At 38.9% G+C, this 140,171-nt stretch overlaps 10 protein-coding genes and 3 long non-coding RNA genes across 16 annotated transcripts; 9 read left to right on the top strand and 4 right to left on the bottom strand.

Annotated features, from left to right (window-relative positions):
* Positions 1–3,910: 3,910 nt before the first annotated feature.
* Mkp3 (Mitogen-activated protein kinase phosphatase 3) lies at positions 3,911–30,319 on the top strand. The gene is made up of 5 exons (XM_018100383.3): positions 3,911–5,069; positions 26,361–26,478; positions 27,465–27,666; positions 27,729–27,864; positions 27,937–30,319. The coding sequence occupies exons 1-5, from the start codon at positions 4,640–4,642 to the stop codon at positions 28,425–28,427; spliced, it is 1,377 nt and encodes a 458-aa protein (XP_017955872.1). The 5' UTR covers positions 3,911–4,639; the 3' UTR covers positions 28,428–30,319.
* LOC149091441 (uncharacterized) lies at positions 6,487–42,643 on the bottom strand. Its single transcript, XR_016196880.1, has 2 exons — positions 41,636–42,643; positions 6,487–6,784 (listed from the first exon to the last, which is right to left on the bottom strand). It is a non-coding gene; the product is annotated as an uncharacterized LOC149091441 (long non-coding RNA).
* On the top strand, positions 13,661–18,328 carry LOC149091442 (uncharacterized). Its single transcript, XR_016196688.1, has 3 exons — positions 13,661–13,801; positions 13,857–18,233; positions 18,289–18,328. It is a non-coding gene; the product is annotated as an uncharacterized LOC149091442 (long non-coding RNA).
* Positions 31,802–33,857, bottom strand: Sfxn2 (sideroflexin 2). Its single transcript, XM_030385815.2, has 4 exons — positions 33,497–33,857; positions 33,151–33,416; positions 32,488–33,026; positions 31,802–32,420 (listed from the first exon to the last, which is right to left on the bottom strand). Exons 1-4 carry the CDS (start codon positions 33,507–33,509, stop codon positions 32,261–32,263), a joined length of 978 nt encoding a protein of 325 aa, XP_030241675.1. The 5' UTR covers positions 33,510–33,857; the 3' UTR covers positions 31,802–32,260.
* On the top strand, positions 34,568–37,494 carry Ugt316A1 (UDP-glycosyltransferase family 316 member A1). Its single transcript, XM_018102399.3, has 5 exons — positions 34,568–35,318; positions 35,380–35,574; positions 35,641–35,854; positions 35,916–36,144; positions 36,200–37,494. The coding sequence occupies exons 1-5, from the start codon at positions 34,864–34,866 to the stop codon at positions 37,015–37,017; spliced, it is 1,911 nt and encodes a 636-aa protein (XP_017957888.1). The 5' UTR covers positions 34,568–34,863; the 3' UTR covers positions 37,018–37,494.
* Positions 42,644–52,645: 10,002 nt separating the features above from the next.
* nkd (NKD inhibitor of WNT signaling pathway naked cuticle) lies at positions 52,646–101,975 on the top strand. The gene is made up of 5 exons (XM_089259022.1): positions 52,646–53,831; positions 93,901–94,403; positions 96,782–97,723; positions 98,783–99,126; positions 100,135–101,975. The coding sequence occupies exons 1-5, from the start codon at positions 53,768–53,770 to the stop codon at positions 101,144–101,146; spliced, it is 2,865 nt and encodes a 954-aa protein (XP_089115148.1). The 5' UTR covers positions 52,646–53,767; the 3' UTR covers positions 101,147–101,975.
* On the bottom strand, positions 84,943–85,354 carry LOC149091440 (uncharacterized). Its single transcript, XR_016196657.1, has 2 exons — positions 85,215–85,354; positions 84,943–85,176 (listed from the first exon to the last, which is right to left on the bottom strand). It is a non-coding gene; the product is annotated as an uncharacterized LOC149091440 (long non-coding RNA).
* A 1,232-nt stretch (positions 101,976–103,207) lies between the features above and the next one.
* On the top strand, positions 103,208–105,584 carry SmydA-2 (SET and MYND domain containing, arthropod-specific, member 2). The gene is made up of 3 exons (XM_030388239.2): positions 103,208–104,490; positions 104,891–105,152; positions 105,219–105,584. Exons 1-3 carry the CDS (start codon positions 103,327–103,329, stop codon positions 105,524–105,526), a joined length of 1,734 nt encoding a protein of 577 aa, XP_030244099.2. The 5' UTR covers positions 103,208–103,326; the 3' UTR covers positions 105,527–105,584.
* Positions 105,585–105,701: 117 nt separating this feature from the next.
* Positions 105,702–108,099, top strand: LOC108650234 (tRNA (uracil-5-)-methyltransferase homolog A). The gene is made up of 4 exons (XM_030388247.2): positions 105,702–106,006; positions 106,066–107,359; positions 107,428–107,731; positions 107,795–108,099. The coding sequence occupies exons 1-3, from the start codon at positions 105,803–105,805 to the stop codon at positions 107,721–107,723; spliced, it is 1,794 nt and encodes a 597-aa protein (XP_030244107.2). The 5' UTR covers positions 105,702–105,802; the 3' UTR covers positions 107,724–107,731; positions 107,795–108,099.
* On the top strand, positions 107,840–115,528 carry LOC108650233 (glycerophosphocholine phosphodiesterase GPCPD1). Of its 4 annotated transcripts, none has more exons than XM_030388246.2 (2): positions 107,840–108,190; positions 113,190–115,528. In XM_030388246.2, exons 1-2 carry the CDS (start codon positions 108,143–108,145, stop codon positions 115,092–115,094), a joined length of 1,953 nt encoding a protein of 650 aa, XP_030244106.2. In that variant the 5' UTR covers positions 107,840–108,142; the 3' UTR covers positions 115,095–115,528. The 4 variants fall into 4 exon arrangements, with proteins under 4 accessions (XP_030244106.2, XP_030244105.2, XP_030244104.2 ...); XM_030388245.2 differs by lacking the exon at positions 107,840–108,190 and adding an exon at positions 110,178–110,616; XM_030388244.2 differs by lacking the exon at positions 107,840–108,190 and adding an exon at positions 111,649–112,212.
* A 672-nt stretch (positions 115,529–116,200) lies between these two features.
* LOC115564206 (uncharacterized) lies at positions 116,201–117,242 on the top strand. Its single transcript, XM_030388242.2, has 3 exons — positions 116,201–116,527; positions 116,637–116,703; positions 116,767–117,242. The coding sequence occupies exons 1-3, from the start codon at positions 116,372–116,374 to the stop codon at positions 117,081–117,083; spliced, it is 540 nt and encodes a 179-aa protein (XP_030244102.2). The 5' UTR covers positions 116,201–116,371; the 3' UTR covers positions 117,084–117,242.
* Positions 117,243–117,811: 569 nt separating this feature from the next.
* LOC115564205 (glycerophosphocholine phosphodiesterase GPCPD1) lies at positions 117,812–120,463 on the top strand. The gene has a single exon (XM_030388241.2). The coding sequence runs from the start codon at positions 118,083–118,085 to the stop codon at positions 120,165–120,167; it is 2,085 nt and encodes a 694-aa protein (XP_030244101.1). The 5' UTR covers positions 117,812–118,082; the 3' UTR covers positions 120,168–120,463.
* A 1,000-nt stretch (positions 120,464–121,463) lies between these two features.
* On the bottom strand, positions 121,464–122,244 carry LOC115564207 (uncharacterized). The gene has a single exon (XM_030388243.2). It carries the CDS (start codon positions 122,116–122,118, stop codon positions 121,621–121,623), a length of 498 nt encoding a protein of 165 aa, XP_030244103.1. The 5' UTR covers positions 122,119–122,244; the 3' UTR covers positions 121,464–121,620.
* Between the last annotated feature and the right edge of the window lie 17,927 nt (positions 122,245–140,171).

Here is a 140,171-nt window from a genome sequence, read left to right as displayed (position 1 = left end):
GCCTGGTATGCTGCAGATCAGACCGGAAGTATGCCAGTTTAATGCGCTTTATGTGCATGTGTATGTATGTGTGTGAGAGAGAGAGAGAGATATCTCGTTCATATATCGTGCTTTTTTAGGTTCTTAATCCCTTTGGCGTTACTTTAGGTCAGTTACTAATACGATAATGCCACATGGGGCAAGTGAATAGCTATGCGAGCTATACCAGATATCACTCTTCATACTATGACTAATTTTAGACTCGAGAAATTAAAAGTAAACTGTGCGCACACTAATCAGTATATAGATTATAGAGCTCATGTAATTCCAAGGATGAGCACATTAAACTATTTTTATAGATTGTTGTAATTGCTGCCTTAATTAATCATATAACACATTAAGCAATTACTATTGAGCTTTAGAAATAGAAAGTTTTCAGAATGTGAATTAATATAAGTAAACATATGAATATTATGATTAAATATACATATTAATATATTGAATATAAATCATTTTAATAGGATTTTTATAATATAATACTGGATACTATAAATCTTTACTAACTTGTCCAATAGACTGGTTCCTTAGCTGATTTATACCTTCGATCTTCACTCATTTTTCTCTCTCCCTCTCTATTAGAAAGGTCACAAATAGATCAATTCCATGGCTGAATTGAAAATCTGATCTTCACTGACTTCTAAAACAAATTAGTTCCGAAAGATCTTTTACCAATGCAGAACCATTTGTTGGCCAACCTTCTCTTAATTAAATGCCTCTAACTGACTATATGGTTAATCCAACTTGACGAATGGCAATCAAAATAAATGATCATTGATATTGAACATATCATTGTTGGCAACTGCGTATAATTTTTCGCTAAGACGCATTTATTTTCTTTGCGTTCCTAGAATTCCTTGTCAGACTTGGACCTATTTTTAGGTGGATGGGATCATACTAGAAAGATTCACTCTCGTTCCACTTCTTTAGTCAAGGAAAAATTATTGTAAGCATTACGTTCGAGTTCCCAGAATTTAATAGCCCGAGAACACAATGCGTAAATCACAAAAATTCACCTTCAACTTTGGTCGATATAATTAATTGGCCGATCCTATACCATATAACAATACATAGCTGACTAAGTCGTGGCAGCGATAAATGCCCGAAAGAGCTTAGTCAGTCAGCTATTGTATTCCTTTAGCATAACTCAATGACAATGACAATGGCAATGGCAATAGCATTTTAGCCATATTCATTGATAAACTAGTTCGCATTGTCTACAACGGATTTGGTTAGAGTTCGGTCAGTGACGTCATAGCTCAATGAAATCTGGTTATGCATCGAAATGAATATCAATTTGCGCATACGCAATTGCCGATATATCGGCCAATTAAAGTTCAGTTTTTCTGGTGGCCGGCGAAAATCGAGCAGGTGAGTCACACAGAGCTAACGCATTAGTCAGCCAAATCGGCTATCGGCCAGGTAAAATTCAGAACTAGTTAGACAAACACAAAGCAAGAAAAACCAAAAAAAAAAGAAAACTGCTATCGCCGTTATCTGTTCGCTGGCTGAGCTACTTTGGGGCGCGTCCAGGGACGCACCCCTGTACGGGCTGACCTTGTGGGCGTTGTTTTCAACTTTTTTTCTCCTTTTTTTTTGGAGCGTCAAGGCCATGACATAGACTGCACTTTGATGTTGCCAGGTCGCGTAATTTATACCGCAGGGCTTACCTAATTTTCAATTTTCTCTCAACTTGTTTCCAAGTCCCACGCGTTATTTTTTTTTTTTTTTGCTTTTGCCCAGCTTCTATTTCCAGGCATGTCGCAGGCTCGCAGAGCCCATGGCTCCCTAGCGCCCCAGCCGTCGCCCCCTTTAGTGAAAACGCGTGGGCCGTGAAGCGCAAGTGGGCGGGCCGGGATGGGCCACGAAGGGGGTTCGTTCGAGGGCGCTTTGCTGTATTTGCCTTTTGCGTGGGATTTTCATTCATGAAAATATCTGCTTCGAGTCACACTTTTGCAGCTGTCGCCATTGCCTTCACCGTTGGGTACATAAAAAGCACGTTGTGCTGTGTACGTGTGCGTGTGTGTGTGTGTGAGAGAGAGAGAGAGAGAGAGAGAGTGCCCATATACATATACACATAAGCTTGGGCCACAAGTTCGAATCGTCGCTTTGCCGCTCTGCCTCCCTTTAGCAAGGCAGCGCCTGCGCTTTGGCGTCTGCTTCAGTTGTGTGTGTGTGTGTGTGTGCGTGTTGGGGGCTCTGTCGCTTGGGGCCGCTTTTGGAGAAATTTTCTGCACGCGCATAGGCATATCCTTGAAATACTGAAGCTTGTGTCATGTTTGTTGCCGTTGTTGTTGCTGCTGTTGCTGCCTTTTTGCAAATATCAGGGTCACGGTTATAAATTTAAACATTCTGCTAGTCTCCAAAAACGACCCTGTTGGCAACCGATGTCCTTGCGGACATTGTGTGCGTGCATGTATGCGTGTGTATGTGTGCTTCTTCGACTGTGTGTGTGTGTGTGCGAGAGAGACTTAGCTGAATATTTCGACTTCATTGATGAGTTTTTGGGCGCTGTTCAACTGTTCCATAGTCTATCAACCACTCGAAGTCTGTTAACCGCCCCGCTCAACATTTACGCAGTTGAGCTTCCACTTAACTCAGCCAGTTACAACGCCACTCCGCCAACCCCCTACCCCACCCAGCTTTTACTAATGCTCCAATGGGTTCGCATTCATAAGCATTCGCTGGAGTGTAGATTCAATACATCTGTATATATTGTATATGTATCTAAATACTTCTGCACATTCATATAAAACATATATAAATGATTTCTATATAACAACACAGCTTGCGGATACACACACACACACACACACACACAGGCACAATGCACACTCTGAGACATATATTAGGCAGCTAGTTTGCTGGGAACTCAATGAATCAACACACGCATTCAACGCATACCAATGCACAAAAAAATATCAATGAACTTTACACAAAACTTATGAGCGTGTGCTATGCGCACATGCGAGGTTTCTGTTGGTGTTGTGGGAGAGTCAGAGCAAGAGCGAAGCAAACAAAATAAGTGAGAGCGAGAGAGAGAGTGAGGCTGTAAAGTAAGCGGAGAGCGGAAAACAGAACCTGTAAAGAGGTAGGTGAGAAATTTGATGAGTATTATATTATTGGTTATAAGAATGAATAGTTCGACCATCTATTAATAATAATCATCATTTCTGCAGCTATATAAAAGTATTTACTGCAATTTAAATATATTTCTTGACTAAATAAACTTATTGCACCAATCTGTAAGTCATATCCAATTTCCTAGCGGGCTCACTGTGCAAACTCACCTTCTGCAGCTCTCTGCCACGCGCTCTCTCTTTCTCGTTCCATGCGTTTGTGTGTGTGTGGGTGCTATCGTTCTCTCAGTTTTCAATGCTTTCAATGCTCTAACACAGTAAGAAATTTAGAATTAGTTAGTTATTTTACTTAAGCGACATTTTATGATTATGAATTGTTCTTAAATTATGCTAAAGAAGAAATTAATTTGTTCAACAACAATATTGCATCATGACAAATTTCAATAATTGTTTTAATATCACATTCCCTTATCGTGATATTGTTAGTAGGTATATCGTCTTGGACCTGACTGCTGGGTACTGGAGACCAGTTTTCGCGCTCAGTGTTTCTTAACAGACTCGACAAGTACAAAATTGAATTTAACAGTGAGAGAAAACACCTCGCAGAGCAACCTGAACTAACATGTGCGGTAAAATGACTAACGAAATCGAGTAGCGAGAGAGAGAGAGAGAGCCCGCGAGAGCGAGCCAACAGTACAGAAGAGTGCAACAGGAGAATAACATTTTCTCAACAGCATGTTAGTGGAATGCTTAACAGTCTGCTTGCTGCAATAGCAAGCTGTAAACAATTTTTTCGTTTACTTTTTCATTCTTTCAGCGTATCTGTATCTTGTCGCTTGTAGCCCGCTCGCACGGTGTTCGGTGTTCGGTCAGTGCGCGTTTTTTAGGCTCTGTTTATTTCATTTGCTCAAACTCAACTTCGACATACACATACAACTACAGTAATACATACACGGTAGTGATTTGGCGGGCTTGTGTGCGTGCGAATGGGGGCCTACAACAAAACATAATAAAAGAATTGAAGTGCGATACAAAAGCACAATAAAAAAATAAACGAAGTGTAAAGAAAATATCAAGCAACTAAAAAACAAAACAAATTGCAAGTGTAGTATTATTAAATGCTTTCAGGAGAAACAACAGAAAAGCGTTTGGAAAAATTGTATACAAAACGTAGCTGGAAAAAGATTTCATTGTAAAAATTGTGTTTCGTTGGTTGCTTGCGTGCGCGCGTATATGATTGTGTGTACGTGTATGTGAATGTGTGTGTCTGTTTTTTTTTTTGTAAGAGCGAGAAGCACAACACAAAAAGGAAAGCAGAAGCAGCAGAAATACAAAAAAATGTGCGCCAGGCAAATGAACCAGCAGCAGCAGATGATGTAAACTTTTTGTTGTTGTAAAGTTGGTGAAAAGGTTATCGAAAAAGAAACGAAAGCGAAATAAATAAAGGAGAAAAAACAACAACAAACTAGAAACGCTTTATTGAGAGTGTTAGTGTGAGAGTGCATTTGCGAGAGCTTTTCAAGATGCCGGAAACGGAGTACGAATGCTGCAGCAAAGAGTGGCTCCAATCGGAGCTGAGAGCCAGCTGCGACCCAGCCAAAAAGCTGATCATACTCGACTGTCGCGCCTCTCAGGAGTACAGTGAGTCGCATATCCGAAGCGCCGTTAACTTCAGCATACCGAGCATAATGTTGCGTCGTCTGGCCGCTGGCAAGATCGACTTGCCATCCACAATTAAGTCGCAGGAGCTCAAGGAGCGCATACAGGCGGGCTACAAACTCAGCCCCTTCATTCTCTACAACGATGTGGGCGTGTCGCCCCAACAACAACAACAACAACCAGCTCAAGATGTGGCTGGAGCTTTTGCAATGTATGGAAATGGCAACGATGCCACGATCAATGTGCTCTATCGCCGCCTCAAGCAGGACGGATGTCGCGTGCTCTCGCTGCGAGGTGAGTTTCATGAGTCAATCATAAATAAACACATACATATATGAATAAATAAGAAATTCCATAAGTCAATAATAAATAAATAAATAACTACAAATATAAAGAATTCAAAAGGAATTTATAAACCTCGCTGCGAGGTGAGATCCATGAGTAAATCATGATAAAATTAAACAAAATAAATAAATAATTGCTGCATTCCATAGCATAGGCAAAAAGTATTTCAACAATCTTACGCACACGAAAAAAAAAATATACAAAAATTTTACTCATTTGTTTTATTTTCGTAGCACGGCATTTTTAGCACGAAAAATAAACGCAAAATCAAAACAAAAACTACAACAAAAGCAAACAGAAGCATAAATAAATATAAAACAAATCATAATATTGCATATAACAAGCCATAAATAAACATTTGCTGCTCGGCATTATGTATTATTAAAAATGTTATTATTAGTACGAAGGCACAGAAATAACAATAGAAGAGAAAAATGCTCGAGCGTGATATACCCTGTATAAAGTCTTCAAGTTGTTCTAAGTAGATTATGAATACGAAAGGATTCTGTGGATTGATTATATTACTGGATTATATAACTTTTATCCTTATATAGCTACAAAACCAATATACTCTTCAGTCACTTTTTTGCATTTTATGCAGCCAAATATACAAAATATATATATTTTAATTGAATAGCATCGCCTTTATAAGGTGTGTTCGATGTTGATAAGCGTAATGCCGTTTCTAAGAATAGATTCAACAGGCAGACAGCCAGATTAATGTATATATGCATATGAATATACACATACATACATACATAGATAGTTTTGAACGATCTGCCAAATAGCTTTTGAAATACTTAATGTGGCGCCTATAGAAGATAATGTATGTGATGATGCTTTGAACTTGTTTGGCTGGCCAAGTTCCATGTCTGACACTTTTGATTGATTTTGACTTGATTAAAATGAATAAAAAATATATAAGTGTTTATATAGATGACTGTTGAATATATTATTATACATATGTATATAATATCACACCGATGCGACATAAGTGAATAATTTAAACAATAAATTTCTCATTCAAAAAACCATTCATCATATTTACCTTATTATTCATTGGTTTTATTTAAATTCATATAAATCTTATAAGCTATTTATTTGTATCTGTGTATAGAAAAATGCACTCTATATATATATATATGTATATAAAATATATTTAAATTGCATTAATTCATTAAATAATATGTAAATAAAATATTTATGTTTTGCTTAATTTAAATTCCAAGAAACACAATTAATTTTCTGAGGAATCTCTATTATATTATTTTATTTACATATGTACATATAGATATATAGGAATACATATATAATTATCTGACTAGTTGCTGTTGCTTCTGCTGATGCTGCTTGACTCTAGCTTCATATATATTTTTATCACTTCAATTTCCGCTCGCTTACAAGCGCCCAAATATACATATGTACATGTGTATGGGTGTGTGTGTGTTCTCCTTCCGTTGCCAGCTGTCTCAATGTTCCCATTTCCCTCGTCCCTCTTCTCAGTATCTCTATCTCTTTCTCTTGCATTCTGTGTAAAAGCTTGTCGTAGCTGACGTACGCACGTTCCATTCAGCGTGTGCTAATATCGCAAATTGACAATAGGGCGTCAATAAATGGACCGGTCGGCGTCTGCTCCCGAATTTGTTTTTTTTTTTTTTTTAAGTCTCCGTCTAGTTCTTCGTGCCATTGTTTATTCGTTTCATTTCATGAAAATAGAACTTGAAACACTCGGCGGCTGCTAAATTAGCATAAGATAAGGTCATCAAGCGGAAGAAGAAGAGACAGAGACCGTGACGTCAGTTGCTCTGTTGCTGTCGAATCCTGTGCCTACCTGTGCTACAGGTAAATTTTGACCAGCATTTGGGACAACACAACAGCGAACGAGTGTTAAGCAGATCAGTTTTACGACTGGAAAATACATCGAACTGGAAAATCCTCATTTGACATTTTGTGTAAAATTCTGGCACCTTTCGGTTCATTAAAAAGGACACCTCAAGTGTCGCCCATTGTCGGGCTCTGCTAATGATGCCAGCTAAATAATAAATGCTAAATGAATTTCTAGGCCCTGCTGAATGGAATTGGAATGAATCGCCTTAGTGTTCGTTTGGTTTATTTTATGCCCCCGATGATAAGCGCGATTTGTATTGTAAAACTTTCGTGCTCTCTCATTCCCAATATCATTCCCGATGCCACTTGGCCCAGTTCCAAAATGTGTTGGTGGTCTTATCTTATCTGCCAGGGGCTTGAGTTCCCTTCCGTGGTGAATGCAAATGGCAAATGGTATTGTATACACATATACCGTTAGAGCTTGATTAAAATATCAGTAGGATATATGTATATATAGTGCATGCGAGATAATGAAATGATGGAACGGAAAGGGTGACCCATTCAAAGATAATCGAGGCATCATTAGTCAAATATAAAATATAATAGATTTGTATGCATATATAGGATAGTTATGAAAGGTAAATATTAGTAAAAACAAGAAACACCAAAAATTTCTATTTTCATATTAATTTTAATAATATTTTATTATTATATATCTTTTATAACTGTAATTTATAATGCTTAACGCGCTCTAAAAGAAAAAAGTACAAACTTTTTCCAATTACTGGAAGTTCTAACATTCCAACGCTCATTGGAAGCATTTACATAGCCTATAACAGCTGTTTTGTCCTTTTCGCACACATGCAGTAAAAGGCATAGCAACGTGAATAGAAGCGCTTTCTAGCTGTGACCAAGTTAGCAAACAGTTTAGCGTCCTGTTTGCCTGGGGGGATATAAACTGATTGTTTAGTTTCCTTTAAAGTTCAGACCGCTAATTGACCTTGAAATGCAATTAAATCGGGCTATTATGCGGCGCTCTCGTTATTCTCTTCCCCTCCCTCTCTCGCTTTTTGACAGGATTGTGTGCGGGGCGAGTTCATTATGGCAGCCGGATGCACTGTGCATTAATGCTGCTGCTGCTGCTGCAAAATTCATTTTAATTAAATGCCACTTTGTATGCATTTCTCGGAATTAAAACAATTAAGATAGGGGCCAAGTGTCACAGTTATGCGAAGAGAGCCAATGCTCGTCTGTCGGCATGTGCATGTGTGTGCGTGTCTGTGTGTGGGAGAGAGCGCAATTGTGCACATCAGTAGTCAAGTTTCGTAAACTAAGCGCTTCCGTTGCATGAAATTTAATTCAATTATATTTAGCAAAGTTTCAAACCCATCATCATTTACGCTCCTTTTGCGCTCACTCTTTCACTTCTGCTCCCGCTTGTTCTTTATCCCTCTCTCTCTCTCTATCGCTCTCCCACTTACTCACTCACTCGCCCTGGCCCTAGCAAACGTAAAGTCAACGAACGATGCGTTGCGGTCGTCTTCTCGCAGCCGCCGACGCTGACGCCGCTGCCACCGCCGCCACTTTTATTGGGGAGTTGGAAGTTGAGTTAAAATTATAGACAGCGGCGGCGGCGACGTCGGAGAACTTGTCTGACTCTTCTTCTTCTTGCTGTTTGAATTTTTTATAGCCATACGGATACAAAGCTGCTCCACTGTTCAGAGGCTGTGCCTAGTCAGAGTCTGTTGCGTCTGTCTGGCAGCGACTTCTCTCTGCTGCAGCGTCGACCCTTTTATAGAAATTGAACTCGGCTGCTGCGCGCATGCGCAGCGACGTCGCGTCGTTGCCATAAAAACAACTCTGTGGTATGCATTTCCACGCGTTGTCGTTGTTGCATTCGCATTTTCCCCAACAAGCTCGGCACTGCATGTATGTATATATACACACACATACATATAGAAATGCACATATACATATACACTTACACACATACATTTGTATTTTGCTGCTTGCGACTCATTGGAGAGTTGTTTGCCTGATTTGTGAACAAGTTGCTTTAATTTTGTTTTTGGGCCTAAGCAATTTTCACAAGTTTTCTACTCGCTTTCCACATACATACATACAACAACACGTGGCATCTTACAGCTCAACATAAATATACACACACTTACATATGTATGTGTATGAACATACACTTATTCTTATTCGGATATTCATTTTATTTCCAAGGCCGTCGCTTGCCTCATTACAATTTGATGATAGTTCATCAGAAGAAGCTGCGCTGCCTCCCTTCCAGCAAATTCGACAGCTCCTTCTCCTTCCCCTTATTATTCTTCCTCTTTTACTTGCAAGCTCCCAATAACAGCTTTCAACTGGACTGCCTTCACCGAAAAAAAATTGCCAGCAAAGCAGCTGCGGAGATTTTTAAGCTTTGAACTTGCCAGCAGGCAATTTTAACATGCACACATGCATGCATACATACATACATATTTATGTCCATATGTGTGTACGTGTTTGTGTATTCATTCAAATGCACTGTACTGTGTACAACAGAACCATAACATTATGTTGCATTTTTTAATCTTCTGTACACACTGTACATACATACATACATACATACATATGCAAATATGTTATGTATACATATAACAGAACCACAGCATTCTTTTGTATTTTTGAATCTCTACAAATATAAATCTCAGTGTCAACTAAATCAGATGTTTTTCGTTTAATTGTCACACTGTGCGGTTCGTCGGTTTTATTCGGTTGGTGTTGACACCAAACAACCACAAAAAACACTGCCCACGTGCAAAATGGACATGAACGTGTCCAGACAGCAGTTCAACGTTGGCGTCTTATTAAGCAATCACATACATACATACATAAAACACACACATGAGGGCAAGCCGGCAAGCACTCGAAAAAGCATTTGACAACGTTTTGGCGGAGTCTCGGGTGGACAGCTGGAACGGAACAGTTGGTTGGTCGAATTAGAAGCGGCCTACGGCTGCACGAAAACAGAGACAAACATTTTTCTGTTGTTGGTGTTGCCGCCGGATTTGGGTCAAAGTTTGTGTGGGTTTTAATTAAACAGCCGCCTAACGGCGAGACCCACATTGAATCTCTGTCTCGAGCCACCTGCGATAGCGGAGGCTGAGAGCAGCACCAACACACACACTCACTCACACACATGGTGCAAATATTTGCAAGAATTGATGATCGACAACAACAACAACAAAACAGAAGAATAAAAAACAAAAATGATAAAGACGACAAGCGACTTCCGGTCAGAGCGCTGCGAGGGCGTTTCGTGGGTCTTTTGTGCCGCATACCTCGGCGTTCCTCACATGAATTCAGCGGAAGTTTCCAGGGCGTGTGTTGCACATAACATAAACATAAAAGCGCAAGACGAACTGGAAGAAGTCAAAGAGTCGAAGAATCAGTGGCGCATTGCGAAATACAAACGACGACGACGGCGAGGGCGAAGCTGAAGTCTTATATGCTGCTCCCTTTGCCCAACTGCTACTGCCCGCTTGCCTTGGTGGGGGAGCTGGACGCGTAAATTGTTGTATTCTTGGAATTAGCAAACAGAAACATCAAGCAGCGACAAAGCAAAAAAAGAGAAACGAAGACAACGATTGAATTTTGCTTTGATTCCGTGAGGCGAAAAGGAATAAGAAATGTGTACACACTTATATACACACACATACATATATGTATATACATATGTTCATGTGTGTGTGTGTGTGTGTGTGCATAAGTAAAGGCGGCATCGAAATGAAATGGAGCTAAAGGCTGCTGTCGACGTCGGCGTTGCGCGCCTGCATGCATAAATCTACAGTAATAGCAACAACAACAGCATGAACGCATTTCATCAAAGTGCAAATTAGCAGCGTATTCCAAACGAGACAGCAGCAGCGGCTACCAGAAGAAGAAGCAGACCGACAAACGGACAGCGAACAAGAAGAACGGACAAGGAGAGACCGACAGACTGAGTGAATGCAAGAGAGGAGCTGAATTCCTACAATAGTTGCTCTATGCATGCGTGTGTGTGTGTGCGGTTCGTGTCTTCACTTAATGCGAACGATGAATGCAGTTTTGAGCCGTGGTTTTTGTTGCTGCTTGCGCTACATAAAATGAATGAAATAATAGGCAAGTTCTGCGCTGTGTGCTGGATGAGAAATATAACGGGAACTAGAGTCAAGTCAGAAGGAGCAGAAAAATATTTAAAGTATTGTGCATAAAAAAAGAAGAGCAGCAAAAAAATATGTCTAAGCTTTTATAAATTGAAAATTAAATTCAAACTTCAAAGAGCACCATAACGATGAAAGAGAAATAAAAAGAAAACACAAATAATATGAATATTTTATGTCTAGGCAACATTTAATCACAATTATTGAGGATTCGCTACGCGTTTCATAATTTTAATAATTGGAAATTCAATAACGCAATTGATATTTATTCGTAAAATGTTGTGACTGATGAAATTTTCTTTTAGCTGCTGCCAGAAGACCTTTGTTGCATATTCGCTTTTCCATTTCTCGTGCTTTTTCATCTTTCTTGCATGCAATATTTATAAACGCCCTGACCCAGCAGCGCCAAGGCCCCGCCCCGTTCCGTCCCGAGCTCTTCTTGTTACCTGTCTTTTGTGGCATTTCATTTCGAAATGAAATTCTGAGCACGTTGCTCAATGGCGGCGCATTCTGATTAAATGTTATAGGGGGATCAGCTACTGTTTGAATGTTGCCGTTGTTGTTGTTGTTGTTATTGTTGCTTGGCCCTTTGTTATGTATTGACCATTATCCTGATATAGCTGTAAACAATACGACTTTTGTTGCCCAGCACTTAGTATAATAAGAAGTTTTAGAACATTTTTCTTTTGCTGAAGAATATTATTAGGGTATGTCATAGTCGGATAGCATTAGTTATATTTGGTTAATTAATCTATTTCAATATTTGTTTAACATAGAGTATCTTGCTGTCGTTCAATGTTCATCTCTGATATGATTTCATGTTGCGCGTGGCGCTCTCTCTGCAATGGAAGTGTCCAAGTGTGTCCAATGCAAACAGAAAATCAATAAATCTGATATAAAATGTAACTCCAACTCTGTCATTATCGCTCTCTTTCGCTCTCTCTCTCTCTCTCCCTTGCACGCTCACACTCTCGCTGTTTCCTTTGTCAGTTGGCTGCACTTGTTGCTTGCTCGAAGCCGAGAGCAAATCCATCTGCAATTACTGGCGCAGCAGCAGCAGCAGCAGCAACAGGAAGCTGCACATTAAACTTGACCCCATTTGCAAAAACTTCCCCGGTCAAAGGGGAGGCAACAGGCATGCTGCGACCCGCCTGCCACAGCCGAAAATATGCTCAAAATGTTGCAGATACAGATTTACTGCTATAGATACAGATATATATATATATGTAAATACATATATAGTATATATGCATGTATGAGCATTTGTCTGTATGTATATTCAACAGTTGTACAGCTGTAGATACAGTTACAGTTCTCTCAGCGAGCGAAATTTCAATTACACGCCATTTCTCCACTCCGCTCTCCACTCCATCGTTCCTCTTCTCTCCAATTTGTATGTAATTTTAACAGCCACTGTAAAATTTCTAGTGTGTTCTTTTTTTTTCTGCTTCTCCATTTTTGGCCTGTGCTGCTAGAAAGGAGGCAGCAGCCAGCCAGCGTTGCCGAATTTCATGTAATTGCGTAGCTTGGCAAAATTATACATAATTAATTAATAATGTGCGGCAGCTTTAAGGCAGAACAACAACAACAACAATAAAAATAAAAAATAAATAAATGCAAAAAGGATGCCTCAGGATACTTGGCTAATACCTGGGAAGCTGCGGCTTGGCTTCTTGTTATTTATAGCCGAGCAGCCACATCGACGACGGTTCATAGAGCCCTGTGCCTATTTGCATTTTGATTGAATGGCTTATACAGTTTGACAGGCCAAAAAGACGTAACGACAGCATTGCGAATTAAAAAGTCTACCATGCCCCGCATTCATTGTCTATATTCTAGCAGTGGTTTCAACCTCCTCGAACAATGAATGCTCACTCAATGAGTTCATTTAATGTTCACTCACACTCCCCGCCCCACGCCGCTCAGCATGGTACGATTAGCATATGCATTAATGTGGAACGAACGCTTCACTTGCTTAGTTCAACACTAGCGCTGGCTATGCGGAAGATGGTGCAGCAACAACAAAGTAACTTAAATTTATGTCGCACGTCCGCTCACTGTGTGTGTGGTATTTTTGTTATACAGCTACATACATTCCCCTCCCACAGTTCACTTCCATTCCCATTGCCATTCCAATGCGCTCAGCAGACTTGCTGCTCTTGTGCAAATTGCATCAAATTGACTAAAAACGAATTTAATTCAATGCATGAATGGAGCGAAATTGAAACGAAATGGAAACGGAATGCAAGAATTGCTCAATATGCTAAAGGCGAAAAAAGGGTATGATTGGTTTGAATACATATAAGAGGGTGTAGTAGAGGAGTGGGCATTTTTAAAGTTAATATGTACATATGTAAGCTTTGTGTACATTTACATTTCTCTAATCATATGTTTGTGAGTTTTACATGCATATGTGGGCCACATATCGATAAACACAAATAAATTATCGGGGAGATCAGCTGATAAATAAGAAGATGAAAAAGAGAGATTTGTGATACAAGTGAAGTTAATGAGCTTAATAATCAATTAATCAATATTAAACTACTTTAAAAATAATTAGATTAATCTTAAGTTAAAAAAAATAATTATAATAATTAATAATTGAAGTTCAATGGAATGCATAGGAGCATAAACATTTAATTGTTGATTCGCTTATTTTAGGTTAGTAACCATGTGCTATTATCTTTTCGTTGTAATAAAAGAACGCTTATTTTAGATGAATCAAATTGTGTCGTTGCTCCAAGGGAGTACCAACGTATTATAAATCAACAATTAGTACGTTTATGGAAGAAATACAGCATTCCACAAAATTACCAATCATGCAAAGTTCACCCTGAACTTATGAAGTTACCAGAATTCCGGAACGTTGCAAAATCATTGCAAAAACGGGGACAATTCAGGAATGTGTGGATGAAACTAAGTGACGAGATTTTACAGCTATACAGAGATGGAAGTGGTAATATGGTAATCAATAACTATCTGCTACAAGATATTTCGGGCATGGAACAAAGCAAAACAAACACCTCTGCAGATCAAATAGATACAACTTTATTGAAGCTTCTTGAAAAATTATGTGAAAGAGAAAGTGACTCTATGAAAGATTGTAAAAGCACAAATTTGAATAGATTATGTGACAAATTTGTGCTTGATAGATTTGAAGGTAAAAAAATGAATTCAAACCAATGGTTACAGACATATGAAAGTGAGTGTAATAGGTTAGGTATTATCAAAGATGTAGAGAAAATTGAAGCTTTAAGACTATTCTTAGATGAGGCAGCGGAGGAGTGGTTTAACTCTATGTTAATTAAACATACAATAAGCTCTGAGTGGGCAACATGGAAAGAAAATTTTTTACAAACTTTTGCAGATAGAGGTTGGACTTCTGTCACCTATGCGCTGAATTACAAATATATCTCTGGCTCACTTCTGGATTATGCATTAAAAAAAGAACGTTTATTACTGGAAACTGATAAAAATATGAATAATATAACTTTAGTAAATCTAATTGTCCACGGACTTCCAAAATTGATAAGAAATAAAATTGACAGACAAGATGTCACAGTTCCAGTTGCTTTATTTAGTGAACTGAGAAAATTTGAGGACATTCTCGAAACAAAATATGTCAAAGCATATGAAGATAAATCAAAAATATTTAAGACAGAAGTGAAGCCCAAGTTTAAACAACCTTGTAAGATTTGTGAAAGCAGAGGGAATAAAAATAGATATCACCCTGTAGATTTGTGTTGGTTCAACATCAGAGAAAACAAAAGCACCGAATCAAATAAAAGAATAAACTCAGTATTGGAAATTGACACTACTGCAGATCCAAAAAACTACAATATATATACAACAATATCGATTTCAATTATGATATGATACTGGGATTAGACACTATAAAAAGATTTGGATTGACCCACGACTCAGATTTAAACATCTATTCACTTAAAGAAGAAAAATCGAATGTAGATAATAAAAATAAGTTGAAAGATATCAAAATGACTAAAAATAATAATAATAACAAGAGTCAAAATAAAAAAGAAAATAAGATTGAAAATGCATTTGCTAAAATTCAAGTAAATTTCAATGAAGGCATTAATGTAAATGATTTCAATATTAATATTAATCATTTAAATAGTGACCAAAGAAGTAAAATAAATTCCTTGTTAAATAATTATAAACATATTTTTGCCAAAGATAAGTATGATGTCGGCAAAGTAAGGAACTACGAAGCGTTTATAGACCTACAGGTGGAAAAATACTGTTACAAAAGACCTTACAGATGTTCGTTAGAAGATAAAGCTGAAATCGAAAAGCAAGTGGCTCAATTATTGAAACATAACCTAATTGAGGAATCCTATAGTCCATTTGCAGCACCAGTCACATTGGCTTATAAAAGAGATGAAGGGAAGAAGAGTAGACTATGTATTGATTTTAGAGATTTAAATAAACTGATAGTACCTCAATCACAACCATTCCCTTTAATTGAAGATTTAATGGTTAAGACAGTTGATTGTAAATTTTTCACAACACTGGACATAAACTCAGCCTTCTGGTCCATACCATTGAGAATTCAAGATAGGCCAAGGACTGGATTTGTGACACAAGAAGGTCATTATCAATGGACATGCCTCCCTTTTGGATTAAAAACATCTCCTGCAACATTTCAAAGAATTCTGGTGAATATAATTAGAAAGTACAACTTAACAAATTTTGTTGTAAACTATATAGATGATATTATGATATTCTCAAAGACGTTCGATGAACACCTAATTCACTTGAGACAACTGTTAGATGCTATAGTAAAGGAAGGATTCCGGTTAAAGTTAACAAAATGCAATTTTGCGGCAAGTTCAGTCAGATATTTGGGTCATTTTATCGCAGAGAATTTGGTGACTCCTCTAAAAGATAATTTAAAATCTATAATAGACTTTCCTTTACCACAAAATAAGAAAAATATACGACAGTTCTTAGGTAAAGTGAATTTTTATAGGAAATACATCCCTAACGTCTCAATTATGCTCGATCCCCTACACAACTTGCTCAGAAAAGATGTAAGGTTTGTCTGGTCAACTGATTGTGAAATAGCCTTTAGTAAAGTAAAACAATACTTGTGCTCAAAACCAATTCTGGCCATCTACAATCCAAAAGCTCAAACTTTTATATACACAGACGCAAGCATAAAAGGTATTGGAGCGATCTTAAAACAAACACAAAACGATGGTACCCAAAAACCAATAGCTTATTTTTCAAAAAAATTGAATGATTCGCAAAAAAAGAAGAAGGCAATTTTTTTAGAATGCTTGGCAATTAAAGAATGCTTAAAATTCTGGCAACATTTGCTGATTGGAATCAAATTCATTGTTTACACAGACCACAAACCACTAGAGCACTTAAACATAAAAAACAGAACAGACGATGAGTTGGGTGATATGACACACTACCTTTCTCAATACAATTTCAAAATAATATATAATCCCGGAAAGGATAATAAGGAAGCTGACTGCCTTAGCAGAAATCCTGTCTACGAATGCGATGAAAATAATGATGATCAATTACAAACGGTAAATATTATAAGCATAAATGATATAAAAAATGATCAAAAACAAAACGCAGATTTAAAAGACAAGAAACATATTATTATCGAAAATGATATCTATTACAAGCAGAATGGAAATAATAAGAAAAAGATAATTCTGAGTGAAGAATATAGTAAAATACTTATAAAGAGAATACATAATGAGTTCTGCCACATTGGAGTAGGTCAAATAGAAGCGAAAATGAAACCGTTTTATACAGCACCACATTTATCAGACAATATAAAAATGATCTGCAAAATATGTGAAACTTGTATAAAAAACAAAACAAGACTAAACAAGAAGTTTGGATGTTTGTCATATTTAGGTCCTGCAGAAAGACCATTACAAATAATGTCTTTAGATACAATTGGAGGCTTTGGTGGACAACGATCGACAAAAAGATATTTACATTTATTAGTAGATCATTTTACTAGATTCGCATATATATCATGTTCGAAAACCCAACTCGCTTGCGACTTCGTAAAACTAATTGAAAAAGTACCGAAGCATCATAATTCGATTGAAATCTTGCTTGCAGATCAGTATCCGGCCATAAATTCAAATGAATTCAAAAGATACCTTAAGGAGAAAAATATAGAATTAATTCTAACCGCAGTAGATGCTCCCTTTTCTAACGGTCTGAACGAAAGATTAAACCAAACCTTGGTAAATAAGATAAGATGTATGCTCAATGATAATGGTGCAACAAAAAAGGCATGGTCGAAAATCGCAGAAGAATGCGTAAAAAAATATAATAGAACATTGCATACAGTAACAGGATTTTCTCCTATCTATCTGATGAACGGAGAGCTCACTGACTTACTACCTCCGGAACTAAAAAATATGAACAACTATTCAAGAAATTTGGAACAAGATCGGAATTTAGCACTGCTCAGATCAAAAAAATCCCATGAATATAATAAAACACTATTTGATAAAAATAGGAAAAAACATGATTTTCAAAAAGGCGATATGGTCTATATAACCAACGGCAATAAGCTAAACAGGAGAAAAATGGATGAAATAAGAATTGGTCCTTTTGAAATAGAAGAAAAAATCTCTGATTCGATTTGTAAAATAAACACGGGTCGTGGAAAAAAATCTATATCTCTTTACCATGTCACAAAGCTCATTCCGATGGCTGCTTAATTCATAAGTTCTAGGCTTAATTCATATTTCATAGAAATTAAGCGACTAGGGGGTGGAGATGTAAGCTTTGTGTACATTTACATTTCTCTAATCATATGTTTGTGAGTTTTACATGCATATGTGGGCCACATATCGATAAACACAAATAAATTATCGGGGAGATCAGCTGATAAATAAGAAGATGAAAAAGAGAGATTTGTGATACAAGTGAAGTTAATGAGCTTAATAATCAATTAATCAATATTAAACTACTTTAAAAATAATTAGATTAATCTTAAGTTAAAAAAAATAATTATAATAATTAATAATTGAAGTTCAATGGAATGCATAGGAGCATAAACATTTAATTGTTGATTCGCTTATTTTAGGTTAGTAACCATGTGCTATTATCTTTTCGTTGTAATAAAAGAACGCTTATTTTAGATGAATCAAATTGTGTCGTTGCTCCAAGGGAGTACCAACGTATTATACATATATACATAAGTAAATATACATACATATGTACATATTGCATATGTACACACTTCATACGTATATTTTATACATTTTAAACTCACCTCATTGTAAACTTCTTCCAGCTCAACTCTTCTGCTTCGCAAAGAGTATTTCATAGTCGTAGTTTTGCAAATGCTTTACTTGTTTTATTACAGCTATGTATTTCTCTTGTTACTGTATACTTGTGTATGTGTGTGTGCTAGTCACGTTTTCAATGCGAAATTGCTGTTTTACAAATAGTTGCGTGCTAAGCGCTGTCTCTATGTACCATTATCTCTCTCCCACGTTTGTTGTCTCTGTCGTTCTCCTTTGTTTTTTTTTTAGTGCTTTTCATTCTTTCTTTCTTTCACCATGTGCGCATAGTTTTTCTACTTTCGTGGCGCATTCATTCATAAAAGCATTTGGCGTTTGGGCGCCCAACTTTGAAGGCAAGCGAAGCGGCTTATGTAAAGCCAAACTCTTTCTTCATTTTTGCAATTACATATTTGCGCACGTAAATGTGTGTGAGTGAGTGAGTGTGCGTGTGTATAACAGGTGTACACGCCCCAAAGTCCAATAAGTGCAACGGCAGCAGCATAAAAAGCTGCGAGCCGGTTCTTGTCTACGCTAACATTTTGCTCAATTCCGAGCTCAGCGCTCAGCTCTTATTGTCCCTTTGTCTTCGCGCGCTCTCTTTCTCTCTCTCTCTCTATTTCGCCGCCCCTCTTCTCATTAGTCAATACAAAATACTTTGAGCGCGCGGGCGTTGGTTTATTTAGAATTTTGGTTTACTGTTGTCATTGTTGTTGTTGCATTCATTTTAAGCAACGTTCATTTTTGGTTTTATGACCGTAGGTGGTTTAAGCGGCTGTGCTTGTTCTCTTCGCTTTTGTTGTTGTTTTTCTTATCTGCGTGGGCGTTGTTGTTGTCGGCAGCTTCTGGCAAGCTGCTGTTGTAACTGCGTCGTCGACGTCAAGTGCTCAACCGTCGCACAGTGAAGCAAAACAGTCGATAACATAAATCAAATGAAATGAGCTGAGAAATGTTATGTAATTTAATATTAAATTTGAAAGCTAATTGGCATGAAGAACTTAATAATGCTACTTCATCATTTTCATTCCCTTTTTTTTCTCTCTCTCTCCCGTTCTCTGCTGATTTAAATTAAATGAATTTCAAATGAGTTTCCTTACGTGGAATTTGCTTAGGATTTAGCTGCACATACTTTGTGTGTTAAAACCGTGCGCATACCACGAATTCCGCTAAAATAAATTTCAAATAACATTCCAAATGGTTTATATTTTGTTTGGTATTTCCAAAGTGCGTTTTTTGTTTTGGCTGCGGCTTTCACGTGTTTGTCAGAAGGATGTGTGTGTGTGCGTGCGTGTGTGTGTGGCATTCAAATAAAACAAGGAGAGAATTTAATATTACGCATACGCCATGTGTGTGGCCATGTCTATAACATACAACAGCAGCAGCAGCAGCAGCAGCAGCAGCACACGCTCTATCTCCCCCACTCCTAGCCAGCGCCACCATTTTAGAAATGCAGTCGACCATGTGTTTCACAATGGCGTACTATAAATAAGCGTACATATACATACATATACATATATGCACATCTATGTATATACAAATTTATATATAACTGGGTATATAGCACGTCTGTTTTCCAAGCTCCATGAATGAAAAGACAACGACGAGAACATCGCCTGCAGTTCAATGCTATTTGTCAATGAGTCAGACTCTGACAGAATGCCAGACATTATACGTATGTATATCCATACATATACAAAAAAAAGAAGCCAACCCCACATTTGTAGTATTTGTGAGTTACGAAAGACACACGCACACACACACACAGATAACGAAAAAAAAGAATCAAAATATATAAAAGTTAAAATAAAATAAAAAAAAGAGGAACCATCCCAAACCGATGTGGCCCCATTTTGTTTACATTTCCACAGACGCCCCAAATTTTCCAGTTTTGCCTTCGCTTTATTTTTGGAGCAACATTTTTTTAGCTGCTCGCATAAACACAGTGCGAGAGCGGGAAATATTGTGGGGAAGCAATAATAAAAAACAAAAAGCCAAGAACGAGAACAAATAAAGTACTAAGGGGGTGGGGGAGGGGGTAGCAAATGGAAATGAGTGCCAGCTAAAAGGCGAAAATATTAATGACTGCCACTTCCGCTTTTGATGGGGAAATTATTTAATGCATTGCACAAGAAACTTTGCTGGGCTTAGTTTCAAAAAAAAAGGTTCTCCTCATGCTCATGCTCAAATAATGTCATCAGAAATTCCCATTAAGCAAAGAGCCCACAGAGTAGAGACGACAGCCCACAGTCTGGTTGACATTTTAAATACTCGCGCAACTCGAGCTCGGGCTCGAGCTGATTGATTGATTACAACATGATTGATTGAACGCGAACACGAGCCACTGCCCACACGGCTAAATGTCAAGCATGACCTACAGCCTTTCCCCGAGCATCTTCTGTGTCTTACAAGTGTTTTAAAGTGAATGCTCTGGGGGCGATCCAGAGAAATTGTTACTTCAAATTGAATTATGGGCAGTGTGTGGAAAAGCTGGTGCTGCAAATGCATCAGGTGAGTTTTGTGAAGGAAATACATAACAAAGGTTAAGTGTTAGAGGAAGTTACTTTTAGATGTGAGTGACTTCTATGCGATTCTCATATACATACATATTTATGATTATGTTCTCTGTAGTTTTTGAAACTCTGCATTAAGTTTTTCTTTACTGTCTTCCTTTCTCTCTCTCTCTCTCTTTCTCTCTCTCTCTCTCTCTCTCTCTCTCTCTCTCTCTCTCTCTCTCTCTCTCTCTCTCTCTCTCTCTCTCTCTCGTTAGTTTGTATCTTTCATATATAGATAATTGCTTAGAAAGGCGATATCTATTTTCTTTCTTTCTTCCTTAGACCTATTTGCTCATTTGCTTGGTAGTTCCTTCTCTTGACCTTTCTATGCGATTTTCATAGGTTTAACCAAACAAACTAATTCCATTTTCGAGGGTCTTCACAGTAGCTCAAACGTAACTGTTGCGAATGGCTCAAAGGTCGTTATCTCTTATCGCTCTTCGCAATTGTCTCGCATGCCGACCATTCATATCTTTTGTCTAGCTTCCTATACGTTGATATATATATTATACTATAGTATATACATCATGTATATATGTATATATACAGCTGTATATCTGTGCCTATCACATCAGCCTCTATATACAGCATAGTGTAAGTGTGTGTGTGTGTTCTTTCTGTATTGTTTCATTGATGAGTTCACACAGTAATCACAGCAGCTACAACAGCAACAACAACGACAACAATGACAAGATTCGCGCACAGTGGAAACGACCTTCAAAACGTGAAAAATGTAAACTTAAACAAAAATAAAAATAAATAAATAACAAAAAAATAGGAAAAAAAAGGTAACAAAACAAAAACCATAAACAAGCGACAAATAACACAATAACAAAAAAATAAATGACACTAACAATTTGTGAGCTGAAACTACTTAAAATACATACAGATTGCCTATTTATTGTCTCGTTCCTTTTGTGGTCTTTAAAACCGGATTTGAACTAAAGCTTAGAGAGAGAGAGAGAGAGAGAGCCTCACCTCACCTCACCTCCCCTCGCCTCACCTGTGCTTACAACTCTCGAGCTCTGTCAAACACCTGGTTCTACGCACACACACACAAACATATATAACTATATATGTATATATAGAGAAACACCCACCCATGGCGAGTCTCGCTTCTTTTTTTTTTGGAATATTTGCAGCCACCGCCCACGGGATGTGCTTGTCATGCTAAGCGCAATATTTGGATTATTTATTTATTAAGGCAATAACAACAAAGCCGAAATAACATTATAAATAATACATGCAAGTTTTTACAACTGGCGGACGACAGCAAACAAAAATACCCTGTGGTGGGAAAAAGGTGTGGGGTATGCTTGCACAGCCGCATGAGTGTATAGGGTATATGCTAGTCGTGCCAATTTCTATTCTGGCTCATTCATTGTTTCTTTTTTCTGCCACAAATTGCGTTTTTTTTTTCTTCTGTTTTTACAATTTTATTGCATTTATTTTATATTTCATTTTATTTGTTTGTTTTGTCTGTTGCCCTGTTGGGGCTTATCTGCCGCGTCTCTCTTCATTTGTTTGCTTGCTTGTTTGACCGTGCGTCGTGTGCTGTGAGCGTGAGTTATAAAATAAATATATAAAAAAAAATGTGAGCAAAAAAAATGAAAAGCTCTGCATAATGATTATGAAATACCCTGTAAAAAAGAGAATTTTGATCAAAAAACTATAATTGATATAGAAAAATGCCTTTTATAATAATATTTATTTATTTAAAATAAATAATTTATAATAAATAATACAAATTAAAACCTTTTTTTACATATAACAATTTATTTTATATTTATAAAAAATATATTTTATAAAATAAAATATGTATTTTTTTAATATAAAAAAATCTGGATAAAAATATATTTTATAAAATAAAATATACATATATTATAAATATATCAAATAGTAAAAGTGTCTTTTTAAAATATAGTTTTATTTAAGACATTTTTCATAGTTTTATAAAATATATTTTTTTACTATTTTATATTTGTGATTTTTTTGTTTTCCTAACAAAAATATATATTTTTAAAGTTTAAAATTAATTTCCACTAAATATATTCACTTTTGCTCTTTGGAACATTTACAAATTTTTTAATAAATATTTCTTTTATAAAATGAAGATATTTCATTTATTATTATTTATATTTTTAAAAAAGTATAACAAGTTTTTTAAAAATCAGTTTTATTTGTTCTCTAGTTGAGCATAGCCTACTTAAACCCTTTTGTAGGGTAAACAAAACGTGAGTTAAGTAACTTTTTGCTAACATCGCCGCCGCTTTGACTTGAGATACAAAACACACACAAACACACACATTCTCTCTGTCTCTCTCACTCTCTCACACACACACCCACGCTGTATTCATTTCATTCACATTTACCTAGTTATTACTCCCCAATGCCAGCGTGTGCCCACCTCTCGTTACCTGCCAGCCCCTGCCCCGGCCCACCAACCCTTTCGCGCTGTTCGAGCGGAAATGACGTAGGCGAGCTTTTGTCGCGTAAACAGTTAGACAAGCGGTCGACTTGGCGGTTTCCAGCTTGAATCGCCAGTGGACTACCCTTTTGTGGGGAAGCTTATATACAATTTGGGCGCTTGGCTAATTAATTTGGCTCGCAATTGTCGCTGCTGTCGAGGGTGGGGGGGTGCTTTTGCGTTTTGCGCCCCCTCAGCCCCCTCAGGCATATGACGCACTGCACTTAAAGTGTGCCCTTTAGTGGAACGCCAATCCGTTGAACCGTGCCACCGGACACGTACGTCCGTCCGTCCGTCCGTGGCGACTCTCATGGAGCCGAAAACAGGAAGCGAAACACGCGCAAAATATGGAAAACGACAAACAACAATGAAGAAACAATTGAATATCAAATAAATTTCTATTTATAAAATTTCTATTGTCTGCATATACATATATTTCATGTGAAGTGGGCAGAAAGCACTTCAAGATGGTCAAAGTAAAGAGAGAGAGAGAGGGAGAGACTCACATATACATATACATATATAGCAAAAGTTTGCAAGCCTCTCAACTAGATTTCAATTTTGAGAAAATTGAATCGATTTTCGTTTAACCTTTCGAGAGTTTCATGTGAAAAATGTTTGAGTCGCCTTCAATTTCCTGCCTGACCAAATATGGACTCTGTTTGCATAGAATGTGAGCTTACAATAAATACTTAATGTTTGCTCAGTGTCGTCTATATAGAGATATTCCTCGGACTCTCCTGTCTGTCTGTTTGTGTGACTAATATCACAGCATTGGAGCTATCGTCTTGGCAGTTTTTATAGCATTGGGTTTCCCATGAGTTCAAGCAGATTTCTATGACGCATAAGAGCTCCCAAGTCAAGTGCCTTATATGAGAAGTTTTCTATATTGGGAGAAAGCTTAATGAAACAGCTACATACATAGATTTCACTAAATTTATTGAACATGTCTTCATATGTAGCTTATAACAGTTTAATCAGTGCTTAAAATTGAATTAGTATTTGAGTTATACAATATGAAGGTTGTCATAGAGCTCGTTAATCTGAAGTTTAGTTTCCATATGAGAAACTTTTTTAGGTGTTGCTTTTATCTTTAATAAACTGCAAATCTGGATCAAGATGGAAAGCAATATGAGTGATCTGATGATTATTTAATATTAATATATAATAATTATTATTATAATTCAATGAAAAACTAGTGCGGATTTAATATTGAAGATCACTTAACAGAATTAAATATTGATAATGTTATTTTAACAGATATATTACATATACAGGAAATCTTATTAAAATCATTAAAATTATGTATAATATAAATATATAAATATAATAAAATAGAATAAAACTAAATAAATATAAAAAATATATAATTTAAAAATATACTAAAAATAATATAATAATAATTTATTATATTATTTTTAATATATACAAATATAATAAGAATAATAATATATAAATATAAATAAATAAATATATAAAATATTTTATTTAAAAATATATTAAAAATAATATAATATTTTATAATACAATGTAAATATATATAAAGAATAATACAATATAAATATAAATAAATAAATATAAACAATATTTAAAAAAAAAATAATATAATAAGAATAATAATATAAAAATAAATATAAAAAATATACTAAAAAAAAATAATAATAATGGTTTATATTACTTTTAATATATACTAAATTAGCTATAGCAATATAATAATAATTTATTATATTATATTTAATATATACTTAATTAGCAATAGTCTTTAGTTAGTCTGCTTAATTTTCGTCTTTCATATAGCCTGTCTTCATATCAAGAAGTACTTTCAGTCTTCACTGTCTCTTCTTCAATTTGAATATATGCTTTAGCGCTTCTCTTTGCAGCGGAAATTGCTATCAAATGCATTTTTTGAGTTTTGCCATTGCAATTGGCCGCCTCGGCTCTTTGGCTATTGCTGTTGCAGTCAGTTGGGCTAATTTGGTTGCTTGGCCTTTACCTTAAGCGACACCCCTCTCCCGCCTCCCTCCCTCTCTCTCTCTCTCTCTCTCTCTCTCTAAAATGGAATGCCGGCTTCTTGATAGCGTATACAACCCGTTGGACCAATGGCTGCTGCTGCTGCCTGTGCCGGTGCCTGAGCCGGTGCTGTAGTTGTTGTTGTTGTTGCTGTTGTTGCTGTTGTTGCTGTTGTTGGTGTTCAATTTCAAATGCGGAATCGCATTTATAATGCGCCATGTAGGAAATTGTGTGCTTCCGTTTTGTGTTATGACAATTCGCAGCGAGCGAACGCAGTCATCATAATATTCAGCCCAGCTGTGCACTGCCCCGCCCCGCTGCGCCCTCTCGAGCACACCCATTCGATTTGCCGGCTTGCAAACTCGTGCATAAATATAGAAAGAGCATTTCCGTTTGTGCCCCATTTTCCTTTGCGCAGCGAGTTGCGAGTCGCGTCTCGTATGGCAGCCACTTCCGTTTCTAATTGGAATCTACGACAACAACAGCAACAACAACAACAACAACGACAACGACATTCAACGAAAGTCGTATTTTATGAATGAGCCACGCAAACGGCAAGAATTTCACGCACGCTTCAGCGCACCGGTAGACGGTGGTCAGGGGCGTGGCTGGTCTAAGCTGTGTGTGTGTGTGTGTGTTGAATAGGTGTTGTCTTACCCATAGAGCAAAAGGACACACTTGGCTAAGCATAACGAAATATTTTTCAAGCGTACAAAAGCCAAACAAAACACGCGCATAGTTCAAAAGAATACTTAAAAGTTGATTTCTTATATGTGTACCCGTATCTGTATCTGCATCTGCATCTCCATCTGTATCTATAGTTTGCATATGTATCTAAAGTTTCATATTTATAATATCCCCCTCTCACTCTCTCTCTCTCTCTGTCTGTTTGGTTTCAGATGGCTTCTCCAGTTTTCGCCAAGCATTTCCGGAGTGGTGCGAGGATGATAACCAGGCGCACAACAAAGAAATGGAATCTAGTCGCAACACACAGGCCGATCAGTTAATGGGTCTTAAGTGAGTAAACAACTAGAATTTGTGCAACTGCATGTATAATTAATTATGATAATCGAAATATTGTTATGCTCAATTCATGTGATGGAGCTTTTATTTGTTTATTTAAGCATTATGTTCTGGCTTGATTCTGATTTGGGCTACTGTCTTGCCTTATAATCTTCATAATGAATTTATAATTTATAAAACTAGTTTATTTTATTTTAATATTTGAAGAATAGTTTAATATTTGTATATTTATTTATTTAGTTTTTTTTATTCATTTTTCATATTATTTATTTATTTATTTAAATTGATTTATTTATTTATTTTTCATATATTTTAAATTATTTGTTTATTTTTTAATTTTATTTTGTTCATTTTTTTTATTGTGTTTATTTTTTTTAGTTATTTATTTCGTATATATTTCTTTTATATATTTTGTATAGATTTATTTTATTTATTTTATATATATTATTTAAAATTTATATATTTTTATATTCATATTATGTATTTCATTTGATTTATTTATTTTTCATATATTTTGAATTAGTTTTTTATTTATTTCCTTCATTTTTCTCATTTTTTATTGTTTTTTTTTTATATATATATTTATTTTATTTATTTATATATCAATTTTATTTATTTATTTGTTTAAAATTCTTTATATTGTAAAATTTTTATATTATTCTTATATATATATATATATATATATATATATTTTTTTTTTTTTTTTTTGTAGTAAAATAAATCCAATTTAATATTAATTTATTTAAATTTTAAATTAATACTGTTTTTTTTTTTTTTTTTTAGCTATTTAAGCTCTTCAACTATTTTTTAAATAATAATAATATATTAACTAGAAAAATAAAGAACATAAATAGATAGAAGAAGCGATTGTTCCCCATATAATATATATGTACATATTATATACATTTAAAGGAAATTTTCACATATTACTTTCCGTTATTTAGAAACTATACAAACTTTTTTTTTTAAATCCATTACAGATCGCTACGCATTTCCACGCCACATTCCGATTCGGCGTGCAGCAGTTCCGCCGAGTCCTCGGACTGCGAGAGCACCTCACACCATCATCATCATCACCATCATAATTTCAATGAGGCGCCCGTTGAGATAGTGCCCGGACTCTTTCTGGGCAATTCCACGCACAGCAGCGACTTGAATGCTTTGCAAAAGTACAACATTAAGGTATGCCAAAACTATAGTAATATATTTCATATTTAAATCTAATTGACTTCCCCATTGTTTAGTACGTGTTGAATGTGACACCCGATTTGCCAAATGAGTTTGAGAAATTGGGCATTATCAAGTATCTGCAAATACCCATTACCGATCATTATTCCCAGGATCTGGCGATGCATTTTCCAGCTGCCATACACTTTATAGGTGCGTACATTGAATATTTACTAGCATTCTCTTTACAATTCTCAACTGGTTTACTCTCCATTCACATTGCAGAGGAAGCGCGCTCGGCTAATTCGGCGGTGCTGGTCCACTGCCTGGCAGGTGTCTCGCGCTCGGTAACGGTGACGTTGGCCTATTTGATGCACACACGGGCGCTCAGTCTGAACGATGCGTTCATGCTGGTGCGTGCTCGCAAGGCGGATGTCTCGCCCAATTTCCATTTCATGCAGCAGCTGCAATCCTTTGAGAGCCAACTGCGTCTGAGTCCCTGCGATGGCCAGGCGATGGATGAGAGCGGCAGCGTCAATATGATTGGACCCACAGCTGGCTGCTCCTCGGCCACGGTGCTCTCGGGCAATCCCAGCCTGGTGGCGCGCTGCGGCCGTGGCTCGAAATTCTCATGCAATTGCATCGCTCCCGACTGCAAGTGCATGCAAACGGGCGGGTTTATGGCCGCGCATCTGGCCAAGGCAACTGGCGTCTCACCCGATTCGGGTATTGAGTTCGATCGCTGGACACCATCGTCGGACACGGGTCTTAAATGAGATCAGTGTGCGGGAAAGAGTTTTGTGCTGCCTCCCAGTCAGAGTCAGGAGTCGACAGCAGCAGCAGCAGGAGCAGCAGGAGCAGCAGGAGCAGTGGCAGCAGCAACCAGTTCGCCGCCACCGATTGGGCTGGCGTGCGGCAATGCGGACAACATGTCACCGGCCAGCACCACCAGCTCATCCACTTCAACAACGACCACGGCCGAGGCTGTCTCAGTGGTGGAGCTGGTGCCAGCCAATGCGCAGCCAGCCGAGGCGACAAGCGAGGAGCCGTAAGAGCTGGGAGCTATGCAGAAAACAAAACTTCTTTTCCTACTTTGGTTGTCGAATACACACACACACACACACACACACACATACACTTATATACATATATAAAGCATATAATATAATTAATAATTGTAATAATAAAATATAATTTCTAGTTAATTTTGTAAGTCTAACAAGCAGAAAATAAGCAAAAAGAAATGAAATAGATATGAAGAAAATGAAAATAAAATTAATTGAAATTTATTCACACAAGAAAAAAAAAAAAGCTAAAAAGAAAATATATATAAAATATATTTATATATACTGTATACATACTTATATGAATGAACCTTATGTACATGTTTGTATTTAATTCGTAAGCCAAGTCAAAACAAGTTGAAAGTAAAAACAAAAATAAACAATTAATATTAAAAAAATATAAAATACAAAAACACGAAACGCGTTATTTATAAAGTTTAAATTACAAAAAAGAAAAGAAAATAAATCTGTTTTTATGCGCATAGCTTTTTTAATTTTACTAAAAAAAAAAAAAAAAGTTTATAAATTTTAAATGTATAATTGTTATATACACGTAAATAAGAATTCAATTTATAAAATATATATTCTATGATACAAACTATTGAAAGCCAAGTCATCTAAATGTAAAAAAATGAAACGGATTTTTAACGAAGAAGAATTGCAAGCAAAATATTAAACACTAAAATGAGAAATAAACTACAAGAAATGAATTATGTTTATTATTTTTTATTTCGATTTCAACCAAGAATACAAAGAACAAAATGAAAGAAATATGAAACACATTAGGGTTTGGCTATTTTTCTAAGGTTTTAGAAGCGCCGGGATGAGGAGCTGTAAATGAAATCCAAAAACAATGAAGAGACACGCCCACTAAAGGGGATGCTGCTCTTTTAAATTTTTGGCATAGTTTTTAAGAGTTTTTACCAAATGAAAAACGAAAAAGAAAAAAAATTGATAAATTTGAAAATGATATTCTAAACATGCTGAAATATGCAAACTTTTGAAAGTACTCCAAAGCGAGAAGGCTTGAAGTAACATATGGATTCTTATGTACATGAATATATATATATATATATATATATATATATATATATATATATATATATATATATATATATACTATATCTATATCTATATATGTATGCAGTCAGGCAAAGTTGGTACAAAAAATGATCAGGTGTCGTCAACACGAAAAACGGTTTACAAAAAATATATAAACTACATAATAAAAATATATATATGTGCTTATATATATATATATATATATATATATGAACAATAAATATACTATACATATGAATCACAGAAACAAAGAAAACCCAGAAAAAAAATTTTTGAGAAAAAAAAGGCTGTGCGCAAAATAAAAAAAAAATATATATATATATAAATATATAAAATATAACAAGACACAAAACAAGCTTAAATGGTTTTTTAAAGGAAATAAAAATCCATTAAACTAAGTGAAAAAAATATACATATATATGAAAATGAAATGGAATATGGACAAGAGAGAACGATTCCAGTTTTGAAAACTTATCGAAAATGCTTAAGGAAAAGGCATATATAATGTTTGTACAGAATATCTCAGAGAACAGTGCAAGAGCGCTAAGAGTAAGGGTAAGTTAAAGGGTATCAGAAAAAACTAGAAGAGAATTACACAGAAGTTAGAAACCGAGTCTGCCGATAAATAAAACCCATATTAAGATTGCGACATTCTGTTAAACAAAATTCCTGCAACGCTGTTAACTGTCTGTTATTTTAGAGAGCTGTTAAGCTTCTGATAGACAAGGCGTATACGCAACATTATGAAAAGAAATTAACCTAATTTACAAACATTTCAAATCAATATCAATATCAATTTAATTGCAACGATGTTTACTCGATGATATTCATGGCAGATTCCCAGAAATGTTGTGGACAGAAAACAGTCTGAAATTTAAATGAATTTTTAGTGCAACGTTTGTAAAGGCAGCTAAAACGGAAAGAGTTCCTCCATTGAAAGAGTGCACACAATTGGACGTCTACCGAAACCATATATACATATATATAGAGATTGGGTCGAAACTTTTCCAGCTGGTTGGACAAGCCCCATTAAATATATATGTGAAAAACCACATCAATCCAATACATATACCAATGGAATAATGAAATTTGCAATAATTTTAATGCGCAATCCAAGCGATTTAATTGTTGAATGCCTCAGTCAGTAAACTTAAAAAAAAAAAAAAAAAAAAATGAAGTGAAATGAAAAACAAAAGAAAATCGAATAAATAATTTTAAAAATTCAATTTTTAAATGTTCCACGAATGTATATTTGTGTGTATCGAGAATTTTGCAAAAGTTATTAATTATTAATAAATATATAATTAAATGTTTGCTAATTCAATGGCACTCCAAAAGAGAATAATAATTATAAAAATAAACAAAAATTGTGCATGGAACAAATATGGAAAACGAAATTGGCTGCCAGGCAGCAGAATTGTTTGTTATTGAACGGCCCTCGCAGCCGAGGCGAGGGCTTGAATTAGTTTTTACATTTAAGTGAAACACACAATTTTACATATTGTACATCTGAGTGTTGAATTTTTTCATCAATGTTTAGTATTTTGCGACAGTGCCAACATTTTTAACAAATAACTAAAACAAGAATATAAAAAATAAATAAAAAATCAATTCAAATTGTACCTTAAAAAATGTCCAAAATTAAAAAAAAGAAAATGAAAATGAAAACACATAAAAAATACATTTAAAAACACGCAAAGATAAATGCGAAAATTTGTTGTAGTACAAGAGCACAAAACTATGTTTAAATGCCCGATAAATAGTCGTACAATAAATACGAGAGTCTCCACGTAATTAACCAAGATTTAAAGTGAACAAATAATCTAACTAGTTGTGTTTTGCACATTTTGTAAATTTTACAACACAATCCAATGATGAAAATTCCGCAAACATTTGCTAATTACAATATATATATATATATGGGTATATATATATACTTATACATATATACAAAATACAACAATATACCTAATAAAACCGTTTATAAGCCCGCAACTCGTTTGTTTTTCTAATATGAATGTCATTTTATTTTATTTTTTTTTCTGGGTTATTAAAAATGTTGCCCTACTGACTTTGTTTTAGCACGCAATTAACAAATTATAATTAGTAACTAATGAAGTGATGTTTTGAGTAACTTAAAGTGTTCCGAATCAACCTGTTGCTGAGTCTATTTATTTAGCCTAGTTTACAATATTCTTGAGAATAGTTTAATAATTCATCTTTCACTTTAGCTTACAGTTTCACATACATTAAAAAACATATTCACTATGTTAACAAAACACTACACAAATTAAAAAAAAAGTTCACATAAAACACAAATTATGATATCAATTAGTTTGCGCATTGACTACTCCGATGTGACTGACCAGGAACGAGGAACAATTACGTTGCGCGTCTCTATAAATGCCTATACAACAACAACAATCATTACGGTTATTGTCTAAGTGTCTAGCAGACAATATCTGGCCTCAGCTTCGGCGTCCTTACAGACCCTTGTTGAAGTAAACGCGATCGGGCACATTGCCACCCGTGCGCTTGACCATATCCTTGTAGAGTTCCGGCTCGAAGGTGCTCATTGTTTTGGTATCCAAGCTGCACTGCTGCGGGAATAGGGCACAGGCCGTGGGCACCATGAAGCAGAGGCTGTCAAATGGCAAATATCTGATTAGTTTGAGTCACTAAATTGGGTTGATTAAATAAAGTTACTCACAAGCAGCCCACCATGAGTGTTTGGAAGGGCGCATTGATCCATTTGATGCGTTTGTACGCCGGCAGTTTCTCCAGTCGCTCCATGACAACGGGCAGTAGCAGCATACCCGGGGCTGCCATTGTGATTCGCGAGATGATCACCTCGCTGATGCCCTTGATGGCCGCCAAGCGACTCTGGCCGACAATCTCACCGTCGGCATTCTTGACATCGATGCCGTTGATTATCTCGTTCTGACGCATAAAGGGAATGTTGACACAATTCGCAGCTGCCACAGCCGCAAACGGAACATAGCGTTGCAGCAATGGTGACGCCCTCTTCGCCCAGTAGTTCTTGCAGCCAATCGCAGCCACTAGAGCTGCACTCGTGGCCGTCGCAAAGGACAGACCCAGCTGCGTGACACTGGTCGGCGAATTGGCATTGCGATTCGTATAGTTGACGATCGCATTGAAGGACTGATTGAGAAACTGCCAGAGCACCACGGCGGGCACGGTGCGGTAGAAGGCCAACATGCCGCCCGTAATTAACATGCCCCCAGGCACCTAAGAAACAAAGAAACGATGCAATTCAGTATTTGGCAACCGTGCGAGTGACGACAGCAGATCGCTAAATATACATATACATATATATGTAAATGTTGCTGCAGCTGACTGTCACGCGACTTGCCTGAAAACTCATGCGACCGGCAAAGTTCTGCAGCTCGCCGGAATCCGGATGAAATGCCGAGCTATACAGCTTCAAATTGTATTTCACTTCCTCGGGCGTCAGCTTGGGTGTCTGTTCGCCTGCCCGATAGTTCTCCACGATTTTCTTGGCCTGCAGCAAACGGTCGCTTGAGACCAGCACCGTACGCGGATCCGTCATCCAGGCATAGTACTGAAAGCGGTCCTTGAACGTATTCAAATCAAATAGATTTTCCACATTGACCAGAGCTGCAATATGAATAAATTATGATGGTGATAATGATATGAATTAATGTTTATAATGGCGTATTTCTTCTTCGACCACTCACATTGGGCAGCCATGTTTTTGGAATTTAAACTGTCGTCCGTTATGTGCGATTACGTAAAGTTCGCTGTCGGCGTCGCTGCTTTCAAGTGTCTTTGATTTATTGGGCCCCAATTTGTGCTTCGAGTCCTATTCGTACGCCACTTAGTTACAATTACACTTGATTTATGTGTACTTAGGGCCGAGTCTATAGCGACTCTCTGATAAAATGCAAGCAGGTGTTTCGTTCTCAGCTGAAATGCTGCTGTGCTATTCGGTTCAATGCTGCACTTTTTTTTTCTTTCTTTCGCTGGCGCAGTTCCAATAAAATTTCAGAGGTGTTGTTGTAGAGACGCCCCGCCGGCTGCTACCGTGTGTTAGCACATCTGTTGGTGATTTAACAATTGGGTAATTGGCAAAAGTACTTACATACATACATATATGTACGTATTTAAATTAAAAGTCACATGTACACTCACAGATACACACAAAGTAATCAGTCTTAATACATTCTATTTATTCGTAAATCGCATGTTTGCCCACTCTTATATTTATTTGTTTTTTTTTTTTTTATCCAACGATTAGCCGATTAGGCGGATAACTATCGATACAAGACAATGTACGATAGTGTAAAGTGCGCAAAATCACAATTTAAATACTAACGGTCTAGGCAAAACTTACATGCTGACACTGGTCAGTGATGCTGACTAATGTGGAATTCATTTAGCTAGTCACACGAATAACGTATTGCTAAGTTTTGTGCATTTACTGTGTTGTTCACGTGTTGCTCCTTATTACCACAACGCACACGTTAACACCAAATGATATCATTAAATACTATGTAAGAATTAATTAGTTTAGTTTCTTTTGTGTTTAACTTATACTTACAGCTACAACTGTTTTTTTACAGCCTTAAGTGCAATCGCTTCACCTTCAGATAAAGAACTTAAGGTAAGCTACACTGCAGCAGGTAAACATTCATACTATGATATTATCGATACATTGCTAACTGATTACTCATCCATAGCGTATACATTTGTCATTCACCAGTGGCGAACGCATGATTTTGCGTAGCCCTGGCTTATTCGCGATTTAATTGTTGTTGTTGCCGTTCTTTTCACTTTCATTGCGCATTTTGTACACAAGTTTCGCGATTTTAAACCAATTTACATTAATTAGGAAGGCGGTAAAGCGCAATGTAGGATTGTATAAGATTAAAGTGCAACCGTAGCGACAATGAAGTCTTGTTGCAGCGCCAGCAGCAATAGCAAACGATAATAATAGAAAGGCCGCAACGGCTCGTTGTAGGGGGAGGGATTTGGCCGCTAAAACCGGAAAACAAAAACTGGTCCGTAGCCGAGGACACGTCGAAGTTCATTGCACTGTGAAGAGATGCGTCTGCTACAACTGCTGTCGCTTTGGCTGCTCTGTAGCCATGCTACCGGCGCCAACATCCTGGCGGTGCTGCCCAGCGTCTGGAGATCGCATTATCTCTTTGGACGTCGCCTGCTGCAGCAACTGGTGGCCGGTCCACAGAATCATTCGGTGACGCTAATAAGCCCACATGCATTATCCGCGACAGATGCGGGAGCAGCACTCTACAGAATACGCGAGATACGTATTGAGGATCATGATCTCAAGCAAAATTGGCTGGACATGGGCATGAGCTTTGAGGCGGAACAGATGCACGCCCAGACCGTTATGGAGCGCTTCACGCGCATGATCTATGCGGGAACCACAAATGTGGACCTGCTACTCTCGGATGCACAGGTGCAAAAGCTAATAACTAGCGGAGAGAAATTTGATTTACTTATCGTGGATTTGTTTTTAAGTGACGCATTACTTGGGTAAGTAAAGAGGAGAAAGTGATGATATATGGAAGGGCTCAAAGTTGTTTATCTCTTTTAGCTTTGCCTATTACTATGGTGTGCCCACCGTTGCAATTAGTCCCACCGGTGCCAACTCATGGCTCAACAACATGTTTGGTAATCCTCAATCCGCCGCTCTCGATCCGAGCAACTTTTTACCCTACACAGAGCGCATGAACACAAAGCAACGCATTACGAATATGCTAATGAGCACCTTTGAGCGTCTGACCTACAAGTGAGTGCACTAGAGAATTTAAATTTTATATATATTGCTAAACTCTGATTGGTTCTGTACTTATAGCTTTTTCCACCTGATCTCCCAGCAATCTGTTTACTCAAATCACTTTGAGCTGCTGGTGCGTGAGCTACCCAACTATCGAGACTTGAGCAAGAACTTGAGTCTTGCCTTGATCAACTCGCATCCTGCTATGGATTATCCACGTGCCTATTTACCCAATATGCTGGAGGTGGGCGGACTACATTTGCTGGAGCCCCAAGAGCTGCAAGTGCCAAATGTAATTTGAATTGCGCCACTTTTGACAGAGTAACAAATTAAAGTCTTTATTCTCTATTCAGCATGTACTTTCGTTTATGGAGGCTGCGTCGAGTGGGGTCATCTACATGAGCCTTGGAGCCGAAGTCCAAACGGCTCAGTTGCCCAGCGAGAAGCTGTCCATATTGCTGGATGTCTTTGCGCATCTCAAGGAATTTCATTTCCTGCTCAAATGGGAAACTGAGGAGTTCATACAACCGCTGCCCGACAACATAATGATCAACAGCTGGTGGCCCCAGCAGGCCATACTGGGTATGTTTTAGCTTAGTACAGCCTTCAATAATACTCAAACTTATTTGCCTTCCAGCTCATGAAAAGGTCAAGCTGTTCATTAGCAGCTGCGGCCAGCTGAGCGTTTGGGAGTCCATTGCGGGTGATACGCCAATACTTGCCATACCCATACTGGCCGAGCAGGAGGTGCTGGCCAAGCGGCTGCAGCAGAAGGGTGCTGCGCTAACAGTCGCCTATGATGCGCTGGCCTATGATGCACTGCTTCATAGCATACGGCAGCTGACGCTGAATGAAAGTTATGCACAGCATTTGGGACAGCTGAAGAAGCGTCTGAGTGTTGTCAATTCGGAAGCTTCGGCGAGAGCGCTCAGCCACATTGAACTGATATTGAGCACAGGTGGGGCTGATTTCCTAAAGTCCCATGCCAACTCGCTCAACTTTTGGCGCTCCGAGGGCTTGGACGTGCTGGTGATAATAGCGCTGGGTATTTCCGGAATTTTGACTGTGCCATTTGTGGTCACGTGCTGCATACTGCGTCGCTCGTACTACAGTCAAGCTGCACAGGATCAGCAGCAGCAACCGTATCGCACCATGCTCAAGAGCGTGGGTCGCGTGCACAGCCATGGGGATCCCAGTAGCTGTACGAGCGCTCGCTCCACCGAGCCGTTGAGGAGAACACGCTCGGCACAATCGCTGTCGGCTCGCTCGAGCTGCTCCAGCTTCAGTTCGACAACACCGACTACGCCGTCCAGCAATTCGACAACTCCGCTGGATCTGACACCGCCGCCACCGACAGCTGCAACGCCCGCTATGGATCTGTATGTCAATCAGGGTGTTTATAGCGCACAGAAAGCATCAGCGCTCGACGAGAAGATGGAGCACGCGTTCTTATAGCCACATCGATAGCTATCGGCATGGCATAACGATATATCTCTAGATTTCCAACCTTACCCAAATGTATATGTATAGGCAAGATATGCAATTAGTCGTATCTAATATCCCGTGTTGGGTTGTGCACCCGTAAAATGTTTATCTGTCTTTGTGTTATTTTATATACATATATATATATATACTTATTATAACTAGCTTAGCCGTGATACGCGCTCACAAATGATATTGTGTGTTGTTTTTACCGATATTAAGTCTAATGTCCGATGTGAAACGACAACCAAGACACTGCGAAGGTTGTTATAGTTTATATTTTATATTTGTTAATTGGCAAATTCGTTTAACGAAATCGAGTATAGGGAATGTTTATTATACATATATGGCAAATCGTATTTAGTTCGTCTGATTTCTATAGCTTTTAATCTCAATGTTTAATATTTAAGCAGGCTTCAAGAAATATTATATGTATATTTGCAATTGAAATTCTTGTGTTGTGCGAGTTTTATTTGAATGAATTATTTATTGATTGACTCACTAAGAGCTGGGAAACTGGAAAGGGAACCTTAACTGCATACATATATGTATGTATGCGTGTGTCATGTATGTATATCATTAGCAAAAGCTATTCATTTGATCCGCGTAGCACCGCTTAATTCACGTGATTTAGTATTGTTTACTATTTCCCTGCAATCCAAAACATTTTTTATAAATTTAACATATGTACTTGAGTTATTATTTATATTTTATTTTCATTTTAAATACTTTTTTTTATTATTATAATTTTTTTTTTATATTTTAACTATCGTACTTAGCCTAAATTATTTGTTTGTTGTTAGTTTACTATAAATATTTGGGTCTTAATATTAATTATATTTTAATTTTATTTTATATATGACTACTTATTTTTAAAATTTTTTGCAGTTTTTAATTAACAGATTTTAAGGCTATCCTAATTTTTTTCAACATAATTTTTTATTTATAAAATATTATCTTTTTATATTTTAGCTATTAATTTATAATATATAAATTCCTTTTTATTATTTTTCTTCTATTTTTTATTTTTTGTATATATTTTTACTATTTTTAAAATTATATATTTATATTGTTAGCCTTTACAAAAATTGTCTAAAATATTTTTTTTTTTTTTTTTCACAATTCCTTCACAAACGTAAACTCCCATTTACACTTCAAATACAGGGTATTAAAATTAATGATCAACTTTAGCTGGGTAGCACCTCAATTCAGCGTATAAATCGAAATACACATTATTTTCGATCGTATGTTTTTAGTTATTTTTATTTTTTATCGCTTGTGCAACAAAGCATAAAACAGCAACAACAACAACAACAGCCAGCGGATATTATTATAAAAGACAACAAAAATACAGTGAGTTATATACGTATATATATGTGTTTTTTTTTTTTGGGTAGCATTCAAGTGTGAGTAACAGTTAATGTTAATTACGGCCGGCGATGCCAATGGAGGCGTGTCTAATTAGCTGCCCCAGCGGCGGCGTCGTCTGTCGGCGCGCTTTGATGTGCATGACGGCGTGTGCACTTCATTTAAGCCGAGTGCGCCTCAAGTGTCTCTAAAGGATGTGAATGCCATGCGATGCGATGCGACGGCTGCAGCTGGGACTAGCTGTGGCCAAAGCTGGCTCTGGGTGCAAAGAGCAGCAGCAGCAGCAGTAGCAGGAGGAGGTTGAGTAGGTTGAGTAGGAGGCGCTGCCTTGGCACCTGTTTGCATTCAACATTCAAGCCATGCATGCTAGAGGCGCACACAAAGAGAGCGCGGAGCAGTGTGAGAGGGGGCAGGAGCAGAAGTGGGTTTCGGCAGTTGTTGGAACGTTAGGGATTTGGGTGGCACAACTTCCAGCCGAAGCGCCCACAGCTGGGGCAATTATTCAGTTGGCTTCCTTCTTGTTGCATGTTAATAAAAGTGTAATTATGCTGCACGCTTATGGGGCATGGGGCAAAGGCAGCGCCTGACTTTTCAACTGCCATTCAGCTTTTAGTCCCGAAGCCTTTTTATGCGCATATTTTTGGTTGAATCTCTGCAGGAATTTGATATGCAGCTCGCACAAGGTGAGGCGGCTAGGTTGGCAACCGCAAGCGCTGCGCTGTGTGCCGCATATCTCATTAATAGACAGAGTAATACAAATCGGACTTAGATCAGAGCATTGACAGCGCGAAGGTCGCACCGCACCTGGCAAGGTGGGCCGCCAGGAGTTCAGCCGGCGGCTGGGATGCTGTCAACGCTGTCGACCGCAAATAAAAAATAAAACCGAGCCGAGCGAACAGAAAACCAAGTCAGGTCTTGACTTTGACAGCAGCAATGCATTGAAGCGCACAGGCATACCAAAGCTCTCGGATTACCACTGGGAACAGAGCAGAGCAGAGCAGAGCAGAGCCGAGCAGATCGAAGAGCCGGCGGCCCCTTCGGAGTCAACAGCGACCATTAGCGCGCCTGTCAGCGGCGACGGGCGACAAATGCAGCTGCAGATGGGGGATGCTGCTGCAGATGCAACATCAGCATCAAAGACCCATTGACAGCGGCGGCAACGGCTCTTGCCACAGCTGCCCCGCCCTCATTTTCGGTTGCAATATGCGTAGCGGCTGCTGGCGCCTTTGAAGTACAAGCTACAAAATTAATTGCATGCTACATGCGGCCACAAAGGGAGCATGACAACAACAACAATAACAACAACTGCAACAGCAACCAGAACTTTAAACTGTAAATCAACAATCATCATAACTATAACTTTTTGCCCCAGACATGGACAGGCAGCCGGCCAAGGGGAATGCTGTCAACATGTTGCCAGTTGCTCAGAGCGCTTCATTCCCTTTCAACACTTTGTAGTTGCAGCACTTGACTTTTGCCTGGCCAAATCCCACGCACATGCTACAAATCTCCACCCCGCCACTCTCTCTCTCTCTCTCTCTTTGTTTGCTCCATTGTGTGCAGTTTGCAATTTAATTACTTTTGAGTTACGCAACAAGCAAACGGCACAAAGTTGGCCCAAAAGGGGCTCACAGGATCCGGCCAGTTGAGAGTGCGGCACATGCAGCCGCATGTGGCGGCCTGGCAGACTGCTGATTTCCATGGGAGCCTCTGCGTCCATAGTTGAAATTCATAATACACAAATTTAAGTTCTTGTTGCATAAAATTTGAGCTCTGTGCGACCAACAGAGAACAGAGAACAGCCACAGTGCCTGTCTCTCGGACATTCTGTCTCTGCAACAGTAAGAAAAAAACAACAACAACAAAAAAACATCGCCAGCTGTTGTCCCCATTTGCATTATCGATCGCTGCCCACTGCGAGCTCCCCAGATTTTTGTTGACACACACAAAAACAACAACAAAATTTGCATAAATGTTCACAGTTTACACAAAAAAAAATATTCTGAATTAAAATATATACAAAACAGCAGCAGCTGCTGCTGCTGCAGCAGACAAAAATAAAACAACATAGCAAAAAGTCGGAGGACATGTGAGAAGTCAATTTAACAACGGATCGAATTGTTCGACTAGTAAGTACCCTGTACAGATTTCGAATGAAGCTTAGATAAGTTTTATATAAACTTTTCTAATATTCAACTTAGTTTATATTATTCTAGGCATTCTAAACTATTTATAGGGAACCACTTAGTTGCATACTTCCCATTAAAACTTTTTAATTATTGTTTGTTCTCTTATAGTATTTATGAACAAAGTTTGATCTACCTCTATAAAATCTGTGCTGGCATTAAAAATTAATGAATCGAAATGAACAAAGTGCACTCTGCAACACCGCTCTATGTGATTCTCATGAATTTCAGTGTCCTTAGACTGTAAATGTTTTATATATTTATAAAAAAGTATATATAATAATTTTTAGACATATTAAATATATATTGTATATTACTGCAAAATGTTTGGGAATTTAAGAGGATTTATATCTTCAAGGAAAACATGAATTTTGACGGGGTAAACTTTATTATATACAAAATTAATAGCCTAGGATGAATAAATGTTGTTAGTATGTAAATTATTATTTTTTAATGATTGTTCCAAATAATTTGCATGGCGCATATCAAGGAGTTTGGGTCTGTTGATTTCCTCTATTAAAATTAATTTGAGAAGTTTAACTAAATTTTTGATTGATTACTTAAATGTATAGAGCTAGCTTTGGTGGCATTCTAACACATAAATCAATTTTTACTATCGTCCTCAAACTTAAGAGAAACACGCTTGCTCATCTCTGAGATTCTCATAGAGTCAACTAGATATTTCATCATTTATAGCATAGCATACATATTTATTTAGTCAACTAGAGATTTCATCATACATATAGAGCATTCTTATATATGTTAAATATTTAATATATATTTAATTTAAATATTATTAACGGAACTGTATGTTATCCTATGCTTAAGCTGGCATCTACATACATACATATGTACATATTTATATAGTAAAAATTATACATATTTCAATATATACATTTACACATATGTACATTTGTACATTAATTTACATTTTATACTCTTTGCCTATATCAGCAATTACCCTATGTATATTATGCTTCCTCCTCTTAATTAGATTTTCATAAATCCATTTCCTCCCATTATCAAACTCAAAAAACATTCATTTGGTATTTATTCAAATTCCTAATACCAACTTGATGAAATAACAGAAATCTATTCAATTGTAATTGATTATTAATTATTTACTCTGCGCATTCCTTTCGCCAATCAAATGGCCATTTGCCACGTGTCCGTCCGTTCAGCTAACTGTTAAAGCCTGTTGTTGTTATGGATGTGCGATGAGCTGGCTTGATTAGCTTAGCAGCTGGACGCATTGAATCGCGTCGATCGCCCGCGCTTATGGAGTTTCTCTGTGTGTGTGTGTGTGTGTGTGTGTGCCCCGCCTCCTCTGTGAGCAGTTTCATGTGCATGGGCTCATTTTAGCTTGGCCCGAAGGCGTCTCTGCTCTGCAGCTTTTGATGTCTGCCGCCATCCACAACACAGTTGACTGAGCTAGCTGACTGGCCAGAGTCTCTCTCCGTCCGTCCGTCTGTCTGTCGTTGTGGATGTCCGCGCCACCCGTGCGAAAACTTTGCTGTCGGCTTGCTCTTATCAACTGTCCAAAGCTTTTGCGCTCGTTCAAATCAATTTGAAGCGGTCCCCAGCCACCAGCACCACACAGGAGGCAATGGAACTGGGCAATGGGCCAGCAGAGCGCATGCGCGACGGCGACGGCAGCAGCGGCAGCGGCAGCGGCAGCGACGGCGGCGTTTAAAAGCCACTTGAATGACTGACACATAGAGGGCGCTCGCACGCTCCTCGAATGTGAAGGCATGAGGTGCTGCACTGTATATCTGAATCTCCATCTACATCGGCATCGGCATTGGCATCTCCATCCGCCAGCCGCCAATCGCCAGCTGTTGTCGGCGGCCTTTTGGCCTTAGTTGTTGCCTGTTGTTGGCTGAGTCTGCCTTTGTTCTTTGCCGTCGAGCGTTAAATGCTTTTTGCGGCTTTTATTAAATTATTATTTACTTTTATTACAAAGCGCGACGGCCGGCATGGCAAATTTATGTGATATTTCAATTTGTGACGCTCGACGACGCTTCGTGTATTCATGTTTGATGTGAACATGCGTATTTATATACGATATAGAAATATACAAATAAATATACATACATACATACATATATCGAATGCTCAGTCTCTGCTATACTTGAACTTCAAAGCGCACGTTCGGCCAACCCTTTGCTAATAAAATTGGTCCAAAAATATATACAGCGAATGAGAGAGAGCGAGCAAGAGCCACAGATAAATGTACAGTTAGAGAGACGGTCTCAACTTCAAAGCAAATGCTTTGTTGCCTGTGGGAGGGGGAATTTCTTGTTCAGCAACAAAGGCAATTGAAATGCTCAAAGAGGAAGAGAGCGAGAGCGCAAGAGAGATTTGCCAAGCTTATTCTTGCTGTTGCTGTTGTTGTTGTTGCTGTATTTGCTACCTACTTAAGTTCGCAGCAGGCCGACACATTTTAATTGTTGTCAACCCACACACAGAGGATGGACACAAAAAGCAGCCGCACCCAAAAACGCAGCCGCCCCTCGCTCGTCTCGCAGTCGACAGCGTTCGGCTTCTGGGCTCGGGTTCGGGTTCGGGTGCGCTTCGATTCAGTCGGTACATGAAAAAGACATCAAAGCAAATCTTGACAACGTATATGCCTGTTATCTGCATCTAGCAGTCGGCAACTGGGTGCGGGCTCTCTTGCTCTATCTATGTGTGTGTGTGTGTGTGTGTGTGAGTGAGTGAGCGTGTGTGCTTGTGTGTGTGTGCATTGCAACGGATGCAAGCAACACAACTGCTCTGCCGGCACTCTTCACTCAACACTCACACTCACACTCACACACACACATACAAACACATGCATGAGCGCTCCTTGCGGAAACTCGTACATTTCCTGCTCTGCTCCAGCTAACGATAGCTGTTCGAGTGTGGAGAGCTTTCAAGTTGCTTTTCCACTCAGCCAAACAACGTCAAAAACCTTCCTTCGTTAACCAAAACCAAAGCCAAAATCAAATGCAACTCCACAAAAAGTGGGCGTATGGAAATGAAAGAGCATAGAAAGGAAAAGGGCTTTCATTTTGGTCAGTAAGCTGGCCAAAAAGGAGACTTTTGAGTGTGTCATTGTGTTGTCAGTTGATAATGTTGCCAAGACTAACATTTGCTCCATACATTAACTACACTTGGATGACTTGGATATCACGAAATCAAAGCAGGTTCCGCCTAACATGCTCCCACTCTAACTTTACGGTTTTAGTAGTGTTTAAAGTTATCTAAGATTATATATTCACATTGGGATATAATAATATGAACGATTATCTGTAAATCTATAAAACTGTACATATATGTAGAAGCAATGTAAAGCTGTTAAGTACGTTGAATAGTGTGATACATAGAGATAAGCCAATCAAGTTTTTGTATGCAAATTCCATTTTTGATCTATGTTACCTGTTAAGGCATTTGAGTAAATTATCCATAAGAGCGACATTTACATTTAAGTGAAACATGAGCTAGTATGTAGACACTCTCCACTGTAACTGTCTCCTGTAATAATGGGCAATCTTCGCTCTGAACTCTCTTCTCTCCTCTTCCCACTCTGATCATGCTCTCCATGTATGTCACAAGATTGCAACCAGCGGCGATCGCTCGGTCGTGTTTGACTTTTGCTCCCAGAGAGAATCCAGAAGAAGCCATAAATGTCAATGCAATAAGAAAAGCAATAAATATTATTTGATATTCAAGATCAAGTAATAGACTCTATCTAATATGAAAACCACAAAGTGCTACTAGAAGTGCTATAAGAAATTTCTATGCAAAAATAAAAATAATGATCATAAATATAAAATTGAGACATGATATGGATATGGATGTATTGATATCGAACAAGAACCACTCTCAGCTCTATCTCATTTCTACCATCTAGAGTCTCTCGTATATCCCTAGCTACACATTAAATGAAATATTTAACATCCATTAGACACCTCTAGATATGTTCAGCTGCATGCATATGTCTTCATTATTCATCATCAGCTCGGGCTCTCGGAATGCAATTCAGGAACTGTGCGCGCATGCGTGAGTCTTGAGTTATGACAATCAAATGGGCCCATGTGTGGCCGGCCGGGAAGGCTAGTAAATCAAATTTTTGGCGTGCCGTGTAAACAATGTTATAAATCAGAAAGCCGCAAGGCAAGAGTCGGGCCGGCCGTCGGGACAGCCGAGGGGTATACGCCCACACAGACAAGGAGAACGTCTGGCGGTTTGCAGTGCGCCAGGATGCAAGTGACGCATAAGGCTATTAACATATGAGATAGGAGCAGGGGCAGGGCAGGGCAGGGACAGAGACAGGGGCGGGGGCAGCAACCGGTGTGTGGCACATGGAGACCAAGGCGTGGGCGAACGAAGTTAAGATTTACAGCAACGACAAATAATTGCAATTGAGTCGAGTCGAGTCTGAGTTGAGTCTGAGACTCTGTTGATTTACCCTATGTCATCTTGGGCTAGCTCAATTAATTTTTGGACAATTGAAATTAGTCAAACTGTAGCAACGGCTATTAAAACTTATTAAAAAACATCTTGGGGCTAGCCCCACAGCGTGTTTTATTTATATCTTGTCTTCTTTTTTCTTTCTTTTTTTGAACTCTTTTTCCCAAGCGTAAAACAAAAAGCGAGCTTTGTCTTCTTTCTGCTGTCGGTAAGGAGAAAAAAATCTGTCTGGTTTTCGCCGAGATGAATAAAAAACACGACCAGCCGCAAAAGTCATTAACGCCCAGTCAAAAGACCGACAAAAAATAAAAATATTAATACCAAAGTCGAAGTGTAAAGACAGACAGAGACGGCTGCCCAAAACCAAAACACTAAAAGGGGGTCAAAGGGAGACTATTAAGTAGATGGGAGAACGAAGTTTGATAATGATATGATATGATCAGGTGCAACTAAGTGAGTAGTTAAAACAATTATGATATAATGTGATTATAATTAATATGAGAAAAGTCAGAGGTTTGTGGAGGGCAAAGAGAATTTATACTTGAGCAAAATATATACTACTTATACATATAAAATACAGTCAACAAATTTCATATTCAATAACAAAACAATTTACTAAAATATTATGTATAAACAAAAATAATGAATAAATATCAAAAAATAAAAATAAAAGTAAAAAAACATCGCGAATATTTATTTTATATATTTATTATATTTTACAAAATATCTGTGGTTTTCTGTATCTTTAATATGATTTAATCATAGTCTAAGTAAGTATAAAAATATTAAATAAATACAATTATTTATAAATATATAAAAATTAAATATAAATATAAAATATTTAAAAATTGAATTTTATTTTTAATGCTTAACATGTTTTCTACTTCTATTTTTTTTTGCCTTAATTTAAAAGTTTTTTGTTATATTTTTGTTAAAGACATGAATAAAATATATAATAATAAATTTAAAAAGCTGAAAAATATATAAAAAATAATATGTACAATTTGGTTTATTTATATATATTTATGTAAGCATTTCATGCATTACAAACAACATAATTAATTTAATTTTTAAATAGAATATGATTTATTTTTTATGTACTAAATATAATTCTCTCTTTCTTAAATATAATTCTCCCCAATTTATAATACCAAATATTGAACTTGAAGAGTCATATTCCATGCTTTGCTATTGCGAGCACACTCACTGTTATTCATTATTCATTAGCACATATTCAAAAGGGGGTCTCCACGAAATATTACGAATCAGCGCTATAAACAATGTGGGGTCATATGCTGGGCATGGTCATATAAGTAAGTGTTGGGCATTGTCTGGCAGTTTCTATCCGTCCGTTGTCCGTCCGTCTGTCTCGCATTGCACAACAAATCAATTTTTTACGTTTAAAAATTTAACATTTTTTTTTATTCATTTGCGTTTTTATTTTTTCGGTTTCTCTTTTTATTTTTCTTTAATAATAAAATGACGAAAGATGTGCCACAAAGAAAAACTTTTGAAACGCAGCAGAAAATTGATTTTCAAGACTTTGGGCATGGACAGCTAGACAGATGATGGTTGGGTTAGATGAATATGGATGGGCTATGGGCTATGGAGAAGCACGCACACACACACACACATATACACATACTCATACACACTCAACTGGGGGGTTCTCGGCTGTGTGTCCGTTGTTGAGTGATGTGCGCATGGACAATGAAGCACTGACTGAATGAGAGCCGGCCAGCGGCATGAGTCTGTGTTGTATGTTGTGTGTTGTGTGGCATGTCCCCGCTTTATCATCCCTGCCTCGCTGGCTCGCTTCATTGCCGCCCGTTCGGTTTGTATGACACCGAAATGAAAAGCGTCAAAGAGTCAGCGCCGACGCGCTGCACGACTCAGCGACTCAGCGACTCACCGACTCGATTCGAAGACTCGTCTACGGCCCGATCGGACTCCCAACTCTCGACTCCCGCTTCAGCTTCAACTGCGACTGCGGCAGCGGCAGCGGCTTCAGCGTTTAATTAAAAGGCAAAGGCGGTGGCCAACGGTTGATCATTATCCATGACAGTCAGATAAAGCCCCGGCGACTGGAGGCTGCGGGCCACGGTTTTGAAGTTTTGAGTCTGGATTGGAGTTTCGGTTTGGCTTTGGGTTGGGCCACTCGGCCTGCCTGACTGACTGAATGGCTGCCCGGCTGTGACTGTGGCAACGCCTTGCAGTGTTTTGTGTCCGCACTTTAAAAAATGATTTTTATTTTACTTTTTTGTTTTTCATACTTAACGGGCGCCGCTCTCCCTCTTTCTCCCTATAATTTATAGCGCAAATGTAATATATATTTAGTTGAAGGCATGTGTTTTCAGGTCTATAATGGAAATGCAGGAATATGTTTGTGGAGTTGCAGCAATTGAGTGGAGTACTACATGTAATTATTATGTTAGAAGTTGAATTTCAAAGAAAGAAAGTTGATTTTTGATATATCTCGCTTGTGCTGAGGGGGAAAGAGTAAAAGGCGAGAGAAGGCGAGAGAGAGACAGAGAAAGACAGTGATAGAAAACGATATAGATAGTGAAAGATAGAGGTAGTGAAAGATAGATATATAGTTAGTTATAGAGATATAGTTAGAGAAAGAGAGCGAGATAGAAATAAAGAGACAGGAGAGAGACAGTCTGAGAGAGAGATAGTAATACAGAAAGATTGGTAGCGAGAGAGAGAGATAGAATAAGCTAACAATTTGCCTTGAACAATATACTCTGGAATAGAAAGAGAGGAGAGAGACAGAGAAAGAGAGAGATAGTTGGAAAAGTAGGCAGAGATTTGAGTTTATATTTCTATAGAACCTTTTTAGAACCTCGAACACACCTCAAACCAAGCAACGTCGGGTAATTACTAATTATTCATTTCGAGACTCATAAATAAATAATTATTTAACTCATCAATTGCATTTTATTTATTTATAAAGAACTTTATTTCCTTTGTATATACTGAAATGTATATTTCTTTGGCTCATAAATGTTGCGTTTATTGCCTTGAAAATATTATCAATTCTCAAAATTGAATGTTTATGCCCGATTGAAAATCAAAATAAAATTCCCAATCAGCTCCACACTTCATTGGTTTCCTGCCCAAGCAAACGAATTCTCGTTAATTTCAATAACAATTTTTGTTTTTTGCTTCTAATTTTTTTTTCTCTTTTCATATTTTTTTCAATGATCAACAATTCGTGCATTTTATTTATATATTTTGAAGGGTGCAGCCAAGCGAGTGAAACAACAAATTAAACAAGAAAACTTAAAAAGCACAAAATATTTTCAATAAATTATGAGCGGGGCATAAATTAGATATAGATATAGATTGCGCCATAGAGACTCTGGGTGTGTGTGTGTGTGTGTGTGTGTGTGCGTTGCTCATTAAAAACTGTTGGAGGAAGAGACTCAAAGAAAAATTATACACACTTATAAATATATACATACATACATATATGTATATGTTTATATATTTATTATATGTTTCTTTTGATACTCGTAAAAATGTTGTGCACTGTGCAACTATTAAATAAATTAACTTTGTTGTAAGTGCTGCTCATAAATATTTATGTGTCTGTCATACCAAAATTCAAATCAACTTGTCGTCGTCGTTGGAGCCTACGAAGGGGGAAGGCGGGGTGCGTGGGGCGCCTTAAAGCAAATGATGAAAAACAATTATGAATTGTCTGTTTGGGGTCATCCGGCTGGCACTTGACAGGAAATTATATTGTAAGATCATTAAAGTGACAGCCGAGCCGAAGCAACATTCAAAATATATCCAGAAATGTGAGGGAGAGGGAGAGAGAGAGGGAGAGGGATAGAGATAGAGAGTCAATCTTTTCGGGCTGTACATGTGCAGCTCCGTGTCTCCTTTTGATGTCTGTGGCTCATTTTCCAAAGTGACTTTTACGCAGAAGTCGTTAAATATCAACGCACAGCCAAATTTCCAATTAATTTTGATAAACGCGCGCTCATTTAACCATATGCAACTCCAACTCAAATAGAAAAGAAATATAATAATAAAAAAAAATTATTATTTTTCGAGTTGCTCTAGCGATTGCTGCAACGACCAATTGTTGCTTATTAGGCCGAAATCATTAAAAATCCATGCAGAGAGATAGAGAGGGAGAGAAGGAGTGGGAGCGAGACTGACACACACACACACATGTCGAAAATTGTCTACAAAATAAAGCCATTCGATTTGCTAGCGCATTTTATGAGCTTTTTATTTTGGGCTGATTTTTGGCCGCCTTTCCTTGGTTTTACGACGCTCGGGCACAAGTTACAAGAGAGTTTCGTGTCCAGAGGTTTATCATCCAACGATTAGGCCCTTCAATATTGCGGCTCGACAAGTTTATGGCGAGATTAACGATGCCAAAAAAAAACAACAACAACAACAACACGATGCCAGCCAGATAAGCCAGACAAGATAGTTGTTTTTATTTTTTCTACTCTCTGTTCTTCTTCTGCTTCTTCTCGAAAAGCTAATTCGATACTTAAGCTGCAGCGCTCACAGGGTTTTTGGAAACTAATTGAACGCTGGAAACTTCCCGAAGTGCCATCATAAAATCAAACACCAGAATGTGCATCATTAGAGCCGCGAGGTGTACGACATCGGTGTGAGCAGAACATCGTCTAGTAGTGTCGAGAGAACACTACTATTCAAGTGGATAGTAAATAATTTTGATGTTCGTGGAGATATTTTTTAACAAGCAGCCATTAAATCAAGGCAAATTCTTTAATTAGCTAGAGGAATCTATGCGGCGCATGATTCATCTCGAGTTGCTTGAGTTTCATTAGGAGTTCTTGGCAATTGTTTGAACGGGTATTTGATACTATCTCTAGATATGTTATTGGCCTATTAAACTCACTTGACGACAACGGTTTTTTAATGGGCAATCGCCTTTCTATGTGATTTCCATAGTATTACGATAAATTAATTATCAATTAATGAATACATAATGAATACATATTTAAGTATTATTTTTCATATATAGTATCTCTGTCTTTCTCGGTGTCATTTCCTCTTTGGCCTTCTTTCTATTTTCCCTTCACTTTTGCTATATTTTTTTGTTGTTGCTAGTTATGACATAATCTCTCTTACTATCTTCCCACGCTTCTGGTTTATGTTTCCTTCTATTGTTATAGCTAATTTGTTACCCACACTCATTCTGTTTACATCCCCTGGTTTTTCTTTTATTTTTACCACACATTATTATTTTATTTCATCTTATATTATATTTTATTGGCTTTATATTTTATAAAGAGAAATCATAATACCTTCAATTTGCTGTTTGTTTTATAGTTTTAGTTTAATGTTAATAACAAACTTTATCTTTCCTCTCTTTCTCTTCAATTTCTATTGAATTCCTTTCCAATATTCATCTGACACTGATTCCTCTTTTATCTCTCCGTTGTCTTATGCTCTATACTATTTCAACTCTCTTTTTCATTCTTCAAAATAACGCCCTTCTATGCAATTTTCATAATCATAAAATCTCCAACTTCAAAGCAATTTATATTTATAGCTGTATGCATATGTAATATACATTTCAAATATCAAAGTTCATTGACTCTGCACGCCTCCTTCTCTCTTTAACTGCCTACCTATCTATCTATCTCTTTAACTGTACCTATGTAATATTCACATTAATTAATTGTTAATTCTTATCGGTTTTCCTCAGAGCAGATTTTCTTTTGCAAACTAATTATAAAATGCCATTTAGCCTAATGAAGTGCCATCAACAAGTAAGGCGCCCAGTGGCTCATCCACGCCAACACATGTGTGACAGTCGCAATCCCTTCCAGCTCTATTGGGCTCTACACAGCCCATGTCAATTAGAGTGACAGTTGCCATGGACAGCATCGATAGGAGTAGGGGGAGTACGTTCCCACCTCTCTCTCCCCCTCGCTCTCTTTCTCTCACTAAAACTCTATGCCTTGCCTATGACCTATCCAGCTGCACATCCACTCAGACACGCCCACTTTTTACGCCCGTTTTGGGTAATTACATTTGTGAGGCTGCAGAGGCCAATGGTGACATATGACAGAGGACGTAGGACAGCGCATGGACGGACAGAATGTTCATCAACTGTTGTCAAACGCATTGCGAAAATTGTGCGAAATTTAACAGAACACATAAAACATAAATCAATAACTGGGCAGGGTTTGGGCAACGGGCAACAGGACAGACATGGGACCGACATCAATCAAAAGGCTGTAGTAGGTTAAATGAGCGTAGGGGAACAATCGAAAATTGCTCGCATGCTCGGAAGGTGGTACAGAGAGAGTGAGAGAGAGAGAGGTAGAGAGGTAGAGAGGAGATGTAGGAGGGAGCGAGAGAGGGTTGAGGCAAGGTAGCAGAAAAAATTATACAAAAGAACATACATGAAATTAAGACGGATCATTGATGATGCCGATGATGAGCATCACAATGATGATGATGATGATGATGATGATGAAAGAAGCCAGAACAAAGGCGCTGCAGGAAAGTAAACCAAAACCGAGCAGCCAAAGAACCCACAGCCACGAAACCCTTCCGCTGCTTTATGCCTGTTAGACACAGAGAGGAGAGAGAGAGAGAGAGAGCGAGAGAGGAGGGAGCGAGAGAGGGCGTCTACTCCTTTTGCGGGTCCCGCTGCGATCGCGTGTTCTTCTTCAATTACAGCGCCATTATACGAATGCGGAACGTTTACGGTGTCGAAGCCGGCAGCCCCAGGCCTTAGGATTGAGGCCTCTGGACGCACAAAGCCGCCGTTGCCGACGACGGCGGCTCCTCCACTTGCCAGGCAGAACCCTTTTTTTCCTCTCATTTGTTTTTATTTCTTTTCTTTTCGTTCTTTTCTTTTTTTTTTTTGTGAATTTGCAGCGTAATTCAGGATTCTGGTTGCTCTGTTATTATCGTCGGGCTTCGAGCCTTGGAGCTGGGGCAAGTTTTTGGCGGCTTCTGCTGCTGCTGCTGCTGGTGCTGGGTAATTGCCCCGATGTCGAGCACAGCAGGCGGCGATATTAACAACAACATCAGAGCAGCTCTACGCAGAAGCCCAGAAACCGAAAGCCTGACCGCTGAGCCTTCAAATTAAAATACAATCAAATGTCGAATAAAGGAGAGTAATCAATATAACACATACATATAGACAAACATATATGTTATTAAAATGTCGCATAGCTTACTTTATCTACAGGGTAACTTACACTCAATATACTGCATTTCATAAGCTCTAGTTACAGGGAATATAAGGTCCACTGTAAAGTGCCCAGCTCTTAAGCAAATAAATGTCAATCGCATTTGACTCTTGTACCTACATATGCATGTGTTAACATCAACATTACATGTTTGTAGCGCTTAACAGCAGCTTACTCTATTACACAAACACAAGAGCAGCAGCGATTGCTGTTACAACTGCAGGCAGGCTACAGAATGCCACGTTCCGTTTCCAGGCGTTGCATGCTCTGCTCTTAGCTCTGTTAACTGGCAGCGAAACAAGTCGAAGAGAGTCAATGTTTTTGCGTTTCTCTCTCTTCCCATCGTACACAAACCATTTTTGGTACAAGTCCAAAGGCAGCGTTTTGTGTTTCGTTTGTTCAGTTCATTTCTGTACGCCCATCGAGTTGGTCGTGTCTTCGCTAAAGACTCGCATACGTATCGCGTTGTGTGACTGTTCTGGAAAATACGCGGGCAAACGTGCGTCCTTAACAAATCATAAATAAACACAATTGACTGAAAATTTGTGTGCCAAGTGAATGAAAACCGGTATGGAAAGTGTTTACGAGAAGCATTAAACATCAACAACAGCAACAAAATATTGGAAATTTATTTCGTCTGTGCATTGTGTGCAGCGAAAAGCAAGTGCCGTTAAATACAAAACCGCCCCGCAAACAAAAACAACCACATAAACAACAACAACAGTTACACCCCAAAAAGTTGCCGCCGCATTCGCAGTCGCCGTCGCCGTCGCCGCCGTGGCCGTCTCAGTCAGCGTCGCTGTTCGCATTTGGAAATACAAATCGTGTTTTGCGCTTTAGCATTTTGCAGTTATTGTTGTTGGCCCGTAGTTGTTTGTGTTGTTGTTGTTGTTCATTCGCCAAGTTATTTACGTCGCGTCGCGCAAGCAGCAACAACAAAAAATTTACAATTAAAATTACGCGCGCTACGTCAAAAAGTATCTGCAAGATACACACACACTTACACACACACCCAAAACATACGCACGCCAAAAATAAGCGAAAGAGCGAGAGGGAGAGCGCCAGAGAGTGGGCGACTGTGTGAACGAGAGGGAAGAGGTCGCACAATATGCGCAAAATTCAACTAAAATGCAGCATATCAAGGCTGTAAAAAGTTTTACGATCCAGCCTTAACGCCAAGCGAATCCCCCTCAAAGCCCCCGCCTCGACAAAATAATGCCAGATACAAATTAAGGTCGCCACCTACGTTGCCTTGTGGCACCTGAGAGCAAGTGTATAAGTCTTAGCAGCAACGAGGATAACCCACCCACAAAGGCCGTAAAACATTTTGGCCAAAGCAACATTTACAGTTACAGTCGCTACACAGGCTCGTAAATAGTCAAGCAGAACAAAACACAAATAAACCAACAACAATTGTAGTTGCAAAAAGCAAGCAGCAACAGAAGAAGAAGAAGAAGAAGCAGAAGAACAAGTAAAAGCAGCGGTGGAAAATAAATAAATAAAACAGCAGAGATGGCGGGCAATATTGTCAAATGGTGGAAGCACAAAATACTCGGCGGCTATAAACAATTCTCAGGTAAGTCTAAATTGCATACCTATGAAACTTTAAGCATCGTGTAGCTTAGCTGTAAACAAGCAACGGAACATATGTACTTCAATCTATAAAGAAATATATGCATATGTATGTGGTAAATTTTGCTGTATATCTTGAATTTATAGCTGCATTAAAAAAATGGCTGTCTATTTTGAATTTTGATTTTTCTATATTTTAAATTATTTATATACAATTTTTAAACAAATTCAATCAGCAATTTAATCACTTTAATCATGCGTCTTATATGCATTGGTATAAGCTCTTATATGATCTCATGTGAATGCGTGTAATACACATCTGTATTAGTTCTGTATGAGCTATAATTTGCTCTTATATTCAAGCGTTTAACATGCAAGCTTTAGCAGAGCTTCAGTAAACACTTACACACATGAGTTGTACATAACTCTGTAAAGTGTCAAATATGCTCTTATATATGTATTTACATGCGTCTTATATGCATCTGTCTAATGTTGCTTTCTATATGCAAATATTACTTAATATGTACATATGCTAAACGAATATAAGCTGTTGATTGATTTGATCTTTTACCAAACTGTATAAGAGTATATCTTATATTTGCAACTATTCTGTCTCAATTGTGTATAAGCTGTGACTCTATTAACTGCATGTCTTATACATATGTCTAATATGAAATGTTATGCATTGGCAGCTGGTGTAGCAAACAATTATGTTATTCGATTTTTTTTATCAATTTTCTTTATAAATTGAAAATTTCTAGGAAAAGCAGCTGTTTTTAGCACCTCAAACAGTTGCTGAAAAACAATTAAATTTATTACCATATATATTTCTCTTTCGATTATTTAAAGTAAAAATTCAACATTTTCTGTTAAACGATCAGCATCAAAGCATTTCTATCTAGCTTAATTCACACTATAAATATTAATTAACATGAGAGCAAACGAGCACTAGACATGGGTATCTCTATAAATTTTAGCAATCCATATGTCTCTAGAAATGTTTTTCCCCTTTACTCATAGAATGCCGCAGCTCGATCTAGTTATGTATGTATGTATGTATGTGTGTGTATTTGTTTTTGTTGTTTTTCTGTAACCTAGTGCTGCGGCACTCAGTGTGCTGCTGTCTAAGATATAAATTTGAAGATTCATTCAGTCAAGGGCTTCTCCCACATCCTTTTCCAATAATTACACACACACACACTCGTACTCACACACAACGAGAATAACAACGGCAAATGGAAAAGAAGAAGAAGAAAACAGAAAAGAATTGTAGGCAATCGACAGAGCGCTGCGTTCTTTATCTGCAAGATACACAGAATAGGGCGGCGTTCGCTTGTGGTCGATAGAGTAGAAGAAGAAGCAGCAGCAGAAGCAGCAGTGAAAAAGACGCACACAAAAATAGAACGTAGGAAATCCAGAAACAACAACAACAACACCAACAACAACTCACAAAACATCAAAAGAAAACGACGCACGAAAAATAAATAGAAAATGGAAAAACCAAAGAGCACCGACCAAGTGGCCAGCGAGAAAGAGAGAGAACGAGTGAGAGAAGGGAGGGACAGAGGGAGAGGAAGAGCGGGAGGGCTGTAGAGCAGCTGCTGCAGCTACATATATCGGAAAACTCTGATCATGATCCAGTCGCATAGCCGAGAGACTCTCCAAGCGCAGAGTATCACAATTGTAAATATAAATACAAGCTGCAAGCGACCTTTCTGCACAAACAAAACGTCGCGTTGTGGACGCGACACATCAATCAATCAATCAATCGGGCAACCTTTTTTTTCTGCTTCTTCATTTTGTTTTGTGGCAATTCGATGGAAACGTTTAGCTGCAGCTGATTGTGGTGTGGTTGATGGCAGTGCCAGCAGAATTTGGGGCTGGGGGTTACAATTACGGCATCAATTAAATGCCAGGGCAACACTTTGAACCCTTGGCCAAGGCTTGCCTGGCATACCGCAAGAGGCCCCAATACACTAATTGCTTGCAGATGCTGGCCCAGTAAAGGACAGTGAGCAGTGAGACAGAGAGAGAGAGATGGGTAGAAAGAGAGAGATAGACAATTCAAAGGAAACCCAAAGGCACGCCGAAGCATGCAACAACTTCAAAGAAAGCAGCAGCAGAAGGCACAACAACAACAGCCACAGCAGCAGCAGAAAAAGTGAACTGAAAAGAAAAACAACAACAAAAATCAAATAAAACAGCCTAAAGAGAAGAGCAACAAAACACATTGAAATGCCGAACGAGCGAGCGAAAATTTCTTACCTGTTGCAGGTAGAGGCAGAGCGCTAGGCAGAGGTACAGCGGTGCGGGTTAGAGAGGAGGTACAAGGCACACGGGCAGCTGCTATGCCACAAAAACCTTTTAAAGCCCTCACGTTGATAAACAACAACAACAACAACAACAACAGCAGCAGCAGCGAGCAGTTGTTGTTGTTGTTGTGGAGTCGCCGCCACAAACAAAAATAATAACTGAGAGCGGCAAACGTCGGCGTCGGCGCGTTGCAAGGCAGCGGCAAAACTCCTCCATCTACAACAACTCCGAGCTCTCGGCTCGCAGCTCCATCTTCAGCCGCAGCAGCAGCCGCAGCAGCCGCAGCTCCAACCAGTTCCGCGCTTTCAACTATGCCAAACATCTCGGCGGCCATACACAAAAGCGGTTTAGAGCCGACGATCGACAGACGGCGGGACGGATGGACGGATGGACAGATAAACAGACAGACAGACAGACAAACGAGCGTACGTTGTTTTTGCTTTGCTTTTCTTTCTTTTTTTCTTCTTACACACATATATCTTTCAGATACACAACACGCGCGACTATGTGTGTGTGTGTGTGTGTGTGTGTGACTGGGCATGGCCCGAGCTGAGCCGCGGGACAAGCTGCGCTTTGCGCACTGTTCAAAAGATGCGCTTTTTGCTTGAAGTTCGGCAACACACAGAGGCCGTGCACCGCTGCACAGTGGGGCAAATGCAATTCGAATGGCAGGGAATTTATTTGAATTATTAATACTTAAAAAAATAAGTGAAAATAAAATAAAAGATTTATATACATATTTTTTAAAACACTTTGTATAATTAATTAATAATATCAGTATTTTTTAATTCACTTAAAATTTAAAAAAGATTTAACTTAAGCTTTACATCATACAAATTTAAAATAATAAAAAAAAAACTATATAAAAAACTAAAATTTTAATATTGTTAATATTATTTTTTATTATCAAAATTATTATATTATCAAATTATAAAAAAAAATCAGTATAAAAAACTAAAATTTTAATATTGTTAATATTATTTTTTATTATCAAAATTATTATTATTTTTATAATCATTATTTTTAAATAAATCTGCAAAAAATTAAATCAAATTTTCATTATTCAGCCGTCTATAAAAAAGAAAAAAGATTACTATTCTTATTTTATTGATTTATTATTTTATTATTTATTATTATATATTTATATATTATAATTCTTATTTTATTAATTTATTATTTTATTATTTATTTTTATATATATTATTATTTTATATATTATATTATTATTATTATTACATTATTATTTTATTATTCTTATTTTATTAATTTATTATAAAATATAATAAAATAAAAAATTAACTAATAATAATTCAGCAGTCCACGACTTTTAGTTAGTTAATTTATTATTTTTTATTAAAAATATTAGTGTATTTATTATTATAAATCTCTGCCAATAATAGGAATTATCTACAATTATATTTTTTGCACTATACAATTTCGCCTAATTTCGCTCAGCTGTCTACCACTGTGACTGCTGGCGAGTTTCGCAACTTTTGCCTTAGCTCTGGCTCAGTTGTTGTTATTATCGTTGTTGTGAATTACGGTAGAAGGCAACAAGCGATTCCAATGGCAGCCAGGCAACGGCAGAGGCCGAAGCAGAGGCCGAAGCAGCGGCCGAGGCAGCGGCAGCCAGTCGAGCAGGCAGACGCTTGACAGGCTCAGGCTTCAGTCTTCGCGCCGTGCCGTGGTGCAGTTTGTTGTCTGTTGTTTTTTTTTTTTTTGTTTTCGGGCTGATCCTACAGAGCGAAACTCTCTTTAAGCAATTTTCGTAATATTAGCCAGGAAGTTGGCGTTGCTGTTGCCTTTGTCTTTGCCGTTTGCCGTTTGCCGTTTTCCTTTGGCTTTGCACAGTGCCATTGCTTGGCATGCCAGCGACCTTATAAGGCCTGGACTGGAGCAACCCTAGCCGAGTGCTGGACACCAGCTCCAACTGGTTTTTGTTGGCCTTTTGGTATTCCTTTTGCATTTTGGTAACTCTTTTGGCCTGGGCCGCCAAAAACAATGCCGCCTATGGCTGAGATAAAAAGCTGTTAGCTTGTAGCTTCTGCATTTTGCAGAGCGACGGCAGGAGAGAGAAAGAGAGAGAGAGAGTGAGCAGATAGAGAGAGGGGAGAACAGTCGGGGAGTGCCTCAATCAGAAGATATATGTAATGACTTTTCGAGGTTTTTGTTTTGCTCGTCAGAGTTTGTTTGTGTTTTTGTTGATTTAGCAATTGGCTTCTTGGAAATGTGCCGCCAGAGTTCAATGCGCAAGCAGCCAGAGCTGCTGAGCGAGACGACTGACTGTGTTAGAGTGAAACAGAGAGAGACTCTTTAATACATATAGCCCATATGTAAATTGTTAGTTTAAACATGAGCAACTGTCGGCTAACTTCTTTTCAGTTACTTTCAATGAATATGATGGAAAAATCATGTTACTCAGTCAACTGTTAAATGCTACGGCCATCCCCACCCACCCATTTACAGCTACAGTTACTCCGTCCCCCTCCCCTCAGTCCAAACACCTCGTCGTGCTCTGCAAATTGTGCGCGGTGTCGGTGCGTCTGACGTCTGATTGATAAGCGCGCTTGGCCTTATCTAAATAATATTTAATGCACGACCAGGCCGCTCCAAATGGAGTGTGTCTAGGTGTGTGTGTGTGTGTGTGTGTGTGTGTCTTGGGAGGCGCACATAGTGAAAATGAAATTGAAAATAATACAAAACGCTTTGTCGGTCATTAGCTTTGAGTGGACGCCGCTGCCGCATTTGGGGATCGTCGATTTGGGGGTCCGTTGATTGTGTCAAAGCGAAAAGCCGCCAAAACACATTAAGCGAGAGGAACAGAATGAGTGAAAGAGAGGGAAAAAAAGAGAGAGTGAGGAAGATAGAGAGCAGAGAATGCTTTGGGTGGATCTGTCAGACCCAGCTAAAAGCTGTGCACAATTGTAATGCAAAGCCAAACTGCAAAAAAGTGGGCAGCTGAGAGAGTTTGTTTGATTGAATACCCTGTAAAAATGATGTAGAATAAGTGATGAAGGCAATATTATCGATGTGATGTTTAATAAAGTAGTTTGGTATAAAAAAATAATTATAAATTATAAAAAAAATTTAAATTAAAATGAATCAAAAAATGTATGTTTAAAAAAATATATATAAATATATTTTCTAAAAAAAAATTCTAATAATAGCAACTCAAATAATATTTAAAATAATAATAAATAAAAAATAAATTATTAAATAAATATTAGAAAATTATTTAAAATAAAATAATAGTTATAAAAAAAAAACAACAAATAAATATAAAATAGTAAAGCTGGATAATTTTCTAAATATAATGCTAATAATAGTAACGCAAATAATAATCATAATAATAATAAAGAAAACATGAATTAATAAATAAATCTTTGAAAATTAATTATAATAAAATAATTATAAAAAAAATATATAAATAGAAAATAATAAATCTAAAGCAGCTCATAATATAAAGTATTTTAAAAACAAAAAAAGTTTTTATTAAAAAAAAAATATATTACAAAATAATAGAAGAAGAAGAAGAAGAAATAAGAAGAAGAAGAAGAAGAAGAAGAAGAAGAAGAAGAAGAAGAAGAAGAAGAGAAGAAGAAGAAGAAGAAGAAGAAGAAGAAGAAGAAGAAGAAGAAGAAGAAGAAGAAGAAGAAGAAGAAGAAGAAGAAGAAGAAGAAGAAGAAGAATAAAAGAAGAAGAAGAAGAAGAAGAAGAAAAGAAGAAGAAGAAGAAGAAGAAGAAGAAGAAGAAGAAGAAGAAGAAGAAGAAGAAGAAGAAGAAGAAGAAGAAGAAGAAGAAGAAGAAGAAGAATAATAAAATAAGAAGAAGAAGAATAAGAATAAGAAGAAGAATAATAAGAAGAAGAAGAAAATAAGAATAAAATAATAATAATAATAATAATAATAATAATAATAATAATAATAATAATAATAATAATAATAATAATAATAATAATAATAATAATAATAATAATAATAATAAAACTAAATCTGCTTTTATACGCCTATATATATTAAATTCATTTACTATAGGGTATTCAGGGTAAACATATTTGTATTTCTGCTCAGCTTAAAATGTGCCACCAAAAGTATTCGCCAGAGAGATAAAACTAAAAGCGTCCAACAAACCAAACCGACGACAACAAAAGCATACTATAACTGTGTGTGTGTGTGTGTGTGTGTGTGTGTGTGTATGTGCGGGTGTGTGGGTATGTGTTTGGGTTTTTTGTTTGTGTGCTATTTGGGCGCTTGTCTGTTTTCAGTCATTGTGCGTGCGTGTGTGTGTGTGTGTGTGTGCTTGTGTGTGTCAACGGCACACAGACACTTTCCGCTTTTGAAGTGGCTTTTAATTGATAAAAAGCAAAAAACGTAAAAAGAGTAGAGAAATAAAAGCAGCTGAACAACAAAAATAAACCCATAGAAAAAGGCATTACACATACGCCATGGTGGCCATGCAGCTGATAGCAAACGCATCAAGTGACAGAGACAGCAGCGACAGCAACGACGACGACGACGACGACGACGACATTGATATTAATTCCCACGCTGTTGATGTCCCATGGGTGAGTGGGTGGGTGGTTGGTTGGCTTGGCATTCCAGCACCACCAGCGAGTTAAATGATAAAACGTGTTGCAAACGTTGCTGCTGCTGCTGCTGATGTGAGTGTGTGTGTGTGTGTGTTTTTGGCAGTTATAAAATGCAAAACTGGCCAAGTTGATGCTGAGTGCTTTTTTGGGCAACTGGTCGACAACAGATAATGGCTGGCTAAAAGAGTGGGAGGGAAGCAAGCCTATGCAATTAAATACAGAAATTTGCTGAAATCCATGCAAGATTTTTTGGCATTAGCCTAGGGATCAAGGGCTTTAAGATGAACAGCAGATGTGAATAAGATTGACTATATTTGGAGCAAGTCTGCTATGGGAGAACAGAGTTATTTTATATAACTTCAATAGTTATACGCTTCGGTTAAAGCTAACGTAGCCACGCCCAACTTTAAGTTCAACTTCAGCTCTTTATAAATCTATATATGTATATAGTACATTCATGCCTCAGCTGTACCATGCGGCGTATGCGTAACGAGGTCCTCCATTGTTATGATTATTTGTAATGGATGTGAATTATATTGTGCGTGTGTGTATCTGTGTATGTGTGTGTGTGTGTGTGTGTGTGTGTGTGTGTGGCCAGCATTGTTCGATGCCTTTAGCATTTGCTCTCCAAACGGTTTATTGTTTTTCTACCATGTGCGTGTTAATCATGCTACATTGCAGCTATGCCATAATAATCATAAGGAATAACAACAACAACAATAACAACAACAACAATACCAGCAGCAACAACAACATCATTATTTTAGATATTTATGTATTTATGCATGCTGAAGCGGATTCTTGTGGCTGGTCGCTCTCTCACTCCCCCTCTCTCTCTCTCGCCCTCACTCTCTCTCTCTCTCTCTGCCCCTCTCTCCTTGGCTCTATTGCCATGGCTCTTGATAAAAATTTAATGTAGCATGTTAACAAGCGAGCCGTTATGATTACACACACAAACACACACACACACACACATACAGAGTAGAGGGAAACCTCACAATAATAATAGCAAATGGCAACTACAACAGCCAAGCAATTCCAATATAAGAAAAAAATATTCTGCAGTCCAATTTGCCATTTCAATGATGATGGCGACGTCGTCGTCTTCAGCGAAGCCAAAGGCGCAAGCGAAGCAATCGACATAACCAGACCCAGACCCAGACCCAGACCTCTCTATACAGTCCCCAGTCTCCATTTACCCATTACCATTCGCAATCGCATCAACATCCGCATCCGAATTCGTTATAGGTGCGCCGCCGTCGCTTCAGGAAATGAATAATCAATATTCAAAATTGAAATTCTCTACAAATTGGCAAAAAAAAAACGAAAAAGAAATATCAAGAAAAATGCAGAGAAATCAGCTGCGAGATAAAAAAATTAATAGAATTATGGCAGCTATTGTAAAAGAAATTTGATTTAAATTGGGCCACGAAAACGACGTGATATAATATTATAAATTAATTCATTGAATTGTTATGCATCCGGCTGGATTTAATAGAATTGGAGCTAGCTGAGAGATTGAAGATGATATATGGTTTTAGAGCTGATTTTCATTAGCTTTTAATAAATGAGTTTATTGCTTACGAAGTTTAGCTAGAAAAAGGCTAAAGTTGCTCAAAAGCAAGCTAAAGCTGTGAAAGGCTTTTGAAGATTTTAAGGATACAATTTTATATAGCTTCTGTTTAGCTCAATTAATAAAGATAATAGATAGGTTAAAGCTTACGCTGACTCATTAAGCCTTAATGTGCTTTCAAAGCTGTTGCCAAGCACAAAATGAAGTGTTAACTTTACAACTTTCATGCCCAGCATAAACTCTATCTTAATTTATATACATATATCGAATCATTTACGATCAGAAATTAGTTGACTCTATTGATGTGCCATGGAGTATATAAGAACAGCCCCCAGCGTTACCAATCAAAAGCACATATTACGCAATTCAGCCCGTAGCGCCAAGCCCTATGAGGCTTTCATAAATAATTATTATGGCATATAATTTATTGCACAGCAACAACAACAACAACAACAGAAACAATAGCAATCATCGTTACGGAAACACACACACACTTACTGCATTACATGTATATGTGTGTGTGTTGTTGTAAAGTTGAAGCTGCTTTTGGGTCTGATGAAAAGTTTTAATCGCTTCGAGCTTCAATTGTGGCATAGAGTAAAACTCCATCAATGGGCTTTATCATACATTCAACTCGCTATCGGCGTGAAAAATCCAACGACGTCATAAATTTGTAGCGCCAATTAATCATTTTCTGTATGTATATACATATATAAGGGTATACATATACGGATTGAAAGCAATCTCCCGGGGCAAGCGTGTGAGAGGGCGTAAAACTTTTTAATGCATCACAATGTAGTATATTAAATAATTGATGGCGTATCTTGCAGATACATTTAAAAACTCACAAAAGTGGTCTAGGCGGGCGTGCTGAACTAGCAGATACCCTGTCATATATAGTGCTGTTAATACAATGTTAACTTGTTAGATATTAAGCATAGAAAGCTTACTAATTGAAAGAGTTTACCTCTATATGAATACTTTATATAAATTTGTCCATTATTAAAATAATTTTAATAAATTTTCACTTCTGTTAACAAAATGTTATCATTTATCTGTTACATTTATACCTAAACTGCCTACTTTGCCTGCTCAATATGTCGAGGGTATCCTAGAGTTCGCATCACTTGTCAATGTCCATTTCAGTTCCAGATATATGTATATCTCGCTAACGTTTGGTGCGGGGCAACAAGTGCAAACTGAAAGCGGGTTAGCCACAGTCCGCGCACAAAGTATTCGCACCATATTCCGTAACCGGGGTAATGAGCACGCGCACAGCATTTCGTTGTTAAATGGGTAGCTGGGTGGGGCGGGGGGCGTGTGGAGCATCGTGGCCGAGAGAAATGGCAGCGCGTGCCTTTGAATTCATTAAAGGGTATATCATAAAACCGGTCACAGGTCAGTGCGGCAAAAGGCAACAAAGATGCCAACTCTCGGGCCAACTATGATAAGAATGCTTATCAAAAAACACGGAAAATGTAAAACGAAAAAACAACAACAAGAATAGAGCAGAGAGGCGAGAGCAGAGAAAAGGGTCCCCGAATGAGCCCTAAACAACAGAAGCCCAACAATTTTTATTACTTTGACAAATGCGCGAGGGTCTGGGATATTTTCCAAGAATTTTGAGTGTTATTTATGTGTGTACAGTTAATTTGCATCCCATTGATGTCGCGCCCGCTCATTCACAGAAAATACGCTGAAAGAGGCTGAAGGAGTGAAAAAGGTTGAAAATATATTTGATGCGTGCATAATTAATACTTGAGCGACTGTAAAGAAAGTGAGAATAAGTTGGGCAGTTAAGCGGCTTCGACCTAAACGGAAATGCGCCATGAAAGATTCTTTGAATACCAAAAACTCAGAGACTCAAAAACTCGACACTCACTCGAAGCCCAACCCAAGGCGAACCCAACCAAACTGAGCTGAACTGAACTGAGCTGAGCTGAGGCTCAGCTCAATCGACATATTTTTTCAACGCTCTCCCGCTTGGTCATTGTTTGTGTGTGTGTGCGTGTGTGTGTGAGTGTGTTGTGGGCTAAGCTGGCATTAAATTTTCATGCTTTAAAGAGCGGCTCGAAATAGGCTTAGGCCAGCGTGTCTGTGTGTTGGGCCCGAAACCGAATGGTTTTCACTTGAATTTCTGTCGGCGGCCATATAATTAAGGCGCACACCGGCAAAATATGAGTGCAACACTTTGTGGCACAGCGAAAGAAGAACCTGCAATTTGCCAGTTGCCCGTTGCCCGTTGCCCGACTCCGACTCCGACTGCGACTCCGAACCGAACCGATGCGATGCGATGCTCATTAAAAAGCAAGAAAACAAAAATAACATACATGCGAGCATAAAGCCCAGCCATGTTGGCTGCCTTCTGCCTTCTGCCTTGTGCCTTCAGCCAACTTCCTGCTGCCTTCGCCCAAGTCGGGCTGCTGCTGCTGCTGCTGCTTGCCGACTGCAAACCTGACCAACAAATTGCGGCGCGCTGCCCCCAAAAGTGCCACAGTTAATGGGCACCAAACAGCATCTACCCAAGTTTTACCTCAGCTGCTTGTGCGCACCCCCTTTTCTCGGCCCGAATGCTTCGTGTCTGTGTTAATTTGATATGCTGCAGGCGGCAGGCGGCAGGAGCCATCGCCATCTGTCAGTTCTGTAGTTGCAGTCCAAGTTGGACGCTAGATGGCGTTTAGCCACAGAGGGCGGCTTGATAAATTGCTGGCAAACACTAGACCTAATGGCTGTCATACTAAACTATTACTCTATCAAGCTGAAAATGAAGAGGCTATGTTAATAGCAGCTATAACAGCGTGCTTGTATGTTAAGATAACAGAGCTCTTATACAAGTTGCTAAGGCATAATAACTGCCCTGTTAAGCTATTACTCTAGCTGCCATTTAATAGTAGCTGGAATGTTAACAGAGCTCTTGTAATGCAAACTGTTAAGTAACATAATTCCGTTCATGCTTTTATAACTGTTGCAGCAACCTTCTGTAATCAGATCTGTGAGTGCATTGCACCAACTTTACAAACAAACAAACACACAAATTGTAATTTGTTTAATTAGTTTTCGTAGAAAGCTTCAACCGCCCTCACGTTCCATTCCATATGTACACAAACATACATACATATATACACATATATAGAGCTGTTGATGTCTGCATTATGTCCTATGTATGTGCTTCCGGTCTGAAATTGTTTAGTCACTCAAAAGTCACTTCGGACACGGGCCAATCGTCGTCGCCTGTCGGGAAAATGAGGGAAAATTCTACGAAATTGCCGCGACGAGCCACATAATTCACTTTACGATTGCCTATTGTCGATTGCCAAAGGGGAGGGCGGGCGGTAGGCAACAACAACATTCGTTTATTTTGCTCTTCTTCTTCAGTTTGCTTTCTTGACGTATATGAATTGATCATTATGTAAAATTATGATTTGTTGCGTTCAAATTACAAAATTTGTTACATATTCTGGCGCGTAGGAAGTCGCCCCGCCACGCCCCCAATAGAGGCCCCATCCCACTGGCAGTTGCGCCAATTTCAGCCAACCACAAATCATTTTTTCCTCCTTTTTTTATGCGTATATTCAGCGGGTTATACGACTCGTCGTTCGTCGTTTGGTGCGTTATAAAAATTGACTTTTCGCAAAACGATAAACGAGAATTATTGCGCTGTGCTGAATGTGAGCAGGAGCAGGAGTGGGAGCAGGAGCAGGAGGAGGAGGAGGTGGTGGTGAGGCAATGGGCGGAGGAGCAGGGAAAAATATCACATATTTACGCATAATTTGTGCGGCCCTCAGTCGAGCAAGGCAACATAAAAATAGTCTATGGGCCAGACCAAAAATATGTATTTATTCCAACTCACATGCAATTTGTGTATGCTCTACAAAAACAAAAAGAGAAGAAGAAAAAAAAAAAAAGAAAAATGAGAAAAAGAAAAAACAAATAATACAGAAACGATGCTTCCTTGAGGTGCTATAAAAAGCGAACAGCTGTGGCCGATAGAGCGGATGCCGCTGAGAGCTCATCAATGAGCAAGTAATGCTCTTAGGAGCTACATAACTGAATAGCTACTAAATGCAATGAATAATGCTAAATGAATAAGTAGTGTAATACACTAAATAGGCTTTACATAAGCTGAAAACTAGTTTTGAAGAGTGAATAATGTAATTAATATGATAATGCTTTTTATTGCTCGTTTTATATACAACATCTGAAATTATTTGGAAAAGTACCAAAACAATATTGCATATGCCATATGCCAAAGTAAACTAACTATCTCTATTTCTCTATATACCGGAAAATAGATAAACTATTATCCTACCTACTAAAAGATAAGATGCCATATGAAATATAATTTACCTATTTACCTAACCTATATATTCACCATATATCCATCTTCATAGCTGTGCTGAATATTATTATTATTATTTGTATGATCATGAATTTATGTATGGATCGATCTTTATATCTTTCTATCTATCGATGTATATATATTAAAATTGATCTATAAATATTTCTATCTACAAAATTTTAAATAGTTTGCTCATTGATATATTCTATATTTAATCTTACTGATCTTGAGAATATTAATTTGAATTTTTATATAAATTATTGTAGTCTAAGCTCATGCCTTGAATTCCATTTACATAAGATTTGAGCTACTAAAATCCATTGAATAGTTTGGTCTTTATAGCCACTATACACTGTAGTAGCAGCAGTAATTTATATGGATATACCTATCCCCCTCTCTCTCTCTCTGTGTTTTTTTTTTTTTTTCTCAAAACAACTGCGCCTAATTATCAACCCAGGGATGAGTCGCCTTTTCGGCTGCAGCAAGATACGGATATTCATGCCACAAGGCTCTGAGGCTCTGAGGCACCGAGTCTCATCGTGAGTTCTAAGAAAACCTGACACATTGTTAGCAGCTATAAAAACGTCAGCAGGCAGCCAGGCGGACAGACGGGCAGAGGGACAGACAAGCCAGGAGATATAGAAGCGATACACAGCCAGGACACATGGCGGGCAATCTTTCAGTTTGGTTTTTCGGGATTTTCGTGGCAACAAAAACAGCATGCAATCAAGAGAGAGAGAGAAAGAGAGAGAGAAATGTAGAGACGCGACTTCGTTGGCGACATAGCTAATGATGGGTAAGACGAAATGATGGCAACATCGTCGTGTGTGTCTCACTTCAGCTGCTGGCAGGGGGTAATAAGAATCAACCCCTCGCCTCTACACTCAGCCACTGCAATGCAATTGATTTGTGTGTGAGTGTGTGTGTGTGTGTCTGTGTTGAGCAGTTAAAACTTCCGCCTGCATAGCTCATAAACCGCATGCACAGCTGCTCCAAATGCTGCTGCTCCTCTTTGGTTCTCACTCTCTGGCTTACTCTCTGCCCCCGCCTTGCTCTTGCTCTCTCTCTGTCTCCCTCTCTTTGCCTCATGCTAATGCATTGCCTTTGATATCAACGAGAGCTGCTGGAGCCGCACTTCCGCTCCCAGTCCACAACGCCAGCACAATGGCCACCTGATAGGCAGGTGTTGTCCGTTATGCCGGCTGCCTGTGGTCGGCCCCGGACTGCTGCTGCAGACGAGAGAGCTCCGGCTTTGGCAATTCGAGGAAACGCTTTGGGTGTGGTCGCTGCTTGAGTTTTGTTTCTGTTTCTGTTTCAGTTTCAGTTTCAGTTTTGGCTGCCAGCATTTCATAAGCCAAACTAAATTTCAATTGCCCCGAACCTGAAATGCCAGGCTCGGGCCTGGGTAACGTTGTAAAGTTCTTATTAAGCTGATTTGCCAGCAGTGTCTCCGTCCGGTGCCGTAGAAGGGATTTACTGAAATTGCTTTGCCCGAAAGAGACAGATAATTGGTCAGGTCGTTCAAATTGCTTTGATGTACACACAGGCACAATATCTTAATGTCGTTTGATTGATTTGAGGAACTTGCCTCTGTCTCTGTCTCTATCTCTGTCTGCCTGGGTGTGTGGTCAACTGCAGATCAAAGACAGATTTATTGAGAAATATTGTGTAGCTTAATGAGTGTCAGAAATTTGGGTTCATTAAAAGTGAAGAGTTATTTGAACATGTATTATTAATTTAAATATTGTATACCGATAAAGGGGTCATATTTAGAGCTGATATGCATAAACTACTCATTCGTAAAGAAACATTTAGTTCGTTGGCCAAGAACTAAACTAAGCTGAATGGATATTTTATATAAATATATAAATAGAATATTTAAATCAAATTTAACCGAATAACATTTTATTTGATATGTTAACCTAACTAAACGGAATGAATATTCCATATGAATACAGAAATAATTAATATGAAATACAAACTTGTTAGCTACGAACTGAAATGAATGGTTAATCCCTATGCTAGGCTGTTCAGCTGCTGTTAAACTGTATTTAACAGAACATAAAAATGTTAGTGAATAGGCTTAGCATAGCAGCTTAGCAGAGCTATGTAAGTGAATGCACTTAGCAGTCGCTTAACAGTTCTATGTAATTATAAGAGTTAGTATTATGTTAATTCAATTGGATAAGTATTAAATGGCATATAAATCTTAGGTTTTGCTTGCTCTTTCAATTAATTTGATAAAACTACGATAGACTAAATTATCTTTTAACTAACTATTTCTTTATATATAATTATGATATTATAAATCTTTATTATATTATATACATTTAGTTGCATATCCAACTTATTCATTGCATTGAATACTTAAGACCTTTCAACTACATTGAGGAGCTTTGAACTCTCGATCAATTTGTTTTGCCTTGTTAGCTGTGATTGCAACGCTTTGCATACACATACAGTGGACACTTGCTAAAGTGACTGTTGCTGACAGTTGCTCTGCCCCCACTGCTGCTGCTGCTGCTGCTGCTGTTATTGTTGTTGTTGTTGCCTGTGTGTCGCTTGCCACTTGCTGGCTGTCATTTGTAGAATTTATGACTTCTTGTCAATGAAATGCCACCCAAAGCGTTTGCCATTGTTGACACCAGACACAGATACACAAACACACACACACACATATATATATATAGAGACAACACACAGCGAGACATTGAGACATTGCCGTCGCATAGCTGCACATCTTTTGCTGCCATTTTCAATTTCATTTGTGCCACAATTTAAAATGCAAAACACATGAAAAGGCGAGCGGGCGGACGGTCTGACTCCAAAGCGCTCCATCGCCTTCGTTCCGCCCCTCTCGCATTGTCAACGTCTGCTGGACTTTGACAAATGCCGCTGCGTTTAGCTAGGTGCTAATGGGGCGTTGGTGGTCCGCCGGACCTGCACGGCGGATGGTACGTCGGCGCTGATCCGCCCGGCCCGTTGCTCGCGTTTATTGAAATTGATGAGCGGCCAAGTACGTGGGGCAGCTTAGCTTAAATCTACCCAAAGCCATGGCGGGCCTATGCCACGACCGGTGCCCGTTGGCTGACTTTGACATTGATTGATTGTTCGGGCAGCGTAATTTATATGATTGTATTAGAAGCGCATCAGCTGGGCCGCAGTTTCCTCTACGCCGCTCAGTTATTAATCGTAGTTGCCACGGTTCATTGTTATTTCAACAGCAACAACAACGGCGTTTCCTACAAATAGTTGGTTTTTTTTTGGTTTTGTTTTTGGTGTTTCGTTCATCAAAAGTGCGTTGGCATATCATTTTTAATGATGCCAGCAGTAGCAGTGCCCTCACTCTTTTCGCTTGAGCCAGTTCAACAAGGCCTCTAATAAAAAATTGCTTTTAAATTGTTATTTATGAAAAGGTCAGGGCAGAAGTTACAACAGCTTTTCTAACTAATATTAATACTAGGATGAAAAATACTAGGAGTAAAATTTGAGCTTTACTCTAAATAGAAATTTAATTGAAATTAGATGAGGATTTGTTGTTTTTGTTTTTAAAGCAAAATATATATATAATATAAAATAAAATTTATTATAAAATTTAAATATAAAATCTTAATTTATTATTTTTATTCATTTTAATACTATACTATATATAATACTATACTATATTTTAATATTATTTCTTATAGTAATAAAATAAAATAAAATAATTACTTTAATATAATAAAATAATTTTAAATGTTTATTTTATTTATTTTTATTTTATTTATTTATTTTTTTTAAATTTTTTTTTCTCATAATTTGTGAAATATATATTTGATTTAAAACCATATTTGTCTTATTATTTTGAAAAGCAAACAATTAGCATAAATTTCAATTACACTGCACTAAAAATCAACAGTTTTTTTTGCCAAGTGTACTTTATGTAAAATATGTAACAAAAATATTTCCCAATAGAATTTCATCGAGCTGCGAGCGCATTTTCCGCAAAATTTGATGCTGAAAATATGTTGCCGATAACAAAAACACGTACAGAAACCACAGCCAGGAGCAACAGCAGCAGCAGCAGCAGGGACAGGAGCAGGAGCAGGAGTTGGAACTCCCTGGCTGCCTGCTCTGTTGCTTCTGTAGCAATCCTTGCAATTTGGTTTGCCGGCAAAAATTTGCATTTTATTTATGGCTAACGTTTAGTGTGTACAGGGCGGGGCGGTACGGGGCGGTGCAATAGACGCGGCTAGATTTTCAATTTAGCAGCTGCTTCAAAAAAAAAAAAAAAAAAGTGGCGCTCGAATATTTTCCTCCTTTTTTTATTTTTTCTGTGTGTTGCACTAACTTCATTAGGCGTGGAGGCTGCTGCAGACTCTTGAAGCAACCCGCAGGCAGCAGTTCATCTGCGGCACCGGCGAAAGTTTAATGTCTTTTCTGGCTAATTGAGTAGCCGGACAGACGGCGGGCAGTCGAGCCGGAGCAGCAGGCGCACGTTAAAAGGCGCTGCCAAGTAATGCATCTAATTATGGAACAGCACTAAAAAAAAAAAAATAAACTTCAACTTTAAAGCTATTCACTGCAACGTGAGTGCTTTACTACTCTATGGAGATAGAAGATTGGGCGGGCAGTTGCCTTGTCTGCCTCTCTCTCTCTCTTCCTCTGTCTGTCTGTGTTGGATTCTCTGCCCTGGTGTTAAATGCAATTAACGGTTACTTCGACTGCTATACGGTTTCGTTGCGCGGTCAGCCATTAGGATGCTGCAATGCCAATGGCCAAGGCAGCCATAAATTATATATGTTTACATATATATATAATGTACATATGTATACATTATATGTATAAAATATTTATATATATTTTCTATCAGTTAATTAAACAACTCTTTTTGGCTGCGAGCTGCTGGAAATTTACAATCCAAATTTTAATTAGCTTTTCGCATTTGATTAGTTTGTTTTAGTTGGATTTTAATGGGAAAAAGTTAATAAAGCTTACGGCATTGACATGCTTGATTGAGATATGTAACTCAATCACACAGAAGAATAATTAGTTGATTTTTTAGTGTAATTGTATATATATTACTATGTAATATAAAAATAAAAAAATATTAATAATAAAATATATATAAATTTGATATATTTTTATGTGTATAAAAAAAGTAATTTTTTTTTTTTTTTTTTTTTTTTTTTTTTTTTTATGTACTTTTTCATATTAAATAATATAATACATTTGTATGCACAACATTTAATAAATATACTTAATTATATATGTTTTGAGCATATTAAATTTATATATATATTTAAATACTAATTTATCATTATATATGTATTTAAAGATTTATTAAATTTATATACATATTTGAATAATTATTTTTATATTATTTTCTTAACATTGGTTAACTTTAACATACAAAAATATATATTTTTAATAATATATACATATATATTTATTATTATTATTAATTTTTTTAGTTAAATATTTTTTATTAACCTATTAAATATTTGCCATATATTGCTTTTATTTTCTTAACATTGATTAACTTTTACATACAAAAATATATATTTTTTAATAATATATACATATATATTTAGTATTATTATTATTATCATTATTAATTTTTTTAGTTAAATATTTTTTATTAACCTATTAAATATTTGCCATATAATGCTGTGTGTCCTAATATTTTTTTTTTTTGCAATTTTCTGCTGCTTGGGTCTTAAGCTCTCTCAGTCTGATTGACGAACGTTTGTTTGTGCAATCAGAAATGTTTTCCAGCTCCATTCAGACATCGCAAATCATCTCTAAAACCAGCTGTCGCATTTGCTCCACATCGAGTCAAGATGAATCTTGCAATCTCTGTGAGCATTTGCCACTTTTTGCAATATTTTGTTGCTTTCCTCTTTTTTTCTAATTTATCATTCAAAGGCAGCCATTAAATAGCTGCTGTTCATTCCGAGTGATTGGAAATGCTTAAATAAACTCTTTTAATTGCCTGGGCGTCTAACGCTCGACAGAGTCAGAGGCTTAGTTTATGCCAGTTCGGCTATTAAGCCGGCCGGTTCATTGAATTAAGATAACGGACGTTAACAGCGAGCAATGGACAGAGTCAATTGCTTCATTGCTTTTAAGCCAAGCATTTTTCTACCTCTTTCCATCTCGCTCTCTGCTCGCCTGTAAATACTAGAGTAGAGCTTAGTTTTTTTTTTAGTGTTTTTAACGGCAGGTAGAGGCAGCTTCTGCTCTAGCCCTGGCGCCAGGCATCTGTGCGTCCGGTCCGTCCGTCCGATCCGTCTGGCAGCCAAATGGCGGCCACATAGCGCCCATAAAATCATACATACATATAGCCGGTGCGGACGCGGACCACAGGCAGACACCAATGAAAAGTTGTTGCGGTTGTATCTGTATTTTGTATCTGCAGTTGTTGCTTGTATCTGTATCTGTATCTGTATCTGTAGCTGTAACTATTCCAAGCTGTTGCTCGGCAATTAAACTTTGTGTCTGCATTTATTTTTTCTTTTTCTAAACTGCCATCAAATAAAATTAAAGTTGCTTTTTGCTGGCACAGATGGAGTTGTAGAGGCTTTGGACGGGGAGGGGGATGGCACGGCGCTTCAAGGGGCGGGGCGGGCCAATCCATGGCTCTGATATTTCCGTGCACTTAAACACTTAACGCCATTGTTTATACACTTGAGTGCACTCGGAGCGCCGTCTTTTGATGTGGTGTGAAAAGTCGCTGGGCAAACAACACACACGCACACACACTCACACACACACACATTTGAGACTTTGAGACATTTTCTTTTTAAAGAAAGAAACACGCAGCAAATCGAAAAAACATATCCGTAGCAATGCTCATAAGTGTTCAACTAAATGGAAAAGCATTTCTTTTAAGCGTTGACAAAACAATAAAATAAAATACAAAAAAAAAAAAAAAGAGACGCTTATGCTCCAAGCAGATGCGAGTGTTTGCCATATGCCGCATGCCACAAACCGTTTTGTGGTCCCTACACGTTTCGATGCCTGGCCGTTCGTAATGAAGGTATTGTTAAGTCCTTCCCGATTGTGCCTTGGCGTGAAAAGTGCCACTGAAGAGATTTCCGTTAAGAAAAATGTCGCCGCCGTCCCACCCGGGGGAGGCGTGGCAGCGTTGTCATGGCCAATTTGAGGCAAGCAATTTTGGCGCTAACGAAAAGCTATAGAGATAGCTGCCGGAAAATGCGTACTGTGTGTATCTATTAAGCTGCATGCAGCTGGCTAAGTGGCAGGGAAATGGATGGCAGCCGCAATGCCAGGCGACAAAGTTGTCAGTGACAGTTTGGTCGTAGACAAGAGAATATAAATGAGGGAACATTATTATTAATATAAATGAGAAATAAACGATTGAGATATGAATAGAAATAATTTTTTTATTTATTTATTTTTTCTTTTTTTATTAAAAATATACAGAAATATTTTTCGTATTTTATATATGTTTATAAAAAAAATTATTTAAATATTTTATACATATTTATATTTATTTAAATATTTAATGTATATTGAAATTTATTTAATATATAAACAAAATTTAATTCAATATTTTATACATAGTTATATTTATTTATTTAAATATTATATATTTTTTAAAATATTTTATATATATTTATTTTAATTTTAATTAGAATATATATTATATTTATTTATATTATATTATATATTTATTTATTTATATATTTTATATATATTTATTTTAATTTTAATTAGAATATATGTGATATGATTTTTTTTAAAATATAAATTGAACTTAATTTATATTGATTCGAAGCTATATTAATGTAATATATATTTTATTAATTTTTCCTATTTTATTGCACATGAAATTTAAGGTAGAATATTAATTTTAATTAATTTTTAAATTTTTCTTAGTTTAATTTGCCTTAATTTAATTTGTCTCATACCAACATCTATTTCGACACGCATGTCGGGTGTATCGGAGACAAAACTGGGTCAATTTAATGCCATTTTTGTGGCAAACAAGCATTTGCTAAGCAGCACGTTTGTTCTTCAGTTGTGCCAAAAGTGAAATGCCAATGTAGCCAATTATGGGCCTTACTCCATTTTGGCTACCAGTTTCTTATGCCCTTATATCTGGCTATTGCCGCCGCATATCCAAATGCCACCTATCGGAAAGGTAACTGCCAACTGCCAACTGCTAACAATGCAAAGCCTCCCAAACACGGGCAACGCCTGTCACATTCCTTCGCCTTTGCGTTTTGCGTTTTGTGCTTATTTTGCTCTTTGCTGTTATCTAGCTGTGCGACGGGATCCTGGATCCTTGTGCCCCAGCTGGCAACAGCTGTCAACCAGGTTACGTGGTGCCATGGGTACGTTCGGGCATAAATTTAACCCACGCCACGCCGAAAGCGAAATGAGAATCGCATAGAGGACGCAGCAGCAGAGCGCCCCGGCACAGGCAACAGCACATGTGTTGTGTTGCCTAATTCGATTTCAAAGCACACAGTCAGCTCCTGCGCTTCCTTTTTGCAACACTCAAGACAGAGCAAGAGAGAGTGAGAGAGAGAGCAGCTATCCAAAGTCAAATGGCAGCAGCAGGAAAAGACAAACATAACATTGAAACGCAGCCACATCGATACGTGCCTGGCATTTGGCAAGTCGGATTAATTTCATTTTGTATCTGCCAACTGGAAGCAAAAAAAAAAAGAAGAAATGAGGGGAACTCCCCCACACAATGTTGCCCCCAGCCTGGGCTCGATCTGTGTCTCTCTGTGCGCTTGTGTTTGTTTCTCGCATTGGTCTCTCAATCTCGTCGGGGTCGTGTAATGCTCACATTAATTTGAATTGCATAATTTATTCCGCTGCTAAAGAAAAGAAATTAAGTCAATGGCCCAAGCAAAATCAGCATGAATATCGATTACAGCGACGAGCTCAAATGGCCCCATTTGGCACCCGCTCCATCTGCCCGCTCCTGCTTGCACTTGAACTGCTCCTCGGCTGTCCATGAGACTGTGCCAGACATTGTTGTCGCTCGGACTGTGAAACAACCCATTTAATTGGTTAACTTCAACACGTACGCACATTTGTATTCATTTTTGGTCTCATGTCTCTGGAAATTGGATTAAAGACATTAAAGACTGCTTTGAGCTCGTCTCCTCGCATCCATTGTCCAACTGTAAATTACATTGCATACACGCATTTAGCACAGAATGCCACAAGAAGTTGGTTAGTATGCCATAATCGTATGGCGACGCTTTATTTATAGCATTAGCGCATATTAGGCCTAATGGGCATAACATACGGCGTTATCCATACAAAATGAGAGAGCCGGGGCATATATTTATATAAAACAACAGCAGCTGAGAGAAAGAGAGAGAGATAGTCGGGGGGAGGGAGATGGGAGAGTGAGTGATATATATAAAGGCTAAATTGCTATTAAGGTTCTTGTGACAGGGCTGTGAATGTGATCAAAAGTTATGCAGGCTGCGGGAGCTCTAACTAGAATCAGTCAGAGAGAAAGAGAGAGAGAGAGAGAGAGAGAGAGAGAGAGATTGAGATAGTGAGAGAGTGGTAAAGTGTGGATATTATGTTAGCGATTCATATTTGTGTTATATTCATATTCTAATAAATAGATGCAAATATTACGCAAAACTAATTTTGTAGTACTTCTTTTTGGATTATAGTTTGTAGTTTACTTATACTTATTAAATACTAAAGCATATATCACAAAATTATAATTTATTATAGCACAAAAAAGACATAAAAGTCTGAAGAGAGAGGGCAAATTATATTAAAATATACCATTATTTATTTTAATGTGAATCAATAAAAAAAAAGTTAAAATAAGCCTAAGACATTAAGTAAAATCCTATTTCTATTCTATATTTCCCTAATCTATTCTATTAAATATTTCCCTATAAGTCTATTCCTCCCTCTCTCTCTCTTTCCCTCTTTCTCTCGCTCTCTATCTCCCTCTCTTCTACTCTCTACCCAACTTCTCATTACCTTTATCTATACCCATCAAACTATCAGCTGAAATGATTTACCACATATCCCTAAATACATCTCAGCTCCATCTCCATCTCTGTCTTTGTTTTCTGCTTATGCCATAGAAATTGACTGCTGAGGCATTGAGTCGAGTCACCCTCGCTCTTTTTTTCCTTCTTTTATCTGATTAAATAAACTGATTGATGGCATGCCTGATTGAAGACTTCATTCGGTTGTCATGCCTCAGGTCTCAAGCCTCTCAAGCCCTGCAGCAACAACACACTTTTCCACACTTGAAAACTAATGCAACCCTTTCTCTCCACTTCTTCTTCTACTTGCAGGTGTGTACCAGAGTGGCTTAAAGCTTGAGCCCTGCCTTTGGGAAAGTGATTTGCGCCACCCTTAAAGATGTATACGGCTTTAACATATGCCCTGAATATAACTGTAAATGGGTAGATTGGTTTGTCTTGCTATATGTATATGTAAGGGACTACAGAGCATGCTTGAGTCGCGCATACTCTACGGTTTTGATTCCTTTTCGGTGGTGTCTTGCACGCCTTAACAAACTCGAATCTCAGCGTGAACGAACTGCGCTCAAGAATATTCTTAGCATTATAATCGCATTAAAGCGATAAATGACCAAAATCGATTGCGGCAAACGACGAACGCTGAACGCAGTCGACACTTTTGCCTATTTAGTTTATGTTTTTCTATATATTTTTTTTCTGCTTCGTTTTCGCTTTCGAGTAATAGAAATCTGTGAGGGTGACTTTTGGCAGCTCAGCCACAAAAGCCACACCGAAAAATAGTCACGTACGTGTTTTTAAAGCCAGCAACCCTTAGCCAGCTTAAACGTCCCCAAATTAGAGGAGAGACTGCCGAGAAATATGACAAGAGGCGAGGATTTGCTATCGCTGGCATTGCAGGCGGCGCTGCAGTCAAACGACCCAGCCACAACCCCAACATACTGGGGGGGCTGACTGAGAAACTCCCCCTGCAGTGTGCGGCCTTGCAGCGGAGTCGCAGGCAAGGGTTGGGCTAGGGTCTCGACTGAGCTTTAGACTTGAGCTGATGACGCAATGCGTCGTTCTGTTTCATTTTTTTTTCTTGACAAAAAGGGTTCAGGAAATGCGCCATAATTAAGTTCAAGCTGATGGCAAACCTTACGCCCACACACACACTCACACACGCGCAGATATTTATTTGCTTTGTGTTGCGCATTCACCAAATATTTTTCGAAAGTTTCCTTTCACACTCTATCAAGTTGCGACTTCCTTTTGCTTTCTTTTCCAAGTGCAAACAAAATTTATTTTCCATTTAGTTTTTTATAAAGCGCAAACAGCAAAACAACAAAGAAAAATTTACAAAATTCAAAAGTTGTGCAGAAAAGTGAAAAGAAAAGAAAATAGAAAAGGAAAAGCAGCTAAGGGCAAAGCCAAACAAAGTTCAATCAAGTTAACTTTGTTGCCAATGCCAGCACAACAACAACAACAACAACACCAACAGCGACAACAACAAATAGCTAAGCAAAAGTGCTTTGGGCATTGGGGTAGGGGGAGTATCCGACTGCCCTCGGGCTCTGTGAGCAAAAGTTCAAAGCTGGCCCGCACTTTTGACTGAAAGTCGTGGCCGGTTTGACCGTGTCCCACGCCCGCCCACTCCTTATGGACGGCTCCAGAGCCTGCCCACTTTCGGTCGGAGATAGAAGCGTGGCTGCCTGCCTCTAGGGTCTTATCACTCATCTCACCAGCAACTGCTTACAGTTCAGCCAACCCCCAATAAAGTTTTTAAAGCTGGCCAACTTTTTTTTTTGAGTTACTTTAACGGACCCATAGCCCCTGGCCCATGGCCAAGTAATGTGGTTAAGTGGGTGTCCAATTTGTTAGGTTTGTCACGTTCTGTCATGGTGACAAAGCAAATAGCTCATTTTAGCTCACAAACTATGAGCAAACTACCAATCTATATGTGGTTAAGGCAAAGGCGAAACTAGAAATGAAAGGATTTTTGTAGTTTTAAGCGGGCGTGAATGATATACGATGGGTCTCTATGGGAGGACTCTATATATAGACGTTTATGTATATGCTTGTTTGGCTATAAAGTATGACAAAGTGTGCATAATAATGATAATGGTCAGAGAGTTATATCGAAAGGATTTTGTAGTAGTAAATCTGCCTGAAAGTCAACTTGAGTGATAAATCTGTCCAGAAAGAAGAACAGCATATAAATGTGTTATGGAGGATAGGTATGAAGTTCTGATGACTTTGTATGAAGTAGGCATAAAAATTTAATAGGAAATATGAGTTGGGGTCTAAGGACCAGTAAAGTTCGACAATATATGAATCATAATAACAGAGCCTTAACTGGTACCTACTTAAAGGTTTTTGTGCTTAGTAAATGTTAAAAGCTGCAAATCTAATATTATTTATTCGAATCAAATCTATCAAATTGAAAAAAAGATGAAATAGATTATATGCAGGATTCCCAAACAGATAGTCCTATAACTTGAACAACGAAACTGTTTATACATACATGTATATACATATCTAGGTACAAATATTAATAAATGTATAATAATATAATTAATATAATATAAAAGCTTAAAAATAGATAATATATTTTGATAGATGTACAACTTTTCTCGAGAGTTCAATTGTCGAACTTGTTCGATTTTTTTACCAAAGGAACAATTGTCTGATGATGCAAATAGCAAAACTAATTCTTATTCATAATCTAAAAGGCTGAAACAAACAAATATGTATATAACATACACATACATGATATTGTAAGTATGCGAACCCTTTAAACCGCTTTGTCAACCAGTAGCCCCAGCGAATCTCGATTATCAGCTTCCTCAATGAAAAACCCTTTTGCACAAACTATCGACATTAAATTAAATGGCTCTAGTTAACAGAGCACAAAGGCTTTAAGGGATTCCTTTGGTCTGCCAACAGAATGTGAACGATTTCCATAAAGTTCTGTTTAAACAATTTCCATTCCTCGCTCTGGCACTCTTAACCGCAGCCAAACAATAAACATTGCAATTGTGTGTGTGTGTGTGTGTGTGGAAGTTTTATAATGAGGCGTGCAACAGCTTTGGTAAATGGGTCAAGTTGTGGAGCCAATATGGTGAGACAGATAGATAGACAGATAGCTATGGGCATACGAAATTGATTATTGCACTGGGAATATATTTGCATAGCACTTTGGTGCGTCATGCGGTCGACGTGTTTTGCGGTCTGTGTCAGGCAATTAACTGCAGAAAGAAAATCAATTACAAGACAAACTCTCGAGTCAACGTGAAGAGCTAAACGACTTCCGCCAGAAGAAGTTGTCGGGGCCTTAATTGCTAGCCCACTGAGAAGGAACTACGGACAGGGAGAGGGAGCGAAAGAGAGCGGGAGAGAGTGAGTGAGTGAGATGGGTAGAAGTAATTGTAAACGCTGTTGAAAGACGGGCGACCCTTTGCCTAAAACGGAAATCATGTTGTGGACGCGACCAACAACAACAACTACAACTACAACAATAACTCATAAATATCCAGACAAAGCTGGACTGGGGGCAAGGGCAAAAATATAATGACAAATCAGAAAAACAACACAAGAGGCGAAGACAGAAGCAGAAGTAGAGGCTGCGGTAGAGGCAGCGGTAGAGCCAGCGTCAGCTGGACAGCAATCATAAGAAACAAAGCTGATGAAGAGGCTGTCCTGTTCCTGCATTCCCCAGACTCCGACTCGGACGCCATGGCTGCTGAGTCAGAAATACTACATATAATGGAAAACAATTTTCGACTCGGACAGCGGGAAAACGTCTGAAAGGAAAGCGAACGATGCACGGAACCAGCACCATATATAATAGCCAAGCTACGAGCAATAACAATTGAATTTTCAAACTTCGCTTATTGTTTTTCCGGTATAGCGCAGAGAATTGAGAATTGGCTGGCCCTTGTTAAAATGCAATCAAATTGAAGCTGAAGTCGAGGCTGAAAACCCAACGGGAAGAGCCGCTGCAGACGGGCCACAAATATTTTTTTGCGGACTGCCCCAAATGCGGGCCAAGCGAGCCCGAGCGAGTTTCATTTTGAATCCATTGGAGGCCACAACGAATTCTCCCAAAAAAACAACAGCCCCAAACAACAAAGCGACTTGCACAAAAATCAATCGAGAATGCAACAGACGAGCAAGTGGGATTGAGGAGACTTGGAGATACCCTAGTAAATGGGAAGATATATGTGATAGATTGGAAGATATGGTGGAAGAGGAATAGAAATAATTATGAATTGAAGTAAAGGCAAGCTCTGATAAAATAGATATAACATATGATACTCAATATATCTAACTACTGTGAAGGTTATAGGTTTAGGGTTCCAAGATAAAGGATTGAATATGGGTGTAAAGCTCGTGCGTATAAATTCATTATTGCTCTTCATCTGTTGATTGATTTAAGAGTTTATACGTATATAAAAAATTTTAAATTGGGGTAGAAAACTATTGTCAATAAAAACTTCATACTTGATGATTCATTCTCTAGACTTTGAACTTTATTAAATATTTAATTGAGGCTTGAAAAATCAAAAGTATTCTCAGTCTGTCATTATTCTCTTGGGCAATTATAAATGAAAGTGGAGTATGGATAAAAATCTGCTATATACAACCTCTTCACTCTTCTGGAGTTTCAATTTGACATGAAACTACAATTACAGCCTGTGTGAATCATTAAGACTATGTATCATTCCCATATTCATTTCTAGCTCTGCTTACATTACCTATTGCTCTCTCGCTCTCGCGTGTCTTATTGTTAGACCCATAATTTAGCTTTTAACTAATTACAGGGTATTTGGCCCGAAACACACACACGCGCATACACAACTACAAAACACATTCTCTTGGTCGGCACTCGAGTGCAACGTGGCGTGGAGCCTGGCATTTGGAACAACTGTGCGAGGCGAGGTTGCCTCTTGGCTACTGGTTTTGCCGACAAGCCACAAACAGAAAAACAAAAAAAAAAAAGAAGCTTTACTTGCCAAACAGTAGCCTCGTTGTCAGAGTTTTTAGAGTCTCAGAGTCTCTTGCTCTCCCGTTGGCACTCCGTGCCGTGATCCACTGCCTGCACGGCCCACATGTGTGGGGCAAGGCGAGGCAGCTACAGCATGTCGCATGTGTGCCTCCGGGTTCGCTTCAAAGTTTCGTACGTAAATCTCGGGGCCTTTTAAATACGCTACGTGCAGCGAGTGCGACTGGGGAACGTGCTGCGTGTTGAGTATTTGTTGAAAACAAAAACAAAAAAAATCAGGAAAAAAACACTCAAAAAATACAAAAAACGGCAAAGAAAAATAAAAATTTTTGCCAAGAAGTTGCCGACAACGACGACGCGACGTCGGTTGACTTTGTCATATGAAATGTAAACAAACGACAGCCAAAAGGCTACCAAATCGCTCACGAGAGACGAAGAGTGGGCATAAAGGAGGGCGAGAGCGAGAGTAACAATATGCTGTGAAATGCAGGGGCGTAGCTTAGTGATAGAAGTTAAGCTAAGTTGCGCTTAAGGCAAGAGAGCGTCTTAGGTAAGAGTGCATGAGAGAACGTAATTGAATTTATATTTAGCACAAAGAGAGCGGAAGAGAGAGAGAGAGTGAGAGTGAAGTGCAGAGTAACAGTTTAAAGGGCAAGGCAGAGACGTATTAAGGGAAATTTTCATTACTGATGAAATCAGGGCACATTAACTGCATATCTCATTGCATTTATGCATAAATCTATGTATGTGTTTACATTTCCAGTTCATTAATTTTTACTACCAATGTAACACAATAATTTTACATACAGCTCTAATCACTCACTTGCTCGCATCTTAACTCATTTGAAATCCCTTTAATGCGTACGCCACTGCGCTGAGTACTTTGTCACATAGTTTTCGAGAGAAACAAACTTCATATTAACTCCTTGTGCAGAGCACACACGTAACTTCTCAAGCTTCTACTTGACTGTCCCTCCCTTCTTTTTCCCCCTTTGTTACTTCGTTACTCGTCCGCTTCTCGCACGGCTTCCACGTTCGACCCAAGCACAGTCGAAAACAGTTAATTACAGGCAAGTAGCTTGCAGAAAAATAGCTACAATGGAGCCGGGACAATAAAACTATTTTATGTCCAAAGTTTTTGCCCTGGCAGCGCAAAAGTTTATTTAATAAAAGTTGGCGGCGAAAGTGCTTTAAGGAAATTAAATATGTACAGATATAAGGAAGTGTAACAAATGTAACAAACGCAATCAGCTTATGCAAATCTTGTTGATTTTAAAATAATGAAAGGGGGCGTGGCAGTCGAACTCCGTGGCCATCGCATGAATAATAAACGTGCCATCAGATTGCAGTAAGCAACGGCTGCGATTCCTAATGTAATTGCAATTTGGCCAAAAGCAAAGACAGAGACCAAGACAAAGACTAAGTCGCAGACACAGACAAAGCCAAAGACAATGCCAAACATAAGCACAAACAGGGCTTCAGTAACGGGCAAAAGTACGCATAATTTCATAAAATATTTAGCCAAATGGTTGGCATGTTCCCTCTCTCTTATTCTCGGCTCGCTTCCATTTCGGATTCAATGGCCAACAATTTAATTTGACGTCGTTTGCGTAAAAATGTGCGCCGTGTCAATTTGCATTGTGGCATTTGTTTGTGTGCTTGAGGTAATTGCACAAACAAATCCCTAACTGCGTAGAGGAAGAGAGAAAAATACCTCGCTGCTTGCATAGCAAAATCAACAACTAACTACAGTTATCCATAAAGGGATATTTGTTTTTATGGTAATTATCTTGGGCTCTTTTTGCAGGCCCTGTAGGAAATATGCATACTGAAAAAATCAGCATTTGAAAATAGCTAGCATATGCTGCAAATAATTTTCTATGTAACATGGAATACGTTTCATTTTATACTACAAATACTGATAAGAAACTAGCTCAAATTAAATACAGACATTTATTTGTTTCAATAACATAATTGTAAAGCAAATTGCTTGTCGATTGTCTACTGGGGCAGAGACGAAAATTGAGTTCGAGTGAGTGAAGCTATTTCTCTCTTCAACTTTAATGGGGAGTGGGAAGCGGAAAAGAGATAGCAGCACTGCACTTGAGTTGCATTTAAGCTGACAGACAGCAACAACAACTACAACTACAACTGTAAAGCAACTAAACTGAATGAACTGTCTGCGTGGGCAATTTAGTTGTTTTGCTGTTTGTTTGTTGTTGCCGTCGCTCTCTTTGGTAAATGAATGAGCAATTTATGCGTGTGACGCATTTGTGCTCTCAAAGTCAAAGCCAAAATGAAAAAACAAAAGCAAATTATAAATCTTCAAAGCATTTTGGTCCAGTGCTGTTGCTATTGTTGTTTTTTTTCTTAGCTGTTTTTGTTTTATTTTGGCAATAATAGGAAGACGACCCAATGCGGATAGCTAACTTAAAGAGGAAGCTGCACGCATAGCCCAGGCAAGCAGGCAGGCACCCAGACAGGCTGGAGGCGGTAGGGGGCGTTGCCTTAGCCAAGTAGTTGGCAGATAAAAGCCGCTATAAAAACTGTCAAATAAACATCAAAGCGGATGCGCAACGCTTGACATGCTAAAATATGCTTTATAGTCAAGCATAGCTATGTGGGTAATCTCTGTACATACATACATACATATGTATGTATATATGTACATATATGTATGTGCGTGTGTATGTGCGTGAGGCCATGTTAATGTTCGTCGGGTGATAGTAGAGGTGCCTAGCAGAGAGGAGCAGCTTGCGGGAGGCGGGAGTAATGTGCTATGTTTATATGTGGGGCGTTGCCAATGCTAAAGTAATAGCACATGGCATAACAGAACATATAAAAACATTGATGGCTGCGAATGATAAAGAGCAACTCTGTTGGCCCAGTCGCCCAGTCTCCCCAGTGAGTGGCAGAGGCGTAGCTTGAGAGAGGAGCGGGCACAGGATGAGCTTTAAATGCAAAAAGTACTCACAGATGCAGACTTTAAGAGGGAACTAATATTCCGCATGGCTATATATAAAATATATATGCCTATATAATATATATGTTTTTGTCTTTGTAATGCTTGTCACATAGTCTCTAAATGAATTTCAATTTCACACTTCCCCACATGACAAAAGAAGCCCGTGTCAAACCCTCTGCCCGAGCGCCGCTGCCCGCGGCATTTGCTCTAGCTCAGAAAACAAAGCAGCTAGAGAGCTGGAGAGAGGGAGGGAGGTTGGCAGACAGAGATAGCAAGGGAGTGTGGAAAGACTCCTGCTACGACTGCCCCTCCTACAGTTGGCAGCTCCTTTGGCACATTAGAAAACGTGACAAAAATTTCATATTGATGTCTTCTTTTTTGTTTTTTTTTTTTGTTTTTTTTTGATGATGCTGCTAAAGGCAATACATAAAATTTTCACACACACACTCACAAAGACAAAAAAAAAAAGAGAAAAAATGTGTGAATTAGGCGCAAAAGTTGAAAGCAGCGTATAATTCTGTTGTAGCTGCGCGTCTATATATTTTATTATAGCGCTCCGAATGCTTTTGAAGTGTCGGCAAAGAATGCGTGGGCATAACACCTACACACACATACACACACACACACACACACACACACACACACACACACACATGCACACACAGTGTTATTAGGGGCAGTGGGTGGCTGGGTGGGTTGCTTGGCTGGCTTCTATATATACATAAATATTAAGTATACGTATATGGTTAGCAAAAATATAAAAAAAGAAAACAATTTTTGGAGTGCATATGTCAGGGCAAAGTCAGACACAACTTCCGACACATTTGTAGAATGTGCAACAACAAACGACACGCTTCGAGCTCATAATTTGTATAGAGGAGTTTTACGACTCTGCGACGAATGCGGACAGATATTACGCTCACCTTCTTACAAACACACACATATGCAATGTATGTGTGTGACAACATTTTTACACTCTTTTTTTTTTGTTGCTTACTGAATTATTTATACAAATTTGTATATTTTTATCTGTTAGGCGGCATTGCAGGTGGCCATCAAGAGATGCGAGCATTTGTAATAATAGCAGAGCATAAAACTTGAGATGTTTCCACCTGCTGCCCCCTCAGCTTTGTGTGAGTAGTCGAGGTGGCTCGAGTTGGCTCGAGTTTCTCAGTTTTGACTTTAGCCCGCGTGCGCGCTCTCTGCTGGCCAACTTTTGAGTCGGCCATAAAAGGGCCAAGAGACAACGCCACAGCAACAATAAAAGAAGCAGCAACAAAAACAAAAAACACAGCACAATAATTTAATTTAATAGGTTAAACACAATTGGGTTGTTGTAATGGAAGAAATTATGTGTTTATAAAAATATACTATGCTTTATGAATATAAATAGCATGCGAAAAGTGGATTGTCTGATTGGTTTGTATGGAATTTAGCAAAGAATAATAAGATAAGAATAGTAATATGGAATTTGGTTAGTTAATGAACATTTATCGTATATTACAAGCATTCCAATCATAAAATTCGTGGAAATTGATTGTATAAACTATGATGAATCGTAATGAAATACAATTTGTTATGCATTCATTATTATGAATTACATGCGAGGGTCTGGCGAGAGGTTGTCTTGCATAGGGGCACATTCCGTAAAGTCAAGAGTTAAATGTACTTTAGGAAATATGATATGTGATATTGATACGTATTAAATTGACATATGAGGGTCATACGACAGGTTTTCCATTGTGGAATTATATATATGTACATATTAAGCATAATATTAAAATATGAATACATGGTAATTAATAAGTAATAAAATTTATATATACATTACATAAAACTATACAGAAATGACTTTTATCATAAAAAATTGAATATATTAAAATAATAATAATAATTACAAATTATATAAAAATATATGTATATTGTAATTTATAAAAATTCAATAGGCCTTTGCCAGTCGGGCCTTTGAAACTTGATATTTGTTCGCTTGTCTCAATGACGGACACGCCCAATTAATTATAAATTTAAACAAACTTTTACATCAATCAATTGTTGGCCTTAGTCATTTCTTCAATTCACCCTCGCAGCATCTTTTGCCCAGACACGCCCATACATACATACATACATACACACATTTCTACATATCTTATCAATTGTCGCTTGACTGTCTAAGTTGTTGCTGCTGCTGTTGTTGTTGTTGCTGTTGTCAGTGATATAAAGTACACGCATATTTACACAATTCGTCGCAGCTTCTACGCTTTAGCAATCAAATTACAAAAGCAGCAGCAGAAAAAAGAAAACAAAACAAAATAGAACTAGAACAGTGTTTGATTGACATTTGATTGACAAAATGCCTGACAAACTGATAAAATGCCAAAACATTGAGACGGCGCCAAGCAAAAATAGTAAAATGAGAAGCGCAAAAAAAAAAAAAAATGGAAAGGCGACAGCAACAACAAAAATTTGCTTAGGCTAGAGTAACAAAGGCCTTACAGTTAATGACTGACAGCAACAGCAACAGCAGCAACAGCAGTAACAACAGCAACTGCCCTCAGCAACAAAAATACATCTGTCCATTGGCTTCAATAAGGCAAAGCAACAACAAAGAGCAATTACAACAACCTTCACTCATTATGCTGCTCATTCATTTTGATTGTTGTTGCTGTTATTGTTGTTGTTGTTGCGGCAAGTTTAAGCGCGCTGTTTGTAATTAATTTCCGTTTGTGTTTAGCCGCAACAAACTTTGGCGCAAAAACTTAAATAAACCGCAGCAGGAGAGACCCCAAAAGCCGCAATTCAACCAGCCCAAGCAACACAATACACACACACACACACAGACAGCAAATGCAATCATATAGAAAGAACAACGAGAAAATCTCGTTCAATAATCGGATCGAAGCGTTTCATACACTAACTAAAAAGGCATAATTAATAATGCTTATTTTTATATAAAATATTCAAATTCATGCATGTATAAATGTTGCATTACATACAATTTAAATACAACGAAATAACATAACATTTCTATGAATTTATAAGTGAATATCTAATTCCAATTCCAAGCATTTCAAGCCTCTCTCCATGTAATATTCAATACAACCACCGTGTGTTTAGCCAAGTTTCCCACCCAAGTCAGCACGTTCAATTGCCTCACTTGATCCTCGCCTTTATGTGTACTCATCTCTTTTAGTTACGCCAAACACACTTATTTAGCCCAACGACCCTTTTCGTCAATTTGTGGGTCGATATGGAAAAAAACACACACACACAAGCGATACACGGATAGTATGTACATTTTGTATGGCCAGCAAACTCGTTTCGGAACACGTTGTGCGGCGAGATGAAGGCCTCCGTGAGCGACACGCGCTGAGCCCAAACAGAGCTCAGCTCGCTGTGCCGTGGAGAGCGTCGAGCGTCGAGCATTGGCGGTTAGGGATTGTATACTATATCATATGAAAGGCACGGTCGATCTGGCCGACAGCCAACGTCGGCGTTGTCGATGTCGGCATTTGTTTCACTTGATTTGTAACATTAACATTAAAGCAAACTTTACAAAATGCCGACACAGACAACAGCGACGCCGCGGCGTCGGTTCAAGTCTTGGCTAAAATGCATGCAAGCGAAGCTCCTCTCACTTGCCAACTCTATATCTCTCTCTCTCACTCACTCAACTGCAATTCGTTGGGATATTTAATGGTACCCTTGGGGGAACGCCGACGTCGCAACATGGATGACGCGTGACGACGCGACGTCGACGTCGCTGTCGCCGTGAACTTCATACGCTGATAAGAACATTGACGCCAGCCACGGTGCGGCGCGTTGATGACGGCGAATTCGTCGTGTAACTGTTTTCCCATCGATTATCGGCGTTTAATTAAACCTGCCCCATTCCGCGGTGGGGCGATAATTGCTACCGGTATTTAGCAAGCGTCTCAGATAGCGCAGCAGGCAAAAAAATTATAGGAAAAAAAAAAAAAAAAAAAAAAACGAAATATGGTAAGAAATATACGAGGCAGATTTCTTTGGCTGATAGTAAAATATTTTTGTGTGCGCCTTTTGATTTTTGCCGGCCTCTGCGCCTGGCCAATTTGTGGTTGTAAATTATCAAGTGGGCCAAGCAAAAAGAAACGAGTGCCAAACAAACAAACAGAAACAACTGAAAAGCAACATAATAAAAAAAATCATAAAGGAAACACTTGATTCAAGTTTATTGTGAACAAATGCTCTATCAAAGTCTACAGTTTGATCGGATAGCCATTAAGTGATCAGTTTAATGATCGTTGGCTGATCAACTACTAACAAATGTTTTGGAAACATTGTCTAATAGAGGTAGAGGTAGACCTAATAGGAAAGAGGGGGATGACAAATTAGGAGAAATTTAATTTTAAAGTAATCTTTATATTTGTAGTTTATTCTTTTATTATTTCAATGTTCCCTTATGGTTCCCTATGTAAAAAGATTTTCTATTGATAATCATCACCAAATTTCTCCCACTGCGCTTTAGTCTGATTAAAGTTCATTGAAATTTCCTTATATTAACAGTAAACTCTCGTTTTATTCAAACTCTGATTTCGAATGGATTTGAATGGATCGCATAATAGAAATCAGAAATCATTGATACATAAAACGCAACCGAAAAAAGCATTTGAACAATTTAATCAATTTGAAATCAATTTAATCCGCATTTAAATCTTTTGCATAATATATTTTAAAAGCTGTATCATATATCGCAGCCATTTAGCGCTGATTAATCAGATACCGTCCGATATATGTGTAGCTGTAAATTAGCTCGATTTAATGGCCATATAAATAAGTCTTAAATATTTATAAAACGTGAGCAATGCAGCCAGCGCGATTGGCTCAATGTGTGCACAAAGCAAATGCCACCAGTTTTATATTGAATTTCATGTTAATTTTTTTGCGTCGCTTTTTTTTTTTGTTTTTAATCTGTTTTGTTTTATTACAACGATTTATAATATTTAACGAAATTATGCGCATTTTTGATGTGCACTATAAAAACCAAAGGTAAGCGCCACAAAGAGAGAAAAAATGAGATAAAAATAAAATGAAATGAAAAAAAAAAACACACGTTAATTAATTATGCAAATCCTCGCTTTTGAAAAGTAATCTACGGCATCTTGAGAAAGCTTTTTTTGTTTTTCACATTTGATAAGAAAATATGTTAATCAAAGCTTGCCCAATAGAAGATCTCTTTCTGTGTGCGTGTGTGTGTGTGTGTGTTTGTGTGTGCTTTGCCTTTAATTGCGCTGAGCGCTAAGATACATTACTCATACGCCACGTACGCCGCAACAGAAACTTTTTGATAGATAAGCCTCGAGCCGTGACGTTTATTTATCATACAAAATTCATGAGGCCGCTCAACATAAGCCCCAACGACTTCCCCATAGCCCCTGAGACGACGACGACCTGCAGCTATTAGGCAACGTGCGTGTTGCGACCGTCTAATGGTCTCGAGTGCTGGAGCGACGGCCGTATAGCCCATAGGCTCTCTGTTCATTTTCATTTGTTGGCTTTTCAGCATTTGCGTAATGTATAAATTCAATTCGATTCATTGGCCATGGCTAGAGATATAACAAACTACTTGACTGACGAACTGTAGTACATGTGCTATGTGATTCACTTGGTGAAGCCAAGGAAATGAAGATGTGAATATTGATTCATATTGATTCAAATCTAGCTAAAATGAAATTTTAAGGCAAATACTTGAATGAAGCAAGCGAAAATTGTTATAATAATATTATTCATTTAATAAATAGATACATATTTAAATGTAATTCTAATATAATGAACGAAACATGAAAGTTAATATATTTATATCCAATTAATTATTAATTTATTTACAATTCTTAATGATATACCATAAATGATCTAAGATTCACTCAACACACCAGTCTCTCTTTCTGTTCCTTTATAGAGCATCTTGCTTTGCTCTTGACTGTTCCCAATTTCCCATTCAGTTTGCGCCTATAAGTACATGCGATATGTATCTTTCAGAGTGGCTTAGGCCAAAGTTAATTTGCAAGGCGGCATGTTTCATATCGAAGGCAAAAAAAAAAAAGGAAAAAAAGAAGAAAAGAATGCTTTCAAGATGACTCAACAACAACAGAGAATCGAGTGGTTGTTGCTGCTGCTGTGGTCGAACCACTTGAGAGAAAAACATGTTCTTTTGGTTTATCTTGGCGCCACGATCGTTCGGCACCGGGCGCGGTATTTGCTCAAAAAACACAAAGGCGATAATTAAACGCAAAACAAAGCTAGCCGAGAACACAGACACACAGAGAGAGAGAGAGGGAGAGAGAGAGAGTGTGAAACAGAGAGGAAGAGAGCTGGAGTAAAAGAGATCGAGACCAGAGACTCGAAAGAGCAGAGCCAGACACATCAAGTGGTCGGCCTTTAATTAGAAGAGGTGTAGAGCCTAAGAAAAGCACACACACACACGCAGACACACACACACACAGTCAAAGATCTTGAGTCAAAGTTGGCTTTGCAAAGTGCACAAAAAATGACGACAGCTAATGAATGTCGGATGGAATCTGAATCCAACGAAGACTACGTGCAGCTATTTATTAGACAGATGATGTGCCAACAAGGCAAACTTTTCAAAATGACTACAAACAAAATAAAATAATAATAATAATAAAAGCCCGAAAAAAAGATATAAACTAAAGATAAAGCTTCATAATTGTGGCTGTGTGGCCAAGAAAAACCAAAGTTGTTGTTGCTGCTGCAGTTGCGCTGGCTGTGAGTCGACGACTAGAGTCTCTAGCCATATCTCGCATGTAAGTGTTAATGAAGTTAAGTGTTTCTGACGCGAACGGCCAACAAACAGCAACAACAACAACAATTAATGAGAAGTCGCATACCAAACAAAAACTAAAAAAAAAAATAATAAAATAACAACAAAAAACTTCAACGAGGGCGAAACGCACAAAAATGTTCGAGCCACATGATTAAGATCAACAATAGCAAAAAAAAGAAAAGAAAAACACAGGCAGAAGATGTATACATATATATATATCTATGTGTGTATGTCTCTCGCATAGGCCAAAGACCAGGCCAGCGCTTTTTATGTCTGGCAGTTAGCTCAAGGCAAACCAAACGCCAAGTCGTGCTGTCGAGCCCAAGCGAACTGCCAAAGTGAAACCGAAATCCAACTTAATTGAAAGCTCACAGATTTCCATGGAAAACGGCGACAGGTTAAGCTGAAAAACAAATACTCAAAGCAAATAGCACTTGACAAAGGCTAATTAGAAAAGGATAATCAGGCACTGAATAGCCAGAGACAGGCTTAGGCAGTTAGAAGAATGATCGTATGCGTAGTCTTAAGAGGTATGAGACCAGAGATATACAAAAATATATTCAAACATACCTACATATGTATGTGTAGAGTTAGGCAGGCAGACGAGCTGGGTTCAATTCACTCAGCTGTTGATTCTTCCCAAGAATGTTTATGCTTTATTTGCTCCTCTAAATGTTTCATTTCCATTTCATTTCATCGCATTTTAACTTGCAATTCGTTCAAGGTATAAAGAGCTTTACTATTTCAGCTTGAATAAAAAATAAACTAATAATAAAACTTATGTATATATAAATATTTATTTCCAATATATATTTATATATTGATTTATTTTATTTTCTATTTTAAAATAAATTATTTTTTATATATAATATATAAAACTTTAACAAACCATAAAATATAGAATAAAATAAAATAAAAAATACCAAAATAAATAAATAAAAATAAATAAAATAAAAAATAAAATAAATAACAAAAAAATAAACAAAGAAAATTAATGTGTACAAAAAAAAAAAATAAAATAAAAAAGTAAATAAATAAAATGACAAAATTTAAACAATGAAAAGAAAAATTTCACCTTCAGCTAAAATTATTATTTTTTTTTTTAAATAACAAAAATGTAAAACAAATTTAAAACATTCATAAAAAATGCAAAATTGTAAAATGTCAAAATTAATTACTATAAAATCCAAGACTCATTCTTCTGAAGTTTCATTCAATAAGTATCATATTTGTTTAATTATTATATATATATATTTTTTTTTTATATTTCAAACCAAAAAACTTAACTAATTAACTTAACTTAAACCTAGATAGCAGCAATTCAAATAAAAGCAAAAAGAAATAAAACTGTTTATGAAAGTCTATCTAAATGACTGACAACTGGTTAATCTTAACCTTCTAGCTGATATCTTAAATTGCATTTCATAATGCAGTCAGATAACCCAGAATTCCATATTCTCCATTGTGTGTGTGTGTGTGTTGAAAGCGAACCAGGTCAGCCGCTGCTCGGCTAAACAATGAAGTCTACTTGGTCGACTCCATGGCAAATCTCACTGGCACTTGGCGGGCAACAAAGCAAGCCGAACAACTCATTTTGCAGAGCACTTTGGCTAATTGTCTTCAATTGTCGTGGCGAGACGAGGCAAGTCGAGTCGAGTCGAGTCGCGTCAAGTTGAATTGTGGAAATGACAAAGCAACTAGCTGGGGTAGCTAGGGACTCCTTTTGCATAATGCTTATGCAATTAAAAAGCGTGTCCTGGTGCAGAGTGAAAAATGAAAAATAAAAAATAAAAATGAGAAATTGGGTCAGCTTAGCGAGAGCTGCAGTAAAAAATGAAAATCGTGTGCTACTTAATTAATTAAAAGGGCTAACAAAAGGATGGCAGCAAAAGTAAAGCAGAAAGCAGAGCTGGGCTTAAGTTTTTGGTATACACGGCTTATGCGGCGTATGAGTAATGAAATGGCCAGAGAGAGAGAGAGAGAGAGAGGAGAGGGAGTAGGAGGGGTAGCTAAGGGAGCTGAAGAGAACTTCGGCCAGCTGTGGCATTTTCAATTAACTAAAAATATACTCAACAGAGATGACGACGCCACAGAGACTACAACACTTCACAGTTGACGACGTCATTAATTAGGAATGCTCGAGAGGCGGCGCAGTCGCCTTTCAAGTGTTTTGTCTGGCGCTTTGTGTTGGCGTTGAGGCATAAAAGTTTATTTTATTTCTTATTTCATTTCATTTCATTTTTTTCTGCCTCTTTTGTTGTCGCGTAATGCGTTTTTGTGCAAATTGCAAATTGCAAATAAATTGCAAGCAGCCGCAGCAGACAAAGTGAAAGGCGCAAAGTGCCGCCAAAAGAAGTACGGCAAATGCCGAGGAAGGGGAGGGGGATGAGTGGGGCAGCAACAATATAGCTGGCAGCGACATCAATTTCATGCCACTTTGCATTTTAATTAAAATGGCATCTATAACTCACACTCTGTCCCACACTCTTGCTCTAATTCTTACAGTTCAGGAATGCACCACAGACTCGGAGGAGCTGATGTACCATCAGGTGCGCGCCTCATCCTCATGCAGTGCGCCGCCTGATTTGTTGCTGGTCAGCGAACGTGACAATAATATACAACTTCGATCGCCTGTGGTTAATATAATCACCACGCCCCCGGGCAATGCATCAAACGTCGCCGTCGCAGTGAAGCAGCATCAGCAGCAGCAGCAGCAGCAGCCACTCCTGCAGCATCAACAGCATCAGCAGCAGCAACATCATCATCATGTGACCCGGCAGCAGCAGGAGATGAGCAGCAGTGGCAGCCATAGCAAACACTTGCGCATCAGCAGCGCCAATGGCAAGCATAACAAGTATGTAAATATGCCACAACAGCTGGAGGAGGATGTGGTCGATGCAGCCGCAGCAGCAGCAGCAGCAGCAGCAATGCCCCTGCCACATGCAACACATCCGCAATATTCGCGACATTTGCATCATCACAGCAAGGAGGAGCGCATACGCTTGGAGGTGAGTTCGAAGATAGTTTGATTGAGAAATTCCCAATGGAAATTCCACTTGAAATGAATTTTTATAAATATCAAAGGGTTTTCGAGTAAAAATATGCATAAATCAAAATTTGAGAATTAGTTAAATCAAATTAAATATATATAAAAATATATATATATTTTAATATATAAATATATAAAATAAAATAAATATATATTGTATTTAAAAAAATCATATATTTATTTTATTTATTTTTTTTAAATATATATATACTTTTTAATTTAGCAAAAGCAGAAGAAAACTTTTAAATAATTTAATTAAAAAAAAAAAAAACTTATTAATGGTTATGTTATTTATAAATTAATATTTAAACTAATATTTTTTATGGAAGCGTTGTATATTATTAAGAAATATATAAGACAATATTTAAAATTGTTTAATTTAAATAGTTAACTCACAGTTAGTTTTCACGCATTTCAAGCACATGTAACGAAATTTGCATATCGTTGGCAATGTTTCTAAGCTCAAGCGTTGGCAACGCGAAATGTCTCTCAGCTTACATCTTGTCACAGTCAAGGAAACGAACTGGAAATGAAACATGCAAACATAAGAGAATTCAAATGTTTGGCTTTACCAATCGCTGAGTGAACTTAAGAAGTACTTTATATATAATTTTAATAGATGTACCATATATTTATTTTCCATTTACGCCAGATTTTAGTGCAGCTAATAATTTACAGCTTTCATGCTGCTTACAAAACTAGCAAGTCCCATAAAACAAACAATTTTATGCGCAAAACACTCATTTCGTACGTAAATGGAGCTTCAATTTCAAATGCCAATTATTAAAACCGAAAGTTTATCTATGCATAGTTCAATCTACAACATGCACAGCAAATAGAATTTCGATTTGCCTAGGCTTTACCGATTTGCGATTGCCATTGTTGAATGAAAAGCATATAAATTAAATTATGTTTGGATTTCCATTCTCTAATGGACCCTTACTTACTTATTTTTCCTTAGCTGCTGGTCAAGTTTAATCAACTGGATTTTGGTTGCCATATTTCACAGTGCCCACTGTGCCCAACGCATAAACTCAACTTTTAAATGTGTTTTTAATTAAATTTCCATTGCTTTCCTATACAAACAACAAACAACAACAGCAATTGCATTAGGCCGTGGCTTTTACCATTAACACAATGTTGCTGGCAATTTTCAATTACCACCCACTGTAACAGGCATTCCCCTGTCTGTGGCCAAAAAAATATCAAAACATTAAAATTCAATAAAACCCATTAAAAGCGCAGAAAATACAAAAAAAAAGAAGAAACAAACACATACACGAGCAAAACAAAAACAAAATGCAAAAACAAAAACAAAACACAGGCAGCAAACTCAAAGCGAAAGCACTTAAAGGCAATTAAAAATCTTCAAGCCAAGTAGCTAGAAATTATATTTATTTCTCGCTCTCGCCGCCGTCGCCGTCGCCGCGCCGCTCTCAATTTCAAGTGGAAGTTGTTGGGTGGAGGGTGGAGGGAGAACGAGTAAAAGAGAGTGAGAGAGCAGAGCGGGGAGCCTGGTGGTTGTCTTTGCCCAGCACTTTATCAATGGCAATGGCAAATGCGGAACGATGGAAGAGTGGGAGAGGGAGAGGCTGGCCGGCGGCACGTAGTCACAGTCGCTGTTGGTTCTGTTTCGGTTACATTTTGTTTCATTTCGTTTCGTTTTTTTATGTTTTTGTTTTTGTTTTGATTCCCGCTGCAGTTGGTGGCGCAGCGTGCGAGAAATTAAATATTTAGTGAAATTATGGCCACAATTTTCAAGTCTATTTGCAGACATTTTATGCCTTTTTGCTGTTGTTGCTGTGGTAATTGTTCTGCGTGTTTTTGCGGCACACACACACACACAAGCACACATACATCGATGTATGCTCCAGCTGTGGCAGCAAAAAGTGCTGCATACTTTTTGGCTGGCGCTTTAAATTGCATTTTACTCGTGTCGTGCGTTGGGGCAACTGCTGCAGCGAGAAAGAGAGAGAGAGAGAGAGATTTTAGTTTGCTTTTCTTATTTCACTTGATTATATATGTATGTTGACTCTTTAAACAAGTTAAGTATTGCACTCTATTAGCATTTTTAGCACTCGCTCAGCTGGCAATATTTGCGCATAGCTTCAAAGTTATGGCGCTTGGAAAAGTTTTGGGAAAGTGCAGAGCTAAAGCAGCTCTTATAAATCGAGAAAACGCTTTCAACACGAATCTTTTAGGAGAGTTTTATGTTTGGGCAACTAAAAGGATTTGATTTAACTTAAAGCTCAAGCAAATATTCATTAAAAATATCTTTATTCATATCAATCTATTGTTCTCTTTCCCGTTCTATTTTTTTTTTTTGCTGCGTAATAGGAATTCACCTGCGACGTATCCGTGGAGGGTGGTAAATCGTCGCAGCCACTGCAATTTTCATTCACATTCTACGATCTGGATGGGCATCATGGCAAAATAACAAAGGACGACATTGTGGGCATTGTGTATACCATATACGAGTCCATTGGCAAGTCCGTGGTGGTGCCGCACTGTGGCAGCAAGACAATTAACGTGCGCCTCACCGTCAGTCCGGAAGGCAAATCGAAAACGCAGGCAGCTGCCGCAGCCGCCGCCGCCGCCGCTGCTGCGGCCTCCACTTGCCACAACAACAACAATAGCAACACGAACAACAACAACAGCAGCAGTAGCAGCAAACTGAAGAAGCTGCCCACGGGTCTGGCGGCCATGTCGAAAACAGCGGCAGGAATGGCAGGAGCGAATGGCGTGGCACTAACGACATCCGGCGGCGCACGCCGCCAGCATCGTCATCGACCACGCAAACTGATTAAGTCCGATGACGAGGACGATGACAGCAATAGCGACAAGGAGAAGGAGCTGGCGGCAGCTGCGCTCGAGCAGCACCAGCCCAGTGGCAGTGGCAGCGGCAAGCCGTCAAAGTCCAGATACCAGAGGAACAATACTAAATTGGAGCCATGCTGCAGCGGACAGGCACAGTCGCAGTCACAGTCACAATCGCAGTCACAGTCACAGTCTCTGTCGCAGTCGCAGTCGCAGTCGGAGCAGCACACGCCGGACAATGGGCACAACAATACCTGCGAGAATATGCTGAATCTCAAATGCTGCAGCATTGCCAACAAGGAAGCAGCCGTCGATGTCCTCGACCACTGTCCACAGCGGGCACAGCGACACCAGCACCACAGCAACAGCAACAGCCACCACAGCCATAGCCACAGTCAGGATGTCTACATGAAGCAGGCCACACAGCGCGTCAAAATGTTGCGAAAAGCGCGAAAACAAAAGGTAAGCGATAGTTCGGCAATTGCAAATGCATTTAGCTGTAAGCCAGATATAAAAGTAGGTTAATCAACAGGTGCTCCCAAGCAATAAAATAAATAAGAATTATGTAAAATATACATATGTGCCGAGAAAGAGAGAGAGAGATTCAGAGAGAGAGTGAGATTCAGAGAGAGAGAGAGAGCGAGAAAGGTAGGGAGAGATTGAGAGAGAGAGAGAGAGAGCGAGAAAGAGAGAGACAGAGAAAGATGATGAGAAAGACAGATAGGGATAGTTGAAGAGAAATGGATATAGAGACAGAGAGAGTTGAAAAGGAATGCAGATAGCGAGAGACAGAGAGAGAGAGAGAGAGAGAGTTGAAAAGAAATATAGATAGACAGACTTGAAGTGAAATAGAGACAGAGAGAGCAAGAGAGAGCTCAAGATAAATAAAAATAGAGGCAGAGAGCTGAAGAGGAATAGAGAGAGAAATATATAAAAGAGAGAGAGAGAGATAGAGAGTTGGAGAGAAAGACAAAGAGATAAGGAATGGAAGATGGGCGTATATAGACAGAGAGATATATACAGGAAAGCACCAAAAATTAGAGAGTTAAAGACACAAAACGAGTAATAAGTATAGGGAGCAAGAAAGAACGAAAGAGAGAAAGAGAGACAGAGTAAGATGGAATGTGTTTGACAGATTGATTGACAGAGATATAGAGATAAATAAAGAAAAGGAGAGCGATACATTTATGCAGTTCCAATAGTAATATTACTCACAATATTTCTTTATTATATATTTTATTTCGTAAACTATTTAATAAATTATACAGTATTCGCATATACATAGATAATTTGGCCTATAAAATAGTCAGAAAACTTTTCGGCCGAGCAACAAAGCTAGCCGAAAGCCATTTAAGGTTGCTCTTCAGTTGAATTCATTTTAAACTTAATCATTTGCATTATTTTAAGTATATGATTTGATTTGCTTGATTATAATTTGTTTGTACTTTGTTCTTTTCGTTTTTGGTTGACTCGCTCATTACCTCGCATCACTTCGCTACTCGTGTAAACGCGCCATCCCAGTATCAGGATCACTGCCTTGAAACGCGTCAGCGCAGCCTCTCCGTGGGCAACGACACCTGCTGGCAGAATCGCCATCTGCAGCCGCAGTCGCAGTCGCAGTCGCAGTCGCAGCAGCCGCAGCAGCAAGTGAGCGGCCAGGCACAGAAGAGCGGCTCTTCGTCGCCGCCGTTGGGCGAGGTGATGCTCGATGGTGTGCAATTGCGTCAGCCACGCCCTCAGTCGCTGCTCGCCCAACAGCAGCGCAAGTCGGCCGAGTGCTGGAAATCGGCGCTAAATCGCAACGATTTGATTAGCATCATCAGGGAGAGCATGGAAAAGAATCGCTTGTGTTTTCAGCTAAATGGGTAAGAGAAAGTGAGGCTCAAGCTAGATCATATGTAAATGCAAAACTCTAGAAGCTAAGATTCAGAAAATACTGAATAAATACTGAAGCATAAAAGTACTACAGAAGAAATTGCAGACTTCAAAAAAAAAAAAAAACAAAAAGGAAAGGAAAGTAGAGATTATACAAACAATAAGGAAAGAAATGCTATGGATTGGAATATTGCCTAAAGAAAGCCTAAGCAATAAGAAATTAAAAAATAAATAAAAATAAATAAATAAAATAAAAATAAATAAATTAAAAATAAAAAAAATAAATAAAAAAATTAAAAATAAATAAAATAATAAATAGTAACAAATAAAAAATAAATAAAATTAAAAATATATAAACAAATAAAATAAAAATAAATAACTAAATAAAATAAATAAATAATAAATAAAATTAAAAAATATATATATTAAATTAAAAAATATATAAACAAAGTAAGTAAAAAGAAATAAATAAAATTAAAAAAATAAATAAATACAACTGAAAAATAAATTAAAAAATATATAAAAAAGACTTAAATTGAATGTAAAGAAATAATAAAAATTATTATATTATATAAGGGTGGGGCAGATAGAATTCGAATGGTGGATATAATATTTGGTTGTGCTAGAAGCTCGTTAGTTGGGTGTTTCACAAAGATCTAAGCATAAAGTTAGCTGCTTTAATAATAGAAGTGAATTTACTTTAATCAAGGAAGATGTAAACACACTAAAAGCGACGATTTTATTTTTTTAATTACATTAAATTACTTGAATTTATTATATTTAATTTCTTCATTTATATATAACTTAACTTTGATAAAATTTTCCTAAAAAAAACAATGTAAAATTGTCAAGAAATAATTACAATTCGCTAAAAGTCAACGACTTTTGGCCGTAAAAAGGCTAAAATAGTAGCTAACAATAGTAGCTAACAGAAAAACTTCAGCTTGAATGCCAACGCTAATCCAATTGCTTTTCCCCTTTTCTTCTTAATCTTTTAGAAAACCCCAAGCCAATGTGAGTCCCATACGGCAACCGGCAGCACAACAACAACAACAACAACAACAGCAACAGCAACGCCAACGCTGCAATACCGGATCGAAAATCCCGACACTAATTGCGAACCACAGTCCGCAGTCCGGTCCATCGCCGCTCAGCTGCAGTCCGCCCACACAGTCGCCGGTGCCGCATCATATAGAGGGCGGGCACGATACGGCCAACAGCAGTGTCTATCATCCGCAGCCGCATATACCCATCTACCATCAGCAGCTGGCCATTAATCCGGCCGTGGTGGCGGCGCAGCACAGTCACAACAGCGCCCACAACAAGCTGAATCTGTGTGGCTACGATTCGTTTCTGCATGCCACCATTTGTGGCGGCGGCGCCGCCCACTCGCCACCAGCCACGCCCAGCAATGTGGCCACCGTGCAGCCCATACCGAAGAAGAGCAGCAAACAGCAGCAACATCAGCAGCAACAGCAACAGCAGCAGCAGCAGCGCAGCAGCAAGGATTACAAAAACTATGGCAATCTAATCTATGCTAAGCTCAGCGAGCAGCTGCAGCAAAAGGAGCGCGAGCAGCGACGCCAGCAGCGACACAAACAGCAACACCAACAGCAGCAGCAATTACAGCTACATTCAAAGTCATCAGCCATAAGAGAAACGACACGTCCCATGGCCACCTCCAGCTCCAGTTCGGCTGGCTCCAAGATCTATGGCGATGCGCTCGAGTGTGCCCATTTGCTGGCCAGCGAGGAGGAGGAGCCCGCCAGTCCCATGCTGACGAGCACGCCCAGCAAGGTGGTCTCCACGGACACGCTGATCGACCTGAACGACGAGGTGGGCGAGGCGGTGGCCGAGGCTGTCACGGCCAAGGATCTGGAGGAGCCGTCCGCGCAGCTGGCGGCAGATGTTGATCTGGACACGAGTGCGTCCAGCTCCATGATACATCGCTATGTGCACGAGCACATCCATCATCACTATCATCACTTCAAGGAACAGAACGATATCTAATCCAATGTTGCTTAACTCGCCGCGAATTTTTTTAAATTTCCCTTTTTTTTTTCGTTTAATTTTTAATGTAGCGCAATTTGTAATTTATTGATATTATTTGTACGATGAAGTTACATTATATATAACGTATATATAGTATATCTAGTTATAGCTATATAGACAGAAAACTGAATCTGAATTCCGAGTCCTTGAATGTAGAATTCTCTCGCTCTCTCCCTCTATTTCTCTCTAGCTAAAGTTTAAGATATTTGCGCCTTTGCCTTAGCAGCAGCATTTAGTAGCCATCGATTGCTTCGCTTATGCACACACAGCCTAGCAACATATCATTGCTGTACTATAAACAACAACAACAACAATAACAACTAAACAACAACCACAACATATGAATTAAACAAATGCAACAAACACAACTAATTAATTGTTTAGAGCAAATTATTGAAATATGAATATTGAAATGAAAAAGAAACTACATACATATATTTGTTGTCTATATTATATGAAAGGAAAATGTTTTATTGCGCCCGCTTTTAAGTGTATAGAGTGCTAAAAATTGTCTATAGCTATTATCATTATCATTATCATTATCATTAACATTATTATGATTATCAATTATTATTAATATTAATTTGTAAAACCAATCAACCAACAAGACACAAGACATCAATGCAATCACAACAACAACAACAACAACAACAAATTACCATAAATGATAGTTCAATTAATGTTTATCATAATTATAATTAATTTTAATTTCCTTTGATTAATCCGACTTCGTTTCATCCATCAACAAACAACAACAAACAAAAAAGCACAACAACAACAACAACAACAATGCATTTAACTCTTATTTAAATAATAAAAAAAGACTGATTTCCAATTAAACAATACATTAATTAACTGCGTATAAATATATAAATATAAATATATATATAAAAATATGTATGTTTGCATATATATATATATATATATATAAAGGCATATTTATATATATGTGCATATATGCATATAGAGAATTTATGAGAAATACTAAATAAATTATTGAATTGCTAAAATTTAAATGCAACAATTGAAGTTTTTATTGAAATGGAATATGGAATACAAGTATATTAGGGTGGCTCAAAATTAAGAGGTAATCAAATCATTTAACACACATTTAACTATTTTATACTCCAGCTATTCACTCTTTAATGAGGAATTATGCTCAACTCCAAGCTGAGTTACTTTAGGTAGATCGATCTGGTAGGGGAAAATATGTATAATACTTATATGCTCTCAGCTGGATCGTAACTCTGTGCGGAATGTTCAACTGCATTTCTTATTGTTCCACTCTCTTGGGTTGCCTCTCACCTTGCAATCGAGCATGGCTCAGCCTTAGCCCTCAAGTTGGAGTTGGAGTTCTATGCGATATAAGTGCGTGCTGTACTTAGGAGTTTCTATCACCATTTCAGGTCTCTCTTCGAACATCAAACATGTGTTGGCTCATTTGCTGTATAATGGCCTCTTCTTTGACTCTATCCATAGTTTCGGCTAAATTTTTAATAAATTAAATTCCATTTTGTATTATAATTAGAGCTAATCACAGTCAATTTATGGATGCCAGATAGAGTGTTAATAAATGCTTTTTTTTTCTTAAGAACTAAATATAATCACGTCTAAAGAATTGGATCGAAATGGAATAGAATTTCGCAGTTGATAAGTAAATTGTGCAGAAACTATTTTTTATGGCAATTTCAGAAATATTTTTTAATCAAATTTAGAAGATATTTTCTATAGACAAAAATCAGTATTATACATTTGGGGCATATTTTATAGAAATTCAGGAGACATTTTCTGCAGACGACAATTTATTTTACTATTTCTGTTCAGTCCGACTTCGAGCAAATGTTTTTCGTATAATTATCGTACAATTATAATTAGCTTTATGTTGGTGAACATCTTATTCTATGTTTATAGCTTTATTAAAACAACATGTTTTAAATAGCTAATAATACAGTAAAACAAATAGAGCAATTATATTAGAGAAAGAGAGCATAACTGAGAGATAATGAAGCGGAAGAGTCGAAAAGAGAGAGAGGGAAAGAGAGAGAGTGTGTGTGGATATGTATTTCGACACACAAATTGTGTATTGTTCGAGTCGGTCGGGGTCTTAAAATAAATCGTCGTGTGCCAAGTGACAAGAGATGAAGATCAAGATTGAGATCGCGCGGATGCGCCAGAGACACAAAAGAAATTTTTTGTTTGTTTCAGTGAATTTTCAAACGTCGAACGTTACGCAAACAGGCGGAGAGAAGATATCGGTGTTCAGCTGGGGCCAGGATTGGGATCAGGAGATGACAACGCCAACGAAGTGTGCCTACTGCCAGGCACATGCCACACAGCTGTGCGCGGCCTGCCGCAACGTGGTCTACTGCAGCCGGGAGCATCAGAAGGAGCATTGGAAGCGAGGCCACAAATCGGAGTGCAAGTGCTACGAGCTGGCCAGCAATGAGCTGCTGGGCAGGCATCTGCGTGCCACGCGCGACATCAGGATGGGCGAGCTGATCATGCGCGAGGCGCCGCTGGTGCTGGGCCCAAAGGTGGCCTCGATGCCCATCTGCCTGGGCTGCCACAGGAATCTGTTGCCGCCGCAGAAGCCGGCCCGCAACTACTACAAATGCAGCGCCTGCAGCTGGCCGCTGTGCGGGCCGGAGTGCGAGAAGTCCGCATTCCATGTGGACGAATGTCGTTTGATGGCGGCCAGCAAGTTTCAGTCGAAGATCAACTACAATCCGGGGCAGCCGGTGGGCAAGGAGTCGGCGTATTGTGTGATCATGCTGCTGCGCTGCATGCAACTGAAGCAGTCGAAGCCAGCGGCATTCGCCCGCCTGTGCGAGCTCGAGGATCACCTGAAGGAGCGTCTGGAGACGCCGCTGTATCAGGTGCTGCGCGCCAATCTAATCTCCTTCATCAAGACGGTGCTGGGGCTGCGCGAGTGGCCGGACCTGGACATCCTGCGCATCGCTGCCATACTGGACACGAACGCCTTCGAGGTGCGGCAGGCGGGCGATCGCATCAAGGTGCGCGGCCTGTTCCCAGGTGGCGCCATGTTCTCGCACGACTGTGTGCCCAATATGCGGCATCGCTTCGACGACGACATGAACATCGTGTTCCTGGCCAAACGCCCGATTGCCAAGGGCGAAATCCTCAGCATCTCCTACACGCAACAGCTGCGCAGCACCATCCAAAGGCGGCTGCACCTGAAGCAGGTGAAGTGCTTTGAGTGCGCCTGTGCGCGCTGTGCAGATCCCACCGAGCTGGGCACCTATGCAGGCGCACATATGTGTGCCAAGTGTAAAGTGGGAAAGGTAATTCTAACTGGAATTCAGCTATATATTATATTTATTTATATTTAGTTCATAAATTTATACATTTATTTGATTATTTATTTATTATTTATTTATGTATTATTATTTATTATTTATTTATTTTATTTTTTAATTTACTTACTTATTTATTGGAATTCAGTTATATTTGATACTTGATTTTTTATACATTACTTTACATTAATTTATGTTTTTATTTATTTATTTAATTATTTATTATTTTTAATTTTATTTTTTAAATTATCTATTTATTATATTTTTAATATATTATTTATTTATTTATTCTTATTTACTTAATTATTAATTATTTCATTGATTTCTTTATTCATATGTTTATTGATTTAATAATTCATATTATTTTAATTTTTATTTATTTATTTAGTTCATCTCAATGGATCCACTGCAAAATGCCGCCAACTGGCGGTGCGAGGTTTGCAATGTGATAAGATCCGCGAAGGAATACTTGATAAACGATGCGAAAATAGAGGCAGAGCTGGAATCGCTGGACAAGACAACGCCGCAGAGCTTCGAGGATTTCCTCTATCGCCATCGCGTGGAGCTGCATGAGACGAATACGCATATTCTGCAAGCGAAATATGCCCTGACGCAGATCTATGGCAATGTAAAAGGCTTTGGCATGGACGGTAAGACTAAATTACCTACACTAAGAAACATATAAATATCCTATAATCTAACATCAATGCCTATAGAGCTCAGTGACGCCTCGCTCAAGCGGAAAGTGGAGCTCTGCGAGGAGCTATTGGAGATTTCGAATCTGTTTGATAGCGGCTGGAGCATCTTTCGAGGTAACTTGCTGATTGCCCTGGAGGAGGCGACTGTGGCGCAGGCTATGCGCTTGGATGAGGCCAGTGAATGCGAGGCGAAGCTGAAGAAAGCCGCCGAAATTTTGGAGGAAATCACAAATATTATGAAACACGAGCCGGAGATGCAACAGTTGCTAACAGAAAGAAAACAAATATTAGATGCGGCACTGGAGCGATTTACAAACAATGCTTAACAACTGTAAAACTTTATTCATCATTCAACGTGTTAATAAAATATCATTTTCAACTATTCGCTTCATAAAGAAACTTTGGCGGTTCTCGCGTTTGAATATTTGCAATAGTTGGCAACGCGTGAACGACGCCCCTGTGCATTAATCGACTAGCCACCACATGCGTATGTAAAAATCGAACTATCGTACATTAGCGATAGTTCTTGCACGCATTAAACAATTTCACGTGTTGCACGTTTTTAAATACTTTCCAAAGATTTTGTTTACAAAACAGTTAAAATGAGTGCAACTGCAGTAGAGAAACAGCCAGAGCCAAACGAAGCCGTTCCTGAAAATAAAGAAGCAGAGGAGCAACAAGTGGAAACAGCTGCAGATGGAGTAGAGCCAAAAGCCGGCAATGAATTCGATTATTTGGAGCGAAGTGAATTTACTTCGGAAATCTATAAAATAGAAGTGAAGAATATGGGATATTTTGGCATTGGGGTGAGTGAATACAGCAGTTGAGAGGTCTGCATTAATAACATATTCATAATCCAATGCAGGAGCTCAAAAAGCTGTTGAAGAACACGCTGAAGCTGGACATGACCAAAATAAAGTCACCCAACCGCAAAGAATTTGCCTTCGTTTGCTTTCGCAGTCAGGCGGATCAGCAGCGGGCACTGGAAACGCTTAACGGGTACAAATGGAAGGGCAAGATATTGAAAGCGGTGGCAGCTAAAGCATCCGCCGATCCGCTGCAGAAACGGCGTGGGGAAGCGAACGACAGCGATGTCAAACCGAAGCGACAGCGCACAGCCGTGGAGGCCACCTGTCCGTTGGCTGAGATGCCCTACGAGCAGCAGCTGGAGCAAAAGACAGAGGATATGTCTGCTCTGCTGAAGAAATACACACAGGAGTTGAGCCGTCTGAATGCCGATGCCAAGTCTCATCTGGACAAGTTTGAATTTAAGGGCGTTCTGCCCTCGCCCACTGTGCAAGGCTATAGGAACAAGAATGAGTTTACAGTGGGCAAAAATGCCGCAGGAGAGATTGTAGTAGGCTTCCGTCTGGGAAGCTACAGTGATGGCTCCGTGGAGGTGGCCGAGGTGCAAGAACTGCCACATTTGCCAGCTCAAGCCAAGTGGGCGGCGCGAAGCTTCCAGCAGCTGGTCAGACAATCCAAATTTCAGCCATTCAATCCCGATGGCAATGTGGGCCACTTCCGGCAGTTGATGGTGCGCTGCTCCAGTGCCACAGGTGAACTAATGCTGGTGGCTGGCATATACTCGTCGAATCTGAACGAAGCTGAGCTGCTAGAACTGCAGCAGGAGTTGAAAGCCTTTTATGAGCAGCCGGAGCAGAACGAAACCCACAAATGCACTTCGCTCTACTATCAGGATGTCAAGCATCGCGAGGCGGGGCAAATGGTGAATCCTGTCACCCATCTGTCGGGCAGCACGCACATCACGGACACCATTCAAGGGCTGCAGTTCCGCATCAGTCCGTTGGCCTTCTTTCAAATCAATACCGCTGGCGCCGATGTCCTTTATCAGCAGGCTATCGACTTGGCTGCGCCCAGCCAGGAGACAATCATGCTGGATATTTGCTGCGGAACTGGCACCATTGCCCTGGCCTTTGCCAAGCACTGCAAACAGGTGCTGGGCGTCGAGATTGTGCCGGATGCCATCAAGGATGCAGAGCATAATGCGGAAACGAATGGCATCAAGAATTGCAAGTTCTTTACGGGCAACGCCGACGACTATATAAAGAGCATGGTGCGTGAGGCCGTGTATGGCCAGGAGCCGGGCAAACCCATTGATTTAATAGCTGTTGTGGATCCCCCTCGCGCTGGACTGCGTAGGTAGTTGATGGACTCTAACTAGATAATTGAATTAACATTTTGTTCTCCCTCTCCTTTGATGCAGACACACGCTCCATAGCCGCAATTCGCTCAGCGAGCGACATCAAGCGATTGGTCTATGTGTCATGCAACCCCAACAGTGCCAAGCGCAATTTTATTGAGTTAGCTCGGCCCGAGTCCAAGCAGTACAAAGGGGAGCCGTTCTATCCGAAGACAGCTGTTGCTGTCGACATGTTTCCACACACAACACACACGGAGCTGGTCATCTTGTTTGAGCGTGACTCTAAGACAACACCAGCTGAGTCTGTGGAGCCGGAGAGCACAAAAGAGTGCAACGAGACGCTGGCAGCAACAGCGTGATGGCAACGGTACAGTTTCTCAATACATATGGGACCTTGATGCCATTTTCACTGATAATCACTTTATTACAGACCTCTCTCGCTTGACTGTCTGCTCTGTGCGCCTCTCTGTCGCTTATCTCGATGTTGACATCCATCATCGGCTCTTTGTGCGGCCTGGGGTAGCAAATTTTATTGTTTTAAATTGAATTAATTGTATTTACGTTGTTCCGGCGTCTGCTGCGAAAATGCGACTTCCTGTTAAATAGTTTAAGAACTGTGCTCAGTAATATTCCCAACTCTCGCCAGTGTGATACGATCCCTTGATAAGAACTGTTTGCCAACCTAAAAAGCGCGAATCGCTTAAAATACAAGTGAAAACAAATTGTAAATTTCACTTGCGCCTCCCAACTGCGTTCGACTTTCAATTTGCATACATACATGCACTCGTGCACCTGTAGTGAATCGCGCGCTGACATGTCTGATCAGGTATGTCTTTTGACATATTCATACGAGAAATTAGTACGATCTTAACATGTAGATGCGAGAATGTTGATATATGAACAAAGTTATTTTATTTAACTTTATATAATTAAATTTTGACAATTGTAAATACTTTAATTAATTAGCTTAATATAAAAGATTTAATTTGTATATAAAAGAGGGATTCACAAATATTCTTTCATGTTAAGATTCATAGTCAACTCATTAGGCTGTAAATAGACAGGGTTAAGCTCTAGTGTGAGCGAGTGTAGTATAGTCGTTAATAGCCGGTCTGTAAAAATAAGATTACGAAGTACTTAAACTTTGCACAACTTACACAGCTAATCAGCTGTATATTAATTTTCAGCCTTATCAGAGATATTATCGCAATGCTTTCAATGGGGTAAACAACTTTTGTTATTGCAAAAAAAAAAAAAACAAAAATAATAAACAAAAATAAGTCACAATGTAACGGCAAAACAATATTCAAAACATGTTTACACAAACCAATGCCAGAATATCGAATGAGTGTGTGAAGTGATCGAGGGCACGTACATAGTCAATAAACTAATTTGTATGTGGGCATGTGTTTATGTTTGTCTGTATATGTACATACTTATGAATACATATGTATGTACATATATAATAAAGATTTATTTATATACATATATAATTATGAGAGCAGACTATCCGCAGCAAATTGCACTTTGGACTTTGATGAGGTGTTTGCAGTGTGAAATGTATTTTAAAAACAAAACAAAACACGACCGAAGCGAAGGTGGCAGTAAAATAAAAACAAAAAAATAAAGAGACAATTTACATAAATCAAATGAAAAACGATCGAGAGCTGCGACTATGCAAATAGAGCAACGAAGTCACAAAGGCAGCATCAGCTCATCTGAAATAATCTACTCTAGTATGTTTATATTTATATGTTGTGGGGCGTGGCGTTGCCTGGTAACACACACAAACACGCACATCTGATTTCATGAGCCTATAATTACGATCGTTGCTCGCATAGAGGAAAGACCTTGACTGCAGAGCTTTGGATTCAAAGCGATTTGCACACGGGGGCAAAAAGCTTTCGAGCTCGTACGAAATGTTTATTATGCGTTATCAACAACTCGAATGGGCGGCCGACGTAAACAAACAACAGGAAAACAATGACCGCACAACCGACCCAAACCGGTTCTTTTGAGAGAGACGCGGCCAGGCATTGAGAGCAAAAGCTCACACAGCAACGGCATTAGGAGGGGCCCGACAAGCACGCCCCTTGCAACCGAAAACTTTACACGTGCGCTGCAACAGCGACGCCGACGCCAAGCACACGACCAACACGTTTTTGTTTGAAGCAGTGCGTGATTGACGGCGACTGTGTGTGAGACTGAGCTGCTGCTGCTCGCTCTTCGCACGCGCTCTCTTTCACTCTCACAGTTGGCATTTGTTGTGTGCCGTTTGCTGATGTTGAGCTTTTCAGCTGTGGCTGCTATGTGTTTTATAAGGCATTTGTATACAAATATTTGCACGCTTTACTTATACCCTATAGGCAATTGACTATGTGAGGATGCACCCAACACTGACCTGAATGAGAGGTATGAACGGGAAATCATTTTTCATAATGCGAATATTGAGTAACTTCAATGTACATTATATATATATGTCTATATGCATACATCAAAAATTTAATGACTTGAGTCTCTTTGTTGGCCTCTTTGTTGGCTTATCAGCAATTATTTTTAGGGTATCATAAAGTCGGCTATATATACGTACATATATCTAGATTAGTCTAGTATACACGTTGTATGAACTGTTTTTGTTGTTCTCGCCAGCTGAGGCCAACAACATTTTATAATAAAAAGTCCAAGCCGCAACTGTACCCCGAAAGTTGAAAACCAAAACAAACCGCCAACGTCGTCGACAGACACAAACACAACGAAAACAGGCAGCAAAAGCTTTGCAGCTCACGAGCTCTTTACGATAAAAAGAATTCGTTTAAATTGCGCGCACAACAAAAGCGCTGGGAACAGTTGCGAATGCAACGTCGGTCAACGACGACGGAACGTCTAGAACGTCCTTCCACCAAATACAAAGGATATTAACTAAAAAAAAATTAAATACAAACAAGTCAAGCAAACAAAAAACAACTCAATCAACTTGAAGAAATTCACCAAAAACTTGAACCTAGTACAAAATGCTTGCCTAGCTAAGCATTAAATTGCGCATACGACGCGTTGTGCAAAATAAGAGAGAAAAATACAAAACAAAGAAAACTTAACTGTGATAAACAACTTATAATTTCTTCATTCAATATTACTGTGTGCTCAAAAGAGTATATATATATACATAACGAAATCTGTGCCACAGTTACGATGTCTGTACCCATGTTATTAACACCGCTGGAAATCCAATCGCTCGATGAGCACATGCAAAATGTAAATATCCTTAAGGATTTATTCTAATATCGCAGTAAATTACATCGCAGTTGGCTCCATCTGACGTCAATGTGCAGTGCAATGTGCAAATGCCATTGTACCTTTTGACATTTTGCTTTAGCTGAAGGTCAAAGCTGCTTGTCAAATTTAAATACTTAGTATATAAGAATATATAGTATAGACTATATAGATTAGAAAATCATGTACTTTCACGTATATTAGATGAAACATGAGCTGCGCATTACTTGTGTCCCCATTTGATTCTTTTTTTTGTGTTAGTTAGGCCTTCCTTGAAATTATTTATACATGATATCATATTCTCTCTACATATATAACTTGTTTATAATAACAGAAAATTGATTATTGCTAGCTGACTCATCTGCAACTGTAGCCCCATTGCTTTTTGGCCCTTATGCTTTCTCTGCAAAAAGCTTTGCCACATGTTGCAAATTGTTGGTGTCACGTGTTCATGCCACAGTTTCGCTGTTGCTATCGGGTTTCGAGTCGCAAAAACTTGTTCACATAAGTGGCACTTGAATCTGTTGCTCGATAAGATTGTGGCTTATTCAATTTACAAGCCCAATATAAACTATTAATTTATGAACGTATCGATTTCAATTAATCTTGAGAATACAACAACGCGATTTCCCTTTAAATAACCACAATTAGGCAGATGGTAAGAAACTTGTCTTTTACGCTGCATGTAAATAGAGAGAAGAGTCAAGAGAATGTACCAAAAGAGCTTTTTACATGAAATTTCCCAAAACAAAAAACATATGAGTGCAAAAGCTCAGCTGCTTAAGAGTGAGAGAGCAAGCAAGAGAGAGTTTGGTTGGCAACACGTGCCAAAGATATTAAGACGAAAAACATTGCTATTAGCGAAATTAGGCTTATTTCATCAGTCGACAAAAAACAAAAACAAAAAAAAATATTAATTAAATTATAGACATATGTATGTATATATTTCATACTCTCAGGTGTTTTAAGTCTCTTGGAAATTTCTTGTTGCTACAGAAGTTGTTGGCAAAACTTTTTGTTCTGAAAGCCTTAGCAAGGCTTCGCAAAATTGTGCCAAGAGCGCAAGGGGCCTGGCCAAATGATTGACGTAACACACAGTAACAAAAAAAGCAAAAACAACATACGGAAACTAAGCCAAACTAGTATATAGGTATATATAGTTGGCATCGTAATAGCTGCCAAATTTTATAGAACGATTCTCCCGAAAAAGTCGGTGCTAATTTTTTTTGCTGTTTTGATTTTTTGGCTTGTAGCGCTAAATTTTGGCCATTCGCATTCGATGTTTCTGTTGGCCCGATTCGACTCGCGCTGCGTGGGCGCTTCTTTCTGTTGAAATTGTAATATTCTATAAATTTCGACGTCCCAGTTGATCAAAATAAAATCGCGACCCTAACACGTGATCGCGTGGCAACAATAAGAGCCGTTAAATAAGTGTCGCTTTTGTATGCATAAATTTAGAAACATTTCGCTTTTGGTTGCTAGGGCAGCCGCCACAGTGACGTCATGAAACGTTGTTTACAACTACAGCGACAAGTACATCGATTGTGTTGGCAGCAGCGCGCGCGTTTCTATGCACAGGTAAATCGCGCGCGACAGTGCGTTTTAAAACGCGCGCGCGTTTTTGTTAGCTTTTTCAAAAGTTCTTTGATAGAAGTTCAAAGTTTTGATTGTTTTGTGATAAGCTTTATTTTGATTTATACTCATAGAGTTGAATTTAGATATATGCGTGTGCTCTTATAACGTTTTTTATATTAAATATCCGTTTTTGATTACAATTTTTATTCGCATCTTTATATTGTAGTAAAAAGTTAGCTTAAACTTAGATTTATTTAGAAATACTTTATATATTGTAGTTGTTGATATATTTGACTTCCATAGTTTGTATTCACAAACACGCCACACTTTCCTTGTTTTCTTTGTTTAGCCATGTATTCTCGGGTACAAAGACCACAATTTATATATTTTAAATATACATACGTATATATGTATATATATATATATATAAATATATTATAGAATTGTAGATCGCAATGCGTTGTTCTGCTCGGTTGACACGTGTCGGTCGTGTAAACATAGTGTATATATGTATATCATATACTGTACATATGTACATATATACACATATACATATGTATGTTATAAGACAGTCAACATGTTTATATGTACATATATACATATAGATCGTAGCACATTCGACAATTGGGTCTGCTCTGATTAGCCAGCCTGAACTAGTGGCTGATTAAAGCGTAATTAGAAATTCTTGAAGTCATCATCGCAATCGCAGCTCGTCTGGGGGGAGGGGTCAACACGTGATTCTGTTTGCACTTGCGCCAAAGTCACGAGCTGATGAAGCGCATCTGATAACCTGCGATCCATATTCTAATAATATAACTGATTCGTACGCTGTCGCAGCTTCCTTATCGTTCAGTTAGTTTTCGGTGTATTTTAGCCGCTGTCTGATGCTTTTGGCATTCAGTTGCTGCGCGCATTTCATAGTTGTCGCCATGCTCGCCATCTCACTAATCCTTGGCCTTGTCGTCTCATCTGTTTTACAGTGCGCCGATGCTGCAGCAGCCATCACTGCCAACAACTATGGCGGCACCGGCAACGAGCTGCTCGAGTCGGCTTCGCTGGCTGGCAACTGCAGGCCCACGATGAGGAAGTTCAATGTACGGCTGGAGACGCCGCTGGCACCCGAGGAGCAACTGGGTCTGACTGGCGATGCCAAGGCCCTGGGCGAGTGGCAGTTGTCGCGCTGTGTGCCACTCGAGCGCTTGGACGATCTCACCTGGCAGACTAATGTGCGGCTGCAGTCTTGCCGTCAGCTGGAGTACCGTTACTTTGTCTACATTGAGAACGCGGCGGGCTACAAGCAAATCCGTCGCTGGGAAACACACTTCAAGCCGCGCGTGCTGCATCCCTGCCCGGAGCAGCAGTGCCACGGCCCGCTGGATGTCTTCGGCTTGACCAGCTTGGACGAGAGCTCGGCCCAGGTGCATCGGGGCTGGCTCAACCACGAGGCCATCGTACAGCTGAAGTTCAATGGCGAGAAGATGTTCCAGGTGCATGACATTGAGACCTTCGATCCCCAGCATGTCCAGCTGAAAATCGTGCCCGTCGAGGAGTCCGCCGGACTGGTGGTAGAGTACAGCAAGCAGCTGTACGGCAAGAGCCAACTGCAGCTGCAGCCGGTCCATGGCGTTTCGTATACGAAAGGCGATATTGTCATCTTCCATATCACCTTGCCCCTGGATCGCATGATGCTGCAGAACTTCCGGCTGGAGTGCTACAGCTTGGACCAAGAACTCCTGGGCAGTGCCAGCCTGAGTGCCGCACAGCTGGTGGGCAGCGAGGGACTGCTGCAGCTGCACATCAAGTCCGCCGAGCGGCCGGAGGAGACGCTGGCTCGCCTACGCCTGCCCTATGTGGTGGTGCAGCCATATCAGTACTCGCCGCTGGACTTCAAGACCACCTACGCCCACTACTGGCCGCGCAGCTGGCCCAACCTGGATGTGGGCCATCGCGGCAATGGCAAGAGCTACATTGCCGAGGCGCCGCTGGAGCGGGAGAACACAATCGCCTCGTTCCTGAGCGCCTATGCACATCATGCGGATATGGTGGAGCTGGATGTGCACCTGACGGCTGATGGGATCCCAGTGATCTATCACGACTTTGGCCTGCGCACTGCGCCGCCGGGCAAGCTGATCGAGAAGCCCGAGCAGCTGGAGTACGTGCTGATCAAGGACATCAACTATGAGCTGCTCAAGCGGCTGCGCATCTTCTCGGTGGTCAATGGCAAGGTGATGGAGTATCCTGCACACAATGCGGAGCCACGGCCGGAACATCGCATCTTCCCCAGACTGGTCGACGTGCTGCAGCAGCTGCCCAAGTCGCTGGGCATCGATGTGGAGATCAAGTGGCCGCAGCGGCGCCAGGGCGGCGGCACTGAGGCGGAGCAGACCATCGACAAGAACTTCTTTGCGGATCGTGTGCTGTACGAGGTCATTCAGTTTGGCTGCGGCCGCCCGCTGATCTTCTCCAGCTTCGATGCCGACATGTGCACCATGCTGCGCTTCAAGCAGAACATCTTCCCCGTCATGTTCCTCACTCAGGGCGAGACCAAGAAGTGGCAGCCGTTCAGTGATCTGCGCACGCGCAATTTCCTGGCCGCAGTCAACAATGCTCAGGCCTTCGAGCTGGCCGGCACGGCGCCACATGCCGAGGACTTTCTGGGCGAGAACGCTGCCCAGTTGCTGGAGCAGGCGCGTGTCCAGGGCCAGATAATCGTCATCTGGGGAGACGACTGTAATTCCAAGGAGCGCGTCAAGTATTTCACGGAAATTGGAGCCACGGCCACCTGCTACGATCGCAGCGATCTCTATATGCCCGAGACGAAGCAGCGATCGTTCTTCAATTCCAGCGCTCTGCTCGCCGAGTTCGAGGCTCAATGCAGAATGTAAGTGGGGAAACCGGGAGATGAGGGATGGGTATTGAGGGTGGCCATTGGGATGGGCCCATAAACATAGTCTTAATTATTACACTGAGATCACAAAAAAAAAAAAAAAAGAAAATAGATTACTCAAGCTAGCGATCTACACCAAATAACCAGAACTTGTATATACTATTGCGCACCTATCCATAGAATGTAAATATCAGAGAAACAAATTTATATATATATATTTTGTAATAATCAATGTGAACTCAGCTTAAGTCTTATTGAAGCTATATTTGTATTTCGTTCTAAGCAAATTGATTTTATATTTATTCAAATTAATGCCGAAAGCAAAAATTGTACAGAAAAGTTTCGCTGGCGAGCTCAGGAAAGGAAAAATTAATTATATAAATTACTAATTTCTATGAAAGAATTAAAATGAAAAGCTTTTAACTAAATTTATATGCTTAACTGCTATTCAAATTTTTAATCCTTGTTCTGCTTCATATGAACAATGAAAAGAAATGAAAAAAAAAAAATACTATTTTTGTATAAATTATAAAAGACAATGCTATAAATTTCATTCATAAAAAAATGAGAAAAAAAGCAAACGGACATGGCTTTATGTAAAAATAAAAAAGAGAATGATTGATATATACTTTAAATTTATATTATAATGATTTAAAATGTGACAATATGTTGGTAAAACAAAGAAAAAAAAAAAACGTTTGGTATGAAATGCTAACAAAATACAACAAAAATGAAAAAAGAGAAAAAAAAAAGAAATTAAATAGGAGCTTTCTGCAAAGAATAAAAAGCAATAAAAATATATTGAAAACCCAAAAGAAATCAATTCAATATTTATCAAATTTAAACAAACCTTTAAATTAAATTTAAATACATTTAAATACACATTTAAATAAACATTTAAATTTGATATAAAAGTATGCGTAACACAAGAGGGAAAGAGAGGGAGAGAGACCGAACAAAAGAGGGAGACAGATTGAAGGTGATTTACAGATAATAAGGTACCAGAGAGATTGGGAACCCCAGAATGGAAGAAGAGCAATTAGACAGAGAGAGAGAGAGAGGGAGAAAGAGAGAGAAACAATTGCGCAGGCGTGAGTGAGAGTGTGAGTGAGTAATAGAGAAAATATTCATTTAATAAATTCGATATGGCATTATTTAATAATCTCTGACGAATTCTTTCGATCCATGAAGATAGCGAGAAAGCATTGGTAATAATATGAAACAAGTTAGCCGCGGCCTAGTGCCCCACGCTCAATTGTGGAGCGACTCATTTGCATGCAGATGAAGCTAAAGATAAAGACCATGTTGACTGCGAATCGCCGCTTGGGGCCACATTGGAATCTATTTTTGTGTGCGCTGTGTGCGTCACTTCTGGATTTGCGTTGCGCTTGGAAGTGTCTGTACGAAGAGTTTCCAGTGATCGAGGAACAGGTGAATGAAGTGTGTCTTGATCTCGAACCAGATAAATAATTACAATAATTCATTAACAGTTGAGCTATATACATATTGACTATACATATGTGCGTGTGTGTGCTTGTAGATGAAGGGCATTTGGTTTATCTACGCCACGCGCCCGGATGTAATCAACAGATGTTTGATTCAAGGGAGTAAGTGGAAGCTCTCGTAAAGAACTAATCGAATAGTTCATTACGCTTATAAACGGCTTTCAGTGGACATGTATTGGAACCGCATCACCTACACGGACTATAGTGAAATTGCCGTAGAGCTGCATTGCTCGCTGCCCTTTTTCCGACAGCAAATGATTGTTTATACGCGCCGTGAGTATCCATCACGGGAAATAATCAAGTTGGTGGATAATTATCTGAAAACCGTGAAGCTATCGATCGATGACTTTCATCTGGTCAATAAGGAAACCTGCATCAGGAACTCCAAAGAGCCCATTCAGCGCTGGCACCTGTCCAAGTACCAGCATTTGGGCTACAATCCGCATTATTTGAGGCCTCTCGTTGTCGACAAAAATATCTGAGCTGCTCTTGCCAACTTTCTTCCCCATCGACCAGCGGAATTTGCATATGCCGATTTTCGGGGCCAACCTGATTAGTTCGTGGCAACTTATTAATCAAGCCCAAAGAGGAATAACTAAAATGTGTACACTGAGAGAAAATTCAAGTACAATAATAATAAATATATTTTAAAAATCTGAGCGACATTCTCTGCCGAAATATATTGACGTAAAATAACATCTTTTTTTTAAATTATAAAATAAAAAAAATTCAAATTAAGACTCAGTTATGAGAACTTCTTAATAGTGATAGAAAATTTAAAAAATAAATATTTATTAAAAATCTAAAATAAATTCAAGTGAAATATTTTTATGCACATATATCATATTTTGAATGCAATTGATGCCATCATAATTATATATTATTTTATATAATTAAAAAAAAATACACATTTATATAAAGTCTAAACTAAACTATTTCTAGTGAAATATTTCCACGTAATTATATTTTCACTTTTAGAAAATTCAAATACCAAATTTAACCAAAACGATTCTCAGTTTCATTTCGTAATTTAAAAAAATAAAATAAATTAATTAAAATTATAATGTATGTCTATTAAAAAATCTAAACTTAATTCTAATATTGTTTTATATTTATATTTTAATTAAAATGAAATAAATGCCAAAATTTGTTCTATATATATAATATTTATTTATAAAATATCTGATGATTGCTTTTGCTTATTTTCAATAGTTCTTTGGCAATTTTTCTTTCAGTGCTTTCGGAACTGCTTCACCAGCCACAAAACTGTGCTGAACATTAAGAAATTCTTTCATTCGATCGTCAGTTAGCGCCGGGCTAAGATCTCAACCAAGAAGAGCGTCTTCTTAGCGTTGTGCGGTTGATAGAAAAAAAAAAAACAAGTTTTGTTGTAGTTTTTTTTTCTTTCTTTTATTTCTTTGACATTTTGTGCGAAATGATGGTGCTGTTGCCGCTGCCGCCTAATTTGGAGAAGAACGAAAATGTACCGAGTGCTAAAATCAATTAGCATACTCTATAGGATCGCTTTGTTGTTGTGGCCATTGTTTTGCAAAGCGGCTGATTCGACCATTCTGAATGGATCGTCTGTGTTTGGCCAGGCGCAGCTGCAGGCCCTCAAGATCTTTGATAGCGATCGACCCGCTCAGCTAACCGCGCGCAGTTTTCTCTGCCTGCCCTTCTTCCGTGTATTCAACTTGGAGCTGCGGCCCGACCTCCAGCTGGCCGTCGATGAGTTCATCGCTGTTAGCGGCGATCATCCGGCTCTGGGTGCCTGGAATGTTGCCAAGGCGCTGACGCTGCGCGCCCAGAATAAGCAGCGCAGCAAATGGTATCTGCGTCGTTGGATATGCGCCAGCCATCGTGTCTACTATCGCTATCTCATCTATACGCTGAACGCCGCCGGCCAACGTGTGCTGCGCCGCTGGGAGGCGCAGCAGGTGGCGCGCATGCTGCAGACCTACGAGATCTATCGGCCGCCGGGCGTGGATGTCTTTGGCGAGGCCTATCCCCGATCGGTGGGCGGCGGGCACTCGCTGGAGCGCGGCTGGCTGCAGCGCGAATACGTCATCGAGCTGAAGTTTGTTTGGCAGCAGCATTTCCTGCTCGCTGGCCTCACCAGCCCACAGCAGAAGCTGCGCCTCAAGCTGCGGCCGCTGGGCGTGCTGGACAATGCGCTGATCGAGGTGTCGCGGTACGCCTACAATCGCTCGTCCTTTCGGCCGCAGGGTCGCCAAGGCGTCAAGTATGCGCCAGGCGCCATTGTTATCTTTCGCATCAGCCAGGCGCTGGATGTGTCCAATGCCTTTGGGCTGACCATCTATGAGCCCGACGCCGGCGCCGTCCAGATGCCGCTGGGCGAGGCATATATACTGCCCGAGCAGCTGCGCGGCAGTCGCGGCATTCTGAAGCTGGCCATCCAGGGTCAGCTCACCCAGCAGGTCATAGGTCAGCTGACCTTGCCCTATCTGGTGGTGCGACCCATGCCGAATGCTGCCAGCAGCAATTTGCGCGTCAGCTTCCAGCGCTACTGGCCGAACAACTGGCCCACCCTAGACGTGGGCAACCGCGGCCTGGGCATCGGCCATCAGGCGCTCGTGGAGAACACCATCGAAAGTTTTCTGGCTGTGCCGCGGGCCAAGGGCGACATGGTGCACCTGGATGTGCAGCTGACGCGAGATTACGTGCCGGTGGTTTGGCGTGGCTTTGGCTTCTACACCACCAGGCGGGCCAATGCGCAGCGCGTCGAGGATCCCTTCGATCTCCGCTACGTGCTCGTGCGGGAGCTCAGCTATGCGGAGCTCAAGGCGAGTCGCGTCTTCCTGCTGACGAGCTGGAGCATGCAGGAGTACACACACCTGAATGTGCGCAACGTGAGCCAGCCACAGCGACTGTTTCCCAAGTTGAGCGAGGTGTACGAGGCGCTGCCCAAGAGCCTCGGCCTCATCGTGGCAGTCAAGTGGCCGCAGCTGATGGCCTCGGGCGACCTGGAGTCCACGCAGTCGCTCAACAAGAATGTGTTCGTGGACAGAATCATCGAGGTGACTGCGCACTATGGCTGCGGGCGGCCGCTGATCTTCGCCAGCTTCGATGCCGACATCTGCACCATGATGCGGCTGAAGCAAACAGCCTTTCCGGTCATGCTGATGACCACGGGCCGCACGGACATCTGGGATAAGTACATGGATCTCAGAACCCAATCATTTCTGCAAGCCATCAACTTTGCCGAGAGCGCCGAGCTGCTCGGCACTGCGGCCCATGTCAACAACTTTCAGCAGAGGCAAAAGCTGCTGGAACTGGGACTGGATCTGATGCAGGTCGTCTTCGTTTGGGGCAGCGCTCTGCAGGATGTGCAGCAACTGGAGCTGTTTCGTGCCATCGATGCCACCGGGCTGATCTACGATCACATTGACCGCGTGGGTCCTGGCGAATGGAAGCGCGCCCCCTTCTTCCGGGCACCCCAGCTGCTGGAGGTGTTCGGTGGCCAATGCGTGGCCATTGGCAACTCCAGCACAGTGCCGGGCGCCAAGCCCACAAAGCCAACGGTCTGGCCCAAAATGAGGAAATGAGTAAGTTTCTGAACGGGGTCCACATTTGGATTAAGCAGCATGATTCTATATTAGGGTGTTTTTACTTGATTGAGGTTTTTATGATCAGATTTAGGTGTCTAGCCCGAAATGAGAAAATGAGTTTCTCTTAAATGTTAAAGCAAAGATCCTATATTTGGTTTTAGTTCGATTGAGATTGAGGCTCATGATATTTATAGGCATAAATAACAGTTTGATTTGTCTTGATATGAGGAACTGCTTACGTTTGAATTTGTTAGATTTTTAAATTTATATATAGAGTAGATTTTTAATTTGTTAGTTGATATTGGTATGGTGTTTATGTGCAGCTTGTAATTTTTAGTTAAACAAAATTAATCACATAATATTGCAATGTATATAGAGCCCTATTTTTAATATTTTACTATAAGGTATAGCTTGCTTGGAAACTGAAAACGATTTTATTAGAAATCTTAATTCGTATTTAGCTTAAAGGTTAAAAGGCCGTGTGTAATTGTTATAGGCTTCTATTCCATAGATTTATTCATATAGTAGTAGTAGTAGTATTTATATGATGTGTAGTAAAAAATTATAATAATATGATAAACGTGTTCAAAAATGTTGCGGAATAGTTACGGAACTACTACTATTTCTACTACTATTTCTACTACTATTTCTACTACTATTTTTATTACTACTACTATATTAAAAACTTGTAGCATTTCTATAATCTCTTCTACCCGAATATCTATTACGAATTCTAAGACTACTATTATATTTATGACTGATCCTATATATTTCTAAAATTACTGACTTTTACTATTTATATGACTACTACTATTTATTTCTACTACTATATTTTATTACTACTACTATTTTTAAAACTTGTAGCATTTCTATAATTTCTTCTACCTGAATGTCTACTACTAATTCCAAGACTACTATTACAATTTGAATTTATATAACTACTACTATTTATATGACTACTACAATGTATATGACTACTACTATTTATTTGAATACTGCTATTTCCTGGATACTATCTACTGATTTCTATGATTACTACTATTTTTATGACTACTGTCTACTACCATTTTTATGGATACTACTATTTTATATACTACAATTCGTATGACTACTAATCATTCAGGAGAAAAATATAATGTTGAAAATAAAATGTATAAATCAAATACTTGTATAAATAATCATTTACATATATAACTACATGTAGAGTATACGAATTCTGTAAAGCTGCTGAAAATCTTTGAACTATTCAGCATATGTAAGCTTGATCTCAACATAATAGAATTGTAAGGCGAATGTTTTTAAATATACTTTATTTATACAAATATTATTGTTTGTTATTTGCAAAACGCGCACCAGGTAGTCGTACTCCTCCATTAAACCCACTAAACATAGACACTAAAGAGCGAGAGAGAGACAGAGACAGAGGCACATAGAGAGAGGCAGTCGGGCTCTAAAAATTACTGCAGTGTGACCCGCTGTAGACCTCCATGAATTCACCGGAAATGCAGGCGCTGCCCACGCCCATATTCATGGGCTGGCAGAGGCCTGGAACCTTGCTGGTTATCTCAATGGTGCACGCGCCGTGGCCATGTCCGTGTCCGTGCGGATGCTTGTGCTGTTGTCCTGCGGGCAGCTTGACGAAGGAGGCTTTGTTGCTTACACGCGGCTTCTGGACGGGCTCGTCGGCGAACTGCAGCCAGGCTGGCGGCAGTGAGTGATGCCTGCGGGTGGAGTCGCCGTTATCCTGATCCTGGTCCACATCTAGCGGTATCTCAACGGCTTCCACATCGACGTCGTCGTCGATTAGCGGAAAGGGTGTGTACTGCGTCTTGGCCTTGCTGTTCGCCGGATCATTAGAGGCAGCGCTCAGCAGGTGGGGCGTCAGCTCCAAGGCGTTGGCAATCAGTAGGGTTGTCGCACAGCAGAGCAGCAACTGCAGTGAGGCCATGCTAGTGTAGCTGCTTGGATGATGCCTGATCGCTAGCTCCTGAATGAGGATGTGCACTGTGGCTGCTGCTTCTCGAAGGTGTTGCGAGCCCGCGGCTGTTCCGGTTGCGAATGTTGCTTGGCAGGCACAGGACGTTGGTTTTTATAGGGCAGCTGCAGTCCGGCGATTGCGCTTGGTCAGCTTAGCCGGACAGTCAATGAACCCCGGGCGCCATCCACACAATCGAAATTGAAAAGAAGCCACTCAAGTAAGGGCAACACACACACACGCACTTGCACAAAAATCGTAATTAATTGTAGCCGAGCATACGTCCTGTAAGCCAGTAGGCGGAGTACAATGGGACGGACAATGGCAGCGAGTCGGATGCGTATTTGAGCTGCTTGTGGTGCTTCTCTCTGAGATGATGAGAAAATTGAAAATCTATTCGAATGTCTTTTCCTACACGCAGCATTCTATTTGATTTCATTTGAGGCAGGGCCACAGTCAGAGTCGGAGTCAGAGCCACAGCCACGGGCAAAGCCATTGCCGCTTTCCTTTTGTATTTCCGGCAATTATTTTCGACGATGTGCCAATATCGCTAACGACAGCAGCCGGCGGCAGGAGACGCGCTAACGACTTCATAAGCAGAGCCAGCCATTCGATTTCCATTTCGATTCAATTCAAACGTACCCACATATACCCTAAAATTTTAGCTGCTGCCGCAGCGGAACCGACGTTGACGCTATTTTCAAAAATGGCGCCTACGTGTGCGACGTGCTGATGGCAGCTCAGACATGACAAGCAGCCCAACAAGCCAGGCCAGCCCATGTCAATAAACACTGCGCCGCGATGCCATATGGAATTATCGCCACGTAACGAGGGCTGCACAAATTAATCTCTCTCTTATTCAAACACTCAATTGCAAGCAAAGACAAGTCTTCAGATTACTCTTCGAGTGAGCATTGAGGTTGCAGAGAAAACTTGATTGAGTGGAGCGCGAAGCAGGTCCAATAGCAGAGATAGAGATTGCTATGCCAATCATCTTTATAGAAGTCATTAAATTGTAAGATAATTACTAATTAATCACGACAATAACTTTATTAACTTGAATTACTTTAAATAAAATCACTCATATATAAGCAGAATAATAATACATTTATTAACCTCGAATCTATAGCGCATTTAGTTTAGACCTTTTAAATTCTAAACAGGACTTTTACGTCAGTAAATGCAGCTTCAGTCTAGACTTACTAAATAAGTAATTAACTTTCTTCTATTCTGTTTTATATGTTTTAGATATTCTGATCCTCCAAATGTTTTAATCTTTTCTCCCTTAATTTGTTGTTATAGATAGTCGATTAAATGGGCGATAGTTTGTTAATTATTAATCGCAGCTGGAGCTCTGCGACGCTAGCTTATTTTAGCTCCAATCCATCGTAATCTTTGGCAAATAATGCATATAAAGTAGGGACTATATCTCTATTTATTCATATAATGGAAGACAATAGATTCATCAATGGCAGCTCTGCTTGCTATACGAGTCTCGTAGCAGCCAAAGATAACGATTTCTACTGAAACATAGGTCAATAGCGTGAGCGCTAATCGACAAGCTCTTGCTGATAAGCCAAATTATATGTAATATACAAAGTAAAGTGATGCGACTTCAACTGCATATTAAAAGTGTCTCTGTGGTGTTTACATGTATGTAGGTCTATTTGCTAGATAGATACGCAAATAATCTCATGTCTGTCAAAGATAATTCAATTTGCCGATAGACACACACAAATTCAGTTACTGGCAAAGGTTGATGCTGCGTTGGCAGCTCAATTTGATTAGGGCGTCGTACTTCAACATAATGGATGGCATCGTTTTGCCGCCTGTCGCCTGCCGCCTCAGTGAGAGCTAAGCAGCTTAACCCTACTGCGGTACACCTAGAGTGCGTACAGTGCCAGACGAGCTAATTAAACGCCAGCGCCTCAGACGTGGCCTTCATTCCATTGCCCAGCCAATTAGAGGGGCCGTCGCTGGCTGTGCAGAGCATTCGGCGCACAAATAATTCAATTAAATTGCTCACGAATGGCAGCCAGAAATTTACAACAACAGCCTGCCAAAGCGAAGCCGAACACAGCGAGGAATGGGGTGAGTGAGCGAGTGAGAGAGAAAGGGGGTGGGGGTGGGGTGGGGCGACCGAGTTGTCAGACCAGAGAAACCGCAGATACAAACCGCGCAGCCAGCCCTAAACTCCCAGCAAATGCCAACAATTCCAGCATATATGCCGCAAAATACCAGAAAACCAATGAAAACTGATAACACTTTATATATATACTATATGTAGAATGATAAGTTTAAACAGAAAACGCATATATACACATAATATCAACCTACAATTTTCTTATTAAATGATACTATATATATAGTACATATATACATACATACATACATACATACATACATACATACATACATACATACATACATACATACATACATACATACATACATACATACATACATACATACATACATACATACATACATACATACATACATACATACATACATACATACATACATACATACATACATACATACATACATACATACATACATACATACATACATACATACATACATACATACATACATACATACATACATACATATGTAAGCCAACCGACAAGTGATTGCACTCGTATATAAGTAACTGCTCTAGAACTCATTTAGTATCAGTCGTTCATAGATTGCCAGAGAAGAAATTAGTCGATCTCATCTCTTGTGTGCCATAAAATGGTTCAGTTCTCGTGGCTGATAGCTGTGCTCGGCCTGCTCTGGCTATTGGTGCTGCAGGCGCCGGCTGCAAGTGCCTCATGCTGTGCCGAGGCAATGGTCGTAAAGTACAGAGTGCGGAATGGACCTTGCGGCGTGGTTAATGGCCGAAGATCGGATGACGGCAACTGCGTCATCAAGATATGCGGCGATGGAAAGCCACTCCGGGGAACGTATTGTGGCCGTGGTCCGTGCGACATAGCCGGATGCAACTGCACCGGAGGCTGCCTGCGCGGACAATGGGAGAAATCTATGCTGAATAATACAGAATACAGAGTGGAAATCTTAGAAATCGAGTGGCAGGACTTGTCGTTATTTCGAATGCCCTCCAAAAGTATATGGGAAATTGGCATATCAATATTCAACCGGAAATAAAAATTTGCATTGCATTTGAATATATAACAAATATGAAGAGAAAACAGAAGCGAGAAGAAACGAAGTCTCCTGGTGAGAACGAGAGCGAGTGTGTATAAATCTTTTCTCTTGTCTCGTGAACAGAGCGTACAAAATAAAACGGTTAACAGTTATTTGCATTTTATAAAATAATAAGATAAATTCAACAGAAATTTAAAAAATTAGTTTCAACTATAACTATATTATTTAAAACAAAAAACAATTTTTTTTGTGAACAATTTTTATTTTATTTTGAATGTATATTTTACAGTCAATCAATTATAAAGTTATCTTTATTGCCAACCAAAAATTGCATTCTCATGTAGAAATATAGAAATGAACTGTGGACTGTGAAAAGCTGTTATTGTTCACAAAGTGTTCAGGAAAGCTCATGTACTGCTTCTCATTTGAGTAATTCAGGTAGAAAAGTTTTTTCTTATCTTGCTCACCTGCTGCTTTGTTGAACTCAAACCACACAAATTGAGGAATAACGCCTGACGAAATCGACGTCGCTTCAACTACTAGAGCAAAGCAGTTGATGCAGTCGGGGCTTGGCTTACGGAGGACGTTGAATTTAATCTTTGGCACACGAAATTGTTGAAGCACGAGCAACTTTTTGGCGCCGGCAACGTTATAATTTGCATTAAAAGGCGTCGCGAGTTGCCAAAGCGAAACTCGCGCGGGCAACTATTAAACTAAAGTTACGGAGCATTGGGCACAAGTTTTTCGAGCTCACATTTCGTGAGGGCGCATACAAATGGGCGAACTGGCAGCCGGGCAGGCAAAATATCCCAAAGAGTCAAACGGCTTGACTATATTAAGGCTTTAATAGCCTTAGCCGCGACTCAAAGTGGCCAACAGCGCATCGAGGCAAATCAGAGAGCCAACAAGTTGCCGCATTGCGTGCCGCCCATTTTTTATGTCTGCACCATTTTGTAAAATGGCAGGCAATAAAAATGGCCGCGAGTTGAAAGCAAAACGTCTCAGCAAATGTCAACCAGGCAGCAGCAGGAGCAGGAGTAACAGCAGTAGGAGTAGCAGCAGCAGTTTGGGAAGGACTGGGAGCAGTGGCAGGAGTAGCACCTTAAGCAGCAGCAGGAGCATGAGGTGTAGGAGTAGCAGCTACAGCAGTAGAAACAGCAGCAGTAGGAGGAGGAGCAACAGCAGGAGCAGGGTCTGTATTAGCAGCAGCAGCAGGAGGAGCAGAAGTATCAGCAGCTGCAGTATGAGCAAGAGATTTAGGAGCAGCAGTAGGAGGAGGAGCAATAGGAGCAGCAGCAGCAGGAACAGGAGTAGCATCAGTTGCAGGAGCAGCAGATACAGCAGTGCCAGGGCCAGTAGGAGCAGCAGCAGCAGAAAGGGCAGAAGCAGCAGGAGCAGCAGAAGGAGTAGAAGCAGCAGCAGCGACAGGAGCAAAAGCAGGAGTACCAGCAGCAATAGCAGCAGCAGCATGAGCCTAGCTGTAAATCGGCTAGCACACTACAAAGCCATCTGTCAATCGAAGTGATGCTCAGTCGATGATGGCTTGGCAAGTGAGAGTGAGAGTGAGAGGAGAGGAAGTGCAGGTGCCAGTTGCCACACATGCATGCCACGCCTTTTCAGCTAGCTATTTAAAAACGAATGCAGCTGAGTCTGGCCACTTTCGCTAAGGGCAGGCCCACATCCAGCTGCCGATGCTAGGTGTCTGTGCTCAAGCATCAAAGGCGCAGCAACGAAAAAAGTTTTAATACTTTCGGGCAACATAAAGTTGGCCTTGTCTTGCTTGGGCTGGGCCATCGTAATCGTAGCGCCATTGCAACTACTAACGAAATTTATATGCAGCAGACGCAGAAAATGAGTTTAACTTTCGGCTCTTGCAGTTGGCATAAATCAAGTGGATCCAGCAGGGATGCCTCTCACTTCATCATCGTCATCAGCTGGAGTTCAATATTATGTAGCGCATGAAGGGATTCGCCTTCAGTTGTTGAACAAGCATTTTAAAAGCTCATAAAACTGAGAGAGACAGCGAATGAAACACAGATGGGAAGAGATTGAGATTGCGTTGGGTGGGAGGGAGACGCGTGTAAGCAGCAGTTAAACAGATAGGCCATTCAGCATCCATTCCCTGCGTCTCCATCCATCAGCTCGCAATGAGGACAACGGCAAATAAGTGTTGGGGCTGCGCCCCGCACAAGAAATTCTGTGTTGCCCTTGGCTCATGTCAAATCAAGCAATGAAAACTTTAATGGCATCAACACATGTAAGAAGGCGGCGCCGTCTGGCCAGCAATCTCCAATGGCCTCGCCTTAAGCACCATCACAGAGCCGTCAAATTGAGTGCAAGGCCCTGTCCACAGCCCAAGCAATCCACCCAATGTTTGCTCTCCTAAGTAAGCATGAGTCTGCCCAAATATGAAGAGCATCAAATAGCTGCAGATCGTTTGCCCTTTGTATAAGAGGGGAATGTATTAATATAATATATAATTAATACTACAATACTATGTATAAGTTAGTTAATTATACTATTAGTTATTTCTATGTTGTACATATATTGTATAAGTATAAACAATTTCTGATAAACAATAGTCAATTCTTAAAGAGTTGGTATTCAGTTAAGCTATTCCCCTACATACATATATATATATATATTTTATGGCGTCCTCTGCACTTTTTAAGGACAACCCGATGTTTAATTAGAGATATTTATTTGGCTTTCAGGGCTGGCATAAATTAAAGTTAATCAACGTACATTTTTTGCATGATTTAACTTGCCAACGTAAATAAATTGGCCACAATTAAAATGCGCTGAATCGCAAATATTTGCATTGAATATATTTGTAATTTATTTATTTATTCATTTTATATTTTTTATGCGTATTCATTTGCCGTATTCTTGCTGTGTGTGTGTGTGTGTGTGTGGCAATCAATTTGACGGCACGTGACTTTCGAACTGCGTGCAACAAATGGAGGCATGCAGCCAGCTGCAGCTATTGAGCTATTGGGAATCTCATTCATTCGATCTCTTAAAGCTGAACGGATTTATTGTTGAATTTGTTCGCCTTATGACTGCCGCCTGCTGTCTGCCGCCTCCTGCCAAGTTTTGGACATGGGCTTTTTTAATTTGTTCGCCGCGCAAAGTTTTTCAATTTAAAATTTTCTCTAAGTCGGACATTTAATATACAAAATGCGGCTGCTTCGCACACCTGTTTCCCGGCTCGCCTGTTCCGGGCCATTCAATAATTAAGTTGACGCTCAGGCGGAAAACTTTTTACACCCGAGCGTCCATCACGTGGCATGCCCTAACCAACAGGGCAACAACATTTCATTTCGAAATGTGTAACACATTCAATGTTGCAATGCATAAATGATGTCTATATACATACATATATATATTTGTGATTCGTATAGATAATATGGGCATTTGTTTTAGCTAAGAGAAAAGTCATGTAACTTTTGATTATTATTTCTTTTTATATGGCGGAGAGCAACATCCAGTCGAGTTGCCTGTTATTTATTTTTAAAGTACACAGACTTTGCCCTTCCATGCTCTATGATAAAGTTTCTATATTGCCTTGTGGTTACAATTTACTAAAACAGTTTTTTATGCTTGTTTTATGCTCGTATTTTATGAGCTTTGTTTAGTTATTCAAATTGGCTTGTTACACAAGTTCCCAGCGGATTTCTTTGGTCTGCCAATGAGAAGTTTTAAAGTTGCACTTTTGTAGTTGCTGCAAGCACTTAGCATTCAATAAATCAACAACTGCTGGTGCTCCTGCTACTCCTGCTGCTGCTACTGCTGCTGCTGCTGCCTTTTGCTGTAATGATAACGTTCATGTCCTTGCACTTGTTGGCATTTGTCCTTGCTCTGACCGTTGCGCGCGAATATGTATTATGCCATACAGAGTGGATTTTTTCTACATCTCAATGTGTTCCCTACATGTGTTTGTCCAAGCACACGCTGAAACAATTGAAACGTGACGCGCATTGCCAATGCGGCCAATGTGGCGGATGAGCGATTTTTTGTGCGCAACGCGCATTCTACATTTTTTTTTCTTTCGTTCTGTTGCTTCCTTTAAAGCAGCTGCTGAAATGGTTGAACTTTGAACCCTGCACTTAATTTTTTATTAAACACAATAATCTGAGACGCTGAGAAGCTCCGCGCGCTGCGTGTCCGTTGCATGTCAACGCAATTGATTGACGAGGGTGATTTAATACAATATATAATATTTAAGCTGTGGAAATAGGGCAACGGGCGAATGAAATGGGTAGCGAATGCTGGCGATTCACTCTGCTCCAACAAAAAGGTCACAGCACAGAAGGAGAAAAATCTAATAAGCCAGCGATGAAACTGACCATCAATGCCAACTAAACGAGTCGGCGACGACTCAAAGTCAACTGCGAATATGCAAAAAGTAAAATATGTTTAGTAGACATGCAAAAGTAGCTAAAGAAATGCCAAAGGAAGCTACAAACTAGTCAGGTTTCATTTAGCAAAAAAGGAAATGAAGCTCTGTGAATGCTCTTTAGCATTATTAAATAGAAAAGATTGGCCAGAAGCAGTTGCCTTGCTTCAGTCAGCTCTGGGCAAAGATTACAGATTACAAAGATTACTACAGTAGAGTCTTAAATCTAATTCATTCCTTAATTATGCGAACGTCTGTCCATATGAATACCACGTGTGTATCCAAGAAAATGTACATTCATAAACATTAAGGGTTCTCTTTAGCAGCTCTGTTTACTTTTGAACATAAAATTAAACAAAACATAAATATTAAATATTCAACAAAATTGCGCAGAGTAAAAGCCAAAATAATTCTAAAAATTATAGCATCAGAGAGAGAGAGAGAGGGAGAGTTTTTCTATGCTCTAAATGGAATGGCCGTATCATAAGATAATTACGGCGCCTAAGCAAACACCGGAATCAGGCATCGTATAGCTTTAGCTTTTGCCAACCACTTCCTGCCATTTCCGACCCTTTGCCCAGCTGCCATACAAATAAAAAACAAGACGTAGAAAGAAAGAAAAGACGAAATTGCCCCAAAGGCAACGGCAGCTTCCCTGCTTTTCTCATATATTTATCTCTCTCGCTTTCTCTGTTGCCGGTTTGTTGCCTCAATTAATTTGCGCTTTATGTTTTCTGTTTTGCCGCTCGTATGGCCAACTTTTAGGTGCCTTTTGGTTATGTCCTTGTTAAATTTACATAAAATTTCCCATGCAAGCTGCTGTAATGTGTGAAATCGTGTGGGTTTACCGAGGACGTGTTCCTAACTCTCAATGACAAGTAATATTTTAATACAACATACACACAACCACACACACCCACACACACACACTAATACTTCAACTTTCATGTATTTTTATGCGCTAGGACATACGCAATAAATCAGCCCAGCCCAGAGGTCTTATGGCATCTTTGATGCGAGCACTACATACAATATTTTTACTAATGAAGTCATTTCACAGTTCAATGCCGCCTGAAGCGTCGTAGATTATATTATATTTATTCCTTCATCTTTGCCGGCCAAACGCAGCCAGCGATCTAGCTCCGGGCGATGCCATCCTTGACGCTGCCTGCGTGTCTTATTGGCAAAACTGATTTAGTCACGTTTCCGATGGCTTCAGCTCCTGCTGCTCCTGCTGCTGCTACTGCTGCTGCTCCTGCTCAAGCTATTGCCTTTATCGTGATTACTTGCTGCTTGGCTAACAAGTTGCCATAGAAAATTTCTTCACTTTTAGTTCATGGCACACATACGCACACACCACACACACGCACACATACACATGTACTTGTATTGTATCAAAGCTATTTTAATTAAGCCAAGTCTCATGCACATGCCAGCACCACTGTGCCTTCGGGGCGTATGCGCAACGCAGCGCATGGAAATAATAATAATAATAATAGCAGTAGAAATAATACAAAATGCGTAGAGTTACGAAAAAATGCTGACAACTTTTGGCAATGTTAAGTGAAAGGGTTTCTTACTCCTACACCTATTTATAGGAAAAATCGTGCCCTCTGGATGCCGCAGCGGTAATTTCTCTGCCCACACCCACACATATTTGCATGTGTGTGTGCGCATAGCGACTCTGACATTTTATTTGTTGCCCCGCGAAGGCGCACAATGCTCCACCGAAGCATGCAGCATATTTTTATGGCACATAAATGTCATAATGTCATGCGGTATTTCACATACATATTTCTCTTCTTTTCTTCTGTTTTTTTGCTGTCTCAATAGCAACTCACACAGAGTCATTTTTATGACACCGTCACGATGGGAAGTTGAAGGCGGGCATTGATATGGCAACAAAAAAATAAAACTATTTCATTGAAAATTAGATTTAATGTGCCTGCTTTGAGCACAAAGTTTATATATGTATATACTGAAATATTTATCAGAAAATGAAATGAGTAGTCTAATAATTGTCTTAAATAATATCATATTATATTTCGATTATTATTATTATTACTATAAAACAAAAAATATGCAAAACAATCTAGTTAAATATTTATCGTTTATTAATTAAATTAATAATAATTAATAATTAATATTAATTAATCATATTTGTTATTATTATTATTATTACTATTATTATTATTATTATTATAAATTAATATTTTTTATATAGTTTTAAAATTTCTTTCTATTTTCTTGAGCAACACTCAGCGCTTCTTTTTGTTCTATGAGCATTTATATGCAGCAAGCTAAAGTCTTAGTAAAAAATTATAAATTTCCTTTTTAATTTTCCAGAGCATTATTAAGTCGTTCATATATCGTATTTGCTCTTGTTATTTATTTGGCTTCGGGCTGTGCGCTTGCGAATTTTAAATGCTGTAGCACACACTTCCAGAGCAGCTATAAAACAACAGAGCACACATACGGCTGTGTGTGCGTGTGGGCGTGTCTGTGTGTGCGTGGTGGAGACGTCGAATTCAGTTAGCCACCGCAATTGTTGTTTTAGTTCGCCTAGCGAAATATTAATTAATTTTCCATTATTAACAGGCAGCAACTGCTGAACGATTCAAAAGTTGGATCCTCTCGCAGCAGCTGTTGCGGCTCCTGCTGCTGCTGCTGCTGTTGCGCCGGATGCTGGCAAGCCATATTTCAATAAACTTTGTTGCTGCGCAACTTTAATGAACTCAACTGCAAAGGCAGCGAGTGCAGCGGCCGCATGAAAATCGAAACCTAATCAAGCAAATTGGCCATAAAAATAAATCGCATTAGCTGGGCCCAGGCTCGCACACCTCTAAGCCTTTAAGTTGCCAACTCATGTGTGTGCCAAAGACCTTGTGTGTGTGTGTGTGTATGTGTATGGGGATTTCTGTTTATGGGCAACCATAGGATGCAAGCAGCTGGACGCCGCTAATACAGCGTCTGCCTCTTTCTATCCCACGCTCTTGCGATGCTTTCACTGACTGCACAGTGGTTTAAATTGATAAAACTCTTTTAATAAACTCTCAAATTAGTTTTCCCTCTGTTACAACAGTGGAAGACAAACTTCCATTTACTATTAGATTATTTACACACTTTCGTGCAATGCACTATTTACATAGTTTGGTACCACTGTGCAGTGCTGTCTAGTGGCAAATAGCATTTAAGTTTGTTTGTTTAGTTTGCTGTGTAACCAGGCGGCTGACAGGGGCGCTTAACATGAGCGGGGGCCTGGCTGGTATGTGTGCATGTGTGTGTGTCTGTGTGTGCGCTCATAGTGAGGGGCGCTGAAGTGCATATCAAAGCGAACTAATGAATAAATTCATTGAATCCATAGCCAGTTCAAAGTTTGCACAGCATTCGAATTGTACGCACTCGAGCTTGTCTTATGTTTTCAGCCAAGCAGCGAGCGAAATTTGAGTTTGAATTCCATTTGCGAGAGCTCGAAACATTTCACGTATCTCGACAGACAATCAAAGCAAACAGACAAACAGATCTAATCGAACTGAAACATTTGCTGCCGAGGGGCCTCGCTCTAAAATTTATGCGACCCCTTGGCTTATTTATGGGCATTACTCGGGCAGAACATTAAAGAGTTTTTTTTTTCTGTTTTTTAAACCTGCAGCCAGCTGCCTTCCGAATGCCTGAATGAGCTGCTAATTTGAGAACTGGCCATTAAGCGAGGCCAAATAACATACATACACCCATAGAGGGCGGGAGGCGCCTGTTTAATTTGCCTGGTAAACATCGCACCTGTGGCTCTCATTAAGGCAGGTGGCACACGTTGATGGGGAGGTCTTTGGCTGTTGGATGCTTTGAATTTGCCAATTAATCAAGGCAGACAGCTCAATTAAAATTGTATACAGGGCACTGGCTTGAAAGCGCTGCCAATTCTTAACTCCATCAAATTTTAATTTGCTTCGAGTGCCCAGCCAGATATGAAATGGATAGTCAAACAAGGCAAGCGCCAGCTTAAATATGTTCAGGACTTTTTGGCAGCTATTACGGCGAAAGCCAAGTTTAATGAGCATCAAACTCAATCAATTATTTACTGGAATTTTTAAGTATGATCTTAGCAATCAAAATGTTTACGAGCATGGATATTTTAAGGTTTGATGAATGAAAATAAATAAATATTTATTAAATAAAATTTATTGATACAATTTTTGTTAATAATTCATATATAAATTATAGATATTAATTCCAAGAAGCAATACCATATTTAATAGCTATATTTTTTATCTCTTTAGTGGCATAAGTGTTGCGGCAATTGACAGCTCGATGGCAGCTTATAATATATCTATCAAATTTAAAGTGTGTTGTAGGAGCAATTGAATATTTAAGCAAGAGCTTGATGATATTATAGAGTTGATGGGATAGCAGCTGGAATTCTGCGAAAAAAGCCTTTGATGATATCAATAATTTAAAGGCAAAAGCACTTCAAATTCAGCCATAATAGCTTCTTGATACTGTTTCGATTTTAGCTTTTATTTAATGTGCGAGCCTAGATAAATATATTGCATTGGCATCAGCTTTTATATTTCTGTGTTTATAGTAGATTAAGTTGGCCATTGTATGAAATATTATTTAAATTAACTAATTTTTATATATTTATTTAAAACTGTTATTTATTTTTTATTTAGTATTTTTTAAATAGACTACTTAATTCATATAGTATATTTTTTTGATTATTTTATAGAAACTAACTAATTTAATATTAATATTTATTTATAATTGATTTTATTTACTTTAACTGATTTACATATTTATATAAATTTATTTTTTATTTACACCAATTAATTCCCATAAATTTATTAATAGTGTATTTATAACTTATTTTATTGGGACTAACTAATTCATATATTTTTATTTGTAATTGATTTTAACTAATTTATATATTTATATTCATATTAATATATATTTATTATTTATACTAACCGATTTCTATATATAATAAATATATATAATTTATATAATGTATTCTTTAAATAAAATTTATTTTATTAACTTTAACTGATTTATATATATATATTTATTTAGACTTATTAATTTATATATATTTTGTGTTAAATCAATATTATTTCTTTCATTTATATATGTATGTATATACAACCACCCAGTCATTATTATAAAATACATATTTACCATAATGATTGTTGTTGTGCTTTTGCCATACTTTATTTCACCTATTCAATATTCACATGGAGAGCTTAACTGTTTATCAGCTGAAGTGGGGCATTTTCTGCGCCGCTGATGTAGCGCAGACGACGACACATTCCGCTCAGATGATGTTTGTCTTGCTCCATGTGGGCCCCATTGGAAATGTGTTTAAATTGTGCTTAAAATGCGCATTGCGTGTTGGCAGACACTGAACATGGCCCAGTTAACTAGAGGCCCGCTTCATTGGTATGTGTGTGTGTGTGTGTGCAAGGCCCGGGTCGGTGCCAGAGTCTGTTTTTGTTTCTGTGTCTGTGTCAGTGAGGGCTTTTGGGACGGAAATCACTTGGAACTGCTGATGTGGCAGCGGCACCTGAGTACGTGGCCAAACAATGGCGGAGATGCTGCATATGCTGCAAGCGGATAAGTGAAAATTTACAAAAGGCAAACAGCCAGATGATTGTTTGGCAAATGCAAAGATTTATCAGGGGGGCTGGGGCATGGTTGGTGGGGTAAATTAAGTTTCAGCATGCGTGCAATCGGCTTATACTTGATATCAGTGGGCTGCGTAGCTCTCAGCGTTTTCAATTTGCGAATCAATTTTCCATTTTTTCCCAACTTTTTTCTTTTGCATTTGCAGTCAGGCGCCGTTTAATTGATTCAGCCCTGCGGCGACTGTATAATTATATGACAGCATAAATTGATTTGACAGGCGACGGACGCATTGAGAGATGCGTACTGCTGACAGCTGTCAGGCCTGCCAAAGAGACAGAAAAAAAAAAAGAAAAAACGGAAAATGCGAATATTGATATGCACACGCGACGTATGCGTGATTTGAATGTCTGCCCGGGCGTTGACGTTGCCTAGGCATCACTTCATTTCGGCACGCATTTATTATGCTCAGCGCACAGGACCCATTTCGAGTCCTGCTGACGGCCGTCGTTAATATGTGTGTGTGTCTTTGGCTGGCACTCAATTCTCTGGCAAAGAATTTTTTTGAAAATCTTTACTCACACTTCAATGCGAACGCTGGGATTTTTCCCGCATCATTTAAAGCTTTAAATTCATCAGCTTAAGAGCCGCATGCAGCATAATTCCTCTGAGCAATAAGTCTTCCAAATTGGAATAACAATTACCACAAAGGCAGAGGCAGCCTGTCGAGCGTCTTGCTGCAACTTGAGTGCACTTGTCTCTGGGCAGCTCGAACATGTTGCAATGGTGAATGCCTAGACACAGCTGCTGAATATGCTGATGGGTTTGTCAACTTGCAAGGAATGAATAGAAAATCCGCACTTACAAAAAAAAAGCAAAAGAAATAAAAAAATGGAAAATATTCATACTGAATATCTGGCATAGCTGAGTGCCTAAAGTGCCACAACAGCTTGAGACAACAATTGAAATGCCGTTGAAACTGTGTTATTGATAAGCATTTGCTGGTTTGCCAGCTCTTGAGCAGTCAACAGTAGTTGGCCCAGCATCCAGACTGGGCCTTTTGCTAATGATTCTCCGGCACTGCTGCTACTGTGTGTGGTCAGCAAATCCCGCTGACAATGGCTGGCAATTGCGTCTGGAGCAGAGAATGCCAACAACTAAAAGGGAGAGTCAGAGAGAGGGGAGGCGGGAGTACGTGTAGAAGCCATTGCCATTGGTGCTATTGCAAATTGTGCTAACGCTTATTGCGCCAGAGGTGGTCAATAGCTGGACAAAAATGGTCTGGACTAGACTAATGCGTAGTACGTAGACTCTACTCATATTTGCACCACGAGCACCAATTTACGTGATTGTGTGTGTGTGTGTGTGTGTGGGTCTGTCTGTGTATGCATTTTGTGGGCAGAGCATGTGTTTGGGTTTGCGATCAGCTCGGCTCTGCAACCATTGTGCTTGGCAAACAAATGGAATTTCCAACAGTTGGCCAAGAACACGGCAACCAGATGCTGTCAGATTAAAGGACATGCCTGTACATGGACACGTTAGACCAGCAGCAGGAAAGATTAATTTATATGCCAGAGCAAACATAAAGATAGAAGCTCGCAACTGGCATGAGTTTTATCTCAGATTATGTCTGACCTTCTCCTCGGTTCTCTTTGGTTCGAGTGGAGCTCGAGTACAATTATTGATTATGGTTTATTAGATAAATATTTCTCTTATTTATATAAAATTTTTAAAACATTTTCTTTCAATTTTTTCTATTTATTTCGCGAAATAAGTGTTAAAATAATATTTAAATATATATGTATATATATTTTTTTTTTATAATTTAAAAAATAATATTTAAATATTGTCTCATCATTTCATGAAATAAATAGATTATTTTTATACCTATATGTATATTTTAATATACCTATAATTATAAATACATGTAATTGTATATTAATATATTTTAATATATTCGTATATTTATATTTTTATTTATACTTATTTTTATTTACATAAAAAGGTAATAAATATTAATATTTGTATATTAATATATATTTTTATATATTCATATATTTATATTGTTATTTATACTTATTTTTATTTACATAAAAAGGCAATAAATATTTAAAATAACCTTGTTTGGTATCTGTATAAATTCTTAGAATTTCTCTTTATTTCACTTTTTACCAATGTTGTTCAATGACTTTTTAAGCAGCTCTTACCTCACACACACACACGCAGTCACGCACACATACTCAAACAATAAATACCTACACATGTAACTCTCACACATATACATATATAATCCATTATAAAACTGTTTACATAGGGTTTCTTTAAATTGGTTTATTGTTGGGAATGTGATTGTGTGGGCATCCGGCGCCACTCCTGCGACTCCTGCTCGCCTGCTGTGCTCCTGCTGTGCGACTGGTGCTGGTTGGTAAGACCCTTACATCGTCGAGCGCTGCATGTGCTCTAAGCTGCCATTAATAATGCAATTGCCAGCATGGCCGATAAATTGCTGTGGCTTGACAATTTGCTGCTCGCACCGCAATCCAATAAAACAAACAAAAATTGCAGGGATAAAAACCAGAAAAATCATTTGACATGTATTTTTTATATTCGCAAATAATATATGGAACATGACTTTTATTGGTTTTACACTAGTTTGCAAATTGAATTTAAGTTAATTAGCTACAACACGTGCCACGCTCCCATTTAAATCCGAGATTCGCATCATGATAAGCACATTATGCTGTTGCTGTCAATGATTATTATTATTATGGAGTGTGAGTCAATGGGAGTACGTGCTCATGCGAAATAATTATCCCAAAGTCAAAGTGCTTGATTCCATTGAATTTCATAGATATCCTCATATACATGTGTGTGTGTGTGTGTGGGCGTAGCGGATATTTGTGTGCACAACGTGTCGTATGAGCAATAAAAATGACACACAATAATTGTGCGTTATCATTGGGCATCATCTGCGCGTCTGCCTCTCTGTGTGGGCGTGCGCTAATTGAATTTTCTATGAATGATGAATGATGTTTCATTAGGAGCTGATTGACATCATCATTATACACAATTATACGGCCATGTTCTCAATTATGTGCTCACATTCATTTCATTTCCGTTTGAAATAATTCAATTTATGATGATTATTTATAATAATTAAATATTTTACAATTCCTATTTTAAATGGTTTTCTGCAAATGTGTGTAATGGGCAGCATAAAGGCGTGGCAGCATTTATAATTTATTTATATTTATAACAGAATATTTCTCTCTCTCTCTCTCTCTCTCTCTCTCTGTCTGTCCATCTGTCTGATCGATCAACTAACATCGCAGTTAGTCAAGTCGTCTTTGCATCATTTATATTAAGAGAAAATTCGATAAGACACTGCAGGTATTGCTCCCATTTGCCGCTCAATGATCGACACGAAGAACTAATTTTGATCAGGGTTCGAGTTGATAGAAGTTGCGCCCGAACAAGTTGGCCTCTGCATTTCGAGAGAGCTTCGCCCTATATAAGGGCAGGCCTGTTGCTGTAGTTCTTTAGTTGGTTTCTTGGTGTGCTGGTGCTCGGTCGTGCAAAGCTGCTGTTTTTCTTCCGATTTGGTATGTTTTTAAGTAAGTAGTTGGTATATTTAGTATTATATACGGTATATTAGGTATTTTAAGCCGGAATTGTATTTGACATAAGTATATATAAGTCTGTTTTATTAAAAAGTTTATTAATAATTGTAGTCTTAAGCTAATGATTATTGTGTTATTGCTCGTTGTAGTTGGCTTATTATTTTTATGTATTATTTAATAATAGGCATATGAGAGAGTATAATAAAGGGTAGATTTTGGATTTTAGATTTTTAAGAGCGGCTTTTAGAGTTGGATTTGCTCTGCCTGGAATGGTTGATGTGGATCTCACTGAATCTATTCTCTCTGCACTCATTCTGCCAAGGCACTTTCTTCTTAGACTAGCTTCTCCCTGGACTCATTATCTTCCACAGGAGTCCCAGGGCTCCCAGGGCTCGTTCTTCGAAGGCACGTTCCTACACTCATGCTGCCACGACTTATTTTCAAAAGACTCATTCTCCTAAGACTCATTCTCTCTAGATTTATTCTCTCAGAGCTCGTTCGTCGCTTTCTACAACTGAGAAGAAAAAGAAGGCATTATTAATTAGAAACTCAAAACCGTTTGCTCGTTCTATTATTTTCCATCTTAAATATAATATTCACATGTATTCATATTCACATATATTCATTTATTATTTATAATATAGGTATATTAATTTATCTCTCAACTCTGCTATTCTTGAATTGAGATTAAGGGTAATATTAGGTCGCGCGCTCCGCCATTGCTTCCCTCTTACACGTTAATTTATTTGAGCTGTCAAATGCGAATTAAATTATCACTTGCCAAGCAAATTAGCTCAGCTCTGAGATGTATTAGGCTCTTCTCCATTTCCTCAAAAGTGAAAGTCTTCGTGGCACAAGTTGCGCCACAAGCTCAACGCCAGAGTCAGGTCCAACTTTAACCTAATTATGCACCCTCCAGCCCACATTCTAGACAAGATGAACTAATGTTGCTGATTACGATTGTAGTCGGAGCTGTGCTGTGGTGCGCAGTGCGCAGTGGAGTGGAGTGGAGTGGAGTATGCTAAGCATTTAACAAATTGAAATTTATAAAACCTTGAACGACAAGCCAAGGCAAGCCAAGCCAAGCTAATGCAATGCCCGACAAGATTTGCTCGAGTCAATGGCTTCAATTTGCTTTTATAGCCACGCGAATGCGAACGCGGGAGACGTGCGGGCGGTAAGGGTTGCCAACTATTTGTCATAGAGAGCAGAGTACGGAGCGCGGACGAGGAGTTGGC

Source organism: Drosophila navojoa, chromosome 4, assembly GCF_054131105.1.
Source record: "Drosophila navojoa isolate 15081-1374.11 chromosome 4, UAZ_NAV_1.0, whole genome shotgun sequence".
NCBI classification, from domain to species: Eukaryota; Metazoa; Arthropoda; class Insecta; order Diptera; family Drosophilidae; genus Drosophila; species Drosophila navojoa.
Note: the sequence above shows the minus strand (reverse complement) of the source record. Positions and strands in the feature narration are given on the sequence as shown.

What these genes read in the sequence shown, in the direction of transcription:
- Sfxn2 (XM_030385815.2), bottom strand. An exon ending in CCGGTCGCATGAGTTTTCAG is followed by an intron (nt 33,027 to 33,150) that starts GCAAGTCGCGTG and finishes TTTGTTTCTTAG; the next exon opens with GTGCCTGGGGGCATGTTAAT. An exon ending in ACACTCATGGTGGGCTGCTT is followed by an intron (nt 32,421 to 32,487) that starts GTGAGTAACTTT and finishes GCCATTTGACAG; the next exon opens with CCTCTGCTTCATGGTGCCCA.
- SmydA-2 (XM_030388239.2), top strand. Translation starts at nt 103,327, where the DNA reads ATGAAGATCAAGATTGAGATCGCGCGGATGCGCCAGAGACACAAAAGA. An exon ending in CCAAGTGTAAAGTGGGAAAG is followed by an intron (nt 104,491 to 104,890) that starts GTAATTCTAACT and finishes TTATTTATTTAG; the next exon opens with TTCATCTCAATGGATCCACT. An exon ending in AAAAGGCTTTGGCATGGACG is followed by an intron (nt 105,153 to 105,218) that starts GTAAGACTAAAT and finishes CAATGCCTATAG; the next exon opens with AGCTCAGTGACGCCTCGCTC.
- nkd (XM_089259022.1), top strand. Translation starts at nt 53,768, where the DNA reads ATGGCGGGCAATATTGTCAAATGGTGGAAGCACAAAATACTCGGCGGC. An exon ending in AGGAGCGCATACGCTTGGAG is followed by an intron (nt 94,404 to 96,781) that starts GTGAGTTCGAAG and finishes GCTGCGTAATAG; the next exon opens with GAATTCACCTGCGACGTATC. An exon ending in GAAAAGCGCGAAAACAAAAG is followed by an intron (nt 97,724 to 98,782) that starts GTAAGCGATAGT and finishes GCGCCATCCCAG; the next exon opens with TATCAGGATCACTGCCTTGA.
- LOC115564206 (XM_030388242.2), top strand. Translation starts at nt 116,372, where the DNA reads ATGCAGATGAAGCTAAAGATAAAGACCATGTTGACTGCGAATCGCCGC. An exon ending in TTCCAGTGATCGAGGAACAG is followed by an intron (nt 116,528 to 116,636) that starts GTGAATGAAGTG and finishes GTGTGCTTGTAG; the next exon opens with ATGAAGGGCATTTGGTTTAT. An exon ending in CAGATGTTTGATTCAAGGGA is followed by an intron (nt 116,704 to 116,766) that starts GTAAGTGGAAGC and finishes AACGGCTTTCAG; the next exon opens with TGGACATGTATTGGAACCGC.
- Ugt316A1 (XM_018102399.3), top strand. Translation starts at nt 34,864, where the DNA reads ATGCGTCTGCTACAACTGCTGTCGCTTTGGCTGCTCTGTAGCCATGCT. An exon ending in TTTGAGCGTCTGACCTACAA is followed by an intron (nt 35,575 to 35,640) that starts GTGAGTGCACTA and finishes CTGTACTTATAG; the next exon opens with CTTTTTCCACCTGATCTCCC. An exon ending in GCCCCAGCAGGCCATACTGG is followed by an intron (nt 36,145 to 36,199) that starts GTATGTTTTAGC and finishes TTTGCCTTCCAG; the next exon opens with CTCATGAAAAGGTCAAGCTG.
- LOC115564207 (XM_030388243.2), bottom strand. Translation starts at nt 122,118, where the DNA reads ATGGCCTCACTGCAGTTGCTGCTCTGCTGTGCGACAACCCTACTGATT.
- LOC115564205 (XM_030388241.2), top strand. Translation starts at nt 118,083, where the DNA reads ATGTACCGAGTGCTAAAATCAATTAGCATACTCTATAGGATCGCTTTG.
- Mkp3 (XM_018100383.3), top strand. Translation starts at nt 4,640, where the DNA reads ATGCCGGAAACGGAGTACGAATGCTGCAGCAAAGAGTGGCTCCAATCG. An exon ending in GATCAGTTAATGGGTCTTAA is followed by an intron (nt 26,479 to 27,464) that starts GTGAGTAAACAA and finishes AATCCATTACAG; the next exon opens with ATCGCTACGCATTTCCACGC. An exon ending in AGCTGCCATACACTTTATAG is followed by an intron (nt 27,865 to 27,936) that starts GTGCGTACATTG and finishes TTCACATTGCAG; the next exon opens with AGGAAGCGCGCTCGGCTAAT.
- LOC108650234 (XM_030388247.2), top strand. Translation starts at nt 105,803, where the DNA reads ATGAGTGCAACTGCAGTAGAGAAACAGCCAGAGCCAAACGAAGCCGTT. An exon ending in TGGGATATTTTGGCATTGGG is followed by an intron (nt 106,007 to 106,065) that starts GTGAGTGAATAC and finishes AATCCAATGCAG; the next exon opens with GAGCTCAAAAAGCTGTTGAA. An exon ending in TCCCCCTCGCGCTGGACTGC is followed by an intron (nt 107,360 to 107,427) that starts GTAGGTAGTTGA and finishes CCTTTGATGCAG; the next exon opens with ACACACGCTCCATAGCCGCA.
- LOC108650233 (XM_030388244.2), top strand. Translation starts at nt 112,138, where the DNA reads ATGAAACGTTGTTTACAACTACAGCGACAAGTACATCGATTGTGTTGG. An exon ending in GCGCGCGTTTCTATGCACAG is followed by an intron (nt 112,213 to 113,189) that starts GTAAATCGCGCG and finishes TCTGTTTTACAG; the next exon opens with TGCGCCGATGCTGCAGCAGC.